At 38.7% G+C, this 144,179-nt stretch overlaps 1 pseudogene; it reads right to left on the reverse strand.

Moving 5' to 3' along the window:
- Positions 1-1,933: 1,933 nt before the first annotated feature.
- Positions 1,934-57,610, reverse strand: LOC138930753 (ubiquitin carboxyl-terminal hydrolase 44-like; annotated as a pseudogene).
- Between the last annotated feature and the right edge of the window lie 86,569 nt (positions 57,611-144,179).

Genomic DNA, 144,179 nt, shown 5'->3' on the forward strand with positions numbered 1-144,179 from the left:
GAGCTTGCAGGAGAGCAGTCTGAAGACACTTAAAAGCCTTTTGAGTATCTGGAGACCAAACCAGTTTTTTGGTTTGGGCCTGCTGAGTTTCAACTATATGTTTATATAAAGGCCGGGCAAGTTCCCCATAACCCGGAATCCAAATTCAACAGTAACCTATGATTCCCAAAACTCCTCTCAATTGTTTTAAAGTCATAGGTAGCGGTTGATTTAGTTTAGGTTTAATTCTCTGGGGGCCTGTGGCCCTACTCCCTTCTGATATGATTAGGCCCAGATATCTAACAGATTGTTGACAAAGCTGAGGCTTTTCTCCTGATGCCTTGTAACCGCAGCCTGCCAGAAAGTTTAAGAAGTCTTCTGAGGCTCGTGAACAAGCTTCCTCTGTCTCAGCACAGAGCAAAATATCATCTACATATTGTAACACCACTGCTTTGGAGCTATAAATGTTTTGTAGATTCCGTGACAAACTTTATCCAAATAAGTGAGGACAGTCATGAAATCCCTGCAGCAAAACTGTCCAGGTTTACTGAGAAGCTGGCTGTGTAGGGTCCTCAAAGGCAAATAGAAATTGACTTTCATCCACCAAAGGCACTGAATAGAAGACATCTTTTAAATCAATTACTGAAAAATATTTGGCTCATTCAGGAATTTCAGACAATAGAGTGTAAGGATTAGGCACCACGAGGTGTAAAGGAATTACAGCCTCATTTATTATTTGTAAATCTTGGACCAGTCTCCATTTATCATTTGATTTTTTTATATCAAAAATAGGAGTGTTGTATGGACTGTTATAGGAAATTAATAGTACCTGCTCCTTTAAATTTTTGATGATGTGTTTAAACCCTTCCTTAACCTCAGGATTCAGTGGATACTGCTTCTTATGTGGAAATAAGTGTCGGTCTTTGAGTGTGACAACTACAGGAATAAAATTTTGTGTTCGACCCACAGTTTTTCCATCAGCCCACACTCTAAGATTTACATTTTGTTCAATTAGAGAGAAAGGGAAGTCTCCATATTCATGAAAACAGAGGCATGGACTTTGCTCAGTATATCTCTCCCTAAAAGGGGTGACGAGACTCTGGCACTATCAAAAGTTCATGTGAAAATAGCACAGAGTAAGTCACAATTTACAGAAGAACTAAAATAATAACTATTGGCTCATCCAAACAGTCCCATTACAGAAGCAGATCCAGAAGAAAGTGGGCCAGGGGCTTCAGTAAGGATGGAGTAAATTGCCCCAGTGTCTAAAAGAAAATCGACAGATTGACCCCCTACAGTTTCTCAGGTGTAATTGGGATGGGAGCTTGTGTGGGGACACCCGGGCACCTTCATTCCTGATTGTCTTGAGAGTCTGACCCCTGAAACCTACACCTCTGGGGGCAGTCTCTTCCAGTGTGGTCCCTTGCAAACCGGACATGCAGCTGGGGTAGTTTGGATGCCTGAGGGCAATCTTGCTTGAGGTGCCCCTCCTTTCCACAGTAATAGCATGCCTATACCTTTTCACCTGGGTCCCTCTGGGCATTTTTCTCAGGCTGTTTAAGAACGGTTTTCATAGCCATTGCGAGGGCTTCTGCCTGCTCCTTTGTCTTTTTCTGCCTTTCTTTCTTTTCCTCATATTCCCTACCATAATAGACTGTCTGAGCCAGTTGTAACAGATTATCTAAAGACTGATTTGGTCCATATGCCCATTTTAATAGCTTACAGTGGATATCTGGAGCTGACTGAGTAAGAAATCTAACCTTTAAGATCACTTTTCCCTCTTCACTTTCAGGATCAATCTCAGTGAATCTGCAAAGGGCTTCTCTCAATCTAGGAATTTACCAGGAGCTTCCTTCTCCTCTTGTTCTATGTCTGCCAATTTGCCATAGTTTAAATGCTTAGCACACACCTGCCTGAGTCCTTTAAGAATACATCTGACTAAATGACTCTGATCTCATCTTCTCTCAGCTGTGTTGTAGTCCCAGTCTGGTTCTGTAGTTGGGCCCGCCTGGTCCTCAGTGAGGAGGGCAGCTATCTCATCCTCCCTCTTCCCTACTGATTCATTACCAAGCCATTTATCTCTATAAGCAACCACTTTTCCCAAAACTCGAGTCTTTGAGTCGGGAATCAGTGTTTGTCCCAAGATATATGTCACATCTTTCCAAGTAAGGTCATAAAGCAAAGTAACACCTTTAGAGGTGAGGACCCAGCTCTAATATTTAGAGCTCTAAATATAAGCTCTAATATATTTTTCTGGATCCTCTAAATAGTCTCTTAGATCCTCCTTAATTCTTTGTATTTCTTGATAAGAAAAAGGCTTATTAACTCTCATAGACTGATTTTTTTCTCCTGGTGGGTGCTTCATGAAGAGGCAACAGATTGTGTGGCTGTTCCTCAGTCTCTCTGGCTGCTCTGTGCATATGATCCCAGGGATAGATTGGAGAAATCTGCTTTTCTTTTTCTGTCTCCTGTCCCCCATCTCATCTAGTAAAGTAGGAGGACAGGAGGGAGCTGAAGGTGTCACACCCAAATCTATATCCTTAGGACATAAGTCTGGGATATTTCACAGAGAGAAAAGGGGCAACACATATGCTACTTCCACCCATTTCCGTTGTTTTCTACAGAACCGGTCTAATTGTAAAACAGTATTATACTTAAGAGACCCTCCAACCGTCTACCCACGGCCATGTAATATCACATAGGAAGACCAGGCGTGTCTTCTTTAAGCCCTGGGGATCAAATCTATCCCAGTTTTTCAAGATACAGTTCAAAGGAGTGAGGCTGGAATTGTTAGCTCCCATCAGTAAGAGAGAAAAAAAGTGACCAGCGCCCTCTTTCTACCAGAGGTGTCCCTCCCTGAGCTCGATGAGGGTGTAGACAGACCTTACACCAAAGCTTTACTTTCTTGGTCGGACTTAGTCTGTCCCTTACTGACACAGGCGACATACTCGTCCCTCCCGGTACTACAACTGAGACAGGGTGGGGATGCACCAGGGGTAGATCTGATGGCATCCCTGACTGATGCCCAGCTCCTTACCATTAAAACATTGCTTGCCTCTGATGCCACCTGGGGTGCGATCAGAGTAACCTTCCAGAATGCCTCCCAAGCCAAGACTGCTGGGGGAAACATTTTCATCAACTGAGTGCACAACCCTGAGTATATTCCTGACCACAATAAGACTGATATGAACATAAAACTGAGATGTTCCTTCCAAGCGTCACCACACCATTATAAGAGTCTCCTCTGGTCCACTAAGAGCCAGCATTACAAAAGGGAAAAAAAAAAATCCATTGTAGTTCCAGTCTGAATAAGCTTTAACCTCAGAGATGCTCTTGGAGCTACAGCTCCATCTGTCTTCCAAACTTTCTATGGCTAGCAAAGCTAGGCACTTCCTGATTACCAATCGAAATTTGGGACCTAAGTCATAGTACACAGTAACAGCATAAATCACAAGTCCCTTGAAAGTCTGCTAATCTGAAAGATCAGGTTAGCACTTCTAATTCCCAAGGAGTTATGAAATGGTCAAAGAGACTGAAAAGTTTGACTGAGAAAGGAGAGTTCAGTCCACACACTTTGCCCATTTCTGGTCAGTTCCCAAAGGAGACATGAGGTGTCTCTTGACATTGACAGGTCAGTATAAACTCCCGACAGGTTTCTGCCATAAGCTGTATGAGGTCACTGTGGAACCACAGAGCAGGGTTCCTCACTTGCTTTGCACAAGGCGTTTCATTCATTCACACAAGCACACCATCAGTTCAGTTCAGTTCAGTTCAGTCACTCAGTCATGTCTGACTCTTTGCGACCCCATGAATCACAGCACACCAGGCCTCCCTGTCCATCACCATCTCCTGGAGTTCACTCAGACTCACGTCCATTGAGTCTGTGATGCCATCCAGCCATCTCATCCTGGGTCGTCCCTTTCTCCTCCTGCCCCCCATCTCTCCTAACATCAGAGTCTTTTCCAGTGAGTCAACTCTTCGCATGAAGTGGCCAAAATACTGGAGCTTTAGCTTTAGCATCATTTCTTCCAAAGAAAGCCCAGGGTTGATCTCCTTCAGAATGGACTGGTTGGATCTCCTTGCAGTCCAAGGGACTCTCAAAAGTCTTCTCCAACACCACTGTTCAAACACATCAATTCTTCAGTGTTCAGCCTTCTTCATAGTCCAACTCTCACATCCATACATGACCATAGGAAAAACCATAGCCTTGACTAGATGGACCTTAGTCGGAAAAGTAGTGTCTCTGCTTTTGAATATACTATCTAGGTTGGTCATAACTTTTCTTCCAAGGAGTAAGCGTCTTTTAATTTCATGGCTGCAATCACCATCTGCAGTGATTTTGGAGCCCCCCCAAAAAAGCCTGACACTGTCTCTACTCCTTCCCCAACTATTTCCCATGAAATGATGGGACCAGATGCCATGATCTTCGTTTTCTGAATGTTGAGCTTTAAGCCAACTTTTTCACTCTCCTCTTTCACTTTCATCAAGAGGCTTTTTAGCTCCTCTTCAGTTTCTGCCATAAGGGTGGTGTCATCTGCATATCTGAGGTTATTGATATTTCTCCTGGCAATCTTGATTCCAGCTTGTGTTTCTTCCAGTCCAGCATTTCTCATGATGTACTCTGCATATAAGTTAAATAAGCAGGGTGACAATATACAGCCTTGACATACTCCTTTTCCTAGTAAAGTACAGTAGAAAACGTGTTCGCTAGGAGAACAAAGAACTAAAGTTCCAAGCATCCTTACCTTGTCCTGAAGAATCCCGGATGAACCCACGAGATGAAAGGTTGCTTTTGAACCACACAAAGACGCTGGGATTCTTGGCCTCCAGAGGAGAGGAATTCAATCCAGGGCCAGAGACGAGGCTTGATTGCTCAGAGCTTTTGTAGAGTAAAGTTTTGTTAAAATATAAAGGAGATAGAGAAAGCTTCTAACATAGGCATCAGAAGGGGGAAGAAAGAGTACCCCCTTGCTAGTGTTAGCAATGGAATTATATACTCTCTAATTAGTTATTATAGAGAATCAAAAAAAAAATGTCTGGAGTTTGTAAAGACCTCAGTAGACCTACTCCCATAATTTACATTTCAAGATAACAGGATTAGCCAGAAGGTTTCTTCCAGAGACTGTCCTCAAGCAGGATACATTATTGTTATATAATCCTAAGGAATGTAGAGGGGAAAAAAAAAAATATATTTGTCCTTTCTTCCTCCTTGAGAAGTCCAGACCCCTCTCTCCTTGTGGACTCCTAGACTTCTTATTAACCTGCCTAGGAAATGACTCTCTCACACTGCCATGGTTTCTTTTCTTTACAGAAATTTTCATTTTGAACTGTTGTGTGTTTTTTTTTTCCTGTGTTCTTTTAGTTCACTGAACTTTTTAAAGATTACTATTTTGAATTATTTGTCAGGTAGTTCATTGACCTCCATTTCTGTAGGGTTATTTGTTGGAGCTTTATTAGTTTCCTTTGGTAATATCATGTTTCCCTGATTCTTTGTGATCCTTGAGTTGCCTTTTGTGCATTTGAAGATATGATCACCTCGTCTAGTTTACAGGCTGACTTCAAGAGAACAAGACAGTTATTAATCAGTACAGACTTGAATTCTGGGAATGTCAGCTGACTATGTCCATAAACAGGCAATGTCTTCTTCCGGGGTCTGCTAGTAGCTAAGAATTGCTGTCAGTTTCTGTGGATCTGATGGGCCTGTTGCTAGAATCTATGCTCAGATGTTAACTCCTAACAGTGCTTCATGGTATGTCAGAGTTGTTGACAGGATTTTACCATCAGTGAGGGGATGAAGGTAGGACTTCAAGGTTAGGTGAGTTAGCTAGATGAGTTGCCTGATTAGGTGTGGCCACTGGCAGAGCTCCATGAATGGGATAGGCAGTCTACTGGCTGGGCTTTGTGCCCAAGAGGGGCTAGTTGGGCTCTATAGTTCCATTGGGCCAACTGGTAGTCTCTGGGCTTTGCTGATGCCACACTTAGTGCTCCATGGTGAGGCAGGGGACATTGGCTTAGTTCCAAATTTATGTGCAGCAGACTGGATTGACTGCAGTTGAATGGGTCAGCCTATAGGGACCTCTGTTGTATAAGGCTGCAGGTGGTACTCCAGTGTTGGGCTAAGCTACTGGAAACCTCCTCTTTGGGCAGATTTGGGTGGCACTATTCTGTGGTTAGATGAGGTTGCTGTTAGGGGCTGTCATCTTGCCATATAGCTGTCAGAGACTGCAGAATGACTTTCCAGATCTGTGCATTTTTCCTGCTGAGATTTCCTTGCCCCTTTTACTTTTTTTTCTAGGTGTGACCAAGTAGTCTACCTGTACTAATTCCTCCAGTGTTATGCATGAACAGAAATGGGCCTCTGAGGCATTTCCCTCAAAGTTACCAAAGTACAAAGTCCACTTCAGTTTCTCTTTCCCTCACTGGAAAATTTACAAAAATTATATATCCTTAGAAATGTGCTGTGCTGATTTGGGGAAGAGCAATGTGAAAAAAAAGTAAAACGTTTTTCCTTACCCTCTTTGGATGCATTTTTTCCCCTCATTTTTTTGTGTTCTACTAGAGTGTTATAACCTCTCCCCTGGAATTTGGAATTCTCACAAAGACATTCTTCTCCGTGGATATCTAAAAATTAGTGTTTCTATACTAGGGATGTCCTTTTCTGCCATCTTTGCTGGCATCACTCCAGGATGGAATGCTTTATCATTGTGAAACTACCTATCTTATTGCAGGCTTCCTCTCCTTGCATCAGGGCACGGGGGCTCTTCTCAAGGCAATTAGCTGAGGAAATGTCAAGCCTTATCTCCTTAGTTGCCCATTTTTCTGGCTTCACTCTCTTCCATTGCTTGATTTAGTATTTTACTCATCTTTTTTTCCCCAGTTTGTTGTTTTTCATTCTCTAAGTCATGTCCAACTCTTTAGAAACCCCTGACCTGCAGTACACCAGGCTTCTCAGTCCTTCACTATCTTTAAGAATTTGCTCAAACTCATGTCCATTGAGTCAAAGGTGCTATCAAACCATCTCATCCTCTGCCACCCCCTTCTCTTTTTACCTTCAGTGTTTCTCATCATCAGGGTTTTTCCATTGAGTCAGCTCTTCCAGTCAGGTAGTCAAAGTTTTGGAGCATAAACTTCAGCATCAGTCCTTCTAATGAATATTCAGGGTTGATTTCCTTTAGGATTGACTGGTTTGATTTTGCAGTTCAAGGGACTCCCAAGAGTTTTCTCCACCACTGTAATTCAAAATAATCTATTCTTCAGCAGTCAACCTTCATTATTGTTTCGTCACACTAAATCTCACATCTGTACATAACAGCTGGAAAAACCATAGCTTAAAATATGAAACCTTTGTCAGGAAAGTGATATCTCTACTTTTTAATATGCTTTCTAGGTTTGTCATAGTTTTTCTTCTTTTAATTTCATGGCTGCAGTCACCATTTGCAGTGATTTTGGAGCCCGAGAAAATAAAATCTGTCACTGCTTCCACTTTTTCCCCTTCTATTTTTCATGAAGTAATGGGACCAGATGGCGTGATCTTAGGTTTTTGGAATGTTGAGTTTTAAGCCAGGTTTTTCACACTCCTCTTTCACCCTTATCAAGAGACTTTTCAGTTCCTGTTCATTTTCTGCCATAAGGGTGGTGTCATCTGTGTATCTAAGGTTATTGATATTTCTCCCTGCAATCTTGATTCCAACTTGTGATTCATTCAGCCTAGCATTTCACATGATGTAATCTTCATGAAAGTGAAAGTGTTTGTTCCTCAGTAGTGTCTTACTCTTTGTGACCCCATGGACTATAGCATGCTAGGGTACTCTGTCCATGAGATTCTCCAGGCAAGAGTACTGGAGTGGGTTGCCATTTTCTTCTTGAGGGGATCTTCCTGACCTAGGGATCAAACCAGAGTGTCCTGCATCTCAGTTGAATTCATACCCACTCAACCACCATGGAGACCCTGTCCAGTAGGTAGTAGTACTCTGAACAGAAGTTAAATAAGCAGGGTGACAATATACAACATTGTCATACTCCATTGGAACCAGTATGTTTTTCCATGTCTGGTTTTCTTTGTTGCTTCTTGAGCTTCATACAGGTTTCTCAGGAAATAGGTAAGGTGGTCTGGTATTCCCATCTCTTTAAAATTTTTCCACTTTTTTTTTTTTTTTTTTTTGTGATTCACACAGTCAAAGTCTTTAACACATTCCATGAAACAGAAGTAGATATTCTTCTGGAATTCCCTTGCTTTCTCTATGATCAAATGGATGTTGGCAATTTGATCTCTGGTTCCTCTGCCTTTTCTAAAGCCAACTTGTACATCTTGGTTCTTAATTCACATACTTCTGAAGCCTAGTTTGAAGGATTTCACCATGTGAAACAAGTGCAGTTGTATGGTAGCCTAAACATTCTTTGACCTTACCCTTCTTTGGGATTGGAATGAAAACTGACCTTTTCTGTTTCTGTGGCCACTGCTGAGTTTTCTAAAATTTCTGGCATATTGAGTGCACTTTCACAACATCTTTTAGGATTTGAAGTAGTTTAGCTGGAATCCCATCACCTCCACTAGCTTCGTTTATAATAATGGTTCCTCAGGCTCACTTAACTTCACACTCCAGGATGTCTGTTGCTAGGTGAATGACCACACCATAGTGGTTATCTGGGTGCCCTTGTTTGTATGGTTTTGTGTATTCATGCCATCTATTAATCTCTTCTGCTTCTGTTTCTGCTATAGTTTTTTCTATCGGTTTGCTTCAGGAGACAGGATAAATATGATCTCTGTTACTAACTCTTGACTGGAACTCAGTTTTGCTTTCAATTTTTCTCCTTTTTGTCTTTTTAAAAAATTACATAAAATATTTTTAGTTCAACTATTCAATGTATAGTGCAAGAAACATTCAGATAAGTCTAGCTTTCATTGTTATTTCCTCCTACACTGTTTTTTTTTTTTCTTCCATCTAAAGGTAATGGATTTTTAATTAGAGGTAGTTTGTATTCATTTTTTTCCTTTGTGAAAAAGAAAAAAAGAATTATTTTCTAATGGTGATCTAATTCAGTCACAAAAATTGGGACATATACTCAGTTTCAAAAGTATCATCAAAATCTCTAAAATTAAATTGATTATAAAATAAACACTGTTTGTTGTTGCTGTTGTTCAGTTACTCAGTTGTGTCCAACTCTGTGATGCCATGGACTGCAGCACACCAGGCTTCCCTGTCCTTCTCTATTTTCCAGAGTTGGCTCAAAGTCATGTCCACTGAATCAGTGATTCCATCCAACCATCTCATCCTCTATCAACCCTTTCTCCTACTGACCTCAGTCTTTCCCAGAATCAGGGTCTTTTCCAGTGAGTTGGCTCTTCACATCAAGTGGCCAAAGTATTGGAGTTCCAGCTTCAGCATCAGCCTTTCCAATGAATATTCAGGACTGATTTCCTTTAGGATTGACTATTTTGATCTTCTTGCCTGTCCAAGGGACACTCAAGTGTGTTCTCCAGCACCACAGCTTGAAATTATCAATTCATCAGTCCTCATGCATCTTTATGATCCAACTTTCACATCCATACCTGACTACTGGAAAAACCATAGCTTTGACTGTATAAACTACAGTCCATGGGGTCACAAAGAGTCGGGCACAACTGAGCGATGTCACTTCACTTCACTTTGACTATATGAAACTTTGTTGGCAATGTGAGGTCTATGCTTTCTAATATACTGTCTAAGTTTGGCACAGCTTTTCTTCCAAGGAGCAAGTGTCTTTTATTTAGTTAGTTAGTTTTTTTGAAATTTTATTTTCAATTTTGTATTTAGTGGACAATATTGATGTGCTTCTTTTATTTATTTATTTTATTTTTTAAAAATATAAATTTATTTATTTTAATTGAAGGATAATTACTTTACAGTATTGTATTGGTTTTGCCATACATCAACATGAATCCACTACAGGTATACACGTGTTCCCCATCTTGAACCCCCCTCCCTCCTCCATCCCCATACCATCCCTCTGGGTCGTCTCAGTGCATCAGCCCCAAGCATCCAGTATCATGCATCAAACATGGACTGGCTATTCATTTCATATATGATATTATACATGTTTCAATGCCATTCTCCCAAATCAACCCCCCCTCACCCTCTCCCACAGTGACGAAAAGTCTGTTCTATACATCTGTGTCTCTTTTTTTTTTTTTTTTTGATGTTCAAGCTGGTTTTATTTTTTATTTTTTTAATTTTTAGTTTTTTATTTTTTAAATTTTAAAATCTTTAATTCTTACATGCATTCCCAAACATGAACCCCCCTCCCACCTCCCTCCCCATAACATCTTTCTGGGTCATCCCCATGCACCAGCCCCAAGCATGCTGCATCCTGCGTCAGACATAGACTGGCGATTCAATTCACATGATAGTATACATGTTAGAATGTCATTCTCCCAAATCATCCCACCCTCTCCCTCTCCCTCTGAGTCCAAAAGTCCATTATACACATCTGTGTCTCTTTCCCTGTCTCGCATACAGGGTTATTGTTGCCATCTTTCTAAATCCCATATATATGCATTAGTATACTGTACTGGTGTTTTTTTCTTTTGGGATTGCTTCCCTCTGTATAATAGGCTCCAATTTCATCCATCTCATTAGAACTGATTCAAATGTATTCTTTTTAAAGGCTGAGTAATACTCCATTGTGTATATGTACGACAGCTTTCTTATCTATTTTCTTCTGATGCACATCTATGTTGCTTCCATGTCCTGGCTATTATAAACAGTGCTGCGATGCCTGGCTATTATAAACAGTGCTGCGATGAACACTGGGGTACACGTGTCTCTTTCAATTCTGGTTTCCTCAGTCAGTATTCCCAGCAGTGGGATTGATGGGTCATAAGGCAGTTCTATTTCCAGTTTTTTAAATAATCTCCACACTGTTCTCCATAGTGGCTGTACTAGTTTGCATTCCCACCAACAGTGTAAGAAGGTTCCCTTTTCTCCACACCCTCTCTTGCCTGTAGACTTTTGGATCACAGCCATTCTGACTGGCATGAAATGGTACCTCATTGTGGTTTTGATTTGCATTTCTCTGATAATGACTGATGTTGAGCATCTTTTCATGTGTTTGTTAGCCATCTGTATGTCTTCTTTGGAGAAATGTCTGCTTTGTTCCTTGGCCCATTTTTATGATTGGGTCGTTTATTTTTCTGGAATTGAGCTGCGGGAGTTGCTTGTATATTTTTGAGATTATTTGTTTGTCACTTGCTTCATTTGCTCTTATTTTCTCCCATTAAGAAGGCTCTCTTCTCACCTTACTTATAGTTTCCTTTGTTGTGTAGAAGCTCTTATATTTAATTAGGTTCGATTTGTTTATTTTCGCCTTTATTTCCAATTTTCTGGGAGATGGGTCATAGAGGATCCTGCTGTGATGTATGTCGGAGAGTGTTTTGCCTATGTTCTCTTCCACGAGATTTACTGTTTCTGGTCTTATGTTTAGATTTTAATTCATTTTGAAATTATTTTTGTGTGTGGTGTTAGAAAGTGTTCTAGTTTCATTCTTTTACACGTGGTTGACCAGTTTCCCCAGTACCACTTGTTAAAGAGATTATCTTTTCTCCATTGTATATTCTTGCCTCGTTTGTCAAAGATAAGGTGTCCATAGGTGCGTGGATTTATCTCTGGACTTTCTATTTTGTTCTATTGATCTATATTTCTCTCTTTGTGTCAGTACCATATTGTCTTGATGATTGTGGCTTTGTAGTAGAGCCTGAAGTCAGGCAGGTTGATTCCTCCAGCTCCATTCTTCTTTCTCAAGATTGCTTTGTCTATTCGAGGTTTTCTGTATTTCCATACAAATTGTGAAATTATTTGTTCTAGCTCTGTGGAAAATACCATTGGTAGCTTGATACGGATTGCATTGAATCTATAAATTGCTTTGGGTTGTATACTCATTTTCACTATATTGATTCTTATGATCCATGGACATGGTATATTTCCTCATCTAATAGTATCCTTTTTGATTTCTTTCACCAGTGTTTTATAGTTTTATATATATAAGTCTTCAATTTCTTTAGGTAGATATAATCCTAAGTATTTTATTATTTTGGTTGCAATGGTGAATGGAATTGTTTCCTTAATTTCTCTTTCTATTTTCTCATTATTAGTGTATAGGAATGCAAGGGATTTCTGTGTGTTGATTTTGTATCCTGCAACTTTACTATATTCATTGATTAGCAATTTTCTGGTGGAGTCTTTAGGGTTTTCTATGTAGAGGATCATGTCTTCTCCAAACACTGAGAGTTTTACTTCTTCTTTTCCAATTTGGATTCTTTTTATTTCTTTTTCTGCTCTGAATCCTATGGCCAAAACTTCCAAAACTATGTTGAATAGTAATGATGAAAGTGGGCACCCTTGTTTTTCACCATTGAGGATAATGTTTGCTGTGCGTTTGTCATATATAGCTTCTATTATTTTGAGCTATGTTCCTTCTAGTCCTGCTTTCTGGAGAGTTTTTATCATAAATGGATGTTGAACTTTTTCAAAGGCTTTCTCTGCATCTATCGAGATAATCATATGGTTTTTATTTTTCAATTTGTTAATGTGGTGTATTACATTGATTGATTTGTGGACATTGAAGAATCCTTGAATCCCTGGGATAAGGCCCATTTGGTCATGGTGTATGATCTTTTTAATATGTTGTTGGATTCTGATAGTTAGAATTTTGTTGAGGATTTTTGCATCTATGTTCATCAGTGATATTGGCCTGTAGTTTTCTTTTTTTGTGGCATCTTTGTCAGGTTTTGGTATTAGGGTGATTGTGGCCTCATAGAATGAGTTTGGCAGTTTACCTTCCTCTGCAGTTTTCTGGAAGACTTTGAGTAGGATAGGTGTTAACTCTTCTCTATATTTTTGGTACAATTCAGATGTGAGGCCATCTGGACCTGGGCTTTTGTTTGCTGGAAGATTTCTGGGTACAATTTCATTTTCCATGCTTGTGATGGGTCTGTCAAGATTTTCTAATTCTTCCTGGTTTAGTTTTGGAAAGTTGTACTTTTCTAAGAATTTGTCCATTTCTTCCACATTGTCCATTTTATTGACATACAATTGCTGATTGTAGTCTCTTATGATCCTTTGTATTTCTGTGTTGTCTGTTTTGACCTCTCCATTTTCATTTCTAATTTTATTGATTTGATTTTTCTCCCCTTGTTTCCTGATAAGTCTGGCTAATAGTTTGTCAAATTTATTTATCCTTTCAAAGAACCAGCTTTTGGCTTTGTTGATTTTTGCTATGGTCTCTTTTGTTCCTTTTGGATTTATTTCTGCCCTAATTTTTAAGATTTCTTTCCTTCTCTAACCCAGGGGTTCTTCATTTCTTCCTTTTCTATTGCTTTAGGTGTAGAGTTAGGTTATTCATTTGACTTTTTTCTTGTTTCTTGAAGTATGCCTGTATTGCTATAAACTTTCCCCTTAGCACTTCTTTTACAGTGTCACAGAGGATTTGGGTTGTTGTGTTTTCATTTTCATTCTTTTCTGTGCATATTTTGATTTCTTTTCTGATTTCTTCTGTGATTTGTTATTCAGGAGCATGTTGTTCAGCCTACATATGTTGGAATTTTTAATAGTTTTTCTCCTGTAATTGAGATCTAATCTTACTGCATTGTGGTCAGAAAAGATGCTTGGAATGATTTCAATTTTTTTGAATTTACCAAGGCTAGATGTATGGACCCAGGATGTAGTCTATCCTGGAGAATGTTCCATGCGTGCTTGTGAGAAAGGTGACATTCATTGTTTTGGGATGAAATATCCTATAGATATCAATTAGGTCTAACTGGTCTTTTGTATCATTTAATGTTTGTGTTTCCTTGTTAATTTTCTGTTTAGATGATCAATCCATAGGTGTGAGTGGGGTATTAAAGTCTCCTACTATTATTGTGTTATTGTTAATTTCCCCTTTCATACTTGTTAGCATTTATCTTACATATTGCAATGCTCCTGTTAGGTGCATATATATTTATACTTGTTATATCTTCTTCTTGGATTGATCCTTTGATCATTATGTAGTGTCCATCTTTGTCTCTTTTCACAACCTTTGTTTTAAAGTTTATTTTATCTGACATGAGTATTGCTACTCCTGCTTTCTTTTGGTCTCTATTTGTGTGGAAAATCTTTTTCCAGTACTTTACTTTCAGTCTGTATGTGTCCCTTGTTTTGAGGTGGGTCTCTTGTAGACAACATATATAAGGGTATTGTTTTTGTGTCCATTAAGCCAGTATTTTTCTTTTGGTTGGGGCATTCAATCCATTTACGTTTAAGGCAATTATTGATAAGTATGATCCTGTTGCCATTTACTTTATTGTTTTGGGTTCGAGTTTATACACCCTTTTTGTGTTTCCTGTCTAGAGAATATCCTTTAGCATTTGTTGGAGAGCTGGTTTGGTGGTGCTGAATTCTCTCAGCTTTTGCTTGTCTGTAAAGCTTTTGATTTCTCCTTCATATTTGAAAGAGATCCTTGCTGGGAATGGTAATCTGGGCTGTAGGTTACTTTCTTTCATCACTTTAAATATGTCTTGCCATTCCCTCCTGGCCTGAAGAGTTTCTATTGAAAGATCAGCTGTTATCCTTATTGGAATGCCTTTGTGTGTTATTTGTTGTTTTTCCCTTGCTGCTTTTAATATTTTTTCTTTGTGTTTGATCTTTGTTAATTTGATTAATATGTGTCTTGAGGTGTTTCACCTTGGGTTTGTCCTGTTTGGGACTGTCTGGGTTTCTTGGACTTGGGTGATTATTTCCTTCCACATTTTATTGAGGTTTTCAACTATTATCTCCTCAAGTATTTTCTCATGGTCTTTCTTTTTGTCTTCTTCTTCTGGGACTCCTATGATTCAAATGTTAGGCGTTTAACACTGTCCTGGAGGTCTCTAAGATTGTCTTCATTTCTTTTATTTTGTTTTTATTTTTTCCTCTCTGATTCATTTATTTCTACCATTCTATCTTCTAATTCACTAATCCTATCTTTTGCCTCTGTTATTCTACAATTTGTTGCCTCCAGAGTGTTTTTGATCTCATTTATTGTATTATTCATTATATATTTCTTCTAAGTCCTTGTTAAACCTTTCTTGCATCTTCTCAATCCTTATCTCCAGGCTATTTATCTGTGATTCTATTTGATTTCAATATTTTGGATCATCTTCACTATCACTATTCGGAATTCTTTATCAGGTAGATTCCCTATCTCTTCCTCTTTTGTTTGGTTTGTTAGGCATTTATCCTGTTCCTTTACCTGCTGTGTATTCCTCTGTCTCTTCATCTTGTTTGTATTGCTGAATTTAGGGTGTTCTTTCTGTATTCTGGCAGTTTGTGGAGTTCTCTTCTTTATGGAGTTTCCTCAATGTGGGTGGGGTTGTACAGGTAGCTTGTCAAGGTTTCTTGGTTAGGGAAGCTTGTATTGGTGTTCTGGTGGGTGGAGCTGATTTTTTCTCTCTGGAGTGCAATGAAGTGTCCAATAATGAGTTATGTCAATGCTTTTGGAGTAACTTTCGGTAGCCTGTATATTTGAGCTCAGGGCTGTGTTCCTGTTTTGCTGGAGAATTTGCATGATATGTCTTGCTCTGGAGCTTGTTGGCCCTTGGGTGGTGCTTGGTTTCAGTGTAGGTATGGAGGCATGTGATGATCTACTGTCAATTAATGTTCCCTGGAGTCAGGAGCTCTCTGGTGTTTCAAGGTTTGGACTTAAGCCTCCTGCTGCTGGTTTTCAGTCTTATTTTTGCAGTAGTCTCAAGACTTATTCTTCTATACAGAACTGTTGATAAAATATCCAGGTTAAAGATGAAAAGTTTCTCCACAGTGAGGGACACCCAGAGAGGTTCACAGAGTTACATGGAGAAGAGAAGAGGGAAGAGGGAATTATAGGTGACCCGAATAAGATGAGATGGAATCAATAGAGGAGAGAGCAAGCTAGCCAGTAATCACTTCCTTAGGTGCATTCCACAACTGGACCATTCAGATATATTTATGGAGTTGCACAGAGAAGAAAAGAGGGAGGAAGGAGACAGAGGTGGCCAGGAGGATAAAAGGGGGGAATGAAAAGGAGAGAGACAAATCCAGCCAATAATCAGTTCCTTAAGTGTCCTCCACCGTCTGGAGCATACAGAAATTCACAGAGTTGGGTAGAGAAGAGAGCGGGCAGGGAGGAGACACAGACAACCTGATGGAGAAAAAGGAGAGTCCAAAGAGGGAGAGAGCAGTCAAGCCAGTGATCTCACTCCCAAGTAAAAATGGGTACTGAAGTTTGTGTTCTTAAAGGTATAAAATTGATAACAAATACCAAAAAACCAAGATTAAAAATCTAGAGTAGAGTTTGGAATTTAAAGAATACAATACTAAAGTAAGAAGAAAAAAAAAAGAAAGAGAAAAAAACTCACAAAAATTATAAAAATGCATATATATATATATATGAAATTTACTTTTAAAAATTAGGGTCTTTTCTTTTTTACAAAGTAATAGTAGGTTATAAAAGTGAAAATTAAAGGAGTAATAGAGGACTTAAGAATTTAAAGAAATTTAAAAAAATTAAAAAAAAGAATAATCATAAAAATAGTAAAATATATCTAGAACTTTCTCTGGTGGTGTTGTGGGTATTGTGGGGTCAGTTCATTTTCAGATAGTTCCTTGGTCCGGCTTATATTTCTCAAGATCTGTAAGCTCCTTCCATGTAGTCGGTACTAACGACAGGGTTTTAATCTATTACACCTGTCACTTCCAAGTCAGTTCCCTCTGTTTTAGCTTCTTCTGTTTGCTGGTCTCTTCAGTGTCTGATTTCCGCCCTGACACAAAGGGGGTGGTGGTAGACACTTTTTTTAGGCTCACTTGTTCAGTTGCACTGTGGGGAGGGATGGGCGCTGCAAACAAATAACACTGGTGTGTGCTCGCAGTGCCTCAGCCACACTGGGCCTGCCTCTGCTCATGGCGCATGTACCCTCCCTGCCCACACTGCTCAGGCTCTAGGTTGCTCTACAGGGAACTGTCCGAGGCCAGTCCTGGGCTGTATGCACCTCTCAGGTCTAAGCTGCTCAGGTTCATGCACTCGGGTAGTCCTCAGAGGTGCAGACTCGGTTGGCCCTGTGTTTTGTGCCCTTCCCAGGTCTGAGCAGCTCAGGTGATGAGGTGTTTGGCGAGTGCAGTAGCTGCAACTTATCACCTCCCCCATCCCTGCTGCTTGGTTTTCTGGGTGTAAAACTGGCGCACCTTCTCAGGCAGATGTTGACCATCCAGAACCCCAAGATGTCTTAGTTAGCAAAGAAGCCTGCTTCCAGTTTTGTAGATAATGTCTCTCTGGGGCTGCAATTGCCCTCTTCCAGTTCTGGCTGCCTGTCATCAGAGGGGGATGGTCTGCAGCCAGCTATCTCAGTTCAGTCCTTTGTTCTGTGTGCGGGCCTGGTGGTGTCTTTGGTAAGGGCTGGTTTTTCGCATGGTAGTTATCCCACAGTCTGGTTTGTAGCCCAAGTTAGTTCGCTCAGATTGTGCTCGGGGCATTCAGGCCAGATCCTTACTCTAAGCAATGCAGCCTGTGCCTCCCTGCCCAGCCCCCACTTGCTAGTGGCGGGTGCAGGCGTCTGTGCTGCTTCTCAGCTGGGAGAGTTACCATTGGGCTCATAATCTGTTGGTTTTAATTATTTATTTATTTTTCCTCCCTGTTATGTTGCCCTCTATGCTTCCAAGGCTCACCACAGACTCAGTGGTGAGAGTGTTTCCTGGTGTTTGGAAACTTCTCTCCTTTTAAGACTGTCTTCCCAGGACGGAGCTCCATCCCTACCTCTTTTTTCTCTGTTTTTGTCTTTTATATTTTTTCCTACCTCCTTTCAAAAACAATGGGCTGCTTCTCTCGGTGCCTGATGTCCTCTGCTGGCATTCAGAAATTGTTTTGTGGAATTTACTCAGCGTTTAAATGTTCTTTTGATGAATGTGGCTGAGAAAGTGGTATCCCCGTCCTATTCCTTTGCTATCTTAGGACCGCCTCCTCAAGAAGCAAATGTCTTTTAATTTCATGGCTGCAGTTGTCATCTGCAGTGATTTTGGAATCCAAGAAAATAAAATCTTTCACTGTTTCTCTTGTTTCTCATCTATTTGCCATGAAGTGCTGGAAATGGATGCTGTGATCTTAGTTTTTTGAATGTTGAGTTTAAGCCAGCTTTGTCACTCTCCTCTTTCACCTTCATCAGGAAGTTGATGAACAATTTAAATATAATTATATGAGGTTAAATGTAATATTTTGTTCTGTTACATTTTTACAATTTCTTTAGCTTCAGAAATTTTGAATATGTTTAGATGATAAATATTTCTCAAAACCTTAGCTTAATGCAGGATTATAAAAAGGAAAAAAAGAAGTTTCATGTATTCTTGAACTTCTTTGATAAACTCTAATACATTTTACACAATAACAATTATGTTAATTTTATTAACATATAGACTGAGTTTATTCATTAATGTTCATATTCTTGGCACTTTAATTATGAAACCTCTGTGTTGTGTATTCTGACCAGGCTCCAACATATAATAGGTATACCCTTCCAGGAAAAAGAGGAACAACAGAACAAGTAAACGAAATCCTTATTCACAGACACAAGAGCCTGCAACAAAGTCTTTCTCAAAGTGATTCTGGTCAGTCTCAAAAAAAGGTATATTTAACGTTTTCTCTTTATTCTAGTTCTTCTGTTGTAATTAGTTCTTATTTGGAAGCTTTTTTCCCTGGACTAGAAACAGGATTATATGCACATTTTTTTTTTTTTTTAATCAGCTTCTTAGTAGGCAAGCCTTACCAGTGGAAGTGGAAAGTCTAATTTACCCTTGTTACAAATTGTTATTGATACAGTAGTGGAAGAACTCAGTTTAAATAATAGAATTATATATAGCTATATAGCAGGACCTTGGGATCTGTGTACCAAATAAACTATTTATTAATACTCTTGGTTTAGGGCTATATTTTCTATCTCCTCATTTAGAAACACCACCTGCTAGCTACCATACTGATTTAGGATGGACATAAGGGAGGAATATAGGTAGAAAGGGAGCCCTGAATTCCCTTATGCAATGTTAGTGGCAAAACATGGAGGTTAATTCCAAGGTTTGGATTTTCTAAGTAGAAATTGCAGTAATAGAAAGTGAGAATTCGGAAGAAGGCAGTTTGTGGTTGACTTCAATATATATAGTCTTTGTGAGCTAGATTCTAAATTCTTTAAAATAGTGGGCTATGATTGTCTTGTTTACCACTCTGTCTCCAGTACCTGGCAATAGCCTACTGTGTAGTAATGAGTAATAATGGTATTGATATAATAAGTAACATTATATAAATTTTTAGTATATATTCAGTAATCATTTTAAACATTTTACTTTATTTCATGTAATTCTCACACTCCCATTGATGCAATTATCATTATGGGCTCCCCTGGTAGTTCATACAGTAAAGGATCTGCTTGCAGTGCAGGAGGCCTGGGTTCAATCCATGGGTCAGGAAGATCTCCTGGCGAAGGGAATGGCAACTCACCCAAATATTTTTGCCTGGAGAATTCTATGGACAGAGAAGTCTGGTGGGCTACAGTTCATGGGGTCGAAAAGAGTCAGACACGACTAAGTGACTAAGGCTATGCTTAAAATCATTATGCCCCTTTTTAAAAAGAAGTAACTAATAAAGAAGGAAAAGTAGATAACTAATCCAAAGAATCAAAATACAAATACGTTCAGTGTAGGTGCTCAAAAATTCTATGATAAAAACATGAATGTGTGAATGAATGAACTGATTTACTAGGTTACTCTCTACACCAAGAGAGAGTAATTTGAGCTACTGAGCATGCTGAAGCTGGAGTTGATTTATAAAACTATCTGATATCCCTGAACATATCATGGTATGGACTTGTTACCCTTGGGTCAAAGGTCAGCTGTTTCTTTTGTCATAGAGCTGAAGCTTATATTGCAAGAAAATATTTTTCCAGTTTATTCTATAGTGGAAGAGATGGTATTAGAGCAATAAGAATGGTAATGCCCAGATGGAGCACCTACAAACTAACGTAGGCTGTCATAGAAAGAACTATTGTAGTTCATGATCTGTCTGTTCTGAGATTCTCAAACATGAGTGGATATCAAAAATGAACACCAAGCTCTATTATAATTTAGTTCCAAAATAAAAGTCATTCAGTTCAATTCACTTCAGTCACTCAGTCGTGTCCGACTCTTTACAACATCATAAATTGCAGCACGCCAGGCCTCTCAGTCCATCAAAACCTCCTGGAGTTCACTCAAACTAACATCCATCAAGTCGGTGATGACATCCAGCCATTGCATCCTGTGTCATCCCCTTTTCCCCCTGCCCCCAATCCCTCCCAGCATCAGAGTCTTTTCCAATGAGTCAACATTTTGCATGAAGTGGTCAAAGTACTGCAGTTTCAGCTTTAGCATCAGTCCTTCCAATGAACACACATGATTGAGCTCCTTTAGAATGGACTGGTTGGATCTCCTTGCAGTCCAAGGGACTCTCAAGAGTCTTCCCCAACATGACAGTTCAAATGTATCAATTCTTTGGCACTCAGCTTTCTTCACAGTTCAAATCTCACATCCATACATGACTACTGGAAAAACCATAGCCTTGACAAGACAGTTTATGTATTGCTGAAGCCTGGCTTGGAGAATTTTGAGAATTACTTTATTAGCCTGTGAGATGAGTGCAATTGTGCAGTAGTTTCAGCAATACGTGAACCGTGAACTTCCTGATGTTCAAGCTGATTTTAGAAAAGGCAGAGGAACCAGAGATCAAATTGCCAACATCAGCTGGATCATGGAAAAAGCAAGAGAGTTCCAGAAAAAACATCTATTTCTGCTTTATTAAATATGCCAAATCCTTTGACTGTGTGGATCACAATAAACTGTTTAAAATTGTGAAAGAGCTGGGAACACCAGACCACCTGACCTTCCTCTTGAGAAATCTTTATGAAGGTCAGGAAGCAACAGAACTGGAAATGTAACAACTGAGGCCACCTCATGCAAAGAGTTGACTCATTGTAAAAGACTCAGATGATGGGAGGGACTGGGGGAAGGAGGAGAAGGGGATGACAGAGGATGAGATGGCTGGATGGCATCACTGGTTTCAAATAGTTTCAAATGGTTTCAAATAGGAAAAGGAGTACGTCAAGGCTGTATATTGTCACCCTGCTTATTTAACTTATATGCCGACTACATCATGAGAAACGCTTGACTGGAAGAAACACAAGTTGGAATCAAGAGAGAGAGAGAGAGAGAGAGAAATATCAATATTTCTCCCTTGCCAGGAGAAATATCAATAACCTCACATATGCAGATGACACCACCCTTCTGGCAGAAAGTGAAGAGGAACGAAAAAGCCTCTTAATGAAAGTGAAAGTGGAGAATGAGAAGGTTGGCTTATAGCTCAACATTCAGAAAATGAAGATCATGGCATCCAGTCCCACCACTTCACGGGAAATAGATGGGGAAACAGTGGAAACAGTGTCAGACTTTATTTTTTTGGGCTTCAAAATCACTGCAGATGGTGACTGCAGCCATGAGATTTAAAGATGCTTGCTCCTTGGAAGAAAAGTTATGACCAACCTAGATAGTATATTCAGAAGCAGAGACGTTACTTTGCCGACTAAGGTCCATCTAGTCAAGGCTATGGTTTTGCCTGTGGTCATGTATGGATGTGAGAGTTGGACTGTGAAGAAGGCTAAGCGCCGAAGAATTGATGCTTTTGAACTGTGGTGTTGGAGAAGACTCTTGAGGGTCCTTTGGACTGCAAGGAGATCCAACCAATCCATTCTGAAGGAGATCAACCGTGGGATTTCTTTGGAAGGAATGATGTTAAAGCTGAAACTCCAGTCTTTTGGGCACCTCATGTGAAGAGCTGACTCATTGGAAAAGACTCTAATGTTGGGAGGTATTGGGGGCAGGAGGAGAAGGGGACAACAGAGGATGAGATGGCTGGATGGCATCACTGACTCAATGAACGTGAGTCTGAGTGAACTCCAGGAGTTGGTAATGGACAGGGAGGCCTGGTGTGCTGCGATTCATGGGGTCAAAAGAGTCAGACATGACTCAGCGACTGAACTGAACTGACAAGACGGACCTTTGTTGGCAAAGCAATTTCTCTGCTCATGAATGTGTTATTTAAGTTGGTCATAGCTTTCCTTCCATGGAATAAGCACCTTTTAATTTCGTGGCTCCAGTCACCATCTGCAGTGATTTTGGAGCCCCCCAAAATAAAGTCTGACACTGTTTCTACTATTTCCCATCTACTTCCCATGAAGAGATGGGACTGGACGCCATGATCTTCGTTTTCTGAATGTTGAACTTTAAGCCAAACTTCTCTCTCCTCTTTCACTTTCATCAAGAGGCTCTTTAGTTCCTCTTCACTTTCTGCCATAAGGGTGGTGTAGTCTGCATATTTGAGGTTATTGAAATTTCTCATGGGAAACTGCATTCCAGCTTGTGCTTCTTCCAGCCCAGCATTTCTCATGATGTACTCTGCACAGAAGTTAAATAAGCAAGGTGACAATATACAGCCTTGATGTACTCCTTTTCCTAGTTGGAACCAGTCTGTTATTCGATGTCCAGTTCTAACTGTTGCTTCCTGACCTGCATACAGATTTCTCAAGAGGCAGGTCAGGTGGTCTGGTATTCCCATCTCTATCAGAATTTCCACAGTTTATTGTGATCCACACAGTCAAAGGCTTTGGCATAGTCAATAAATCAGAAATAGATGTTTTTCTGGAACTCTCTTGCTTTTCTGATGATCCAGCAGACGTTGGCAATTTGATCTTTGGTGCCTCTGCCTTTTCTAAAACCAGCTGGAACATCTGGAAGTTCATGGTTCATGTATTGCTGAAGCCTGGCTTGGAGAATTTTAAGAATTACTTTACTAGTGTGTGAGATGAGTGCAATTGTGTGGTAGTTTGAGCATTCTTTGGCATTGCCTTTCTTTGACATTGGAATAAAAACTGACATTTTTCAGTCCTTTGGCCACTGCTGAGTATTCCAAATTTGCTGGCACATTCAGTGCAGCATTTTCATAGCATCAACTTTTAGGGTTTGATATAGCTCAACTGGAATTCCATCACCTCCACGAGCTTTGTTCATAGTGATGCTTTCTAAGGCCTACTTGACTTGAAATTCCAGGATGCCTGCCTCTAGGTGAGTGATCACACCATCGTGATTATCTTGGTCATGATTATCTTTTTTGTACAATTCTTTCTGTGTTCTTCTGACAGAATGTCACGCAGAAGGGAATAACAAATCACCTCAGCATTCTTGCCTTGAGAATCCCATGAAGAGTATGAAGAGGAAAAAATGATGGGATACTAAAAGAGGAACTCCCCAGGTCAATAGGTGCCCAATATGCCACTAGAAATCACTGGAGAAATAACTCCAGAAAGAATGAAGGTATGGAGCCAAAGCAAAAACAATACCCAGTTGTGGATGTGACTGGTAATAGAAGCAAGATAAGATGCTGTAAAGAGCAATATTGCATAGGAAGGTGGAATGTCATGTCCATGAATCAAGGCAAATTGGAAGTGGTCAAACAGGAGATGGCAAGAGTGAATGTCGACATTCTAGGAATCAGTGAATGAAAATGGACTGGAATGTGTGAATTTAACTCAGATGACCATTATATCTACTACTGCATGTAGGAATCCCTTAGAAGAAATGGAGTAGCCATCATAGTCAACAAAAGTGTCCAAAATGCAGTACGTGGATGGAATCTCAAAAACGACAGAATGATGTCTGTTCATTTTCAAGGCAAACCATTCAATATTACAATAATCAAGTCTATGGCCCAACCAGTAACGCTGAAGAAGCTGATGTTGAATGGTTCTATTAAGACCTCCAAGACCTGTTAGAACTAACACCCCAAAAAGATGTCCTTTTCATTATAAGGGACTGGAATGCAAAAGTACTAAGTCAAGAAACACCGGGAGTAACAGGCAATTTTGGCCTTTGAATATGGAATGAAGCAGGGCAAAGGCTAATAGAGTTTTGCCAAGAGAATGCACTGGTCATAGCAAGCACCCTCTTCCAACAGCACAAGAGAAGACTCTACACATGTATATCACCAGATGGTCAACACCAAAATCAGATTAATTATATTCTTTGCAGCCAAGATGGAGAAGCTCTATAAAGTCAACAAAAACAAGACCAGGAGCTGACTGTGGCTCAGATCATGAACTCCTTATTGCCAAATTCAGACTGAAATTGAAGAAAGTAGGGAAAACCACTAGACCATTCAGTCATGACCTAAATCAAATCCCTTATGATTATACAGTACAAGTGAGAAATAGATTTAAGGGCCTAGATCTGATAGATATAGTGCCTAATGAACTATGGGCGAGGTTCATGACATTTTACAGGAGATATGGATCATGACCATCCCCATGGAAAATAAATGCAAAAAAGCAAATGGCTGTCTGTGGAGGCCTTACAAATAGCTGTGAAAAGAAGAGAAGTGAAAAGCAAAGGAGAAAAGGAAAGATATAAGCATCTAAATGAAGAGTTCCAGAGAATAGCAAGCAGAGATAAGAAAGCCTTCCTTAGTGATCAAGGCAAAGAAATAGAGGAAAAGAACAGAATGGGAAAGACTAGAGATCTCTTCAAGAAAATTAGATTAACCAAGGGAACATTTCATGCAAAGATGGGCTCGATAAAGGACAAAAATGTTATGGACCTAACAGAAGCAGTAGATACTATGAAGAGGTGGCAAGAATACAGAGAACTATACAAAAAGATCCTCACGACGCAGATAATCACTATGGTGCGATCTCTCACCCAGAGCCAGACATCCTGGAATGTGAAGTCAAGTTGGCCTTATGAAGCATCACTATTAACAAAGCTTGTGGTGGTGATGAAATTACAGTTGAGCTATTTCAAATCCTGAAAGGTGTTTCTTTGAAAATGCTGCACTCAATATGTCAGCAAATTTGGAAAACTCAGCATTGGCCAAAGGACTGGAAAAGGTCAATTTTTATTCCAATCCCAAAGAAAGGGAATGCCAAAGAATGCTCAAACTACCACACAATGGCACTCATCTCACACACTAACAAAGTAATGCTCAAAATTCTCCAACGCAGGCTTCAATAGTACATGAACTGTTAGCTTCCAGTTGTTCAAGCTGGATTTAGAAAAGGCAGAGGAACCAGATATCAAATTGCCAACATCTGTTGGATCATCAAAAAAGCAAGAGAGTTGCAGAAAAACATCAGCTTTATTGACTATGCCAAAGCCTTTGACTGTGTGGACCTCAACAAATTGTGGAAAGATTCTTCAGGGGATGTGAATACCAGATCACCTTACCTGCCTCCTGAGAAATCTGTATGTAGGTCAAGAAACCTCAGTTAGAACTAGACATGGAATGACAGACTGGTTCCAAATCAGGAAAGGAGTACATCAAGACTGTATATTATCACCCTTCTTATTTAACTTCTATGCAGAGTACATCGTGAGAAATGCTGGGCTAGAAGAAGCACAAGCTGGAATCAAGATTGCTTGGAGAAATCTCAATCACCTCAGATATGCAGATGACACCACCCTTATGACAGAAAGTGAAGAGGAACTAAAAAGCCTCTTGATGAAAGTGAAAGTGGAGAGTGAAAAAGTTGGATTAAAACTCAACATTCAAAAAACTAGGATCATGGCATTTGGTCCCATCATTTCATGGCAAATAGATGGGGATGCAAAGGAAACAGTGACAGACTTTTTATGTTTGGGCTCCAAATTCACTGCAAATGGTGATTGCAGCCAAGACATTAAATGATGCTTGCTCCTTGAAAGAAAAGCTATGACCAACCTAGACAGCATATATATATGGATTTAAGAAAGATGTTAATGATCACCTTATATATAGACATTAAAAGAGACACAGATGTAAATAACAGACTTTAGGATTCTGTGAGAGAAGACGAAGGTGGGATGATTTGAGAGAATAGCATTGATACATGTATATTACCATATGTGAAATAGATCATCAGTACATGGCTAATGGGTGAGACAAGGTGCTCAGGGCTGGTGCACTGGGATGACCCTGAGGGATGGGATGGGGAGGGAGGCGAGAGGGGGTTTCAGAATGGGGGACACATGTACACCCATGGCTGATTCATGTTAATGCATTGCAAAAACCACTACAATATCATAAAGTAATTAGCCTCCATTAAAATAAATAAATTTATAATAAATAAATAAAATTAATTAATTTAAAAAAGGAGAGACATTACTTTGACATTACTTATGCCAACCATAGTCAAAGCTATGGTTTTTCCAGTAGTCACATAATGATGTGTGAGTTAGACTATAAAGAAAGCTGATCACCGACGAATTAATGCTTTTGAAGGGTAGTGTTGGAGAAGACTCTTGAGAGTCCCTTGGACTGCAAGGAGATCCAACCAGTCCATCCTAAAGGAAATCAGTTCTGAATATTCTTTGGAAGGACTGATGCTGAAGCTAAAACTCCAATAATTTGGCCATCAGATGTGAAGAACTGACTCATTTGAAAGGACCATGAGGCTGGGAAAGTTGAAGGTGAGATGAGAAGGGGATGGCAGAAGATAAGATGGTTGGATGGCAACACCAACTCAGCGGACATGAGTTTGAGTAAACTCCATGAATTGGTGATGTACAGGGAGGCCTGGCATGCTGCAGTCTATGGGGTCACAAAGAGTAGGACATGATTGAGCCACTGAACTGAGCTGATTAATCAGTCATCACTAATGATACAGATACATGTTCATTCATGAAATATTTATTTCTGGCATAGTGACAGAATTTTGGCTCTCTTTTATATGCTAGGTTCCTATTATTCTGGGAACAGTTTCTGAGTAAAACATTTCATTTGGTCAGAAATTATTCCTGAACTATTGTTTGTGGCTTGCCTTTCTGAAACTGCTGGAGAAAAGCCAGCACCAGCTGGATGTGGAAGGAGAAAGAGGGAGAAACTGTAGCTTTTTGAAGTAATGATCAAAATTGGGGAACAGGTCTACCTACTTTGGCTAGTAAGCATAATACGTTAATTCTTTTACAATTATCTTTCTTTCTCCTGGTTGCTTGAAAGACTAGTTTAAAGGTATTGATATTTTGTATTAAAGTATTTTCTTTTACCACCTAAAACTAATTAACACATTTATATTTATTAATTTTTATCAAATTAGTTTGATTTTATTATTTGACATCTCTCTGGGTATAGTATGATTTTAGACCCCTACATTTCTCATTATCTTAAGCTACTTATTTATTTTAAAGTCAAGTCAGCACTATGTTTCACCCCTTATATTCTTGGGAACCAGACTCTTGAAAGTCTTTTTACTAAGTACATAGTTTTTACACTTATCTACTTCTTTGCTCTATCATGACAACTGTGTTCTATAATTTACTACTTTAATTTTCTCACCCAGTTATTATAATGAAACATACTAGAAGTTTCTATCATTCCATTTGTATTACCTTCATTCTTCTTCCCCCTCCCTCTACCCTCTGTATCTTTATCTCTACTTGTCTTACTCAGATTTAATGTAAACCATTTTTGTTAGAAAAAAAAAAAGCCATGTTGATGGTGCAGCATATGTAGTAAGCCCTGCTTTCAACCTCTGTCAAGTTTTAAAGATGCAGCAATATTTAACTGTCTTAGTCTGACTACTAGTTTGTGTATCCATGCCTTTTTCAATTAAATAGTCAAGGTAAGCATAAGGCATGCACACTTGGCTCTTGGTAGATCATATATCATTATTTAAAAAAATGTTTGCAGAAAATCAGAACTATTTATTGCAGTTTCATATTATCTACTGTGAAAAGTGCTTCATGTGGGTTGGCCTCTCTCTCTTTCTTATATTATCTCTCCTTTTCTTTTTCTTTATTCTTTCTTCCCTCCCTCCTTTTCTTATTTTGTCTCCCACCCTCCCTTTCTTCATTTTTTTGCTTTTTTCTTTTTGGATTAAAAATATCTGAAGGGAAAATTTTAGTTTATTTTTCTGCATTTAGTTGTGGTGTAATTTTTTCCTTATCACTATATTGAAGTTCTTCTACAGCATTTCATAAATTCCTGTTTACATGCATCATACTTATGTTTACATTAACCTGCAACATAAAGAAGAGAATAATGGTTTCTGAATAACAACTGAGAGTTAAGGAGACTCTCACAAGCAATTATTTTTCCAAGATTATTGGTTTTATGAAGTAGTTTTTGAGTAATAATTAAAACTTAAGCAGTCGAACAATAAATATTTATTGAATCACTACCATGTGACTAGAAGGCAATATAGTAGTGAGAACACAAAACTATAAAAGGAAATTATAGGTATAGTCTTACTTTGATTACTATATGATCTTAGGTAAGTAAATTTACTGGCCTGATATCTACTCTATGAATCTGTGAATTAATATAAAACCGTGCATATGTTTGACTTATAGAAAAAAAGTAGTAAAATGTAATGTGAATGTGCTTTCTGAATTAGAGAAATAACTTCTATGATGTATCCAAATTTTAAGAAAAAAACATTAGAATTAAAGGATAGTCACAATACAATTTAGAATCATCTCAAGGTGTCAGGTGACCTGTCCACAAGTTATCTGACTCAGTTTGTGCTGATATAACAGAATACCATAGACTGGGTGGCTTAAATAACAAAAATGTATTTATCACAGTTCTGGAGCCTGGAAATCCAAGATCAGAGTGTCAGCATGGTCAAGTTCTCGGTAGAAACTCTTTTCCTCGTTACAGACAGCCATCTTATTGCCATATCCTCACACGTTAGAAAGCAGAGAGGAAGCTATCACATGCGTTGTTTATAAATGCATTAATCCTTTTATGAAGGCTCCATACTTATGTCTCTAAAAGTCCCCATCTCCAAATACTATCTCATTAGGATTAGAATTTCAACATATGGATTATGTGGGAACACATACATTCAGTCTATAACAGAACTGATACATTTTGGGTTAAGCATGTGGAAAGACAAATGTGGAGAATGTTGTTCTTTAGCTGGAAAACTGTGAGGTCATAAGAAAAGTAATTATGAATATAATGAAGAGCTTTTATACATATGGAAAACTTTTCCATATGTATAAACTTTTATACATGTGGAAAAACGATTTTTGATGAGGGTGTTAAAATCATTCAATAGAGAAAGGAGAGTCTCTTCAGCAAATGGTGATATAAAAGCTGTATATCCAGAGGCAAAATAATGAAGTTGGGTCCTTACCCTATACCATATACGAAAATTATGTCAAAACAAATTAAAGACCTAAATTTAATTGCTAAAACTGCAAAACTCTTAGGAAAAATGTAGGGGAAAATCTTCATGACATTGGATTTGGCAATGATTTCTTTGACATGACTCCAAAGCAAAGGCAGAAAAATAAAAGCAGATAAATTGGATTGAAAAATAAATGCATCAAGGTAAACAATAAACAGTGAAAAGTCAATCTATGAAATGGGAGAAAATATTTACAAATTATATATTGTAGGGGGATATTATCCAGAATAAACACAGAACTCTTATTTCTTTATAGAATATATGTATATTTCAAATGGCTAGCAATAATATAAAAAGAAGCTCAATACTAGTAATCATTAAGGAAATGCAAATCAAAGCCACATGATACCCTTCACATCCATTAGGATGGTTGCTATTTAAAAAGTAATACATATAATATAACAAACATTGGCAAGGATGTAGATAAATTTGAATCCTTGGGCATTGTTGATGGGAATGTAAACTGATGCAACCACTATGGAAAACAATATAATGGTTCCTCAAAAATTTAAAACATGGAATTAATATATGACCCAGCAATTCCAAATCTGAGTATATATAAAAATAATTGAAAATGAGGTCTTGAAGTGATGTTTGCATACTCATGTTCATAGCAGCATTATTCACAAGCCAAAAGATGGAAGCGACACAAGTATCCATTAGTGGATGAACAAAACATAGCACATACATACAATGGAATATCATTTAGGTTTAAAAAAATAAGGAAGTTAGGACACATGTTACAATATGAATGAAACTTGAAGATATTGTGCTAAATTAAACAAGTCAGTCACAAAAGATAAACAATGCTTGACTCTAATTTTAGGAGATATCTAGAGTAGTCAAATTCATAGAAACAGAAAATAAAATTGTTGTTTTTAGGGTGGAAAGAGTGAGAAATTGGGAGTTTGTATGTTGTATGTATTATGTATGTATTTCTATATTTAAGGTGGCTTATTTAATGCAATAATTTAATGGTCTATACACCTGGTCTTTTAGAACTATAGATGATGCCAACCACCACTTTGTTCCTAAGAACAAATCTGTGTTAGGAAAATGATTCTGAAGGGTGAAATTGAACAAACTCTCTCAGCAAAAGTTGTCAGGTGTGCATTACTAGCTATCTCTTGTTTTGCTTGGCATTAAGAAGAAGATTAATTTTATTCCACTTCAACTATTTAATTGTTGGCTTGATTTTCATTCCAGATTCTGAGCTTGTCACAGATCATACTTATTAATTCAGTTCCATGTAATTCAGGGATGCTTTTAAGGAATAAGAAATATGTTTTGGCAGATTTATTCTTGAATATCTTTGTAACATTAATATATTTATTTTGAGAAATAATATTCTTGTTTTACATTTTCTTATCAATTCATAAATAAGGGATGAAAAATAACTGAATAATATAGTTTTAATAAATACAAACTACATTAATAATTGTGCAAGCAGTTTTTATGAGTACAACAATTCATTTTCTCTTTTCATTTTAGAAAGATACCTATTCTTCATCACATGATGGTTCTGAAAGAATGAATAAACAATGCCAGTCATTCACTAGTAAGTTTGCAATAATATAACTATAGATGTTGTCCCTCTTAATGTTTTCATCGTGGTGACATTGACCATAGTTTCCATTACATACAATGTGACACATGTACAGGTGCATGTTTCCAGTTTCCAGTAGTTCCAATAATTGATAATTTTGTTAACAATGTAACACTCAGAAATACTCTATCAAATTAATTGATGAAAGCCTCACTTGTTTAGTTTTTCCTCATAAAATAAAGTTTCAAAGTATTTAATATAAAAATTAGAAGTCAATTTTCATCCACTTGTGTGAATTTATTATATATGCACATATCAATATTCTAAGTCAGTTGGAAATAGTGGGTTTGTTTGCTTTTAGAAATTCTAAAAATACTTGACAGAACTTAATAATGTGTGTATAATGAAATCATTAACTACACTATACTTCCCCTAAAATAATTTGACTAAAACAGTTAAATTCTCTAACCTCCTATAGCCTTAGTCGATAAACCAACAGTGATCCTGCCATTAATGTTTTTTATTTGGGGTGCTTTTGTGGGTTCGACCTCTGGGTCAGGAAGGTCCCCTGGAGAGAGGAATGGGTACCGACTCCAGGATTCTTGCCTGGAGACTCTCAAAGCTATCGAAACTCATCATTTGAACTTTTATGATAAGTTTATTCTATTTATTTTCCTATTCATATCAACCCATTCTAATCTGATTGACAAACATGCACATAAAAGTTCATATTTTCAGTTAGCTCAAACAGTTAATTTAATTGAATGCAGGATCATAGCCTTTGTCACATGTGGACCTGTTAGTTTCACTCTCATTCCTTGTTGAAAACTGCATCCTGAACCATGGTCAGTTGTCCTACCTTTCAGTAACTCCAGAATAAATGATAATATGTGCCTGCATTTAATTGGTAAGTTTTCAATCTTATAAAAATAAATATTGTTATAAGCCATTGGTTACAAAAGGAATTCGGTAAGAATTGTGAATAAATAAGTGCAAAACCAATGTTATTGGGCATGCCATCATTACAATGCCTTTGTTTAAAGGGGCAGATGACACATATGTTTTATGAACATGGAAATTATTTTATTTATAATATTTGGATCCTAACAGCAAATGTGCTGACAAGAAACATTATTTTGCCTAATTTAAAAGTTATATTTGTAGTCAATAGTCTGTTTTGGATATGTTTACTGTTCAAAGACTATAGAGTTAATATTTTTTCATCTGAAATAGTGAACCTGGCATTATTATGCAGGATTTGGGAATACATTTGAACTTCTCTCTCCCTTGTGACATTAGTCAGTTATTCAAAAGTTCAGAGAGGGTGGCATTTCTTTTCTCTGATAGAAGTCTGACACAAAATGCATTTGTGTTTGCTGAAATGTTGATGGTTTGTGTACCATTCTAGAAGAAATTTTTTTCTGCCCCCCCACCTTGATTGTGTTTATACCTAGATTGCTTCCTCCCCCCCAAAATTGGGAAAATATGACAAAACACATTAGTCAATGGATACTTTTATTCAGTCAGTCACATGGTTGTTTTGGCCTTTTTTGGTTGCTTCTAACTGAAAAGATATTTCTTGTTATCTGGCCAATTAAACAGCTGTTCCCTTAATATTAGAAATCTCAGAGACATAGATGAATTTGAAAATAAATGTTTCCCAATATTCGCTATTATTTTCTCTTCAACCAATAAATTAAATAAGACAGAGCAAAAATCAATTTATTAACCATAACCTTGTTCTTCTCACCTGCCATATGAGAAGAAACAGAATGCTAAACTTTCTTGTTATATATATATTTTTTTTCATTTCTTCTTCTTGCTCTCTTATTTAAAGGGAATTCTTTACTGATGATTATCTTAAAATTGGAAACAATCTCCATTAATCCTAAAATATGGAGTAAAATGCTCTAATACGTTTCAGGAGTTATTTCCTTCATCAACATTTGAAAAACAACTTTTGAAATTTTATGAACAGAATGACAAGATTTCCACTTGAAATTGTGGGTTGTAAATAATTTATAGTCGCTGGAGAAGTAAATGGAGATGTAATGGGAGTCAGATGAAAGGAGTATTCTTCATTTATTTTATATCCTTTAAAAGGGGAGAATTTACAATTTCCTTCAGGCAACTAGGACCTCCTCTCACAATAGCTTATTATCTACATCACATTATGTTGTCAAAGAAAGAATCAGTTAGTGTCCATAGTATGGTGGATGAAGGTTTTCTAATATGCAGTTTTCATTGTCAGAGTTGCCAGGAATTTCAGCAATTAACAAATCCTTTATAGGGGACAAGAATGCAAAAGTAGGAACTCAAAAAACACCTGGAGTAATAGGCAAATTTGGCCTTGGAATGCAGAATGAAGCATGGCAAAGACTAATAGAGTTTTACCAAGAAAATGCACTGGTCATAGCAAACACCCTCTTTCAACAACACAAGAGAAGACTCTACACATGTACATCACCAGATGGTCAACACCGAAATCAGATTGATTCTATTCTTTGCAGCCAAATGGAGCAGCTCTATACAGTCAACAAAAACAAGACCAGGAGCTGACTGTGGCTCAGATCATGAACTCCTTATTACTAAATTCAGATTCAAATTGAAGAAAGTAGGGAAAACCGCTAGACCACTCAAGTACGACCTCAATCAAATCCCTTATGATTATACAGCAGAAGTGAGAAATAGATTTAAGGCCCTAGATCTGATAGATAGAGTGCCTGATGAACTATGGAATGAATTTCGTGACATTGTACAGGAGACAGAGATCAAGACCATCCCCACGGAAAAGAAATGCAAAAAAAAGCAAAATGACTGCCTGGGGAGGCCTTACAAATAGCTGTGAAAAGAAGAGAGGTGAAAAGCAAATAAGAAAAGGAAAGATATAAGCATCTGAATGCAGAGTTCCAGAGAATAGCAAGAAGAGATAAGAAAGTCTTCTTCAGCGATCAATGCAAAGAAATAGAGGAAAAGAACAGAATGGGAAAGACTAGAGATCTCTTCAAGAAAATTGAGATACCAAGGGAACATTTCATGCAAAGATGGCTTGATAAAGGACAAAAATGGTCTGGATCTAACAGAAGCAGAAGAGCTTGATAAAGGACAGAAATGGTCTGGACCTAACAGAAGCAGAAGATATTAAGAATAGGTGGCAAGAATACACAGAAGAACTGTACAAAAAAGATCTTCACAACCCAAATAATCATGATGGTGTGATCACTCATCTAGAGCCAGACATCCTGGAATGTGAAATCAAGTGGGTCTTGGAAAGCATCGCTAGGAATAAAGCTGGAGGAGGTGATGGAATTCCAGTTGAGCTGTTTCAAATCCTGAAAGGTGATGTTGTGAAAGTACTACACTCAATATGCCAGCAAATTTGGAAAACTCAGCAGTGGCCACAGGACTTGAAAAGGTCAGTTTTCATTCCAATCCCAAAGAAAGGCAATGCCAAAGAATACTAAAACTACCGCACCATTGCACTCATCTCACATGCTAGTAAAGTAATGCTCAAAATTCTCCAAGCCAGGCTTCAGCAGTACGTGAACCGTGAACTCCCTGATGTTCAAGCTGGTTTTAGAAAAGGCAGAGAAACCAGAGATCAAATTGCCAACATCCGCTGGATCATGGAAAAAGCAAGAAATTTCAAGAAAAATATATCTTTCTGCTTTATTGACTATGCCAAAGCCTTTGACTGTGTGGATCACAATAAACTGTGGAAAATTCTGAGAGAGATGGGAATACCAGACCACCTGACCTGCTTCTTGAGAAATCTGTACGCAGGTCAGGAAGCAACAGTTAGAACTGGACATGGAACAACAGACTGGTTCCAAATAGGAAAAAATAGTACGTTAAGGCTGTATACTGTCACCCTGCTTATTTAACTTATATGCAGAGTACATCATGAGAAACGCTGGACTGGAAGAAACACAAGCTGGAATCAAGATTGCCGGGAGAAATATCAATAACCTCAGAAATGCAGATGACACCACCCTTATGGCATAAACTGAAGAGGAACTAAAAAGCCTCTTGATGAAAGTGAAAGAGGAGAGCGAAAAAGTTGGCCTAAAGCTCAACATTCGGAAAATGAAGATCATGGCATCTGGTCCCATTACTTCATGGGAAATAGATGGGGAAACAGTGGAAACAGTGTCAGGCTTTATTTTGGGGGGCTCCAAAATCACTGCAGATGGTGACTGCAGCCATGAAATTAAGACACTTACTCCTTGGAAGAAAAGTTATGACCAACCTAGATAGCATATTCAAAAGCAGAGACATTACTTTGCCGACTAAGGTCCATCTAGTCAAGGCTATGGTTTTTCCAGTAGTCATGTATGGATGTGAGAGTTGGACTGTGAAGAAGGCTGAGCGCTGAAGAATTGATGCTTTTGAACAGTGGTGTTGGAGAAGACTCTTGAGAGTCCCTTGGACTGCAAGGAGATCCAACCAGTCCATTCTGAAGGAGATCAACCCTGGGCTTTCTTTGGAAGGAATGATGCTAAAGCTGAAACTCCAGTACTTTGGCCACCTGATACGAAGAGTTGACTCATTGGAAAAGACTTTGATGCTGGGAGGGCTCGGGAGCAGGAGGAGAAGGGCATGACAGAGGATGAAATGGCTGGATGGCATGACTGGCTCGATGGACATGAGTCTGAGTGAATTCTGGGTGTTGGTGATGGGCAGGGAGGCCTGGCGTGCTGCGATTCATGGGGTTGCAAAGAGTCAGAGATGACTGATTGACTGAACTGAACTGAAAGAAGAATGCATTTCAGGTTTCAAAAATAGCACTGACATTAAAAAGCCTGGATAACCTTTTTTTTTTTTTTTTTTTTTTTGCACCTGGATTGCTATTGACTGGCTATTTAAATAGATTCTTTGAAAACTATTTGAAATTTCATGTATGTTAAATGTGATTATTATTTTAAAATTCAAACTTCATTCTAAGCACACCCTCATTATCTCTATTAGTATCTTTCTAGAGGAGGTGAATAGGAGTAGGCACAGGTATATAGGTGCACCTCTGAATGGTGGTGATATTCTTTTATTGATATACAATATTGATATGGGCTTTTCATTGAATTCAGAGTTAAAATATTTTCCTAAGCTTATTCCCTATTCTTTGTCTCCCTGACTCAATTTATGAACACATTGGGGAAATGAGAGAATACTAGATTTTTGTATAACTAAATGTAACTCAAATTTTTTCCTCTATTTTCCTTTAGTTACAGTCTAGTGTAAGTAATTCTGATAAATTTTGTTGCTTTTCATTTTTCTCCACTTTTCAGCAGGTGATTATACAGTGCCGTCTGGTGTGAAATACAGTCGTTCTAAGTCAGAAGGTTATATAACTTCCTGGAAGCCTAACAGTGTGGAATGGGTAAATGAAGATGAATCAGATCAAGATCGGAGATTCTGAAGCTGGTGATTTGTTGATATCTCATGGAACTCCTAATTATTGGTTTGACTAATTATTAATTCAATAAGTATTTACCCAGTCTATTATATATGAGTAATTTGCTATGGATTGGATGAATAATAGTAATGAAGTTATAATAATCTATAAGACTGATTTGTAAATGAGCTAAATATAATAATCAGTAAGTTTAACTTTGCATATGTTATATTGTTTTAAAATTAAATTATGAATATGAATTTTACACAATATAGAAACATATAAAAAATAGGGCATCTTGACTAGTAGCCAAGATAAGCATTTTATTGTACTCACCATTCACTGAGACAGTTTTGAACTTGTAAATTCACTTTTTAATCTTCACAGTTGAAACATATAAAATCAAATAGTGGTAACTTAGAAAAGATAATCAAAATACCAAAAAGTATATAAAATAAAGTTCAAGAGGAAATGCTGAAACACTTTAGCACACTCTGAAAGAAACATCATTACCTTTGTGAGAAGAATGTTACAGCAAGATATACACAAATTATTTTCATTAATACATGACAGCTTTTCTGGCAGCTCAGATGGCAAAGACTCTGCCTGCATTGCAGGAGATCTGGATTTAATCCCTGGGTCAGGAAGATCCTACCAACTCCAATATTCTTGCCTGGAGAATTCCAAGGACAGAGGGGCCTGGTGGGCTAGAGTCCATGAGATTGCAAAGAGTCAGATATGACCATTACAGCACAGGAAACTTTGAAGAAAACATTCTTTCTTCCTTTATCCACTCTAGTCTGTATCTTTGCCTTTCTTCCCACAATATTTTATATTTACATTCTTCTAATGGTTGTTCCTTTGAAGGAATAATGCTAAAGCTGAAATTCCAGTACTATGGCCACCTCATGCAAAAAGTTGACTCATTGGAAAAGACTGAGTTTTACACAGAAATTTTAGGATTAAAAAAAAAATCAAAGCAGTGAATAAAAAGAGCTATTGTTAAGAGAATCCCTATATAATTGGAGATGGCCAAGTTAACTGTTCTTGAATGAAATTCTAGAAATGGTAAATATGATTTTGGGATACTTTATAGCAAAATTTCTCCCTCATCCTGCCATTTTCTTCTTCTGTATTATATTGCAATATTCATTTTAACATCTTTATTTAAATATAAATTCAACATCAGCATCATAATCATCAAAAACAAAAACGAAATTGAGTGACAGGAAATTTTATCTTCTTTACTTTGTTTCTTTACTATATTTTTCATGGAACACTTTATAGTTTGCTCAGCTCCATTTTGCTATCACTAGGCAGATTATTCTGTATCTATAGAAGCACCAATAAGAAGTGCATCCAAAGCTCAGCTTTTCTAAAGCTTTGGTTCTATGTTTATCTTTAAAGGATGGTAGATAAAATGTTAATTATGAAAATTGAAAATCATCTTGAGTGAAATATACATAGTAATTGTCTTCCATATTAAGGAAACAGAATGCCTTCTCATAAATTTTAAGTATGACATGAATTTCCTGTATAAAATAATATGCCAAAACATCCTTTCTTCCTTTATCCACTCTAGTCTGTATCTTTGCCTTTCTTCCCACAATATTTTATATTTACATTCCTCTAATGGTTGTTCCTTTGAAGGAATAATGCTAAAGCTGAAACTCCAGTACTATGGACACCTCATGCAAAAAGTTGACTCATTGGAAGAGATTCTGATGCTGTGAGGGATTGGGGGCAGGAGGAAACAGGGATGACAGAGGATGAAATGGCTGGATGGCATCACTGACTCAATAAACGTGAGTTTGATTGAACTCTTGGAGATGGTGATGAACAGGGAGGCCTGACGTGCTGCAATTCATGGGGTCGCAAAGAGTTGGACACGACTGAGTGACTGAACTGAACTGAACTGAACTGAACTGAACTGAATACATAAGAAGCCCCCATATTAGTACTTCCTTGGTAGCTCAGTTGGTAAAGAATCTGCCTGCAATTCAAGAGACCAGGGTTTGATCCTTAGATCAGGGAGATCCTCTGGAGAAGGAAATGGCAAGCTACTCCAGTATTCTTGTCTGGAAAATCCCATGGATAGAGGAGCCTGGCAGGAGCCTCTTTGGGGTTCCAAAGAATTGGACACGACTTAGCAACTAAAGCATCATATTACATTTTAAACATACTGCATTTATGCCACTAAATATGATAGGAATGATTTCTTTTAATGGATTATGTCTTAGTAATTTAAACAGATTTCACTTATTTAAGTGAAATGCTTCATTGTGTTCAATGGAAAAGAGGTCATGTTATTAACTCATTACTCTAATAAAATGTTCTATGAGTTGTTTTTACTTGAATAAACCTAAATCCTACAATGATATCTATTAAAGTCAATTTCTCTGTAAGATATCACATCATGCATGTTTATGTGAACACTTTGAAACATAGAGTATATATAAGTATTTCTTGTGTGCTTAGTCTCTCAGTCTGTCTGACACTTTGTAACCCCATGGACTGCAGCCCAACAAGCTCCACTGTTAATGGGATTCTCCAGGCAAGAATACTGGAGTGGATTGGCATTCCCTTCTTCAGGGGATCTTCCCGACCTGGAGATTGAACCCGGGTCTCCTGCATTATAGGTGGATTCGTTACCATCTGAGCTACCAAGGAAGCCCATATATTAGTGCTTGTTGATTCTCTATAATGCCATTGTAATTCTCAAACAGAAATGCTTTTACTGATACTTAGCATTGTGTGATTCTTTTCAGTTCTTCTTTAGTTGATATCTGAACCTCTTGTTTAGAAGAGAAAGTTACATTTATTATGAAAAAACTTGAATGGCATGGTCAACACAAAGTTTTATCAAATTCTCATGGAAGTAATTATTTCTCACAGATATTATTCAAAAGTAAAGAGGTTGTGTAAAGTTTGAGAGTTTGGATAAAATGGGCAGGATTAACTTCATGTCAAATATTCTTGGTTATAGAATACTGATCACTGAGAAACTCTTCTGTATCTATAGAATATTTCTATCTAAGTACTTACTCTATCTTTTAGAATGTAAGACATCCATTTTTTCATTGAGATGCTAATAGTTACACTTTGAAATGTTCTTATTTCTTAAAGGATATATTGAATAAAATATCTGACTGATTGAATAGAAAGAGGTTGATAACAGCCAAGTGAAAATATCACCTGCTATCATGAAAGTTTTCATGCCATTTACAAGGGAATCACAGAAAATATTACACAATCAACAACTTGCCTTTATCATGGAGTTCATCTTGTCCCACACTCTAGCTGTCAGGAGTGTTTTCTGAGTTCCCCTGTATGGCTTCTGTATGATATGGGGACATATAGAAAATTTTAATGTCTCAAGTCCTCAAAAGACTTCTAAGGCCAGGAAGAAAAATATTCTTTTGATCGTAAAATGCTTCAAAGGTACATTTTTAGGTGATCTGAGTAGAGAAACTAAATCTGAGATTAAAAAAAACAAATACTTATGGAACATATAACACATACATGCACATATATATGTGTGTACACACACAGGACTAACTGCTTGGGTTTTTCTGAATGATTAATAAACTGTTCTGTAGCGTGATGTCTATTAGGAGAAATGGATATATGCAAATAATTCCAATCTAGTGTAAAATATAAATGATATAAAATGATATGGGCAAAGCTCCAAGAATCTGAGAAATTACTGGTGTATATTTGGAAGAAAATTTGTATCAGGAATAATGATTTACTGTAATGGAAAGGATATAATGTGGCAGATAGTAGGTCATTTGATATTTTTGGTCGGGGTGATTTAAACAAAAACTCGAAGGTGGGGAAGAGAAACAGGTCCAACTTCAGTCTAATGAAGATGAGAAACAAACTTGGATTGGATGGTGTGTGTGTGTGTGTTTCCTGTCGTGTATTACTTAATAATTCTGTTTGCAATACCCAAATTATCAGCTGCCAATTCAAATAATTTTTCATGTTATTTAGCATATATAGTATCCACATGAGTGGGTAATATTGACTTAAATAGAAATTATTGCATAATAAATGTTCTTTGTGGGAATCAACAGTGTTTTATTTCCTCATATTCTACTAGGGAGGCAGACAAACAATACAAATAACAATGAACTAGAAGTCAAAAGAAATGTATCATAGTTAAAGCCTTATTTCTTCTTCCTTTTTTTAATCCCAGGAGTGATAGTACACCTTATTAACAAAATAGTACTGCACAGGCAAAATCATACTTCAGTGGTAACACATAAACATGTGTGTTCCCACGTGTAGCACTAGGGCATATTTCAGACAAAACTGTAGGCACCAAGTTCACAAACTAGAAACTAGACATAGTTCACTGTCCTTTGATTTGTTTTTTTTTTTTCTTCAGGTTAGTGTGAGCCCTTATTTAACAGTTGTAACAAGAGCCTTGGTTTCTGACATTGGCTAAATCACATTTGCTTATTGAGCCATAATTTCTGCTTCTTTGTCTTCCAAGAATTTGAAGAGAATGTCAGATAATAAATAAAAATATATTGCAAAGTATAAAACAAAGGACACATTTTTATATAAGATAACATTTATATTTTACTTTAGAACTTATAAGAACCTTTGCAGTGTTTAAATTGGATTGAATCTCAGTAAAATGAACTCTAAGGACCTGCTTAAATTACTTCATTTTTTCCCCAGAATTTTATTGAATATGAGTTACCATGAAGTGGGAGAAGGGAATGGCAACCCACTTCAGTATTCTTACCTGGAGAATCCCATGGACAGAGGAGAGTCTTGTGGGCTGCAGTCCATGGGATGGAAAAGAGTTGGACACGACTGAGCGACTTTCATTCACTCACTCACTACCATGAAGTGAAAGTCACTCATTTATGTCCGACTCTGTGACCCCATGGACTACACAGTCCATGGAATTCTCAAGGCAAGAATACTGGAGTGGGTAGACTTTTCCTGCTACAAGGGATCTTCCCAACCCAGGGATCGAACCCAGGTCTCCTGCAGTGCAGGTGGAGTCTTTACCAACTGAGCCACGAGGAAAGCCCAAGAATACTGGAGTGGATACTTTGTTTCTTCTCTAGCAGATCTTCCTGATCCAGGAATAAAACCAAGGTCTCCTGAATTGCAGGTGAATTCTTTACCAACTGAGCTAACGGGGTCATTAATTAAGGCTTATAATCTTTCCTTGGTATTATTTTGCCAAATTTTCAGGTTCTGAATGTATTATTGTATCAATCGAATTTATCTACAGATTTTTATTTCAAAATATATCATGGTATATCATAAAACTGTTAGCTGTGAGGAGAGACAAGATGGTGGAGGAGTATGTGGATGTGGAGTACATCTCTCTCCATGAGTGCATCAGAAACACACCTTCAGATGCAGAAAATCTCACAGAACACCAGCTGAGAGTGGGCAAGAGTCCCTGACCATTGGAAGGGAATATAGACTCACACAAAACTTGTTAGGATGATGCAAGGAAAGGAAAAAGAGGAGAGTGAACAGGACTGGAACTGTACCTGGGGAGTGGGGGAACTGAAGCAGGTGTCAGATCCACACATTGAGGCAATTGTTTGGACAGAGGGGAAGCATTTGAGCCTGTAGAAGAGTGCAACAGCTGATCTGTGACAGTCTGAATAGAATGAGAACCACACAGGCAATATTTGTCACAGCCCTACATACCCCGGACTGGTACACAAGTCCCATGGAATGTGCTGAGGCTGGGAGCTGGAGCATAGGAAATGGAGAACAGCCCCAAGATGACGTTTGCTGTTGACTGGAGGGAAACTGACTGAGGGGATGTGAGGGAGGAGTTTGCAGTGGGGAATGCCTTTGAGGAAAACCAGGCGGTCATAGAGTCAAGGCAATACATCTGAGTCATGTGCAGGGGATGGAGCCATCACTGTACCCTCTCTCTCTCCTCAACTGTCAATGCAGGAAACTGATCAATAGAGAAAGATCCCAGAGAGGGTGGCCTTTTAAACAATAGAGAAGGACCCCAGCCACAGGGAGACCTTTGAGGGCCTCCTGCGCCAAGCGACAATGAAGGACTAGCACGGGAGGCCCTTTGAATTCCAGCTGCCAGAACCTAGAAAAAGACTTGAATAATAGCATAATTCCTGTGCCTGAGGCTGCTGGTATCCCTGCACACTTGGCAATGTCAGGGTCCTCACAATGCAAGCAGCTACACTACCTGCATGTTTGATCCTCACTAGGGCAGAGAGTCAGAAGCTGGGAAAACCACTGCTGCTGCTGCTGCTGCTGCTGCTAACACTAATAGCACCTTATTTCCTCTCTAGGGTCCCTGTGATCCAAATAGTTGCACCACCACCCCACATGGCCCTCAATAGAACAGAGTCAAGTCCTCCAGGGCCAGCCTCAGGAGCAAACTCCTATAGATGATCCACATGCAGTGGTGATAATAAAGCGACAATTGAACTGCATGGGCAGTGTGGCTAAAACAGATGATCCAGAGGCTTCTCACTAGCTGTACAAGCTGCAGATTAAATCCACATGGTCAACTAGGTGGACTCTGTGTCTAAGAAATGTACAAAAGGACAATGAGAGCTCCCACAAAAGAAAACACACTAGTTCTGGCAGCTGTGAACATTGGAAGCAAGAACACCCAGGAATAGGGCCACATTAGACTCTGAGCTGTCCCCATTGCAAGTCCAAAGAACAGCTTAGTAGTGGAGGGCATTCTAGGAAGGCAGTGGTGGACTGTGACTCACAGGGAGGGAAATGATGCTGATACCTGAGATCCCAGAAAAACATTTATTATTCTTCTTATATTTTGATTTCTTCTGAAGTTGGCTCTGGATTTTTTTTTTTTCTTTTGCTGTGGTTGTTGGTTTTATTTTTACTATTAACTCTATTTAAGTTTTTGAAAACTTCTTTTTAAAATTACACTATTTATTTCCTTTATATACTTCTAACTCTACATTGGATTTTACATTCTTGTAAGATTTCTTTAATTTTTCTGGAATTTTTGTTTGCTTTTCTTATTGTTCTTTTCTTGATGTAGTTATATATATATATTATATATATATTATATATATATACAAACAAATCATTTTATATGCTTCTATTTAACTTTGCCTGTCTACCTCTTATTTTCTTCCTTTTTTTTTTTTTACATCGTTTGTTAGTTTGTTTCATTTTCTTTGTTTTATTCACCAGTTGGCACTCTGCTTTGGTTTTGTTTTCCAGTTTGTGTTTTAGTTTTCTTTTTTTTCCAAATACTTATTTTAATTGGAGGATAATTACTTTAAAATATTGTGGTCTTTTTGCCATACATTGACACGAATAACAGTTGTACATGCTTCCTCCATCTCAAAACCCTTTCCACTTCCCTCCACATCCCATCCGTCTGGGTTGTCCCAGTGCACTGGCTTTAAGTGCGCTGTTTCACACATCAAACTTGGACTGGTCATCTATTTCACATATGATAATATACATATTTGAATGCTATTCTCTCAAATCATCCCACCTTCACCTTCTCCCACAGAGTCCCAAAGTCTGTTGTTTATATCTGTGTTTCTTTTGCTGACTTTCAGGGTCATCCTTACCATCTTTCTAAATTCCATATATAAACATTAATATACTGTATTGGTGTTTCTCTTTCCAACTTACTTCACTCTGTAAAATAGGCACCAGTTTCATCCACCTCATTAGAACTGATTCAACTGCGTTCTTTTTAATAGCTGAGTAATATTCCATTGTGTACATTCTGACCAGGGTGAGATGGTACCTCATTGTAGTTTTGACTTGCATTTCTCTTATAAGGAGTGATATTGAGCATCTTTTCATGTGTTTGCTAGCCATCTGTTTGTTACCTTTGGAGAAAGGTCTGTTTAGTTGTTTGGCCCAGCTTTTTAGTTCGGTGGTTTATTTTCCTGGAATTGATCTGCATGAGCTGCTTGTATATTTTTGAGATTAATTCTTTGTCAGTAGCTTCATTTGCTATTATTTTCTCCAATTCTGAAGGCTGTCTTTTCACCTTGCCTATAGTTTCCTTCATTGTACAAAAGTATTTAAGTTTGATTAGTCCCCACTTATCCTTTTCATTATAGGGGACTGGAATGCAAAAGTAGGAAGTCAAGAAACAAATGGAGTAACAGGCAAATTTGATCTTGGAGTACAGAATGAAGCAGGGCAAAAACTAATAGAGTTCTGCCAAGAGAATGCACTGGTCATAGAAAACACTCTTTTCCAACAACACAAGAGAAGACTCTACACATGGATATCACTGGATGGTCAACACCAAAATAAGATTGATCATATTCTTTGCAGCCAAAGATGGAGAAGCTCTATACAGTCAGCAAAAACAAGACTGGAAGCTGACTGTGGCTCAGATCATGAACTCCTATTGCCAAATTCAGACTGAATTTGAAGAAAGTGGAGAAAATCACTAGACCATTCAAGTATGACCTAAATCAAATCCCTTATGATTATACAGTGAAAATTAGAAGTAGATTTAAAGGACTAGATCTGATAGGCAGTACCTGATGAACTATGGACAGAAGTTTGTGACATTGTACAAGAGACAGGAATCAAGACCATCTCCAAGAAAAAGAAATGAAGAAAAGAAAAATGGCTGTCTGAGGAGGCCTGACAAATAGCTGTGAAAGAAGGAAAGTGAAAAGCAAAAAAGAAAAGGAAAGATATACCTATTTGAATGCAGAGTTCCAAAGAATAGCAGAGAGAGATTAGAAATCCTTCCTCAGTGATCAATCAAAGAAATAGAGGACAAGACAGAATGGGAAAGACTAGAGATCTCTTCAAGAAAATTAGAGATCCCAAGGGAACAATTTTGTGCAAGGATGGGCTCGATAAAGGACAGAAATGGTATGGACCTAACAGAAGTAGAAGATATTAAGAAGAGGTAGCAAGAATACACAGAAGAACTATACAAAAAGATCTTCATGACCCAGATAATCACGGTGGTGTGATCTCTCACCTAGAGCCAGACATCCTGGAAAGTGAAGTCAGTGGGCCTTAGGAAGCATCACTACGAACAAAGCTAGTGGAGGTGATAGAATTCAAGTTGAGATATTTCAAATCCTGAAAGATGATGCTATGAAAGTACTGCACTCAATATGCCAGTAAATTTGGTAAACTCAGCAGTGGCCACAGGCCTGGAAAAGGTCAGTTTTCATTGCAATTCCAAAGAAAGGCAATGCCAAAGAAAGCTCAAACTACCACACAATTGTACTCATCTCACATGCTAGTAAAGTAATGCTCAAAATTCTCCAAGCCAAGCTTCAACAATATGTGAACCATGAAATTCCAGATGTTCAAGCTAGTTTTAGAAAAGGCAGTGAAACCAGAGATCAAATTGCCAACATATGCTGGATCATGGAAAAAGCAACAGAGTTCCAGAAAAAAACATCTACTTCTGCTTTATTGACTCTGCCAAAGCATTTAATCATAGTGGATCCCAATAAACTGTGGAAAATCTGGAAAGAGATGGGAATACCAGACCACCTGACCTGCCTCTTGAGAAATCTGTATGCAGGTCAGGAAGCAACAGTTAGAACTGGACATGGAACAACAGACTGGTTCCAGATAGGAAAAGGAGTACGTCAAGGCTGTATATTGTCACCCTGCTTATTTAACTTATATGCAGAGTACATCATGAGAAACGCAGGGCTGGAGGAAGCACAAGTTGGAATCAAGATTGCTTGGAGAAATATCAATAACTTCAGATAAGCAGATGACAGCACCCTTATGACAGAAAGTGAAGAAGAACTGAACAGCCTTGAGAGAAGATGCTTGATTTTATGTCACTCTTCTTGAATTCATTGAGACTTGTTTTGAGTCTCAATTTATAATCTATCCTGAAGAATGTTCCATGCACTTTTGAGAATGGTTTGTATTCTGATGCTTTTGAATAGTATGTTTTGTACATATCTTTCAAGTTCATCTGGTTTATTTCATCATATAAGGCCAATATATCCTTTTTGATTTTCTGTCTTGATCTATCCATTGATATAAGTGGGGTAATAAAGTCTGCTACTGCATTGTATTGCTTTCAGTTTCTCCCTTTATATCCATTAATATCTGCTTTAGATATTTTGTTGCTCCTTTATTGAGTGTATGAAGTGAAGTGAATTCACTCATTCATGTCTGACTCTTTGCGACCCCATGGACTGTAGCCTACCAGGCTTCTCAGTCCACGGAATTTTCCAGGCAAGAGTACTGGAGTGGGTTGCCATTTCCTTCTCCAGGGAACCTTCCCAACCCAGGAATCGAACCCAGGTCTCCCACATTGCAGGCAGATGCTTTACTATCTGAGCCACCAGGGAAGCCCTATTGAGTGTATATACACTTATAAATTTTATGTCTTGCTACATTGACCTTTTTATCACTATGTTATACTCTTGTTTTTCTTTCATTAAAGTCTTTGTTTCAAAATCTATTTTGTCTCATATGGTACAGATATTCCAACTTTCTTTTCATTTTTATTTGCATAAAATATATTTTAAATTGTTCACTTTCATTCTGTGCATCCTTTCCCCTGATTTATTTGTCTTGTATGGGACATATAAATGTGTCCAACCTTTATTTTTAATCTATTAAGCCATTCCATGTCTTTTGGATTAGTTAATTTAATATATTTATATTTAAAGTGGTTATTTTTTTTTAGTTTTTTATTTTTTAAATTTTAAAATCTTTAATTCTTACATGCGTTCCCAAACATGAACCCCCCCTCCCACCTCCCTCCCCATAACATCTCTCTGGGTCATCCCCATGCACCAGCCCCAAGCATGCTGTATCCTGCATCAGACATAGACTGGCAATTCAATTCTTACATGATAGTATACATGTTAGAATGCCATTCTCCCAAATCATCCCACCCTCTCCCTCTCCCTCTCCCTCTGAGTCCAAAAGCCCGTTATACACATCTGTGTCTTTTTTCCTGTCTTGCATACAGGCTCGTCATTTCCATCTTCCTAAATTCCATATATATGTGTTAGTATACTGTATTGGTGTTTTTCTCTCTGGCTTCCTTCACTCTGTATAATCGGCTCCAGTTTCATCCATCTCATCAGAACTGATTCAAATGAATTCTTTTTAACGGCTGAGAAATACTCCATTGTGTATATGTACCACAGCTTTCTTATCCATTCATCTGCTGATGGACATCTAGGTTGTTTCCATGTCCTGGCTATTATAAACAGTGCTGCAATGAACATTGGGGTGCATGTGTCTCTTTCCATTCTGGTTTCCTTGGTGTGTATGCCCAGCTGTGGGATTGCTGGGTCATAAGGTAGTTCTATTTGCAATTTTTTAAGGAATCTCCACACTGTTCTCCATAGTGGCTGTACTAGTTTGCATTCCCACCAACAGTGTAGGAGGGTTCCCTTTTCTCCACACCCTCTCCAGCATTTATTGCTTGCAGATTTTTGGATCGCAGACATTCTGACTGGTGTGAAGTGGTATTTTTATGTAAGCATGTACTTAAGTATATACATATTGCTATTTTTTTCATTATTTTCTGGATGTTTTTATAGTTTCTCTCTTGGTTAAAACTTTATTTCTTTCAACACTTTGAATGTTATTTCCATCTCTGCCAGTCTGTAATGTTTATTCTGATAGCCTTGTAGGGTTTCTTTTGTATGTAATAAGTTGTTTTATTTTTTCTTGATGCTTTGATAATTCTTTTATTCTTAACTTTTACCATTTTAATTATAATGTGTCTTGACATATATATTTTCTGGTTTTTCTTATTTGAAGCTTTCTGTATGTCCCAGATCCAGATGTCTACTTTATTCCCTAGAAGTTTTCAACCACTTCAAATAATTTTTCAGGTATTATCTCTCCTTTTTAATTCTGTTTTAAGTATCTTGCTGTTCTGTCTGGTTGAGTACTATTTTTTGTCTTCCAAGTTAATTATTTGTTTTTTATACTTCATCCAGTTTGCTGTTTAACCCTTCTAGAGTGTTTTATAGTACAGTTATAACTTCTGTGTGATACTTTCTCATATTTTATACCCCCTATGTTGAAGTTCTCACTGTGTTAATTCATTCTTCTCCCAAGTTCAGTGAGGATTTTATGACCATTATACAAAATTTCTTACCAAATAGGTTCCTTATCTCAGTTTTGTTTAGCTTTTTTTTTTCAGCAATTTTATCTTGTTCTTTCAATTTGAACGTGCTCCTCTGTCTCTTCATTTTACTTAATTCATTGTGTTTTTTACATGTATTAGATATATCAACTATCTCTTCCAGTCTTGAAGATGTAGTCTTATTTAGCAAATGTTTGTAGGGATCAAAAGCACAATTTCTTCTTGTCGTCATGGTCAGTCACTCAAGGGTTGTCCACTTTGTGGGCTGTCTGCACTCTCCTTTTATATTGGGGCCATGGCTGTTGCAGGGCACTGGTCTGGGGCTGCCTCTGGGACCATCTTCAAGGCCTGACCACAGCTCCTGCTGGGTGTTAGTGGGAAGGTCTGGACCCGAGACCAGCTGTGAGGCTTTCACAGGGAATTGGTGGATGAGGCTGGCTATTAATCATTCTTTACTTTATTTATTAATTTGTACCAAAGTATCTTTACTTTACAATGTTCTGTTAGTTTCTGCTGTACAGCAATGTGAATTAGCTGTATGTATACATATATCTGGATAAGGCAATGTCAACCCACTCCAGTACTCTTGCCTGGTAAATCCCATGGAAGGAGGATCCTGGTAGGCTGCAGTCCATGGGGTTGCTGAGGATTGGACACGACTGAACTACTTCACTCTTACTTTTCACTTTCATGCATTGGAGAGGGAAATGGCAACCCACTCCAGTGTTCTTGCCTGGAGAATCCCAGGGACAGGGGAGCCTGGTGGGCTGCCATCTATGGGGTCACACAGAGTCAGACAAGACTGAAGCGACTTAGCAGCAGCAGCAGCAGCAACAGCAGCATACATTTATCTCCTTTTTTAAAAATTTAATTATTTTCAAAAATGTTTTATGCTGCCTTCTGCCTCTCTTCTCTTTCTAGGAATCCTGTATTGCATAGATGATTTTATAAATGGTATCTCATATTTCATTTCAGCTTTTAATACTCATTTATTTGATCTCTTCTGATTGGATTTTTTCAAAGGATTTGTCTTCGACATCATTTTTTCTTCTGCTTCATTAATTTTTTGTTGATTTCTATTACATTTTTCATTTAACTCATTGTATTCTTCAACACTAGAACTTTTATTTGGCATTTTTATGACTTCTGTCTCTCTGTTAAACTTCTCGCTTTGTTTATGTAGTATTTTTCCGGAGTACATTGAATTGTCTTTCTCTGTTTTTGTTATTGTTATTGTGGTTCATTCATTTGTTTTTAAATCTCTCTGAACTTCTTTACAACAACTATTTTGAATTCTTTATCAGATAAATCACAGATCTTCATGTCTTTCAGATTGGTTATTGGAAAATACTGTGATCCTTTGGTGGTGCCATGTTCCTTAGTTTTTAAATGTTATTTGAAATGTTATTTTGCTGTTTTCATATTTGAGGTAGCTGTCACCTCCTCTAGTCTTTATTGATTTACTTTTGAAGTGAAATACCTTCCATCAGTCATGCTATGGATCTTGAGAGTTTTTCAGTTCTTTTATGGGCTTCCCAGGTGGCGCTAGTGCTAAAGAGCCTGCCTACCAATGCAGGAGGTCCAGGTTCAATCCCTGGGTCAGGTAGATGCCCTGGAGGAGAGCATGGCAACACACTCCAGCATTCTTGCCCAGGGAATCTCCATGGATAGAGGAGCCTGATGGGCTGTAGTCCATGGGGTCACAAAGAGTCAGACATGACTGAAGTGACTTAGCATGCATGCACATTTCTTTTTTATGTGTACACTTGTTTCACAGTTACTGCTGTTTTTTTGTGGTAAAATTCTTAATACTGTATGCCTTATTTTGATCTTTCTAATCCAGGATGAATGCTTACATTGTTCTTTTTTACTTTCCTAAGGAAACTGCTGGATGTTCAATTTTATGTTTGTTTCTTCTATGCCATCATGTTTGGGTCAGCTTTTTGTGCATGCTCAGAAGCCATCTCCAAAAGCACATACAGAGTATGCCCAAGATGCTTGCCATGGACTGAGAGTGTTTGTGTGGAAAGCAGGCTCAGTGCTGAGAGTATATATGGTCCAACTGGGGAATCTGATAGTTGAAAAATCCCCAGTGGCTCATGGGTGGGCTTCTTGATAGTGTTCATAATGCGGTTAGTAGAATATGCATCTTTTTGATACATTTTAAGAACCCTATCCTCCACTCTTACAGCCCCTTCTCACTCTTTAGTTGTGCAGCACACGAGTATTCTGGATGTGACTAGAAAAAGGGGGCCTCTTTGCCAAGATCCTGTATAACTGGAGATAAAAAGTGCTAACTTATATGCTTTCACTTTCCTCTACAGGTGAAATCCTGGGTTGGAAAAAAAATCTCTCTTGGCTTTGGGGTGTAAGTTGATCTATTCCTCTTATCCTATTCAATTGCTTCAATTGAATGTTTTTCCTCTGAAGATGTTATGGAACTTTTCTACTGGACTCCTGGATATTCACAAAATTTCCTTGGTCCATTGGTAACTGTCCCAATTAATGTTTCCAAGGGCTCCTGGTATTTGCCAGAGAGGACTTAGAGCTAGTTCATAAATCATTTCAGGATCCACAGCCAAGACTGAGGTCTATTTACCTGACACATGGGTATGTGTGCCTTTTCCAGGGTCTCTTGGCATATGGGCTGGTTGCAAAACCAAAATCAAATTGGACTGTAGTCAAGTCCTCAAGGATAAGAAGCCATTTATGGGATTTTTCTTGGCACCAAAGTTGTTGATTCAGTCAGAGATATAGCTTTGGTTTCTCAAAATGACTCTCTTTTTTAAAATTTATTTATTTTTCATTGGGGGATAATTGTTTTACAATATTATGTGGTGTTTTTTTTTGCCATATATTAACATGAAATACCCAAAGGTAAACATATGTTCCTTACTTCTTGAACCTCCCTCTCACTTCCTATCACATTCAACCTTTCTAGGTTGTCTCAGAGCACTGGAATTGAGCTCACTGCATTATACAGTAAATTTCCAATGGCTATTTAATTTTATGGTAATGTATATGTTTCAATGCTACTCTTTGAATTCTACTCATCACAGAGTCTCCTTCCCCAACTATGTTCCAGGTCTGTTCTCTATGCCTTTGTCTCCTTTGCTGCTCTGTAGATAAGTTCATCAACACCATTTCTCTTGAGTCTACTTATTAGCATTAATATGCAATATTTGTCTTTCCCTTTATGACTTTCTTTACGCTGTATAATAGGATCTAGTTTCATCCACTTCATTATACATAAGTCAAATGTGTTCCTTTCTTTTGCTGAATATTACCTTATGTATATGTACCACAGTTTCTTCATTCATCTGTTGATATACATGGAGAAGAAATGCAAAAAAGCAAAATGGCTGTCTGGGGAGGCCTTGCAAATAGCTGTGAAAAGAAGAGAGGCAAAAAGCAAAGGAGAAAAAAAAAAAAGATATAAGCCTCCGAATGCAGAGTTCCAAAGAATAGTAAGAGATAAGAAAGACTTCTTCAGCAATCAATGCAAAGAAATAGAGGACGAGACAGACTTGGAAAGACTAGAGATCTCTTCAAGAAAATAAGAGATACCAAGGGAACATTTCATGCAAAGATGGGCTTGATAAAGAACAGAAATGGTCTGGACCTAACAGAAGCAGAAGATATTAAGAAGAGGCAGCAAGAATACACAGAAGAACTGTACAACAAAGATCTTCATGACCCAGATAATCATGATGGTGTGATCACTCATCTAGAGACAGAGGTCTTGGAAAGTGAAGTCAAGTGGGCCTTGGAAAGTATCACTACAAACAAAGCAAGTGGAGGTGATGCAATTCCAGTTGAGCTGTTTCAAATCCTGAAAGATGATGCTATGAAAGTGCTGCACTCAATATGCCAGCAAATTTGGAAAACTCAGCAGTGGCCACAGGACTGGAAAAGATCAGTTTTCATTCCAATCCCAAAGAAAGGCAATGCCAAATAATGCTCAAACTACCACACAATTGCATTCATCTCACATGCTAGTAAAGTAATGCTCAAAATTCTCCAAGCCAGGCTTCTGCAATACGTGAACCTTGAACTCCCTGATGTTCAAGCTTGTTTACAGAAAAGGCAGAGGAACCAGAGATCAAATTGCCAACATCCGCTGGATCATGGAAAAAGCAAGAGAGTTCCAGAAAAACATCTGTTTCTGTTTTATTGACTATGCCAAAGCCTTTGACTGTGTGGATCACAATAAACTGTGGAAAATTCAGAGAGAGATGGGAATACCAGACCACCTGACCTGCTTCTTGAGAAATCTGTATGCAGGTCAGGAAGCAGCAGTTAGAACTGGACATGGAACAACAGACTGGTTCCAAATAGGAAAAAGAGTACTTCAAGGCTGTATATTGTCATCCTACTTATGTAACTTCTATACAGAGTACATCATTTGAAACGCTGGACTGGCAGAAACACAAGCTGGAATCAAGATTGCCGGGAGAAATATCAATAACCTCAGATATGCAGATGAAACCACCCTTATGGCAGAAAGTGAAGAGGAGCTGAAAAGCCTCCTGATGAAAGTAAAAGTGGAGAGTGAAAAAGTTGGCCTAAAGCTCAACATTCAGAAAATGAAGATCATGACATCAGGTCCCATCACTTCATGGGAAATAGATGGTGAAACAGGGGAAACAGTGTCGGACTTTATTTTTTGGTGCTCCAAAATCACTGCAGATGGTGACTGCAGCCATGAAATTAAAAGACAATTACTCCTTGGAAAAAAAGTTATGACCAACCTAGATAGCATATGCAAAAGCAGAGACATTACATTGCCTACTAAGGTCCGCCTAATCAAGGCTATGGTTTTTCCTGTGATCATGTATGGATGTGAGAGTTGGACTGTAAGAAGGCTGAGAGCCGAAGAATTGATGCTTTTGAACGGTGGTGTTAGAGAAGACTCTTGAGAGTCCCTGGGAATGCAAGGAGATCCAAAAAGTCCATTCTGAAAGCAATCAGCCCTGGGATTTCTTTGGAAGGAATGATGCTAAAGCTGAAACTCCAGTACTTTGGCCACCTCATGCGAAAAGTTGACTCGTTGGAAAAGACTTTGATGTTGAGAGGGATTCGGGGCAGGAGGAGAAGGGGTCAACAGAGGATGAGATGGCTGGATGGCACCACTGGCTCGATGTACGTGGGTCTGAGTGAACTCCAGGAGTTGATGACGGACAGGGAGGCCTGGCGTGCTGTGATTCATGGGGTCGCACAGAGTCGGACACGACTGAGCCACTGAACTGAACTGAAGTTGCTTCCATGTCCTAGCTATTATAAATAGTGATGAAATGAACTTTGAAGTCCATATTTTCTTTTTCAGTTATGATTTCCTCAGGGTAGATGCCCATTAGTGTGATTGCTGGATTATATGGTGTCGCTAAGAGTTGGGCACGACTGAGGTATTTCAATTTCACTTTTCACTTTCATGCATTGGAGAAGGAAATGGCAACCCACTCCAGTATTCTTGCCTGGAGAATCCCAGGGGCAGAGGAGCCTAGTGGGCTGCCATCTATGGGGATGCACAGAGTCGGACATGCAGGAAGAGACTTAGCAGAAGCAGCAGCAGCACCAGCATGGTAGTTTTACTTCTAGCTTTTTAAAGTATCTCCATGTTGTCTTCCATTGTGGCTGTATCAGTTTATATTCCCACAAACAGTGCAAGAGGGTTCCATTTTCTCTACACCCTTTCCATCATTTAGTGTTTGTAGATATTTTGATGATGGGCCTGATGATTGGTGTGAGTTGATACCTGATGGTAAGTTTGAGATGCTTTCCCTAATAATGAGTGATGTTGAGCATCTTTTGATGTGTTTATTATTCATCTGTATATCTTCTTGCAAAAATATCTGTTTAGGTCTTCTACTCACTTTTTTACTGGGTTGTTTGTTTTTCTGGCATTGAGATGTATGAGCTGCTTGTATATTTTGGAGATTAATCCTTTGTCAGTTGTCTCATTTGCTATTATTTTCACCCATTCTGAGGGCTGACTTTTCAGTTTGTTTATGGTTTCTTTCAGTGTGCAAAAGCTTTTAAGTTTAATTAGATCCCATTTGTCTACTTTGTTTTTATTTCCATTAATCTAGGAGATCAGTCATAGAGGATCTTGCTGTGATTTATGTCAAAGCATATTTTACTTATGTTTTCCTCTAAGAATTTCATAGTTTCTGGTCTTACATTGAGGTCTTTAATCCGTTTTTATTTCATCATTGAGTATAGTGTTAATAAGTGTTCTATTTTTATTCTTTTACACATAACTGTCCAGTTATTCCAGAACCATTTATTGAAGAGACTATCCTTTCTCCATTGTATATTCTTGCCTCCTTTGTCAAAAATAAGTTACCCATAGGTGCAAGAGTTTATCTCTGGGCTTTTTGTCTTGTTCCATTGATCTACATTTGTTTTTATGCAAGAACCATACTGTATAGATGACTGTAGCTTTGTAGCATAGTCTGAAGTCAGACAGGTTGATTATTCCAGCTCCACTCTTCTTTCTCAAGATTGCTTTGGCTACTCAGGGTCTTTTGTATTTTCATACAAATTGTGAAATTTTTTGTTCTAGTTCTGTGAAAAATACCATGGAAATAGAAGATCACTTTTCCTGTCTCCTGAGAAACCTGTATGTAGACCAAGAAGCATGTTAGATATGAGCGTGCGTCACCCCAGTGTAATTAGCCTCCAATTAAAATAAATAAATTTATATTAAAAAAATAAATGAGCATGGAACAACTGACTGGAGTAATATTGGGAAAAGAGTATGACAAGGCTGTATATTATCACCCTGATTATTTAACTTCTATGCAGAGTGTGTGCATGCTCAGTCACTTCAGTGATGTCTGACTCTTTGTGACCTCATGGGCTGTAGTGTGCCAGACTCCTCTGTCCATGGGATTCTCTAGGCAAGAATACTGGAGTGGGTTGCTATTCCCTTCTCCAGGGGATCTTCCTGACACATTGATTGAAAATAGGTATCTTGCTTCTCCCACATTGGAAGGTGGGTTCTTTACCACTGAGCCACCAAGGAAACCCACTTTATGTAGAGTACATCATGCAAAGAGCTGGGCTGTATGAACCACAGTCTGGAATCATGATTTCTGGGGGAAATAATAACAACCTCAGATATGCAGATGATACCATTCTAATGACAGAAAGCAAAGAGGGACTAAAAAAACCTCTTGATGAATGTGAAGGAGGAGAATTAAAAAGCTGGCTTAAAACTCACCATTCAAAAAACTTAAATCATGTAATCTTGTCCCATCACTTCATGAAAAATAAAAGGGGAAAAATTGGAAACAGTTACAGATTTTATTTTCTTGGTCTCCAATATCTCTGTGAATGGTGACTGCAGCCATAAAACCAAAAGGCACTTGCTCCTTAGAAAGAAACCTATGACAAACATGTTTAATATATTAAGAAGCAAGGACATCAGTTTGCTGACAAAATTCCATACAGTCAAAGCTTTGATTTTTCCAGCAGTTGTGTCTGGTTGTGAGAGCTGAACCATAAAGAAGGCTGATGGCTGAAGAAATGATGCTTTCAAACTGTGGTGCTGGAGAAAACTCTTGAGAGTCGGTTGGACAGCAAGGTGATAAAACCAGTCAATCCTAAAGGAAATCAACCCTCAATGTTCACTGGAAGCTCTGATGATGAAGCTGAAGCTCCAATACTTTGGTCACTTTATGCAAAGAGCCAACTCATTGCAAAAAGGCCCCGATGCTGGGAAAGATTGAAAGCAGGAGGAGAAAGGGATGACAGAGAATGAGATAGTAGGATGGCATCACCTATTTAATGGACATGAGTTTGAACAAACTCCAGGATATTGTGAAGGACAGGGAAATCTGATGTTCTGTAGTCCATGGGGTTGCAAAGAGTCAGACACAGCAGAGCAACTGAACAACAACAACAAAGAATTTCATTAGATGTACCAGCTTCTTCTTTGGGATATTGACTACCAGACAGTAGTTCTGGAGCCAAGAGCTTAGAATAACTAGTCTCAGTAACTCACTTGTTATAAAGCAAGATGTAAGGTTGAGCCATGCATGATTCATCCATAATGCACATATTTAGCTTGGAATCATTACAGTGTGCCCAGTATCCTCTTTCAGAATTATAACAGTACGTGGTGTAATGTTCTGAGCCAAATTCGTTCCCACGGTGTATTAAGCTATAGATAATGCTTTCTAGTCTTAGGGATTTCAAATATTCCCTGCAACACTAGGGTCCCAGGTTTCAGATTTCTTCAAAGCCAATATGAATACCAATCTTCTGTCAATTTTTATGTCCTTATCACCTGAATTATTTCAGATGTATTCTGAGAACCTGAGGTAACTGGCAAATCATAAACTGTTTGGCAGCTTCTGTGAGCATAACTGGTTTTGAGGAAAACCTTCTATACTTTGAATTACCCTGGTTATATGTAGGATTTTCCTTCTGAATCTTCAGTTTCTGTGAACTTGTCCAACATTTCAGTAACAAGACATGCCTGGGAAGTAGTATATTTTCCACTACATTGGTATCTTTCTTGAAATTCCAGTAACAAGTTCCAGAAAGGTTCTCAGTTATCTCTAGTTCATGTTCTATTTTATTCAAAAGCTCACAAAGAAATTCCTGAGCATCTTGTTGGGCATAACCATGAAAATCAGGAAATAATCTCCATACTGAGTATTGTATAGCAAAATGATGTGACCAAGATCCAGTTTCCAGACCACATGACTTGAAACAAAGTATGCAATTCATGACAAAGAGAAAGGTATTATCAGCTTGACTGTCTTGGTTAAATAAGTCCCGTCTTTCTATTCTTTGATGCTCCACTATGTAGTCCTGATGATAAAGTTGAATATCTGGACTGAATAGAGCCTTTTTTTTTCTTGATGTTCATTCATTTCATATACCGCATCTGTGATTGAAAGATGCTTATAAGATGATCTTGTTTTATCACTAAATGTCATAGCCAGCCATTGGTTCAGATAAAGTTTTGAAAAATATTGGAACAAATAAGTAAATGACTCAACGTTTGAACAGTATTCATATGGCCAAGTATTTCTAAAATTTCTCAATCTGGCTTCACTAAGAATTACTATTGGCCTTCATTTAACAAAGGAGTCACTGACTTTTTAAATCTTACATCTTCAGAGGTAGATATTACTTTACCTTTTGATGATGCTGCTGAGGTTTATAGTGATACTTAAACAGGAACTATTTCTATTATGGTGGACCAAGCTAGACCTTGCAAATATAAACTCTTTTTAGAGTTACATTTTCTAATTCTGGTTTAACTTAATACTCTAATTATTGCCATCTTTTCTTCACTTCTATGTTTGCCTTTTTTTTTCCCTGAAATTGTGCTTGCCTTTTCATCCAATGGTTAACTGTTCAAATCAAGTTTGAAAGTTTTCACCCATTTGTATCCTTCTCTTGCCATGTACCGCTTGACCACATCCAATTTACCTTGATTCATTGACCTAACATTCCAGGTATTTATTCAATACTAAGGAATCAGTGAACTAAAATGGATTGGAATGGTGAATTTAATTCATATGACCATTATATCTACCACTGTGGGCAAGAATTCCTTAGAAGAATTAGAATTGCTCTCATAGTCAGAAAACAAATCTGAAATGCAAAACTTGGGTGCAATATCAAAATCAACACAGTTTACTTCCAAAGCAAACCTTTCCACATCACAATAATCCAAGTCTATGCCCAAACCACTGTTGATGAAGAAACTGAAGTTGACTGGTTCTATGAAAACCTACAAGACTTTATAGGGAGTGCTAAGTTGCTTCAGTCATGTCTGACTCTTTGCAACTCTATAGACTGTAGCCTGCCAGACTGCTCTGTCCAGGAAATTCCCCAGGCGAGAATACTGGAGTGGGCTGCCATTCCCTTCTCCAGGGGATCTCCCCAACTTAGGGATCAAACCCAAGTCTCTTGCATTACAGGTAGATTTTTTTTTAAACCATCTGAGACACCTGGGAAGCACAAGAATACTGGAGTGGGTAGCCTATCTCTTCTCCAGGGGATCTTTCTGACTCAGAATTGAACAGGCTTCTCCTGCATTTCAGGCAGATTCTTTACCAGCTGAGCTGCCAGGGAAGCCCTCTTTTTCATCATAGATGATTGGAATGCAAAAGCAAAAAAGTCAAAAGATACCTGGAGTAAAAGGCAAGTTTGGCCTTGGGGTATAATATAAAGCAGGGCAAAGGCTAATAGAGTTTTGTCAAGAAAACATGCTAGTCATAGCAAACACTCTTCTCCAATAACAGAATCTATGAGTCTACACATGGACATCACTTGATGGATAATACCAAAATAAGATTGATTGCATTCTTTGCAGCCAAAGAAGGAGAAGCTCTATAGAGCCAGCAGAAAGAATAAAAAGAAGACCTGGAGATGGCTGTTACATAGATTATGAGCTCCCTATTACAAAACTCAATTTTAAAATGAAGTAGGGAAAACCACTAGGCCATTCAGGTATGATCTAAATCAAATGCCTTATGATTATACAGTGGAGATGATGGATTAATGCAAAGGATTCGATCTGGTAGACAAAGTGCCTGAAGAACTGTGGACAGCGATTCATAACATTACACAGGAGGCAGCGACCAAAATCATACCAAATTAAAAGAAAAGCAAGAAATCAAACTAGTTGTTGAGGAGGCTTTACAAAGAGCTGAGTAAAAAAGAGAAGTGAAAGGCAAGGGAGAAAGGGAAAGATATACCCAACTGAATGCAGAGTTCCAGAGAGGCAGGGGAGATTTAAAAATAAAAATAAAAATAAATAAATTCTTCTTAACTGAATGATGCAAATATATTGAGGAAACCAACAGAAAGGGAAATATTAGAGATTTCTTCAAGAATATTGGAGATAAAAAGGGAATATTTCATGCAAGGTTGAACATGATAAAAGACAGAAATGGTAAGGATCAAATGAAGAGATAGCACGAATATATAGAAGAACTATAAAAAAATTCTAAATATTGCAGATAACCATGATAGCTTTGTCATTCACCTATAACCAGACACCCTGGAGTGTGAAGTCAAGTAGGCCTTAAGAAGCATTGATATGAACAAAGCTAACGGAGATGATGGAATCCCAGATGAGCTATTTCAAATCCTAAAAGATGATGCTGATAAAGTGCTGCTCTCAATATGTCAGCAAATTTGGAAAACTCAGCAGTGGCCACAGGACTGGGAAAGGTCAGTTTTCATTCCAGTCCCAAAAAAGAGCAAAAAAATTTCAAACTACATTACAATTGTGGACATTTAACATGCTAGTAAATTTTTTTCAATTTCTTCAAGCTAGGTTTCAGCAGTATGTGTGTGACTTAAGAACTTCCAGATGTACAAACTGGATTTCAAAGAAGCAGAAGAATCAGAGGTCAAATTGCTAATATTCCTTGGATCATTGTAAAGGCAAAGGAATTCCAGGAAATATATATATATATATATATACATATATATATATATATATATATGTGTATATATATATATATATATATATACATACATACTTCTGCTTCATTGACTATGCTAAAGAATTTATGTGGATCGAAACACTTGTTGAAAATTCTTAAAGATATATGAATACTAGAAACTTTACCTGTCTCCTGAGAAACAAGTATGTGTATCAAGAAGGAACAGTTATAACTGGACATGGAACAACGGAATGGTTCAAAATTGAGAAAGGGAGTAGGACAGGATTGTATATTGCCAACCTGCTTATTTAACTTAGGACTTCCCTGGTGGCTCAGACTATATGCAGAGTACATCATGTGAAATGACAGGCTGGATGAACCACAAGCTGGAATCAAGACTGCCAGAAGAAATATCAACAACCTCAGATATGCAGATGATGCTACTCTAATGGCAGAAAGTGAAGAGGAAATAAAGATTCTCTTGATGCGGGTGAAAGAAGAGAGTGGAAAAGTTGGCATAAAACTAAACACTCAAAATACTAAGATCATGGCATCCAGCCCCATCACTTCATGGCAAACGGAAGGGGTAAAAGTGGAAGCAGTGATATATTTTCTTGGGTTCAAAAATCACAGATGGTGACTGTAGCCATGAAATTAAAGCATTCTTGCTCCTTAGAAGAAAATCTGTGACATTCCAAGACAATGTATTAAAAAGGAGAGACATCATTTTGCTGACAAAAGTTCATATAGTCAAAGTTATGGTTTTTCCAGTAGTCATGTATGGATGTGAGTGTTGGACCATAAAGGAAGCTGAGAGCCAAAGAACTGATGCTTTCAAGTTGTGGTGCTGGAGAAAAATCTTGAGAGTCCCTTGAACTGCAAGGAGATCAAACCACTCAGTCCTAAAGGAAATCAACCCTGAGTATTCAGTGGAAGGACTGAAGCTGAAACTGAAACTCCAGTATTTTGGCCACCTGATTTGAAGAGCCAACTCATTGGAAAGGACTCTAATGCTTGGAAAGATTGAAGGTCAAAGGAGAAGAGGGTGATAAAAGATGAGATGGTTAGATATGATCAATGGCTCAATGGACATAAATCTGAGCAAACTCTGAGAGATAGTGAAGGACAGGGCAGTCTGGCATCCTGCAGTCTATAGAGTCACAAAGAATCAGACATAACTTAATGACTGAACAACAACACCGAAGTTAACTGTTAAGATTTGCCTTTAAATGCAAACATAGTCTTTGACTTCTAAAACTGGAGAGAAGTCAGATCTATATAATTCTTCATATACTGCCTGTATACACTCCTCATTTTCTTATTTTAGTTATCAAGTATTTGCCAACAATGCAATTTATTTTTATAAAAGCTAATGGACATTCCCACCAACAGTGTAAGAAGGTGCCCTTTTCTCCACACCCTATCCACCATTTATTGTTTGTAGAGTTTTTGATGATGGACATTCTGACCAGTGTGAGATGATACTTCATTGTAGTTTTGATTTGCATTTCTCTAATAATGACCGATGTTGAGCATTTTTTCATGTGTTAATTAGCCGTCTGTATGTCTTCTTTGGAAAAAGGCTATTTAGTTATTTTGCCCCCTTTTTGATTGGGTTGCTCTTTTTTCTAGCATTGAGCTGCAAGGGCTGCTTGTATATTTTGGAGAATAATAATTCTTTGCCAGTTGTTTCATTGCTATTTTTTTCTCCCATTCTGAGGGTTGACTTTTCACCCTACTTATAGTTTTCTTCACTGTCCAAAAGCTTTTAAGTTTAATTAGGTCCCATTTGTTCATTTTTGTTTTTATTTCCATTACTCTAGGATGTGGGTCATAGAAGATCTTGCTGTGATTTATGTCATAGAGTGTCCTATCTATGTTTTCCTCTAAGAGTTTTATAGTTTCAGGTCTGAAGTTTAGGTCTTTAACCCATTTTGAGTTTATTTTTGTGTATGATGTTCAGAAATATTCTAACTTTATTATTTTGCACATAGTTGTTGTAGTTCAGTTGTTCAATCATGTCTAATTCTTTGTGACCCCATGGACTGCAGCATACCAGGCTTCCCTGTCCTTCTCTATCACCCTAAACTTGGTCAAACTCATGTCCATTGAGTCAGTGATGCCATCCAACCAATTATTTGGAACTGGAATGAAAACGGACCTATTCCAATCCTGTGGCCACTGCTGAGTTTCACAAATTTGTTGGCATATGAATGCAGCACTTTAATAGCATCATCTTTTAGGATTTGAAATAGCTCAGCTGGAATTCTATCACCTCCTCTAGCTTTGTTCATAGCGAGGCATCCTAAAGCCCATTTTATTTCACACTCCAAGATGTCTGGCTGTAGGTGAGTGATCACACCATCATGGTTATCCAGGACATTAAGACCTTTTTTTGTATAGTTCTTCTGTATATTCTTACCACCCCTTCTTAATCTCTTCTGTTCCTTTTAGGTTCGTTCTGCTTCTGTCCTTTATTGTGCCCATCTTTGCATGAATTTTTTCCTTGGCATCTCTAATTTTCTTGAAGATATCTCTAGCCTTTCCCATTATGTTGCTTTCTTCTATTTCATTGCATTGTTCACTTATCTCTCCTTGCTGTCCTTTGGAACTCTGCATTCAGATGGGTACATCTTCCCTTTTCTCCACTGCCTTTTGCTTCTCTTCTTTTCTCAATTATTTGAAAGGCCTCCTCAGACAAACATTTTGCCTTTTGCATTTATTTTTCTTGTTAATAGTTTTGATCACTGCCTCCTATACAATGTTACAAGCCTCCATCCATAGTTCTTCAGGCACTCTGTCTATCAGATCTAATCCCTTGAATTTGTTTGCCACTTCCACTGTATAATTGTTAGGGATTTCATTTTGGTCATACCTGAATGGCCTATTAATTTTCCCTGCTTTCTTCAATTTAAATCTGAATTTTGCAATAGGTAGTTCTTGATCTGAACCACAGTCAATCCCCCATCTTATTTTTGCTTATTGTATAGGGTTTTTCCATGTTTGGCTGAAAAGGATGTAATCAGCCTGATTTTCATATTGATTTTACACATAGTTGACCAGTTTTCCCAGAAGCACTTGTTGAAGAGGTTCTTTTCACCATTGTACATTTTTTTGTCTCCTTTTTGAAAGATAAGTTTTCCATGGGTGCATGAATTTATCTCTAGGCTTTCTATCTTGTTCCATTGATCTATATTTCTGTTTTTGTGTCTGTTTCATAGTGTCTTGTTGACTGTAGCTTTGTAGTGTAGTCTGATCTCAGGAAGGTTGATACAACCACTATGAAGAACAGTATGAAAATTCCTTAAAAACATAGGAATAAATCTACCCAATGACCCAGAAATCCCACTACTGTGCATACACGCTGAAGAATTCAGAATTGAAAAAGATACATGTACCCCAATGTGCCGGGAGCCAACATGGGAGATCCTACCCATGGTAGAGGTCATGAGGAAGAGACCTGAGGAGCAAAGGTGGATCAGGACTCGAGGGACTCCCCGACCCCACCCATGACAAGGTCATGTGGAAGAGGTCTGATGGGCAAGGCGGATCAGGACTCAAGGGGTCCCCTGGATCTGCTCGAGCATCTACCCCCAAAACCAAAATCTTTGTTATACTACACTCTTCTGACATTAACAGGGGCTATCCCTGACCACCTTTCTCTGGAAAATTAACTTAGAGTTCCAGTTAATAGTCTCCTGCATATAAAAGGAATGTCTCAGCTCAAACCTCTCTGCTGGCAGTCTAGTTTGTGTGACAGGTTTATCCACACTCTTGCTACTACGCACAGGATTGTTTACAATCTCTCAACCATAAACAGTACAGAAAGTTTGGAGTATTTTGAAAGTCTTAGTTAGCATAAGGCTTTTCTAAAGATAAAAATCATGTTGGTGAAGGGTTTCATTGCTGAGTTAATGATTGCCGCCAGGCCTCCATACCCTTAGGCTCGTGGGAGTATGTTAATCAATGCAATTGGAATGTAGAAAAAGAAATATAGTAGTTTTGATGTTAGCAATACTAGACCTTTGAGTTAATGAATTTTTTTCTTTGTTATAAATCACTGTACTCCTCTTTCTTTATTATAAATTGTCCTATCCTTGCTCTGTAAGAATGTAACTTTATCGCTATCTTAAGGCTAAGTAGATTTTAAGGGAAAACAAAAAAGATGGGGCCATAAAATGCTAATCGGTCTCCAGACTAGAAGATATTGTAAACAAATGTAAGACCCTTGTAAGAACAAAGGTATGCAAAGAACACTTTGTCTTCAGATAAGAGTCAGAGCAGAGTCAGCCCCTATGTGACTCTGTTTTTTACATTTATCTCTATGTACAACTTAAAGTATAAAAGCTTCCCTGAAAAATAAAGAGACAGACCAGGACCAGTTCCACAAAAGCCTGGTTCCCCCATGTCATTCTTTCTTTCTTTCTTCCTTTCTCTCTCTTACTCTCTTTTTCAGGCTGATCCCCTGGAGCACAGGGGCCCTCCGTGTTTGCCTATTTGCCTGGGCTTCTAAGACCTGAACAGGAAGGTGCTCTGCATCTTCACTCCCTCGGGAGACCAGGAGGGCACCTGCGGCCTACGTGAAAGGTGCAAGTCCCTTGTCTTGGGGCTTTATTGGCTTTCTGTGTAAACAAAGGAGTATCAGCCTCTATTCTATTCCTCTCTCTTTCCTTATCACCAACACCGTCCACACTTCGATTACCCTGGATCCAACTGGGGCTGGACCCCGGTACCAATGTTCACTGCAGCACTAGTTACAACAACTAGGACATGAAAGCAATCTAGATGTCCATCAGGAGATGAATGGATAAGGAAGTTGTTGTACATATGCACATTGGAATATTACTCAGCTATAAAAAGGAACACCTGAGTCACTTCTAATGAGATGGATGATCCTAGAGCCTATTACACAGAGTGAGATAAATTAGAAATAAAAATACAAATATCACATATTAATGCATAGATATGGAATCTAGAAAGATTGTGCTCACTATTCTTTGTGCAGGTACAGACATAAAAACAGGCTTTTAGATACATAGGAGAAAGAGAGGGTGGGGTAATTTGAGAGAATAGCACTGAAACATATACGTTGCTGTATGTAAAATAGATAACCAGTCGATTTTGATGTATGATGCAGGAAACCCAAAGCCAGTGTTCTGCAACAACCTAGAGAGATGACTCAAGGAAGGAAATGGGGGGGTTTCAGGAGGGAGAGGTCACATGTATGCCTATGGAAAAGTCACACTGATGTTTGACAGAGGACATCACAATACTGTAAGTTAATCATCCTCCAATTAAAATAAATAAATTTTAAAAAGCTAATGGGCAACTTTTATAGGACAGAACACGTTCACTTACACAAGATTCTAGTTCACAGTTTATTTATGAATCTCTCTGCTACTAAGCAAATTAGCTTTACACAAGGTTACTTAAATATTTAAGACACTTTTGAGACTAAAAATTTTTAGTCTTCATTCAAAGAAAATGTTCGTAGAAGTCTTTTCCTTTTAGTGCTGATAGTGATTATTGTCTCAAAACCTGTGATAGCTCATCCCAACTTGCTTTCTTGCTAACCTGAAACTATCACAACATTGCTAATTGGCTATACCACAATACAAAATGTTTCTGATGTTAAAAATACGTAAAAAATCTTTTTAAATACTTGGATTTTCTTTGCTTTGTGTGACTTTCCCGGCTACCTTCACTCAGTTAAAGAAAAATGCTTTCAGCCACCCAGTCTGAAGAATTTGAACATGGGTTGCATTACTTTTTTTTACAAGCTATGTGGGATCAGGCTGAGTAGTTATCCATATAGAGCAGTTAGCAGGTCCCTTCTCCTGCTATTTCTATCCTTGCCACTTGTTCATATCCCTCACATTTCTAGGTTCTCTGAGCTCTTATAACATTATTTGAACCATATATCACATTTTACTTGTGTGTTAGAGAAATAATCCTAGCTGAGATTAGTTTCCCTAAAATTAAGAAAGACTAGATCTTAATGTAACATTCTATTCTCCATAAAATATCACAGAGGACTTAGCAAATAGTATATTCAAAGATCTATATTTATAAGGCTTTTAGAAGAAAACATAGGCAGTACACTCCGATATAAATCACAGCAGGATATTCTTTGGCCCATTTCCTAGAGTAATGAAAATATAAACAAAAATAAACAAATGGGACCTAATGAAACTTAAAAGTTGTTGCATAGCAAAATAATATAATGTTCTTGCAATGTTATTTTTAAATATATTTTTTCTTTTTACCATGCTGTGCAGCATGTGGAATCTTAGCTCCCTGACCAGGGGTTGAACCTACACCCTCTGTGTTGGAAGCATTAAAATATTAACCATTGAACTTGCAGGGAAGTTCCTGCAACATCTTCTTATGAGAAAAAAAAAAATATATATATATATATATATATACATATATATATATATATATTTGGCATCTGAAGTGACTCTTCAGCAAAGAAGAAAAGTTATTGCTCCTCTTAAAGATGCAGTATCACATAAATAGTTTGCAGCCCATACCAAATATCACTTGATTGTTCTATGTGAAAATTATTGAAATGCTAAAGTCTTGGTTTTCAGGCAATATGGAGATTGGCAGAAGTTTTCTCTCATAACATCATTTGTTTTCTATTTCATTTTTCCTTTTCAGAGAAGCCTCCATTTCTGCAGCTCTTGACTAGTCAATGTTATTCATGCAGCATTATTGAAAACCTGCTGCTTGCTAAATCTCTGATATACTTATCCATCCATGGATTATGGGTGAATGTTGAAGTACTACCGCTTCCATTAGTATTTGTACTATAAAGAGACCAAATGAATACATTTCTATTGTAGATTCAGGCTATATTAGTTTTTGGCTCTAAGGCTGTTTTCTAAGAGGTTGCCTTCTTTGAATCTGTGGTATTATACTACTTAGGCTGCTACAAACTCCATTTACATATATGGTCAGTTAGAAGTCTTAGGAACTGTCACTCCACACCAGGGAATAGTACTAGATGTATACAAACTTTTCAGAACTTTCAGACTAAAAACTAGACTGTTAGAACTGGAAGTGATCTTAGAAATTATCTAGTATAAGTTGCAATAAGGACCAACACCTCACTCCCAAAAAAGTGCTTTTTTTATTACACTAATTTTATAGCAAAGCTGGGTAAAGGCTAATAGTTTTGCCATGATAACACTCTGGTCATAGCAAACACCTTCTTTCAACAACACAAAAGATGACCCTTCACATGGACATTGCCAGATGATGAATGTCAAAATCAGATTGATTATATTCTTTGCAGCTGAAGATTGAGAGGCTCTATACAATCAGCAAAAACAAGACCAGGAGCTGAGTGTGGCTCAGATCATGAACTCATTCCAAAATTCAGACTTAAATTGAAGTAGGATAAACTACTAGGCCATTCAAGTATGACCTAAATCAAATCCCTTATATTTACACAATGGAAGTGGCAAATAGATACAAGGGATTAGATCTGATAGACACAGTGCCTGAAGAACTATGGATGGAGGTTCATAAGATTGTATAGGATGAAGTGGCCAGAACTATCCCGAAGCAAAAGAAGTGTGAAAAGGCAAAATGATTATCTGGGAAAGTCTTACAGATACCTGAGAAGAGAAGTCAAAGGCAAAGGAGAAAAAGAAAGATATACACAATTGAATGCAGAGTTCCAAATCATACCAAGGTGAGATAAGAAAATCTCTGTAAATGAAATATGCAAAGAAATAGAGGAAAACAATAGAATGGGAAAGACTAGAGATTTCTTAAAGAAAATTAGAGATATCAAGGGAACAATTCACACAAAGATGGCACAGTAAAGGACAGAAATGGTCCTTTACTGGATTTAAGAGGAGCAGAAGAGATTAAGAAGAAGTGGCAGGAATATACAGAAGAACTGTACAAAAAAGATTTAATGACCTGGACAGCCACAATTGTTTAGTCAAACAGAGCCAGACACTATGGAATGTGAACACTAGTGGGCCTTAGGAAGCATCACTAAGAAGAAAGCTAGTGGAGGTAATGGAATTCCAAGTGAGCTATTTCAAATCCTAAAACATGATGTTGTTAAAGTGCTGCACTCAATATGCCAACAAATCTGGAAAACTCAACAGTGGCAAAAGGACTAGAAAAGGTCAATTTTCGTTCCAGTGACAAAGAAGGGCATGGCCAAATATTGTTCAAACTACCACATAGTTGTACTCATTTTTCTTTCTAGCAAGATAATGCTTGAATTCCTTCAAGTTAGGCTTTGACAGTACATGAACTGAGAACTTCGTTTGAACAAGCTGGATTTAGAAAAGGCAGAAGATCCAGAGATCAAACTGCCAACATCTGTTGCATTATAGAAAAAAAAAAAAAAAACACAACTGAATTCCAGAAAAATGTCTACTGCTTCATTGACTGTGTTAAAACCTGTGATTGTGTGGGTCATAACAAACTGGGGGACATTCTTAAAGAGATTGAAATACTAGACCACCCTTACCTGCCTCTTGAGAAACCTGTATGCAGGTCAAGAAGCAACCGTTAGAACCAGACATGGAACAATGGACTGGTTCAAAATTGGAAAAGGAGTACATCAAGGCTGCATATTGTTACCCTGCTTACTTAACTCATGTGCAGGGTACATCATGTGAAATGCCAAGCTGGGTGAAGGACAAGCTGAAATCAAGATTGCTGTGAGAAATATTAATAGCCTCAGATATGCAGATGACACCACCCTTATGGCAGAAAGCAAAGGGAAACTAAAGAACCTTTCAACGAAGGTGAAAGAAGAGACTGAAGAAGTTGTCTTAAATCTCAGCATTCAGAAAATGAAGATCATGGCATCCAGTCTTCATGGCAGTATATGAGGAAACAATAGAAACAGTGGCAGACCTTATTTTATTGGGCTCTAAAATTACTGCAGACGGTGGTGACTGCAGCCATGAAATTAAAAGACACTTGCTCTTTGGAAGAAAATCTATAACAAACCTAGACAATGTATTAGAAAGCAGAGCCATCACTTTCCCATAAAGGTCTGTATAGTCAAAGCTATACATTTTCCAGTTGTCATATATGGATGTGAAAGTTGGACCATAAAGGTGTCTGAGTACCAAAGAATTGATGCTTTAGAACTGGAATTGGAGAAAACTCTTGAGAGTCCCTGGGACAGCAAGGAGATCAAACCAGTCAATCCTAAATGAAATCAGCATTGAATATTCATTGGAAGGACTGGCGCTGAAGCTGAAGCTCCAATATTTTGACCACCTGATAGATGAAGAATGATCTTGTTGAAAAGACCCTAATGCTTTGAAAGATTGAGGGCAGGAGAAGGGAGTGACAGAGGATGAGATGGTTGTGTTAGGTAGGTAGAATAAGGAAAAGGAGTCCAAAATGGTGGTGGCTACAAGACAAGGAAGGGAAAGCCCACGAAAATGAAACAAAAGAAGGTCTGAGGACCAGAGTGAAGACTTCAGGTAGAACAAACAGCACTACTGGCTAAGCCCAATTTGCATAGGGCAGGCCCAGGTGGAGGACAAAACATATAAAAGGAGGAGCCAAAGCGCTTTCTCTCTCTTTCTCTCCAGCGTGCATGTGCTCTCTCCCTCTCTCTCCCATACACTCCTCCACTCTCTTCTCTTCAAGTCTTTGGGTTGGCATGCCCTCACGCTTTGAGGATGGATTCTCCTACTATCTTCTGAATAAAATAGAGTTGTAACACTGATTTGCCTAAGAGCTATAACACGGTTTGTCCAAGACCCGAGAGCTGTGACACACAGAGGCCTTTAATGTCCATCACTCCAAATCTTTGTTGTGACAAGACAAAGAACCAAGGAACATACACCCACATGACGGTTGGATGGCATCATCGACTCAATGGACATGAGTTTGAACATCTCTTGGAGGTAGTGAAGGATAGGGAAGCCTTGCATGCTTCAGTCCATGGGATTGCAAAGGATTGGACAGCGAGTGACTGAACAACAATGACAAATTTGATGATATTTCTTATAAAATCTATTTTTGTAGCTAAATTAATAAGTGAATTGATAAATAGATATTTGGCTCTTAGTAAACATTTACTGAATGAATTATCCAGATGAAGAAGTTGTTGTTAGAGAAGCGAGCCCCAAAGCAATGTTGTTGTTTTTAGTTAGTAAGTTGTGTCTGACTCTGTGACCACATAGACTGTCAGGCATGTCAGGATTCTTCTGTCCATGGAATTTCCAAGGTAAGTATACTGGAATGTGTTGTCATTTCTTTCTCAAAGGGATCTTCCTGACCAAGGGATCGCATCTGTGTCTCTTGCATTGGCAAACAGATTCTTTACTGAGCCATCAGGGCAGCCAAAGAACTAGTGACTGAGCAGCAACTAAAATCTAGGTTTTCTTGTCTCTCAGTTCATTGTTCTTTCCAATGCCTTCTGATAATTTTATTACTTCAGGATATATTTTGTATTTTCTTCACGTGTGCAAGAAACAAAGATCAGGTCTGGAGCTAATGTCTCATAAATAGGAAATGATAATTAGCAAATCAATTACTTAACACTTCTGTTATTCCAATAATAATTTGTTGAAACTATCTCCAGTTCTTCAAAAATACAAATGCTAATGACTTAGGAGGAAAATGAGTTTCTATATGCAGATTTCATATATTAGTATTTCATACAAATCACATATTTATAAATACATTTTCCAAAATCACAGTTGTCAGCAAGCCAGAAAAATATTATTTAAGGTATTTCAAATGTTTTAATTATGAAAGTGTAAAAGGAAACCTTATTGTTGATAGCAGTAATTATGATTTTGTACTGTCTACTATTCCCACATTAAGAATACTGTTAATAATGTACTAGCTGGAAATAAGAAATTAATGAAATAATTAATCAGAAGATCTGAAATACTGTCTTTATTTAATGTATTTATTTATGTTTTCTAATGAAAGAGTCATTTCCTAAGTAGGTTGATAAGAAGTCTAGGGGTCCCCAAGGAGAGAAGGGTCTGGAATTCTCATGGAGGAAGAAAGGACAAAGGTTTTTGTTTTTGTTTTTGTTTTTCCCTCTACATTCCTTAGGATTATGTATCCTGCCTGAAGGCAGTCTCTTGACTAAAATCTTCTAGCTAATCATGTTGTCTTAAAATGTAAATTATGGGAGTAGGTCTGGTCTTTACAAGGATTATATAACAATAATATATCCTTCCTGAAGGTAGTCTCTGGACTAAACCCTCTAGCTAATCCTGTTATCTTAAAATGTAAATTATGGGAGTATGTCTGGTGAGATCTTTACAACCTCCAGACATTCTTTGGATTCACTATAATAACTAATTAGAGAGTATATAACTACATTGCTAACACTAGCAAGGGGGTACTCTTTCTACCCTCTTTTGATGTATATATCAGAAGCTTTCTCTATCTTCTTTATATTTTAATAAATATTTATTACACAAAAGCTCTGAGTGATCAAGCCTCGTCTCTGGCCCTGGATTGAATTCTTGTCTGGATGCCAAGGATCCCGGTGTCTTTGTGTGGTTCAGCAACAACCTTTCACTAGTGAGGAGTTACATCAAATGAGAAAATATTATGACATGTTTAATATTTATAATGGAGAAAGCAGAGAAAAACATGAGGACACTATGTTGAATATATGCTTGCTTGTCACCAACATAGTATTGTTGAACAGTAATAATGGAAGCACAGAGAGAGGAAAGAAAAATGTTCATCCATAGCGAATCTCTTATCTTAGGTTGGTTTGTAATTCCCAGCCATGTTTTCTCATAATACACAGCTAACCATAGCTCTTAACAAACTAAAAAATATCATCAGTAGATCCTTTCTTGGTTGGCCAGTATTGAGCCAAAGGTTTATCAGAATATTGTGTGCTATAAAATTACCAGGGGAGATTAAAAAAAAAATTGCTCCCTTGCCTTCGCTACTCAGAGAATAGTTTGAGAGTATGAGTCAATATTAATTTGTATTTTTAACACTTGAATCATAAGCATGCTTTTCTTTACTATGGAAAAAATCTATACATAAAAACTGAAGTTTGGAGAAAATACCCAGTATCTAGTTTAGAGATTGACAGAAGTATTGAAAGCTATATTTACATTGCCCAAATACATTAATCATATACAATAGTCACTTTTTTGGTTTCCATTAATTCAGATTATCTGAAGCTGTACTTTAGTTTCCAGGTTTCATGATATTATTCTGTATCTCAACTCATTGACTGTGACCATGCTATAATTGTTAAACAAAAGTTACAGTACAGTTATATTTTACACTTTATTATCTAGGGAGATATATAAAATAAATAGATAACCTCTAAGGGTAAAAAAATAATTTAGGCCATAATATTTATGTTTTAGTGGGGCACTTGCTTAACTATCTTTTTCAGAACACTAATCCCCAATCACACTGTATAAAATAACACTCTCTCTAAGGTCCTTCTACATTTCAGGAATACATAAAATGTATGTTTTCCATTTAAATTGCTATTGATTAGGTGGTCAGTCAAGTAAAGATATGTATTGAGCCTATGCTAGGCCTAATATTTGCATATATTTTTAAATCATTATTTAAACTTTTTATTTAAAACTTTTTATTATGAAAAATCTTCAACATATAAACAATAGATGGAATAGTTTAATGATCATTTATTTACATACAATCAGACATGAAAATATTAACACTTTCCCATTCTTTAGATTTCTTTAGCAATATAAATTCATCCTACACAAAATAAAGTTTACATGCCAGAAGCAGTATGAAAGTGCAGAATTTTAGGCTCCATCTATATGTAATAAGTAAGAATATACATCTTCAGAAGATCTGTAGTTAATTTGTGTGCACTTTAAAATTTGAGGGGCGTTAATATAAGGCAAATGCCATACAGCACTTCCCATAATGCCGTTACTACACTGCAGATAAATAATACTTGATATGATATAGAGATCCATGCAAAATCAGATTTAATTTGCACAGCAAGAGTTTTAAAAATTAAAATTGTAATTTTTCATAGTATGTTGAAGGTATGAGACCAGAATGAAATATCTGTCATAAATCATTGTAAAGACTTCTGGAGGTGTTGCATTTCTGGATATGATACACAAACTTCAGTTTGGAGATAATGAGTATAAGATATTATTATGTGATATTTCAAAGGTATGCATTTATATAATACATTAAATTAACAAATTATAGAATAAAAGCAATATGATCATCTCAAAATATGAAGAAAATGCTTTTGGCAAAACTCAACACCAAATTATGGTTAAAAACTCTCCAGAAAGTGGGCATAGATGGACTCTACCTCAGCATAATAAAAACCATATATGGCAAACCTACAACTAATATACTCAATGAAAAGGTGAAAGCATTTCCTTTAATATCAGTAACAAGACAAGGATGTTCACTCTAGCCACTATTATTCAACATAGTTTTGTTAAGTCCTAGCCTTGGCAATCAGAAAAGAAAAGAAATAAAAGAAATTCAAACTGGAAAAATAAGTAAAACGGTTGTTGTCTATGACATGATAATGGGAGAGTTAATGCTTTGATAGATTGATAAGGAGTGCAGGGCCCTTGAGGAGGAGGGACAAACTTTTTTGTTTTAATACATTTCATCCTCTTAGTCACATAAGTCATTTTTTTTCTTAAGCCCTGAGTTTCTATGGCAACAATCTATTTTGCCTAAGACTTACACATCAGAGGTTGGGGCAGTTTTCAAGAGTGCCAAGCTGCGACAGCGCAGGAGCAGCTGAGAGGAGCTACCTGCCACCAAAGGTCAGGGGTGGCAGCCAGGAGGAGCTACCCCACGTCCAAGGAGCGGTGGCTGTGTGAATCCAGTAGGGCCTAGAGGGTTATTTCATGTTGAAGGTCAGGAGGGGCAGCGGGGAGGAGATACCCCTCGTCCAAGGTAAAAAGCAGCAGCTGTGCTTTGATGGAGCAGCTGTGAAGAGATACCCCACATCCAAGGCAAGAGAAACCCAAGTAAGATGGTAGGTGTTGCAAGAGAGCATTAGAAGGTAGACACACTGAAACCATAATCACAGGAAACTAGTCAATCTAATCACACTAGTTCCACAGCATTGTTTAACTCAATGAAACCAAGCCATGCCCTGTGGGGGCCACCCAAGTTGGGTGGGCCATGGTGGAGAGGTCTGAAAGAATTTGGTCCACTGGAGAAGGGAATGGCAAACCACTTCAGTATTCTGGCCTTGAGAAACCCATGAATAGTACGCAAAGGTAAAATGATAGGATACTGAAAGAGGAACTCCCCAGGTCAGTTCAGTTCAGTTAGGTCGCTCAGTCCTGTCCGACTCTTTGCGACCCCATGAATTGCAGCACGCCAGGCCTTCCTGTCCATCACCATCACCTGGAGTTCACTCAGACTCATATACATCGAGTCAGTGACGCCATCCAGCCATTTCATCCTCTGTCTTCCCCTTCTCCTCCTGTCCCCAATCCCTCCCAGCATCAGAGTCATTTCCAATGAGTCAACTCTTCGCATGAGGTGGCCAAAGGACTGGAGTTTCAGCTTTAGCATCATTCCTTCCAAAGAAATCCCAGGGTTGATCTCCTTCAGAATGGACTGGTTGGATCTCCTTGCAGTCCAAGGGACTCTCAAGAGTCTTCTCCAACACCACAGCTCAAAAGCATCAATTCTTCGGCATTCAGCCTTCTTCACAGTCCAACTCTCACATCCATACATGACCACTGGAAAAACCATAGCCTTGACTAGACGGACCTTAGTCAGCAAAGTAATGTCTCTGCTTTCGAATATGCTATCTAGGTTGATCATAACTTTTCTTCCAAGGAGTAAGTGTCTTTTAATTTCATGGCTGCAATCATCATCTGCAGTGATTTTAGAGCCAACCCAAAATAAAGTCTGACACTGTTTCCACTGTTTCCCCATCTATTTCCCATGGAGTGATGGGACTGGATGCCATGATCTTCATTTTCTGAATGTTGAGCTTTAAGCCAATTTTTTCACTCTCCTCTTTCACTTTCATCAAGAGGCTTTTGAGTTCCTCTTCACTTTCTGCCATAAGGGTGGTGTCATCTGCATATCTGAGGAAATGATATTTCTCCCGGCAATCTTGATTCCAGCTTGTGTTTCTTCCAGTCCAGCGTTTCTCATGATGTACTCTGCATAGAAGTTAAATAAGCAGGGTGACAATATACATCCTTGACAGACTCCTTTTCCTATTTGGAACCAGTCTGTTGTTCCATGTCCAGTTCTAACTGTTGCTTCCTGACCTGCATACAGATTTCTTAAGAGGCAGGTTGCTAAGTTGGTTCGGTCATGTCCGACTCTGTGCAACCCCATAGATGGCAGCCCACCAGGCTCCGCCGTCCCGGGGGTTCTCCAAGCAAGAACACTGGAGTGGCTTGCCATTTCCTTCTCCAATACATGCAAGTGAAAAGTGAAAGTGAAGTCACTGAGTCACGTCCAACTCTCAGCGACCCCATGGACTGCAGCCTACCAGGCTCCTCTGTCCATGGGATTTTCCAGGCAAGAGTACTGGAGTGGGGTGCCATTGCCTTCTCCGAAGGGAAGAGGCAGGTTAGGTGGTCTGGTATTCTCATCTCTTTCAGAATTTTCCACAGTTTATTGTGATCCACACAGTCAAAGGCTTTGTTATAGTCAATAAAGCAGAAATAGATGTTTTTTCTGGAACTCTCTTGCTTTTTCCATGATCCAGCAGATGTTGGCAATTTGATCTCTGGTTTCTCTGCCTTTTCTAAAACCAGCTTGGACATCAGGGAGTTCATGGTTCACATATTGCTGAAGCCTGGCTTGGATATGCTACTGGAGATCAGTGGAGAAATAACTCCAAAAAGAATGAAGGGATGGAGCCAAAGCAAAAACAATAACCAGTTGTGGATGTGACTAGTGATAGAAGCAATATCTGATGATGTAAAGAGCAATATTGCATAGGAACCTGGAATGTCAGGTTCATGAATCAAGACAAATTGGAAGTGGTCAAACAGGAGATGGCAAGAGTGAACGTCGACATTCTAGGAATCAGTGAACTAAAATAGACTGGAATGGGTGAATTTAACTCAGATGACCATTATATCTACTACTGTGGGCAGGAATCCCTTAGAAGAAATGGAGTAGCCATCATGGTCAACAAAAGAGTGTGAAATGAAGTACTTGGATGCAATCTCAAAAACGACAGAATAATCTCCATTCGTTTCCAAGGCAAACCATTCAATATCACTGTAATCCAAGTCAATGCCTCAACCAGTAACACTGAAGGAGCTGACGTTGATTGGTTCTATGAAGACCTCCAAGACCTTTTAGAACTAGCAACCTAAAAAGATGTCCTTTTCATTACAGGTGCCTGGAGTGCAAAAGTAGGAAGTCAAGAAACACATGGAGTAACAGGCAAATTTGGCCTTTGAAAACATAAAGAAGCAGGGCAAAAGCTAATAGAGTTTTGCCAAGAGAATGCACTGGTCATAGCAAACACCTTCTTCCAACAACATAAGAAAAAACTCTACACATGGACATCACCAGATGGTCAACACTGAAATCAGATTGATTATATTCTTGCAGCCAAAGATGGAGAAGCTCTATACAGTCAACAAAGCAAGACCAGGAGCTGACTGTGGCTCAGATCATGAACTCCATATTGCCAAATTCAGACTTAAATTGAGGAAAGTAGGGAAAACCGCTAGACCATTTAGGTATGACTTAAATCAAATCCCTTGTGATTATACAGTGGAAGTGAGAAATAGACTTAAGGGTCTAGATCTGATTGATAGATTGCCTGAGGAACTACGGATGAAGGTTCGTGACAATGTACAGGAGACAAGGATCAAGACCATCCTCATGGAAAAGAAAAGAAAAAAAAAAAAGCAAAATGGCTGTCAGGTGAGGCCTTACAAATAGCTGTGAAAAAAAGAGAAGCAAAAAGCAAAAGAGAAAAGAGAAGCAAAAAGCAAAGGAGAAAAGAGAAGCAAAAAGCAAAGGAGAAAAGGAAAGATATAAGCCTCTGAATGCAGAGTTCCAAAGAATAGCAAGGAGAGATAAGAAAGCATTCCTCAGCGATCAGTGCAAAGAAATAGAGGAAAATAACAAAATGGGAAAGACTAGAGATCTCTTCAAGAAAATTAGAGATACCAAGATAATATTTCATGCAAAGATGGGCTCAATAAAGGACATAAATTTAAGGACCTAACAGAAGCAGAAGATATTAAGAAGAGGTGGCAAGAATATACAGAAGAAATGTAAAAAAAGAAAAATATTTTCATGACCAAGATAATCACAACGGTATGATCACTCACCTAGAGACAGACATCCTGGAATGTGATGTCAATTGGGCCTTAGAAGGCATCACTACGAACAAAGCTAGTGGAGGTGATGGAATTCCAGTTGAGCTATTTCAAATCCTGAAAGATGTTGCTGTGAAAGTGCTGCTCTCAATATGTCAGCAAATTTGGAAAACTCAGCAGTGGCAATAGGCCTTGGAAAGGTCAGTTTCATTCCAATCCCAAAGAAAGGCAATGCCAAAGAATGTGCAAATTACCACACAGTTGCACTCATCTGACACACTAGTAAAGTAATGCTCAAAATTCTCCAAGCCAGGCTTCCGCAATATTGAACCGTGAACTTCCAGATGTTCAAGCTGGTTTTAGAAAAGGCCGAGGAACCAGAGATCAAATTGCCAAGAACCGCAGGATCATCAAAAAACCAAAGGAGTTCCAGAAAAACATCTATTTCTGCTTTATTGACTATGTCAAAGCCTTTAACTGTGTGGATCAAAATAAACTGTGGAAAATTCTGAAAGAAATGGGAATACCAGACCACCTGACCTGCCTCTTAAGAAACCTATATGCAGGTCAGGAAGCAACAGTTAGAACTGGACATGGAACAGCAGACTGGTTCCAAATAGGAAACAGAGTACGTCAAGGCTGTATATTGTCACCCTGCTTATTTAACTTCTATGCAGAGTACATCATGAGAAACTCTGGGCTGGAAGAATCACAAGCTGGAATTAAGATTGCCAGAAGAAATATCAATAACCTCAGATATGCAGATGACACCATCCTTATGGCAGAAAGTGAAGAGGAACTCAAATCTCTTGTTGAATGTGAAAGCGGAGAGTGAAAAAGTTGGCCTAAAGCTCAAAATTCAGAAAACGAAGATCATGGCGTCTGGTCCCATCACTTCATGGGAAATAGATGGGGAAACAGTGGAAACAGTGTCAGACTTTATTTTTTGGGGGTGCAAAATCACTGCAGATGGTAACTGCAGCCATGAAATTAAATGACACTTACTCCTTGGAAGGAAAGTTATAACCAAACTAGGTAGCATATTGAAAAGCAGAGACATTACTTTACTGACTAAGGTCCATCTAGTCAAGGCTCTGGATTTTCCTGTGGTCATGTATGGATGTGAGAGTTGGACTGTGAAGAACGCTGAGCACCAAAGTATTGATGCTTTTGAATTGTGGTGTTGAAGAAGACTCTTGCGAGTCCCTTGGACTACAAGGAGATCCAACTAATCCATTCTCAAGGAGATCAACTCTGGGATTTCTTTGGAAGGAATGATGCTAAAGCTGAAACTCCAGTTCTTTGCCCACTTATGTGAAGAGTTGACTCTTTGGAAAATACTCTGATGCTGGAAGGGATTGGGGACAGGAGGAAAAGGGGACAACAGAGGATGAGATGGCTGGATGGCATCACCAGCTCGATATACATGTTTGTTTGAGTGAACTCTGGGAGTTGGTGATGAACAGGGAGGCCTGGTGTGCTGCGATTTATGGGGTCACCAAGGTTCGAACACAACTGAGTGACTGAATTGAACTGAACTAAACGTTCTTTAAGCCCAGAGCTAATAATTACAAAACAAAGCAGTACATGTTGCTCAAGGATATATTTTTCCTTAATTTCTGTGGTAATGATTATGTAACAATAATATATCTTGCTTGAGGACATGTTTCTTCTTCTTAACAGGAACCTATTCTTTCTGGCCAATCTTGTACTGGATTTATTTTAAGATGTATGTGTAGGAGTGGGTCTGTTAGCAACTTTACAATCCTAAGATATTCTTTTGATCAATTATTAGGAACCAATTGAAAAAATTATAAAATGCCTTGCTAAAGCTAATGAGGGGATACTCTCTCTGCCCCCTTCTGATGTCTATGTCAGAAGCTTTCTCTATCTCTTTTCACTTTAATAAATCTTTGGCTGCATGAAGTTGTGAGTGACTGAAAATCCTTCTTTGGCTCTGAAGCAAATTTTTCTCCTTTGGAGATCACAAATCTGACACCATTCACCATAAGCTATCAATGCTACACAGAGAAAATCCTAAAGATGCTACCAGAAAACTATCAGAGCTCATCAATTACTTTGGTAAACTTACAGGATGCTAAATTAGTGTACATAAATCTCTTTCATTCGTATAAATTAAGAAATGGATAATTAAAAAGAAAAATGAAGAAAACAATTCAATTTACCATTGTATGAAAAAGAATAAAATACCTAAGAATAAAAGTACCTCAGGAGGCAAAAGACCTATACTCTGAAAACAATGAGACACTGATGAAAGAAATCAAAGATGACACAAACAGAAAGATACACCATGCTTTTGGATTGGAAGAATCAATGGTGTCAAAATGACTATACTATTCAAGAAACTATAGAGATTGAGTGTAATCCCTATCAATATATTGATTATATTTTTCACAAAACTAAAAGAAAAAAATCTTAACATTTGTATGGAAACACAAAAGACCCCAAATGGCTAAAGCAATCCTGAGAAAGAAACGTGGTAATGTAAAAATCATGCTCCCTGACTTCAGACTATACTACATAGTTACAGTAATCAAAAGAGTATAATACTGGTACAAAAACAGAAACATATATCAGTGAAGCAAGATAGAAAGCTCAGAAATAAATGCATGCACCAACTATAGTCAATTAGTCTACAACAAAGGATGAGAAATATACAGTAGAGAAAAGAAAGTTTCTTCATAAGTAATGCTGGGAAAACTGGACAGCTACGGGTAAAAGAATGAAATGAGAGCATTCTCTAGCATCATATACCAAAAAAAAAAAATCTCAAAATGGATTAAAGACTTAAATGTGAGGCCTCTTGCTATAAAACTAAAAACTTAAGTAGAACACTAATTGATATAAGTTGCAACAATATCTTTTTGGATCCACCTCCTAGAATATTGAAAATGTAAGAAAGCTGTTGTACATATACACAATGGAGTATTATTCAGCCATTAAAAAGAATACATTTGAATCAGTTCTAATGAGGTGGATGAAACTGGAGCCAATTATACAGAGTGAAGTAAACCAGAAAGAAAAACACCAATACAGTATACCAACACATACATATGGAATTTAGAAAGATGGTAATGATAATCCTGTATGCGAGACAGCAAAAGAGACACAGATGTATAGAACAGTCTTTTGGACTCTGTGGGAGAGGGAGAGGGTGGGATAATTTGGGAGAATGGCATTGAAACATGTATAATATTATATAAGAAACGAATCGCCAGTCTCGGTTTGATGCAGGATACAGGATGATTGGGGCTGGTCCACTGGGATGACCCAGAGAGATGGTATGAGAAGGGAGGTGGGAAGGGGGTTCAGGATTGGGAACACATGTACACCCGTGGCAGATTCATGTTGATGTATGGCAAAACCAATATAGTATTGTAAAGTAAAATAAAGTAAAACAAAACAAAACAAAAAAAAACTAGAATAAAAAAATTAGGACCTAATTAAATTTACAGCCTTTTATAGCAAAGGAAATGGCAAACAAAACAAAATGTACAAAGTCCCTGCCCTTTGTACACACCGCCCGTCGCTACTACCGATTGGATGGTTTACACAATGAGAGAAAATATTTGCCAAAGATGCAACTCACAAGGGATTAATCTCCAAACATACAAGCAGCTCATGCAAAGCAATTAAAAAAAAATAAAAACAAAAACAAAATACTACCCAGTCAAAAAATGGGCAGAAGATCTAAACAGGCATTTCTCCAATGAAGATGTACAGATGGTGAAAAATTACATGAAAAAATTGTCAACACTGCTAGTTATTATAGAAATGAAAACCAAAACTACAATGATGGTGCAATACTGTTTAAAACAACCAAGAAATGGAAGGAACCTAAATATCCATTGACAGGTGAATGGATTGGAAAAAGATGTGGTACAGATATACAATGGAATCTTACTCAGCCATTACAAAGTAGCACAGGGAACTCTATTCAGTATTCTGTAATAACTTATATGGTAAAAGAAGCTGAAAAAGAATGTATATATGTATAACTGAATCACCTAGCAGTACACCAGAAACTAACACAATATAGTAAATCAACTATATGCAATATAAAATAAAACAAGTTAAATAAACAAAGGTATGGCCTCAGCTTCAATAACAATGTACAGCAGTTGAAGGGATATATGTTAGGAATATATATTTAACATAAAAAGCCCAAGATTGCGAGACATCATTTTCCCTTTTTACTTGTTTTGCTTAAGAGGCAGCTGTTTATTTTGAAACCATCTGAGTATGATCCTACTTGCCTTATAGTCAGAAACAAAACCATCCATGTTGTTCCCCAAGATGAGATAGTTACATTATTTGGCTATTTATGCTTTTCTATATTATTAAAAGTTGCTTGCTAAGTTGTAATTAGAACAACAACAGAAAAGGTGGCAACATAAAGTTTCTAAAGTTGGGCGATTCATTTAAAGTTTTTAAAACCACTTTGAATAGCAGTGATGTACAAAGAGTCTGTATTTATTAAATGTATACAGCTTAATAAACATGAAAATAAGTATATACTCACGAAATCACCAGCACATTCTATACTGTAAACATATCCATTCTCTCCAAAAATTTCTTCCTGTTCTTTTAATTTTTAAATTAAAAATCACTGCAATAATGGGCTTCCCAGAGAACCTACCTGCCAATGCAGAAGACATAAGAGATTCAGCCTGGGCCAGGAAAATCCCCTGAAGGAGGAAATGTCAATCCAATCCAATACTCTTGTCTGGAGAATACAATGGATAGAGGACTCTGGCAGGCTACAGTCTGTAGGGTTGCACAGTAGGGTTCACATGACTGAAGTGACTTAACATGCACACACAGAGTAGTAGTGGTTTAAAACATTGTATGTTTCATATGTACATTGTATTTTAATTTCTGTATTCACTATAAGATGCTACCAATAAAAGTTAAATTGCTATCCATTCTCTTTTCTTTATCAATGGGTTTGTTTCTGTTTGGTTAAGGTTTTTTTTGTTTGTTTTTTTTTTTTTTTGTATTTGCTTTAAAAATCCACATGCAATTGAAATTATACAGAATTTGTCTTTGTCTGACTTACTTCACTTCAGCATAATGCCTTCATGGTTTATCTGTTTTGTTGCAAATGGCAAGATTCATCTATTTATGGGCTTCCATTGTGTCTCAGTGGTAAAAAATTTGCATGCCAATGCAGGATACTTGGGTTTGATCTCTGGGTAAGGAAGATCCCCTGGAGAAGGAAATGGCAACCCACTCCAATATTGTTGCCTGGGAAACCCCATGGACAGAGGCAACTGGTGGGTGACAGTCAATGAGGTTACAAGAGTCAGACATGACTTACTTAGTGACGACACAACAACAAAGTATTTCATTGTATATACACCCCATATCTTCTTTATCCATTGATCTGTTGATGGACATTTAGTTTGTTTCCTTATCTTGACTTGAGTGCTACAATGAACATAGAGGTGCATATTTCTTTTTGAATTAGTGTTTTTGTTCCTTCAGATTAGCACCCCAGATTGGAAAAACTGAATTATACAATGGCCTTGTTCTTAATATTTTGAGATTTATTCATTTTGTTTCTACAGTGACTAAAACAATTTGTATTCCCAGCAAGAGTGGTAATCTCCACATCCTCACCAACTCATGTTATAGAAATAACAGCAAGTGCCTTTTTTATAATATCCATCAGCATGAGGTATTATCTCATTGTGGTTGTGATCTGCATTTCCCTGATGGTAAATAATGTTGGGCACCTTTTTAGAGGTCTCTTGGCCATCTACACATTTTCTTGGAACACATTCAGCTCTTCTGCCCATTTTAAATCAGGTTGTTTCCTTTTTTGCTGTTAGGAATTTTTATATATTTTAGCTATTAACGACTTAGTAGATATATTACTTGCAAATATCTTCTCCCATTAGGAAAGTTGTCTTTTTGTTTTGCTGATGGTTTCCTCAGCTGTGAAAAAGCTTTTTATTTTGATGTGGTCCTATCCATTGATTTTGCCTTGCCTACAGAGATATATCCAGAAAAATATTGCTAAGACCAATGTAAAACAACATACAGCCTATATTTTATTCTAGGAGTTTTATGGTTTTATGTCTTACATCCAAGTTATTAATCTATTTTGAGCTGTATATAGAGTCAAATTGTGGTCTGGTGCCATTCTTGTGCACGAGAATGCCCAGTTTTCTCAAAACTATTTATTGAAAAGATTTTTTTCCCCACTTAAACCTTGTTTTTCCTTTTCCTTTTTTCTGTTTTTAAAATTAACTTTATTTGGCATATAATTGCTTTACAATATTGTGTTAGTTTCTCCTGTACAGCAAAGTGAATCAGATCTATGTATACATACATTTTCTCCTTTTTGGATTTCCTTCCTATTTAGGTCACTACAGATCATCAAGTTAGTTATTTTTTATATATAATAGGTTATATATGTAAATCCCTATCTCCTATTCATCCCATCCACCTTCTCCCTCCCTACCTGGTATCTATATGTCCATTCTCTATGTCTCTGTTTCTGTTTCTGCTTTGCAAATAAGTTCATCTGTATCACTTTTCTAGATTTCACATATAAGTGATATTATACAATATTTATTTTTCTCTTTCTTACTTGTTTTACTCTGTATGACAGTCTCAATGTCTATCCAGGTCTATGCAAAATACACAATTTCATTCCCTTTTATGGCTGAGTAATATTGCACTATATATATATGTACCAAATCTTCTTATTCATTCCTCTGTTGATGGGCATTTAAGTTGCTGCCATATTCTGTTTTTTTTTTTTTTTTTTCCTCCAAGTATATGCTCAAGAGTGAGATTGCTGGGCCATAGGTAGTTTTAATTCTAGTTTTATTTTTTTTTTCTTTTTTTAAGGAAACTGCATACTGTTCTCCATAGTGGATGTATACATTTACATTACCACCAGCAGTATAAGATGTTTCTCTTTTCTCAATACCCTCTCCATCATTTATTATTTGTAGATTTTTCAATGATGTCCATTCCGACCAATGTGAGGTGATATTTTATTTTTACTTGCATTTCTCTAATAATTCATGATGTTGAGCATCTTTTCATGTTTGTTGGCCACCTTTTTTTATCTTTGGAAAAGTCTCTATTGAGGTCTTCTGCCATTTTTTTTTTAAAATTGCAATGATTGTTTTTATATTGAACTGCATGAACTGTTCATATATTTTGCAGATTAATCATTTGTTAGTTGTTTCTTTTGCAAATATTTTCTCCCATTCTATGGGTTGTATTTTCATCTTGTTTATGGTTTCCATTGCTGTGGAAAAGGTTTAAGTTTAATTAGGTTCCATTTGTTTACATTTGTTTTTGTTTTCATTACTCTAGGAAGTGGGTTAAGAAAGATTTTTCTTCAATTTATGTCAGAATATTCTGTCTTTGTATGCCTCTAAGAGTTTTGTAGTCCATTTTGAATTTATTTTTGTGTATGTTGTTAGGGAGTGTTCTAGTTTCATTCTTTCACATACAGCTGTCCAGGTATCCTAGTACCACTTATTGAAGAGGCTGTCTTTTCTCAATTGTATATTTTTGGATTATTTCTAGTAGCAGACTAGATGCCCCATAGATGTGTGGGCTTACCTCTGGAATTTTATCCTTTTTTTAAAATAATACTGTACCATCTTGTTTACTGTAGGTTTGTAGTATATTCTGAAGTCAGGGACCCTGATTCTTCTAGCTTCACTTTTTTATATTCAATGTCTTTTTTGTTTCCATACAAGTTGCAAACATTTTTGTTTCAACTTGTGAAAAATAACGTTGGCGATTTTGTAGAGATTGCATTGAATCTGCAGATAAATTTGAGTAGTATGGTCATTTCCACATTATCAAGTTCTCCAATCCATGAACATGTTATATCTCTCCATCTGCTTGTGTGTCATCTTTAATTGTTTTCATCAGTATCTAACAGTTTTCCATGTACAACTTTTACCTATATAGATAGGTTTATTCCCAGATATTTAATTGTTATATGAGATGTTAAACAAGATTGTTTTCTCTATTACACTTTCCAGTATTTTGTTGTTAATGTATATGAATAAAAAAGATTCTTGTGTATTAATTTTGTATCCCATACCAAATTCATTGATTAACTCTAGTAGTTTTCTGGTGGCATTTGCCAGGTTTTCTATGTGTAGTATCGTGACATCTGCAAACAATGACAGTTTTGCATCTCGCTTCTTTTACAGTTTAAATTTGTTTTATTTCTTTTTCTTCTCTGATTGCCATGGCTAGAATTTTCAAAACAATGTTGAATAATAGTGGTGAGAAAGCACATTCTTGTCTTGTTCCAGATCTTAGATGAAATTATCTCATATTTTCACCATTGAGAGTGATGCTTGCTATCGTTTGGTCACATATGGTCTTTATTCTATTGAGGTAGGCTCCCTTTATGCCCATTTATTGGAGAGTTTTTTCTTTTTTTTTTAATTTTAATCACAAATGGGTGTTGGATTTTGTCAAAAGCTTTATCTGCATCTATTGAGATGATCATATGGTCTTTATTCTTTAGTTTGTTAATATGGTGATGTTTTGCTGAAAGTTTTAACTTCCATTTCATGTTTAAAGGACTTGTTAACAAAAGAAACCATTTGTTATACACAAATAAACGTCTTCAATATTTAATAATTATCTAAATTACTTTCATTATACAAAAATCATTAAATGAAAAGAAGAAATAGAAACAGTAGAGGAGATTACATACATCTTCTAATTGGAGGTGGCTAATATCCAGACTCAAAGAGTCCTGGGAAGTCTCATGTAACAGCAATCTGATGTCCCAGTTGGGAAAAGGTCCCTGGCCGTACATTCACTCCGTGATGAGACTTCATCCCAAAATTTGTTTTTTTGGGGGGTTTCTGCTTATAATCCTGGGCCACAAACTTATAACACTATTAGTTTGCAAGTAAATTGCAGCTCTGGTTTCGCATTAATCTTTATTACAATGATGTTTTTCTTTTTTTATCTTGTGAGTTGTAGAATTTGTTGACCCCTGGGTATGGTTGGCCAGACCTCGTCCAGGGGTTAAAGAATTCCAAGACTTACTCCCTATCATATCTATATTGCCACTAGTCTTACTGGTAGCAAATAGGTGCACTCACAAACAGACGTGTAGTCAAGGCAGTGTCCAGGCAGGTCAGAAGCAAAGTCAGAGGTCTGTTCTGCTCTCTTGTGTCTGAAACCTGAACAAGACTACTTCCATTTAATTTCCCTAACAGTAGACTTCAGGATTGTTTAGGTTGGAGAGATAGGAATAAGGCAAAATAGCATGATCAGTCTTATTAATTCTATAAGACAAATAACAATTTCAAATGGTCAAAAGAAACAAGATATTCAAAGAAATAAGCAAGGGGTTAAATGATGTAGCAAAATCATTTCTGAGTGGCAGGTGATGTTATGAAGAAGCAGTGTCACCATGAGTAACAAGTATTTTTTTTTACATTAATCCCTATATCCATTAACTTATTGACTGTAATAGTATTAATAACAGAATATTCTACTAATTGAGGGGCTATTAAAAAAATGTTGTAGGTTTAGGAAAAACAGTCCACCCAGAGTAGTTGATTGAATGCTGCAATAAGCAGGGTTCCCAAATGTGAGAATTTGGCCCACAAAGCAGTTCCTTCACAGCCTTGTAATAGCCTCTCAGTAAGCAGGTGTGGTTATCAAAGTTCAGATAATTTCTAGTAAAATGAAGTAACAAATATTCTTTTCAAAGAAGACATAACACATGAAATTGGAACGTAATGATCATCTGACCCTACATCTAGGATGGGCAGGGAAATAAACATTAAAATCATCTTTGCAAGAGGCTATGCTTTTATGCTTCTTTTGGCCAATTGTAGGACCAAGAATTTCTGAAATACTACGACACATCATAGAAGCACAAAGGTTTAGTTCTACTGTTAAGGAGATGTTTAGAGATTGTAAAAAAGCTCAATTCCATAAGCTGTCAGGATTTACTCCCAACCAGACAGGTAAATTTTGGCCATAAAAAGTCAAAATCAGGGAAAGACAGGCCTTGTTCACAGATCAGGTGAAGTTTATTTGAGTGTTGGCTGGGTGTATTCTTTTTTTAAAAAATATAAATTTATTTATTTTAATTTGGAGGCTAATTGCTTTATAGTATTGTATTGGTTTTGCCATACATCAACATGAATCCTCTACAGGTGTATACATGTTCCCCATCCTGAACCCTCCTCCCACCTCTCATTCTTATACTACCATTTGGAGATTTATTTACTGTATTTTTGAAGAATCAAAAACAAGGTTAAAGATGCATAAAAGTAGAGCTACCAAGGTGCCTTAGAAGAAAGGCTATCGAGGAGAAACAATAGCAGACACTGGTCCATGATGTTAGTGTTTCTCTAGGTATGAGAAGATTCAAGAATTTGGACTCATAAAAATCTTTACCTGAAAACATCTATCTGAAGGCCTGTTCTGCCATGTTTTTCCCGAGCACACAGTGCCTTGTTACTGATCTCTACCATGAACTCCTTTTAGGGGCTGTTCAAGGTCAGCAACTTTCAATGGTAATAATTTCACTCTTGTAGATGCAGATGACAGGGGCATCCCTAGTGGTTCACTTGGTAAAGAATCTGCCTACAATTCAGGAGACACAGATTTGATCCCTGGGTTGGGAAGATTCCCTGAAGAAGGAAATGGGATCCCACTGCAGTATTCTTACCTGGAGAATTCCATGAACAGAGGAGCCTGGTGGATTATAGTCCATGGTGTCACAAAGAGGCAAACATGATTGTGTGACTAACTTTCATTTTCACACTTTCAGAGGCAGATGACAATTGTCAATTTCCAGTTGGCAGAGCCCCTTCAGGGTCATAGATTTATCATCATTTTGAGGCATTTCATGGACATTGTGTCCCACAGTGCTGGGAATGTTCTTTCCAGATCTGGGAAAGATTCCTCTGATAGGCCACTAAATGTACTGTTATTGGACCAGGCCCCACGAATAGCAAAAGACTCCAGATAATACCTGTCTTATTAGCCTCTTGCTTCAGGAAAATATGCCCTCTTGTTGCTTTTTTCCATATCTAAAGTTACATTATTAAAATCATTGATCTCATATGGAACTCTATATATCCATCATTTTATCAGTGCCTCAGTCACATACTTGGTAATCTAAGAGACAACAATTTTTTTTTTTTTTTTTGAAACAGGTGACACAGAAAATAATGCTTGGGGCTGGTGCATGGGGATGAACCAGAGAGATGTTATGGGGAGGGAGGTGGGAGGGGGGTTCATGTTTGGGAATGCATGTAAGAATTAAAGATTTTAAAATTTAAAAAATAAAAAAACTAAAAACAAATAAAATAAATAAATAAATAAAAATAAATAAATAAATAAATAAAACAAAAAAAATAAAAATAATAAAAATAAAAAAAGATCACGTCTGAATGGCTTAAGTTTTTCAGTAAAACAGAAATAGATTCACAGGTACAGGAGACAAACTAATGGTAACCAAGGGAGAAAGAGAAGGAAGGAATAAGTTGGGAGATTTGGGTTGACTAGTAAGGGAACTCTAGTCAATCCTCTGTAATGACCTATATGAGAAAAAAATCTAAAAGTGAGTGGGTATATGTATGTGTATAACTGATTCACTTTGCTATACACCAGAAACTAACACAGCATTGTAAATCAATAATAAAAATTAATTTTGAAAAGAAAATAATATAGCAAGCAGTTATTAGTAAGATCACAAGTAAGAATTTGAGTCAAGAGCTATCATTAGGTATAGCCCAGTATATCCCCAGGTCATTTGACTTACTTAAATGACTTAGCTGAGTGTTAGTTGCCTGGTTGTAGATCATGGAACATCTGATCTTCATCCAAAGACTGACTACTGATATAAGCTTTAGAAACAAACTTAAAGTGTCCTTTTAACAACTTAACTAAACTTTTAAAAATATAACAACAAGGAACTATCTCAGAAGTGAGTGCTGCTGCTGCTGCTGCTAAGTCGCTTCAGCCGTTTCTGACTCTGTGTGACTCCATAGACGGCAGCCCACCAGGCTTCCCCGTCCCTGGGATTCTCCAGGCAAGAACACTGGAGTGGCTTGCCATTTCCTTCTCCAACGCATGACAGTGAAAAGTAAAAGTGAAGTCGCTCAGTCGTGTCCGACTCTTCGCGACCCCATGGACTACAGCCTACCATGCTCCTCCGCCCATGGGATTTTCCAGGCAAGAGTACTGGAGTGGGGTGCCATCGCAGTGAGTAACAAACTAAAATTTAATGTTCTCAGTGAAACATAAATATTTTTCATTGTGAGGGCATTTACACTGCAGCCAGGAAAGGCTTTATCCCATCAAATAAAAATGAGTTTTTTCAGGGAGCTGGGAAAAGCCAAGTGGCTGTCTTGGATGTCCCATAGTCCTGACTGTTTGATTTATAGCTATTGCTTACCCATTTTAAATTCTCCAATTTAATAATAGGTTATTGCCATGTTTTAAGGACATCAGGATAGCAATAATCTAACAATGAGGGGTTAGTTGTGTAGAAACAGAATTAACTTTAACTATATGTACCATAATCTTCATAGATCATTGTAAATAATACTTATGTACTTTACCAAAGTAACAAAATATTTTGAAAACAAATGTAAATCACTTAAAGGCAAAGAGGTTCAAAATCTATTATCAAAAGCCACATTCTAAGAAAACTTTGTTCTGTTAACAGAGAGAGAAAACCAAATTCCAGTCTGCTATCACCTTACTGTTAATAACCAATCATGTTTATCTGGCTAATCTTAGAAAGCTCTTTTCCATAAATCTTGAAGTAGTAGTATTCTTTAAAGGCATCAGAGTGAAACCATGCTTAAAATCTGATTATAGTACAATTGACAAAGCAACCTGGTCATTTTCATGGCATGTAATACTTTAATATAACTAGAATTATAATTGACAACATTTTATCAGGACATATCAGATCTTCATGAATTCCATATAATTTTAGGATAGCTACATTAGTAATGTCAACCATACAATACAATTTGAGGAGATTTATCACTCCTTCAATAATAATTCCCATATAAGTTAACATGTCAAATGAACACAGTTTAATACTCACTTTTTGTATGTCTCAGGTGCCCTCAGAAGCACCCCAAAGTCAGTTAGAGGTCAAAATAACTTCATTATAATTTAATTTTGGAAGTTTTGCCAAAAATATCAAAAGGATTTACAACAGTCAGGCAGGATCATATATGTTACTGTGAAACAACAGTTCACTTAACCAAAGTAACACAAAACTTCAAAGGTAAACAGAACAGATAACTTTAGAGGTAAAAACACTTAAAATCCATTATTAAAGGCAGTTCAATATCTCTAGAAAACTTGTATTATGCATGAACCTCTTCTTTCTGTCCACTTTCCATGAAAAAAAATATATATATATATATCTTTAAATCACTTTGTTCATTTAAAAACAGCCACCTGTAAGTCAGACCAACTTTCCGTTCCCTTAATACAATGTAATTTCATTTCTCATAACTTTTTACTAAAAACATCCTACGTTGCTTAAGCAACCATGAACTTTCCTTTATATTAGCGTTCTGTACATTGGTGAACATAAATACCAGTGATGCTTTCTAAAAACATTTGTCTTTTTATAGATAATGTCTCAGGATGGCACCACAATTAATCATCAATAGTCTAAAATCTCTTTAGTTTCTCTGTAAGAGGAAGTTAGTGTTCAGTAGTTTATGCTTCAAAATCTTATTTGGAAATGGCCTGGTTATTTAACAAGTTTCCATAATTTTATTTTAGCACAACCCTAGAAATTCAAGTTACCCCAATCTGGAGAGACTGTTTTAAACAGACATTCCTAAAGCATAATTATTCTTAATAGGGTTTATCCAAAATCTGTTATCCCATTTGCACTTTCTTTCTTTAAATATTTCTTCACTGGAGTTACTGTCCTTGTTGAAAAATTTAGCTTTCATTAAACCTAGGCACAATATTGATGACTCAACACATGTGCTAATTAGATTAGCAGACAAACATTAATATTAGATATTAATATTGAACATTTCCTAGTTCATGTGAACCTGAAATTTATTTAGGTCAATTTATCTTGTAATTGTTTGATTTGCAAGTGCTTACTTTTTATTAAGCCAATTGAATTAAAGCTCATTTAAAATTAACCTCAACAATATTATTCAAAACCAAAGACACACATTGTGACATAAATTTCAGACAGAGAGACAGACAGAGATCTCATAATTTTCTGCTGGAGATTTAAAATTTCTCTTTGAGCCTTTTTTTTTTGGGGGGGGGGGGGCTTGAGGTTCTAATTTGCCCAAGACTGAAGTCACAGGCAAAGTGAGATGTGTATTTTAAGGACCTGGTAAGAGTTAACTTCAAGCTACTCCCCAGGCAGGCTTTTATAACAAGTTAGTTGTTTTTAATCACATGCACAAAATGAACAAATTTTGCAGTTTCTGAGAATAAACAAGGCAAAAAAAAATTAACCATTTTTTTTTTCTGAAGTCTAAAAAATATCATGGCCATCCTGTGTCAAAAAAAGGCATCTTTCTTTTCTGTGGTCATAGCTTTATAGCTAAAATATAGACCAAGTAGTGCTCAAATTGACTCTCATATCAGGGACAGATCAGCTGATATAAATCTTGGATTGTCCTTCTGGGGAAGTGGGGTCTTTGTTTGATAAGAAGAATCAGGAGGGATAAGGGAACTTGCAACAGTGGGGGGAGCTTGGCCCCCTCCCCAAGCGACAGAAGTTAGAAGGGGAATTTTTAATGTTAAAAGAGGTTTTTTTTTTGTTTTTTGTTTTTTGTTTTTTTTTTAGTTCCCCCAGGATTTTGAATATAGGAGAAAGTCCTAAATCAAAGGAAACTTCAGAATCTTGTCTGACAATAGAGATAAAAGGTGGATAGGAAAGGTCAAATGGGGGTTGTCTAGGAAATCTGATGGAGAGCAAGACAGAGGGGGGTTGGGGAGAGGGAGGCAACACATGCCTTAAGAATGCCTCAAATCTGGATTCTGACTAGGGGCTATGAAGGACTGAATGTGAGGAATCTCTGTGTCCTTCCCTTGCTTTTGACAAAAGAGATAAAGTTGAAGGATTGTGCTATAATCTGTGTGCCATTCAGAGGCCAATTTTTTGGTCCCCTAGTTTGTATATGTATGCAGGTCAAGAAGCAGCAGTTAGTTAGAACTGGACATGAAACAACAGACAGGTCCCAAATTGGGAAAGGAGTATGTCAAGATTGTATATTGTTACCCTGCTTATGAGAAATGCTGGGCTGGATGAAGCACAAGCTGGAATCAAGATTGCAAGGAGAAGTATCAATAACCTCATATATGCAGATGACACCACCCTTATGGCAGAAAAGGAAGAAGAACTAAAGAGCCTCTTGATGAAAGTGAAAAAGGAGAGTGAAAAATTTGGCTTAAAACTCAACATCCAGAAAACTAAGATCATGGCATCCAGTCCCATCAGTTCATAGCAAATAGATAGGGAGAAAATGGAAGCAATTTTGGACTCCAAAATCACTGCAGATGGTGACTGCAGCCATGACATTAAAAGACATTTGCTCTTTGGAAGAAAAACTATGACCAACCTAGACAGCATATTAAAAAGCAGACATTAGTTTGCTAACAAAGTTCCGTCTAGTCAAAGCTATGGTTTTTAAAGTAGTCATGGATATGAGAGTTGGACTATAAAGAAAACTGAGTGGCAAAGAATTGATGTTTTTGAACTGTGGTGTTGGAGAAGACTCTTGAGAGTCTCTTGGATTGCAAGGAGATCCAACCAGTCCATCCTAAAGGAAATCAGTCCTGAATACTCATTGGAAGCATTGATGCTGAAGCTGAAGCTCCAATACTTTGGCCACCTGATGCAAATAATTGACTCATTGGAAAAGACCCTGATTGTAGGAAAGATTGAAAGCAGGAGAAGAAGGGGAAACAGAGGATGAGATGGTTGAGTGGCATCACCAACTCAATGGACATGTATTTGAGTAAGCTCCAGGAGTTGGTGATGGACAGGGAAGCCTAGAGTGCTGCAGTGCATAGGGTCACAAAGAGTTGGACACAACTGAGCGACTGAACTGAACTGAGTTTTTATTGGGGCCAGGCCTTCTGAGCTTTTCAGGGTCACTTCTTTTTCAATTCCTGAGATGTAACCAAGGGGTGAGTCTGAGAGAGGCTTCTGCAATGCACCTGAACCCACTCTTAGCCTACATGTCATAGAATGGGAGTGCTGAGAGTCACTGGCTGAAAGAAAAGTGTCCCTTTTGTCCCAGTGATCTCTCCATGCTTCTAATGGCACAAAATGCCTAACTGTCCCAATAGTCACGTCTGAAAGCAAGAGGTGACATCCCTGTAAACCGTGCAGCTTAAGGCATCTTGTGATCCTGGCAGAGACAGAGATTCCTGATAGCAATGATGTGATTTACAATTTGCTGATTTCCTGAAACATGGTAAAGTACTCTTAGGATTGAAGCAAAAATTGCTAAGCAGTCAGTGTAGGACTATGAGACCTTGATCTTGCTTTCAAGAAATATCTCATTCCATTAACCTGAAACTATACCCTTTGTTCCAAATTCCTTGAATGCGTCCTTGGTCTGATAAATTATCAGCACTGCAATCCAGGAAAGGGCAGTAATTAACTTCTGCTCCACATGCCTGAGATAAAAGCAACTGATGATCATTAATCTTTACCCATACATCTTGTCCATTGTAATTTGGCCAGGAGCCATGAAAAAGGGTGGCAAATTAATCTGAGGATCAAGAGAAGCCATAAAGATGTTAAGTTCAACATCCTGACCTTTAAACTGATTGGTTAGAAATTACATATTTTAAGGACAGGAGCCAAGCAAAAATGTACAGATCAGTGCTAATAAGGATAAAAATTGCTGTAAGTCCACCTTTTTGGAAACAATTTATTCTCTCTCAGTATCTATGATGAGAGCTTTGTACTTTTATTTTCTCTAAAATAAATCCTATTTGCTTGCTACTGTGACTGTTTGTGTGTTTGTGAAGTTCATTCTTGGGCTCTGTGAACAAGGACTTAGATTCCTGTTTCAGGATAGCTCAAAGACAACACTTAGGCTCCTGTAAATCAATACAGACCAAAAGGGAAAGAAGTGAAAGTGACAAGGAAGACAGGCTGAGGAATCCATCTTACAATCCTATCAGGAAGGCCAGGGGATGATGGGCTCTATGTTTTGCTTCAAACACTATGTGCCTGACACAGAACACAGAAGTTGTCTTACTGGAGGTGGATGCCTTTATGGCCTGATCCATTTCGTGACACATTTATCCTCTCATGGGTGTCTTCATTTGACAGGCAGCCTAATGGTTTTGAAATGCCTGACCCGTGCCCACATAATATTGTTTGGCCTAGTATTCAATTGAAAAGGAGTCAAAGAGACCCTCATCCATTTGAGTGGCAGCTACTGGGGCACAGTGGGTGATGGGGTCTTTGGAACATACAAGAGGGTAACTCTTGCCAGAGTTCCTCATTGCTATCATAGCCACTTGCCTGTTTGCAAAGGATCCCAATGAGAAAAGAGAGGCGAGAAGATGGGGGAAGAAACTCCGAGTTCCTGTACAGGCTACCAAAAAATTCCGTGGTCCATACATGAGTTGGAAAATAATTTTCAGACATTATTCAACATGTGAGGAGAATAAAGTCTGTTAGAATAGAAGACACTGTTAGAGCAGCAAGCCAGCTCAAAGGAGAGCCAACTAACAAAGTGAAGATTTAATCAGCTAAAATATAATTTTGACATTGTAAGATGGATAATCATCCTCACAAATCACATAATTCTTTTTCTAATTGTAACTTCTCTTCAGACAATTTTAACTTAGCTTCATGTACTTTCCAGTAGGCAGAGAGGAGGATCCAGCCTCTCACCTAGTGTGGCATATTCTTAGCCTTTCTCAATCAGCATTAGTCACATTCAGTAACTTCAAAATGTTTGCCCCACTTTAATTTAAGGTTCCAATTCTCACACAATCCAGTGAATGTGTCACGTTCATTAGCTAATGAGCAATAAGGTGAGTATTCCCATCTGGGAATAAAAACTTCATCAACCTTAATCTCTTTCTTCTTAAAGAGTAGAATTTTTGTCTCACAAATCCTGGTCACAGTGCCAATTATTGTTTTGCCAAAGTTTTCACTTTCATCTCAGATTCAAATGATTTTTAACAAAATAAGTCACTTTTTATATACAAATAAATATTATCAATATGTATTAAAGCAATATCTAGCTTACTTTCAATATACTAGCATTAAAAAATAAATGAGAAATAGAAACAGTGGGCATCACCAAGTTGGGGTTTGAAAAACATCCAGACTCAAACATAGCTGGCAAGTCCCATGACACAGCACATTTGAAGTTCCAGTTGGAAAAAGTTCCCAGGCAGTATGTCTGCTTTGTGGGTGAGACTTCAAAAATTGGAGCTCAGTGTTCCCATTTATAATCCCAGGATGCAAACAGGTATCATCATCCATCTGTGAGCAAACTGCAGCTCTGATTTTATGTTAATGCTGTTTGCTTGGTCTTGTAAAAGTTGGAATATTGTTAAGCCTTGGGCCTGGTGGGCCAGACCCCCTCCAGGGGCTCAACAGTCTTAAGATTTGTCCCCTATCTTATCTATGGTGTTTCAAGGCTTGCACTCACAGTCAGGGAAGTGTCCACGTAGGTTAAAAGCAAGGTCAGAGGCTTGCTCTGCTTTGTCTCTGAAGCCTAACCAAGACTATTTATTTAATTTACCTAATACTGGGTAAAAAGCAGAAAGTAGAAAGCAGAATCCCTATTTTTGGGACCACCCTACATGATCTTGTTGAAAACCCTCACTCTTTGCTTTAAGAGTACCCCTTCGGTGTATAAAGAAGTTTCTAGCAAGGCAGCCTGCGGAACTAGGGTGGAAACCTCTATTAGGCCACAGCTCTGTAATGTGGCTCTCTTAGCTGTCTGATCGGCAGCTTGTTTCTCTTGTGACACCTCTGTACTTGCTTTTTGCTGTCTCCTGCAGTGGGAGACTGAAACCTCTGCAGGAAAATGGACTGTTTCAAGGAACCAGGGGATTTGGTCATCATATTTAATTGAGGACTCTCAGGTGGTTATCTGGCCCCTTTCTTTCCAAATAGAAACCTGTACATGTAGTACTACATGTACATGTAGTACAAGAATGGCATAATTGAAGTCAGTATAAAGAGCTACTCATTTCCTTTTCACAGCTCTAAAGCTTGAGTCAGGGCTTAAAATTGAGCCGACTAGGCTGAAGATTCTTGTGGTAAAAGTTAAGCCTCCATGGTCTTGCAATTGGAGACTAGGGCATATCCTGCTCTCCTTTTCCCATCTAAGAAAACTACTCCCATGAGTACACAACATTTTCTCAGGATTGTTCAGAGTATCTTATGAAAATGCCTCTTAGGGTTTGTACAATGGTCTAAAGTTTCTAGGCAAGAAGGAAAGGGGAGAGAGCCTGTATGGGTTTGCAGGAGAACCAGGTCCTATAGATATAGCTAGCTCTGGATTTTCCATAAGTATTACTTGATATCTGAGGATCCTTTGATCAGTTAGTCACTTCAGTCACTCAGTTCAGTTGAGTTCAGTTCAGTCACTCAGTTGTGTCCGACTCTTTGCTACCCCATGAATCGCAGCACGCCGGGCCTCCCTGTCCATCACCAACTCCTGGAGTTTACTCAGACTCACGTTCATCAAGTCCGTGATGTCATCCAGCCATCTCATCCTAGGTCGTCCCCTTCTCATCCTGTCCCCAATCTCTCCCAGCATCAGTCTTTTCCAATCAGTCAGCTCTTCGCATGAGGTGACCAAGGTACTGGAGCTTCAGCATGAGCATCATTCCTTCCAAAGAAATCCCAGAGTTGATCTCCTTCAGAATGGACTGGTTGGATCTCCTTGCAGTCCAAGGGACTCTCAAGAGTCTTCTCCAACACCACAGTTAAAAAACATCAATTCTTCAGCACTCAGCCTTCTTCACAGTCCAACTCTCACATCCACACATGACCACAGGAAAAACCATAGCCTTGACTAGATGGACCTTAGTCGGCAAAGTAATGTCTCTGCTTTTGAATATACTATCTAGGTTGATCATAACTTTTCTTTCAAGGAGTAAGCGTCTTTTAATTTCATGGCTACAGTCACCATCTGCAGTGATTTTGGAGCCCCCAAAAAATAAAGCCTGACACTGTTTCCACTGTTTCTCCATCTATTTCCCATGAAGTGATGGGACCAGATTCCATGATCCTCGTTTTCTGAATGTTGATCTTTAAGCCAACTTTTTCACTCTCCTCTTTCACTTTCATCAAGAGGCTTTTTAGCTCCTCTTCACTTTCTGCCATAAGGGTGGTGTCATCTGCATATCTGAGGTTATTGATATTTCTCCCGGCAATCTTGATTCCAGCTTGTGTTGCTTCCAGTCCAGCGTTTCTCATGATGTACTCTGCATATAAGTTAAATAAGCAGGGTGACTATATACATCCTTGACATACTCCTTTTCCTATTTGGAATCAGTCTGTTCTTCCATGTCCAGTTCTAACTGCTGCTTCCTGACCTGCATACAGATTTCTCAGGAGGCAGGACAGGTGGTCTGGTATTCCCATCTCTTTCAGAATTTTCCACAGTTTAATGTGATCCACACAGTCAAAGGCTTTGGCATAGTCAATAAAGCAGAAAGAGATGTTTTTCTGGAACTTTCTTGCTTTTTCCATGATCCAGGGGATGTTGGCAATTTGATCTCTGGTTCCTCCTCTTTTTCTCAAACCAGCTTGAACATCAGGGAGTTCACTGTTCACATATTGCTGAAGTCTGGCTTGGAAAATTTTGAGCATTACTTTACTAGCATGTGAGATGAGTGCAATTGTGGGTGGTTTGAGCATTCTTTTGCATTGCCTTTCTTTAGAATTGGAATGAAAACTGACCTTTTCCAGTCTTGTGGCCATTGCTGAGTTTTCCAAATTTGCTGGCATATTGAGTGCAACACTTTCATAGCATCATCTTTCAAGATTTGAAATAGCTCAACTGGAATTCTGTCACCTTCACTAGCTTTATTCGTAGTGATGCTTTCTAAGGCCCACTTGACTTCACATTCCAAGATGTCTGGCTCTAGATGTGTGATCACATCATCATGATTATCTGGGTCGTGAAGATCTTTTTTGTACAGTTCTTCTGTGTATTCTTGCCACCTCTTCTTAATATCTTCTGCTTCTGTTAGGTCCTTACAATTTCTGTCCTTTACTGAGCCCATCTTTGCATGAAATGTTCCCTTGGTATCTCTAATTTTCTTGAAGAGATCTCTAGTCTTCCCCATTCTGTCGTTTTCCTCTCTTTCTTTGCATTGATCTCTGAAAAAGGCTTTCTTATCTCTTCTTGCTATTTTCTGGAACTCTGCATTCAGATGCTTATATCTTTACTTTTCTCCTTTGGTTTTCACTTCTCTTCTTTTCACAGCTATTTGTAAGGCCTCCCCACACAGCCATTTTGCTTTTTTGCTTTTCTTTTCCATGGGGATGGTCTTGATCCTTGTCTCCTATACAATGTCATGAACCTCATTCCATAGTTCATCAAGCACTCTGTCTATCAGATCTAGACCCTTAAATCTATTTCTCACTTCCACTGTATAATCATAAGGGATTTCATTTAGGTCATACCTGAATGGTCTAGCGGTTTTCCCTACTTTCTTCAATTTAAGTCTGAATTTGGCAATAAGGAGTTTATGATCTGAGCCACAGTCAGTTCCCGGTCTTGTTTTTGTTGACTGTATAGAGCTTTTCCATCTTTGCTTCAAAGAATATAATCAATCTGATATTGGTGTTAACCATCTTGTGATGTCCATGTGTAGAGTCTTCTCTTGTGTTTTTGGAAGAGGGTGTTTGCTATGACCAGTGCATTTTCTTGGCAAAACTCTATTAGTCTTTGCCCTGCTTCATTGCACATTCCAAGGCCAAATTTGCCTGTTACTCCAGGTGTTTCTTGACTTCCTACTTTGGCATTCCAGTCCCCTATAATGAAAAGGGCATCTTTTTTGGGTGTTAGTTCTAAAAGATCTTGTAGGTCTTCATAAAACCGTTCAACTTCAGTTTCTTTAGCATTACTGGTTGGGGCATAGGCTTGGATAATTGTGATATTGAATGGTTTGCCTCGGAGATGAACAGAGATCATTCTGTCGTTTTTGAGATTGCATCCAAGTACTGCATTCGGACTCTTTTGTTGATCATGATGGCTACTTCATTTCTTCTGAGGCATTCCTGCCAGCAGTAGTAGATGTAAGGGTCATCTGAGTTAAATTCACCGATTCCAGTCCATTTTAGTTAGCTGATTCCTAGAATGTCGACATTCACCCTTGCCATCTCTTGTTTGACCACTTCCAATTTGCCTTGCTTCATGGACCTGACATTCCAGGTTCCTATGCAATATTGCTCTTTACAGCATCGGATCTTGCTTCTATCACCAGTCACATCAGTCACTCAGTCATGTCCAACTCTTTGTGACTCCATGGACTGCACCAATCTAGACTTCCCTGTCTATCACCAGCTACTGGAATTGCTCAAACTCATGTCCATCAAGTCAGTGATGCCATACAACAATTTCATCCATGTTGTTCTCTTCTCCTCCTGCCTTCAATCTTTCCCAGAATCAGGGACTTCTCCAATGAGTCAGTTCTTAACATCAGGTGGACAAAATTTTGGAGTTTCAGCTTCAGCATCTGTCCTTCAAATGAATACTCAGGACTGATTTCCCTCAGGATTGACTGGTTTGAACTTGTAGTCCAAGGGATTCTCAAGAATTTTCTCCAACACCACAGTTCAAAAGCATCAATTTGTTGGTGCTCAGCTCTCTTTATAGTCCAAATCTCAGGTCCATACATGACTACTGTAAAAATCATAGCTTTGACTAGATGGAATTTTGTCAGCAAAGAAATGTCTCTGCTATTTTAATATGCTGTCTAGGTTGGTCATTGCTTTTCTCCCAAGGAGCAAGTGCCTTTTAATTTCATGGCTGCAGTACCAATCTTCAGTGATATTGGAACCCCCCCCCCAAAAAAAAAAAATAGTCTATTACTGTTTCCATTGTTTCCCCACCTATTTGCCATGAAGTGATGGGACCAGATGCCATGATCTTAGTTTTCTGAATGTTGAATTTTAAGCCAACGTTTTCACTCTCCTCTTTTTTCACTTTCATCAAGAGGCTCTTTAGTTCTGCTTACCCTTCTGCCTTAAGGATGGTGTCATCTGCATATCTGAGGTTATTGATATTTCTCCTGGCAGTCTTGATTCCAGCTTGTGCTTCACCCAGCCCAGCATTTCACATGTTGTATTTTGTGTATAAATTAAATAAATAGGGTGACAATATACAGTCTTGATCTACTCCTTTCCCAATTTAACACCAATCTGGTTTTCCATGTCTGCTTCTAACTGTTGCTTCTTGACCTGCATATAGATTTCTCAAGAGGCACGTCAGGTGGTCTGGTATTCCCATCTCTTGAAGAATTTTCCACGGTTTGTTGTGATCCACACAGTCAAAGTCTTTGGCATAGTCAATAAGCAGAAGTAGATTTTTTTTGGAACTCTCGCTTTCTTGATGATCCAACGAATGGTGGCAATTTGATCTCTGTTTCTTCTGCCTTTTTTAAAAACCAACTTGAACATCTGGATATTCACAATTCATATACTGTTAAAGCCTGGCTTGGAGAATTTTGAGCATTGCTTTGCTAGAGCATGAGATGAATGCAATTGTGCAGTAGTTACAACATTCTTTGGCATTGCCTTTATTTGGGATTGAAATGAAAACTGACCATTTCCTGTCCTGTGGCCACCGCTGAGTTTTCCAAACTTGCTAGCATATTGAGTGCAGCACTTTCACAGCATCATCTTTCAGGATTTGAAACAGCTCAACTGGAATTCCATCACCTCCACTAGCTTTGTTAGTAGTGATGCTTCCTAAGGCCCACTTGACTTCACATTCCATGATGTCTGTCTCTAGGTGAGTGATCTCACCATCATGATTATCTGGGTCATTAAGATTTTTTTGTGTGTAGTTTTTCTAAGTATTCTTGCCACCTATTCTTAATATCTTCTGCTTCTATTATACCCATACCATTTCTATCCTTTATTGTGTCCATCTTGGCATGAAAATTTACTTTGGTATCTCTAATTTTCTTGAAGAGATCTCTAGTCTTTCCCATTTCAATGTTTTCCTCTATTTCTTTGCATTGATCATTGAGGAAAACTTTCTTATCTCTCCTTGCTATTCTTTGGAACTCTGCATTCAAATGGGTATCTCTTTCTTTTTCTCCTTTGCTTTTCGTCTCTCTTCTTTTCTCAGCTATTTGTAAGGCCTCCTCAGACAATTATTTTGCCTTTTGCATTGCTTTTTCTTGGGGATGGTCTTAATCTCTGCCTGCTGTACAATGTCACAAACCTCCGTCCATCATTCTTCAAGCACACTGTCTATCTATATTCCCTTCAATATATTTGTCATTTCCACTCTATAATTGTAAGGAATTTGATTCAGGTAATACCTGAATGGTTTAGTGGTTTTCCCTATTTTCTTCAATTTAAGTGTGAATTTACGATAAGCAGTTCATGATGTGAGGCATATTCAGCTCCTTGTCTTGTTTTTGCTGACTTTATAGAGAATTTTCATCTTCACCTGCAAAGACTATAATCAATCTGATTTTGGTATTGAATACCATCTGGTGATATCCATGTGTAGAGTCTTCTCTTGTGTTGTTGGAAGAGGGTGTTTGCTATGATCAGTGCGTTCTCTTGGAAAAACTCCGTTAGCCCTTACCCATACCCATTTTGTACTCCAAGGCCAAACTTGCTTGTCATTCCAGGTATCTCCTGACTTCCTACCTTTGAATTCCAGTCCCCTATGATGAAAAGGACATCTTTTGGGGGTGTTAGTTCTAGAAGGTCTTGTAGGTCTTCATAACTATTCAACTTCAGCTTCTTTATCATTAGTGGTTGGGGCCTAAGCTTGGATACTACGATATTGAATGGTTTGCTTGGAAATAAACAGAGATCACTCTGGTTGTTTTTTTTTTTTTGTTTGTTTGTTTGTTTTTAGATTTTACCACGTACTGCATTTCGGACTCTTTTGTTGACTATGAGGGCACTTCATGTCTTCTAAGGGATTCTTGTTCTCAGTAGTAGCTATAATGGATATCTGAATTAAATTCACTCTTTTCAGTCCATTTTATTTCACTGACTCCTAAAACATCAATGTTCACTCTTGCCATCTCCTACATGACTACTTCCAATTTACCTTGATTCATAGACTTAACATTCCAGGTTCCTATGCAATATTGCTCTTTACAGCATCAGACTTTACTTCCTTCACCAGTCACATCCACAACTGGGCATTGTTTTTACTTTGTCTCCATATCTTCGTTCTTTCTGGAGTTATTTCTCCACTCTTCTCCAGTAGCATAGTGGGCACCTACTGACAGGGAGTTCATCTTTCTCGGTCCTATCTTTTTGCTTTTTCATACTGTTCATGGGGTTCTTAAGGCAAGAATACTAAGTAGTTTGCCATTCTCTCCTCTAGTGGACCAACTTTTGTCAGAATTCTCCACATTCCCTGTCTGTTTTGGGTGGCTCTATATGGCATGGCTCATAGTTTCATTGAGTTAGACAAGGCTGTGGTCCATGTGATCAGTGTGATTAGCTTTCTGTGATGGTGATTTTCAGAAGGCAATGGCAACCCACTCCAGTACTCTTGCCTGGAAAATCCCATGGATGGAGGAGCCTGGTGGGCTGCAGTCCATGAGGTCGCTAGGAGTCAGATACGACTGAGCAACTTCATATTCACTTTTCACTTTCATGCATTGGAGAAGGCAATGGCAACCCACTCCAGTGTTCTTGCCTGGAGAACCCCAGGGATGGAGGAATCTGGTGGGCTTCCGTCTATGGGGTCGCACAGAGTCAGACACGACTGAAGTGACTTAGCAGCAGCAGCAGTCCTCTAATGGATAAGGATAAGAGACATATGGAAGCTACCTGATGGGAGAGACTGACTGTGGGGGAAATTGGGTCTTGTTCTGATGGGAGGGAACATGCTCAGCAAATCTTTAATCCGATTTTTCTGTTGATGTGTGGTGCTGTGTTCTCTCCCTATTATTTGACCTGAGACCAAACTATGGTGCAGCTAATGAAGAGAATGCCGACCTCCTTCAAAATGTCCAGTGCGCACACTACAGCACCCAGTGCCCCCAATTCTGCAGCAGGCTACTGCCAATCCATGCCTCCACCAGGTACACCTGGACACTCACAGGGTCAGTCTTTTGTGGGGTCACAGCTCCTTTCTCCTGGGTCCTGGTGTGCACAATATTCACAAATGGCCTTTCCCTTTCAGAAGTTATTTAACTTGGTGGCTGGTAAAAATAGTTAGCATACCCCCAAGAGAGAGTTTTAAGTCATCTTCTGTGAGGGCTTCAGTAGCTTCAAGGTTTCAAAAGAAGGGAGGTCACCCTTCCTTGGGCAGTTTGGTTGAGCCTTTTGGATAAGTAAGCCACTGGTTGGGGTTCAAGTCCTGACCTTTGAGTTAACATTCCCAAAGCTATCCCTTCCTTCTAGTGGACATATGTTTGGAACATTTTCTCTGGGTCCAGCGACCTCAAAGCTGGTGCCAGGACTAAAGCCTGTTTTGGTGTAACCTCTGTCTCATTTTGAGGAAGTCTCCGCATCAATGGGATCAAATCACCCCTCTTTTTAGGCTTTCACATAAAGACTGGGTGATTAGGCCATAGATGCTTATCCAGATTCTACAATATTCGATTAGCCCCAGAAAAGCTTGCAATTATTTCTGAGTCATGGAGAAAGGCAACTGGAGGATTCCTTGTACCTGATCAGAGGGCAATCTCTTGGACATGTGTGTAATTTGAACTCTCAGGTAAATGATATTTGTCTGGACTATCAGTATCTTGGCAGGAGAGATTTTATATCCCCATTCTGCCAAAAAGTTTAGAAGCTGAATCGCATGCCATTGGGCTTCTCTCTTATCTGTCGAGCAGATTACTAGACCATCTTTGTATTGTAATATTTTTCTATTTGGTCCCAGGTCCTGATCCAGAAGATCCCACCTAAGAGCCTGTCTTAGCAAGTGGGGACTGAATCCTTGAGGTAATACTGTCCAGGTCATTTGTTGGTACTTTTCTCCTGGTGCTTCCCACTAGAAGGCAAAAAGGTTTGCAGACTCCTTAACCAGTGGTATGCAAAAGAAATTGGCCTTAACTTCCAGGATGCTATAACCCTTGGCAGTGTGTGGTATTTCTTACAGGATTACATAGGGGTTTGGAACTGTGGGAGGAAGGGGGCTACAGCCTCATTTATGATATCTATATCTTGAAATATTCACCAGTCTCTAGCCAGAGCTCCTCAATTGCATCCATAGGTGCTTGCCTATTCACAGAGGGTTCAAGGAGACAAGAAGCAAGAAATCATAGAAAAGGCTTTAGAGGAAGTCAAGGTCCTTCCAGTCATAGGGGCAAGGACCCTTGTCTAAAGGCAGTCAGTGGTCTGAGTCATTGCACCGAAATGTCAGGTTGGTTCCTTTTTCCCTTGATCTTTGTCTAATCATAGCAAAGATCTGAAATGGTAGGCTAGTTACAACTCAAGCGTGCAAGATTTAATAAGCAGGCATTAGTACATAGTACATTTCTAAGACGTGAGAGTAGGCCAACCCCTCTGAAGTACCCTGACTCTTCTTGGTTTCCCTTTTTATATAATATTTTTGTCTCCTCTCTTTGGCAGTTCCTGGGACCTGATTAAATCTGCCCATGAAAAATAGAGCTTGTATCTGCCACCAATCAGGAAGGGGGTGCAAGTAGGGCATATGCTCAAGGTCAATCAGGGAAAGTGGCATGTATGGGCATGGTTTCCTGCCAGACATTCTCACACTTGACCTTGACTTCCTTTTTCATGGTTTGTGTGTGTGTGTGTGTGTTTGTGTGTCTGTGTGTCTGTGTCTGTGTTTGCTCTCATCAAGGTTCTTCTAGTCACCATTTTCTCTAGCCACCATCTTGGACTCCTTTTCTATTCTAACTACCTAGCAGTTTTGTTTTTTTTTTTTTTTTTTTCTGAGAGGGGTGTAGTTTATGGTTTTGAGCTCCAAAAGAAATACATGAAATGATACTACTATTGAAATAGCAATAATAAGCTATCACTTATTAAACAGTATGTTCTTACATAAAACTTATGATTCCAGCATCACCATTACCCTGAGTTATTATCCCCCTTTACTTCTGAGACTGAGAAAAGCTAAGTAAATTACTACAGGCTTCTTAGCTTGGTGGTAACTGTACATTCAGGGGCATGTAAAAAAAATTCACAAAAGGCATCATGACCACCAAAGGAAAAGCACAATAAATAATATTTGTGTGGGCATTATATCCTCATACACAAGAAATTTTATATAGTATTTGCTCTTACATAGGTGAGTTTGAGTGAACTCTGGGAATTGGTGGTGAACAAGGAGGCCTGGCGTGCTGCAGTTCATGAGGTCGCAAAGAGTCGGACATGACTGAGCAACTGAACTGAATTAAGGGCTTCCCTAGTGGCTCAGGGGTAAGGAATCTGCCTGCCAATGCCTGTAATGCAAAAGATGTGGGTTCTGTCCTTGGGTCAGGAAGATCCCCTGGAGAAGGAAATGACAACCTATTCCAGTATTCTTGTCTAAGAAATCCCATGGACAGAGGAACCTGGTGGTCTACAGTCCATGGGGTCACAAAAGAGTCATACGTGACTTAGCAACTAAACAGCAATTATTCTTTTACTGGAGCTGATATTTGAATTGATAGGATATTTGTTTTATTCTAACTGAAGAATTAAATATATATATATATGATATTTGTTTCATTATAACTGAAGAATTAAATATGTATATGTATATTTAATTCTTCAGTTAGAATGAAACAAATATCCTATCAAATATATGTTTAATTCTAATAAATATATTATTTTATATATATAGTATTTATATCTCCTTTCATCCTGGGAACCTTAGGGAGGTGAATAAGCAAACATGTTGACCATTTTCTTAGGGAAAATCACTGCCTTTTCATGGAAGATGGACTGAAGATATACTGATTTCTTAGTTGCAGTTTTTGAGGAAACTACTGCCTTTTTCTGTTGCTTATATGTCTGCTTCAGAAAGTTGCATACTTTAAAATGAAGATATTGCTGTCACTTACAGTCAAGCAAAAAGCTAACTATAACCTTTAATATGAACCTATGTTTCATAATACCAGGAACTTCAAAGCACTTTCTCTAAAAAACAGTAGAGGCTGGATTGTGCAAATTCTTTGAAAAGAAGTTTAAGGTTCTGCATAAATGCAAGGTAGAGAAGTTATTGTCATCTACTCTACATACCAGTTTGACTTCCTTATCTTCCCCAAGGCAGTCTATCAGGCTGGTGTCTCTTGATTCAAAACACACTTCAAAGCTCAGAGTTACTAGGGTTTGTAAAGATAAAGAGAGTATCTGAAAGTCATTTCAGTTCTTGGGTAAAACACTAAAGTGATCAGACAGAAGAATATGTTTTAAAAATTGTAGTTAAAATGTGTTTACTTGTTTAAAGAATTGAAAGACTTTCTGGAGAAATTAAAGCTCACATTTCACTGTATTTTCTGAATGACCTAGGTCATTCAAAGAAAACTATTATTTGTTTCATTTCACAATTCAGTTACTTGCTTTCAATATTCCACTGCAATTAATATATATGAAGAACAATTGTGTAGAATTTCTTTTTCAGGAGATACATAAGGACCTCCCTGCTGCTGCTGCTGCTGCTAAGTCCGACTCTGTGCGACCCCATAGGTGGCAGCCCACCAGGCTCCCCGTCCCTTGGATTTTCCAGGCAAGAAACGCAAGAAAGTGAAAAGTGAATGTAAAGTCGCTCAGTCCTGTCCGACTCTTAGTGACCCCATGGACTGTAGCCTACCAGGCTCCTCCATCCATGGGGTTTTCCAAGCAAGAGTACCGGAGTGGGGTGCCATTGCCTTCTCCAAGGACCTCCCTAACAATGGTAAAATATATGCAGTCCTGAGCTCCACAGTCTTTTGCTTTGGAGTTTCAGGAAAATAAAGAATAACATGATGCATTTTAAGAATGTGCTTACATATGTGAAATATTTGCGAGAGAAGTTCCATCTGCTCACATATCCCACCTGCACAGGAACACAGTTCAGTTCAGTTCAGTTCAGTCACTCAGTCATGTTTGACTCTTTGCAACCCCATGAATCGCAGCACGCCAGGCCTCCCTATCCATCACCATCTCCCGGAGTTACTCAGACTCACGTCCATTGAGTCAGTGATGCCATCCAGCAATCTCATCCTCGGTCGTCCCCTTCTCCTCCTGCCCCCAATCCCTCCCAGCATCAGAGTCTTTTCCAATGAGTCAACTCTTCGCGTGAGGTGGCCAAAGGACTGGAGTTTCAGCTTTAGCATCATTCCTTCCAAAGAAAGCCCAGCGCTGATCTCCTTCAGAATGGACTGGTTGGATCTCCTTGCGGTCCAAGGGACCCTCAAGAGTCTTCTCCAATACCACGGTTCAAAAGCATCAGTTCTTTGGTGCTCAGCCTTCCTCACAGTCCAACTCTCACATCCATACATGACCACAGGAAAAACCATAGCCTTGACTAGACGGACCTTAGTTTGGCAAAGTAATGTCTCTGCTTTTGAATATACTACCTAGGTTGCTCATAACTTTTCTTTCAAGGAGTAAGCGTCTTTTAATTTCATGGCTGCAGTCACCATCTGCAGTGATTTTGGAGCCCAAAAAAATAAAGTCTGACACTGTTTCCACTGTTTCCCCCTCTATTTCCCATGAAGTGATGGGACCAGATGCCATGATCTTCGTTTTCTGAAAGTTGAGCTTTAAGCCAACTTTTTCGCTCTCCTCTTTCACTTTCAACAAGAGACGTTTTAGTTCCTCTTCACTTTCTGCCATAATGGTGGTGTCATCTGCATATCCGAGGTTATTGAAGAACACAGTCGCTCAGAAAGGTTGGTGGAAGTAAAGAAACAGTTGCATGTCAGGCGAGGGATAGGCTGTTAGAAAGAACATAGGTTTGTTAAATATATACTGGCTGCTAAGTTAAGCCACTTCAGTCGTGTCTGACTCTGTGTGACCCCATAGACTGCAGCCCACCAGGCTCCACCATCCCTGGGATTCTCCAGGCAAGAACACTGGAGTGGGTTGCCATTTCCTTCTCCAATGTATGAAAGTGAAAAGAGAAAGTGAAGTCGCTCAGTTGTGTCCAACTCTTAGTGACCGCATGGACTGCAGCCTACCAGGCTCCTCCACCCATGGGATTTTCCAGGCAAGAGTACTGGAGTGGGGTGCCATTGATTTCTCCATACACTGGCAGATGCTGGTAAATTTTGTGTGGGAAAGAAAAGAGATACAAGACAAGAAAAAAGGGTTAGGAGTCAGGAATATTGCATTTTAATCATTCAATTTTGAGGCCTACGTTTTCCCTTTTGCACATGTGGGAAGCAGTCACAAGTCTTAAATAATGCCCATAGTCAGAGAACTTAAAGAAAAGAAAGCATACTACAGTTGGAAAAATATTTTCTTTGACATTTTAGAATTGAAGCTGAGTGAATGCATAGGATAGAATGAAGCAAATGCCTCTTGAGGCCTCCTATGTGCTGGCCACTTCTTGGTTTTGGGAATCAGTTCAGTTCAGTAGCTTAGTCGTGTCCGACTCTTTGCGACCCCATGAATCACAGCATGCCAGGCCTCCCTGTTCATCACCAATTCCCGGAGTTCACTCAGATTCACGTTCATCGAGTCAGTGATGCCATCCAGCCATCTCATCCTCTGTCGTCCCCTTCTCCTCCTGGCCCCAAACCCTCCCAGCATCAGAGTCTTTTCCAATGAGTCAACTCTTTGCATGAGTTTCTGCTTTAGCATCATTCCCTCCAAAGAAATCCCAGGGCTGATCTCCTTCAGAATGGACTGGATGGATCTCCTTGCAGTCCAAGGAACTCTCAAGAGTCTTCTCCAACACCACACCTCAAAAACATCAATTCTTTGGCGCTCAGCCTTCTTCACAGTCCAACACTCACATCCATATATGACTCCTGGAAAAACCATAGCCTTGACTAGACAGATCTTAGTTGGCAAAGTAATATCTCTGCTTTTGAATATACTGTCTAGGTTGGTTATAACTTTTCTTTCAAGGAGTACGTGCCTTTTAATTTCATGGCTGTAGTCACCATCTGCAGTGATTTTGGAGCCCAAAAAATAAAGTCTGACACTGTTTCCACTGTTTCCCCATCTATTTCCCATGAAGTGATGGGACCGGATGCCATAATTTTCGTTTTCTGAATGTTGAGCTTTAAGCCAACTTTTTCACTCTCCTCTTTCACTTTCATCAAGAGACTTTTTAGTTCCTCTTCACTTTCTGCCATAATGGTGGTGTAATCTGCATATCTGAGGTGATTGATATTTCTCCTGGCAATCTTGATTCCAGCTTGTGTTTCTTCCAGTCCAGCATTTCTCATGATGTACTCTGTATATAAGTTAAATAAGCAGGGTGACAATATACAGCCTTGAATAGATAAAAATTAATGCTTGCCATCAATAAAATTTAAGCCTATTTGAGGATATAGAAAAGCCTATTGAAGGATATAGAAAATGGACAACAGTCTAATAAGACATATTTCTTTTTTTATTTTTTAAAATTTATTTTTAATTGATGGATAATCACTTACAATATTGTGTTGGTTTCTGCCATACATCAATATAAATCAGCCATAGATATACATATGTCTCCTCACATCTCCCACCCCATCCCACACCTCTAGCTTGTCACATAGGACAAGGAGAGGTTGAAGAAAATGGATAGAGTAGCATGGAAACATATTCACTACCATAAGTAAAATAGATAGTCAGTGAGAATTTGCTGTATGACTCAGAGAGCTCAAACCAGTGTCCTTTATAAAGATAAGCAAAGGATGCTATGATAGAACATGGAAGGAACTTCTAACCCATACTATAGTAGTAAGAGAAGACTTCAAGTAAGGATTATTTATCTGAATTGTGCTTTAAAAGTTGTGTAGGTGAGAGGTGAAATCAATGCAAAAGAATGTCTCATTTATTCAAATAACCATAAATCAAACAATGTCTATCAATAATGATGGATCGATTCCAAAGCTTATTACTAGCTTTATAAATTATTTCTTAACATATTAATTTTGCTTCTCATTCTTTATTGTACATAGGCTTCTGGATTATATTATACCAGGTGTTGATTCTGGTCTGGCTGGGGAATTTCTGTTGGTGTACGGTGTGCTCTTCACCAGTGCTGCATGTTACAAAGTTGGAGGTGGCTTCCTGATGATATCAGGTAAGTCATCACATTACCTCATTGAGACATATTACTAATAAGAAAGCTGTGTGTATATTTGTGCATGTTTATGTGCATGCAAGAATGTACAAGAGTAAGTGTGTGCATGTTTGTGTTTATAGACCATTTACATGAAAAGAAATTGTTATCAAAAGTAATATACTGTAAATGAGGGACTACTGGTAAACTGAGCCTGCATCTTTGATACAAATTTTGCAAAAAAAGGTATTTTTTATCATATATATGGGAACTTTTCCCCTATCTGAGTTGTAGAAACTTTATATTTAACAATTAAAGTACTTATTTCTAAAATATTAGCTATTGATATTTTCCCTCTAAACTGAACTGAGCCTAGTTCAGTTGCTCAGTCATGTCCAACTCTTTGTGACATCATGGACTGCAGTACGCAAAGTTTCCTTGTCCATCACCAACTCTCAGAGCTTGCTGAAACTCATGTCCATTGAATAAGTGATGCCATCAAATCATCTCATCCTCTGTCGTCCTCTTCTCCTCCTGCCTTCAATCTGTCCCAGCATCAAAGTCTTTTCTAATGAGTCAGTTCTTTGCATCAGGTAACCAAAGTACTGGAGTTCTAAATAACTAGATGACAAATATAAATATTTAGAATCTCCTCCATTTTTTATTGACTAGACTGCTCAGTATGAGAGATTTATATTTAAGTTGATATTACTGTAGGTAATTTTCTTGAAGAGATTTCTAGTCTTTCCCATTCTATTGTTTTCCTCTATTTCTTTGCATTGATCGCTGAGGAAGGCTTTCTTATCTCTTTTTGCTATCCTTTGGAACTCTGCATTCAAATGGGTATATCTTTCCTTTCTTTCTTTCCTATTCACTTCCCTTCTTTTCACAGCTATTTGTAAGGCCTACTCAGACAGCGGTTTTACTTTTCTGCATTTCTTTTTCTTGGGGACGGTCTTGATTCCTGTCTCCAGTACAATGTCACAAACCTCCATCCGTAGTTCATCAGGCACGCTGTCTATCAGATCTAGTCCCTTAAATCTATTTCTCACTTCCACAGTATAGTCATAAGGGATTTGATTTAGGTCATACCTGAACGGTCTAGTGGTTTTCTCCAGAAATGGCAGGGACCTAACAGAAGCAGAAGAACTGTACAAAAAAGATCTTCATGATCAAGATAATCACGATGGTGTGATCACTCACCTAGAGCCAGATATCCTGGAATGTGAAGTCAAGTGGGCCTTAGAACGCATCACTATGAAGAAAGCTAGTGGAAGTGATGGAATTCCAGTTGAGCTATTTCAAATCCAAAAAAGATGATGCTGTGAAAGTGCTGCACTCAGTATGCCAGCAAATTTGGAGAACTCAGCAGTGGCCACAAGCCTAGAAAAGGTCAGTTTCATTCCAATCCCAAAGAAAGACAATGCCAACGAATGCTCAAACTACTGCACAATTGCACACATCTCACATGCTAGTAAAGTAATGCTTAAAATGCTACAAGCCAGGCTTCAGCAATACATGAACTGTTAGCTTTCAGATGTTCAAGCTGGTTTAGAAAAGGCAAAGGAACCAGAGTTCAAATTGCCAACGTCTGCTGGATCATCGAAAAAGCAAACGAGTTCCAGAAAAACATCTATTTCTGCTTTATTGACTATGCCAAAGCCTTTGACTGTGTGGATCACAATAAACTGTGGAAGGTTCTGAAAGAGATGGGAATACCAGACCACCTGACCTGCCTCTTGAGCAACCTATATTCAGGTCAGGAAGCAACAGTTACAACTGGACTTGGAACAACAGACTGGTTCAAATAGGCAAAGGAGTACATGAAGGCTGTATATTGCCACCCTGCTTATTTAACTTATAAGCAGAATACTCATAAGAAACCCTGGGCTGGAGGAAGTCCAAGCTGGAATCAAGATTGCCAGGAGAAATATCAATAACATCAGATATGCAGATGACACCACCCTTATGGCAGAAAATGAAGAGGAGCTAAAGATCCTTTTGATGAAAGTGAAAGAGAAGAGTGAAAAAGTTGGCTTAAAGCTCAACATTCAGAAAACGAGGATCATGGCATCTGGACCCATAATTTCATGGCAAATAGACGGGGAAAGAGTGGAAACTGGCTGAGTTTATTTTTCTGGGCTCCAAAATCACTTTAGATGGTGACTGCAGCCATGAACTTAAAAGACTCTTACTCCTTGGAAGGAAAGTTATGGCCAACCTAGACAGCATATTAAAAAGTAGAGACATTACTTTGTCAACAAAGACCCATCTAGTCAAGGCTAGGGCTTTTCCAGTTATCATGTATGGATGTGAGAATTGGACTATAAAGAAAGCTGAGTGCAGAAGAATTGATGCTTTTGAACTATGGTATTGGAAAAGAATCTTGAGAGTCCCTTGGCCTCCAAGGAGATCCAACCAATCCATCCTAAGGGAGATCAGTCCTGGGTGTTCATTGAAAGGACTGATGTTGAAGCTGAAACTCCAATACTTTGGCCAACTGATGCGAAGAGCTGACTCACTGATCCTGGGAAAGACTGAAGGCAGGAGGAGAAAGGGACTATAGAGGATGAGATGTTTGGATGGCATCATCGACTCGATTGACATGTGTTTGTGTGCACTCCGGGATTTGGTGATGGACAGGGAGGCCTGGCATGCTGCAATTCATGGGATCACAAAGAGTCGGACACGACTGCTTGACTGAACTGAACTGCATGTAAAAATACAGTTTATAGATCAGAAAAAAACTGTTATATATATATATATATATGTATCATCAAATTAACAATGCAAATAGGCTCTTTCACAGCTCGATATATTTTTTTCTATGCTTCACCATAATATAAAAGTAAACAATCCTATATTTTTGTTATAGAGCTAGAGAATGTAGTTGTTTTATGTATAAAATAATTTGACTGGTTCATAAATTCAATCTTAATTTATAGCCACAAATTTTCTCAAAATGTCAAATAGCTTTTGCATTTGTTATTTTTTAAAAAAAATTTAATTAATTAATTTTAATTGAAGTCTAATTACTTTACAATACCGTGGTTCTTTTTGGTACTCATTGACCTGAGTCAACCATGGGTGTACATGTGTTCCACAATCTTGAACCCCCTCCCTCATCCCTCCCCATCTCATCCTTCTGGGTTGGTCCAGACCACCACCTTTGAGTTCCCTGCTTCATGCATTGAGTTTGCACTGGTCATCTGTTTTACATATGGCAATATACATGTTTCAATGCTATTCTCTCATATCGTCCTACCCTTGCCTCCTCCCATGGAATACAAAAGTCTATTCTTTACATCTGTGTTTCTTTTTGTGTTGTGCTTATAGGGTCATCCTTACTGTCTTTCTAAATTCCATATAAATTAATATACTGTACTGCTGTTTCTCTTCCTGGCTTGCTTCGCTATATATAATGGGCTCCAGTTTCATCCACCTCATTAGAACTGATTCAAATGTGTAATTGTTTTTATAGCTGAGTAATATTCTATCGTGTATATGTACCAAAGCTTCCTTATCCATTCATCTGCCAGTGGACATTGATTGGCTTTCATGTCTTAGCTATTGTAAATAGTGCTTTAGTGAATATTGTGGTACATGTGTCTCTTTCAGTTGTGGTTTCCTCAGTGTGTATGCCCAGCAGTGGAATTGCTGGTTCATATGAAAGTTATGTTTCCAGTTTTTAATGGAATCTCTGCACTGTTCTCCATAGTGGCTATACAATTCACATTCCCAACAACAGTGTAAGAAGTTTCCCTTTCTCCACACTCTCTCAAAAATCTATTATTTGTAGAATTTTTTTTATGGCAAACATTCTGACTGGCGAGAGATGGTACCTCATTGTGGGTTTGATTTGCATTTCCTTTATAATGAGTGATGTTGAGCATTTTTGGATATGTTTGTTAGCCATCTGTATGTCTTCTCTGGAGAAATATCTGTTCAGTTCTTTGGCCCATTTTTTGATTGGGGTCATTTATTTTTCTGGTATTGAGCTACATGATCTGCTTGTATATTTTGAAGATTAATTCTTTGTCATCTGTTAGTTTGTTATTATTTTCTCCCATTCTGAAGGCTGTCTTTTCACCTTGCTTATAGCTTCCTTCTTTGTGCAAAAGCTTTTAAGTTTAATTAGGTCCCATTTGCTTATTTTTGTATTTATTTCCATTACTTTGGAAGTTGGGTCATAGAGGATCCTGCTGTGGTTTATGTCAGAGAGTGTTCTGCCTATGTTTTCCTCTAAGAATTTTATAGCTTCTGGTCCTACATTTAGATCTTTAATTCATTTTAATTTTATTTTTGTGTATGGTGTTAGAAAGTGTTCTAATTTCATTCTTTTAGAGGTGGTTGACCTCTTTTCCCATCACCACTTGTTAAAGAGATTGTCCTTTCTCTACTGTATATTTTTGCCTGCTTTATCAAAGATAAGGTCTCCATAGGTGCATGGATTTATCTCTGGGCTTTCTATTTTGTTCCATTGATCTATATTTCTGTCTTTGTGAGAGTACCATACTGTCCTGATGACTGCAGCTTTGTAATATAGTCTGAAGTCAGACAAGTTGATTCCTCCAGTTCCATTCTTCTCTCTCAGGATTGTTTTGGCTATTCGAGGTTTTCTTGTGTTTTCATCCAAATTGTGAAGTTATTTGTTCTAGTTCTGTGAAGAATACTGTTGGTAGCTTGATAGGAATTGCAGTGAAACTATAGATTGCTTTGGATAGTATACTCATGTTCACTATACTGATTCTCCCAATCCATAAACATGGTATATTTTTCCATCTATCTGTGTCATCTTTGATTTCTTTCATCAGTGTTTTATAGTTTTCTAATATATGGGTCTTTTGTTTCTTTAGGTAATTTTATTCCTAAGTACTTTATTCTTTTTGTTGCAATGGTGAATGAGATTGTTTCCTTGCATTCACTTCCTGTCTTCTCATTTTTAGTGTATAGGAATGTAAGTGATTTCTGTGTACTAATTTTATATCTTGCAACTTTATTATACTCATTTATTAACTCTGGTAATTTTCTTGTGGTATCTTTAGGGTTTTCTATGAAGAGAATATCGTCATCTGCAAACAGTCAGAGTTATACTTGGTTTCCAATCTGGATTGCTTTTATTTCTTGTGTTTCTCTGATTACTGTGGCTAGGATTTCCAAAAATATATTGAATTGTAGTAATGACAGTGGGGAACCTTGTCTTGTTCCTGATTTAGAGGAAATGCTTTCAATTTTTCACTATTCAGGATAGTATTTGATGTGGGTTTGATGTATATGTCTTTTATTACGTTAAGGTATATTCCTTCTATGCCTGCTTTTATTATAAATGGGTGTTGAATTTTATCAAAGTCTTTCCCTGCATCTATTGAGATAATCATACCGTTTTTATTTTTCAACTTGTTAATATGGTGTAGCCCATTGATTGATTTGAGAATATTGAAGAATCCTTGCATCCCTGGGATAAAGACCACTTGGTCATGGTGCATTATCTTTAAAATATATTGTTGGGTTCTGTTTGCCAGAAGTTTGTTGAGGATTACTGTATCTATGTTTATCAGTGAAAACTGGCCTGCTGTTTTCTTTTCTTCGTGGCATCTTTCTCTGGTTTTGGTATCAGGGTGATGGTGGCCTCATAGCATGAGTTTGGGAGTTTACTTTCATCTGAAATTTTCTGGAAGAGCTTGAGTAGCATAGGTGTTAGCTCTTTATATTTTTGGTAGAATTCACCTGTGAAGACATCTGGTCCTGGACTTTTGCTTGTTGGAAGATATTTTTATTAGTTTCAATTTCCATGCTTGTGATGGATCTATTAAGATTTTCTCTTTCTTCCTGGTTCAGTTTTGAAAGCTATAATTTTCTAAGAATTTGTCCATGTCTTCCAAGTTGTCCATTTTATTGGTATGTAATTGCTCATAGTTGTCTCTTATGAACATTTGTATTTCTATGTTGTCTGTTGTGATTTCTCCATTTTCATTTCCAACTTTACTGATTTGATTTTTCCCCGTTTATTTTGTGATGAATGTGGTAATGATTTGTCTATGTTATTTATCTTCTCAAAGTACCAGCTTTTAGTTTTGTTTACTTTTGCTATAATCTCCTTGGTTTCTTTATCATATATTTCTCCTCTGAATTTTATGATTTCTTTCCTTTTACTAACTTTGTGTTTCTTCTTTTCTTAGTTTCTTTAAATGTAAAGTTAGGTTGTTTATTTGATGTTTCTCTTGTTTCTTGAGGTAGGCTTGTATTGCTATGAATCTCCTTTCTCTTAGCACTGCTTTTACTGAATCCTATAGGTTTGGGGTTGTTGTACATTCATTTTCAGTTATTTCTATGCGTATATTTATTTCATTTTTTATTTCTTTTGTGATCTGTTGGTTATTCAGAAGTGTGCTGTTCAGCCTCCATATGTTTGTATTTTTAATAGTTTTATCCTTAGTTGATATCTAATCTTACCACACTGTGATCAGAAAAGATGCTTGAAATGATTTCATTTTTTTTTTTAAATTTACCAAGGATAGATTTATGGCCCAGGATGTGATCTATTTTGGAGAATGTTCTGTTTTCACTTGAATAAAAGGTGAATTGTGTTATTTTTTTTTCCGAGAAATGCATTATAGATATCAGTTAGGTCTAACTGTCCCTTGGTATCATTTAGAGCTTGTGATTCTTTGCTATTTTTCTGTTTGAATGATCTATCCATAAGTGTGAGTGGAGTATTATTGTCCTCCACTATTATTGTGTTACTGCTAATTTCCCCTTTCATACTTGTTAGCATTTTCCTTACATATTGTGGTGCTACGATGTTGGGTGTATATACATTTATAATTGTTATTCCTTCTTCTTAGATCCTTTGGTCATTATGTAGTTTCCTTCTTTGTCTCTTACCATAATCTTTATTTAAAAATCTATTTTATCTGATATGACTATTGCTACTCTTGTTTTCCTTTGGTCTCCATTTGCATGAAATATCTTTTTCCATCCCTTCACTTTCAGTCTGTCTGTGTCCCTAGGTTTGAGGTGGGTCTTGTAGACAGCGTATATAGGGGTCTTTTTTTTTTTTTTTTGTATCCGTTTGGCCAGTCTTTTTCTTTTTATTGGAGCATTTAACCCATTTACATTTAGTGTAATTATTGATAAGTATGATCCTGTTACCATTTGCTTTGTTGTTTTGGTTTTGTGTTTATAAACCATTTCTGTGTTTCCTGTCTAAAGAAAATTCTTTCACATTTGTTGAAGAGATGGTTTGATGGTGCTGAATTCTCTCAGCTTTTGCTTGTGGTAAAGCTTTTGATTTTTCCCTCATATCTGAATGAGATCCTTGCTTTGTATAATAACCTGGGTTGTAGGCTTTGTCTTTCAACACTTTAAGTATGTCCTGCCATTCCCTTCTGACCTGAAGAGTTTCTATTGAAAGATCAACTGTTATCCTTATGGAGATCCTTTTGTGTGGTATTTGTTGCTTTTCCCTGGCTGTTTTTAATATATTTTCCTTGTGTTTGATCTTTTTCAGTTTGATTAATATGTGTCTTTGGGGATTTATCCTTTTTGGGACTCTCTGGGTTTCTTGGACTTGGGTGGTTAGTACCTTCCCCAGTTAAGGACGTTTTTGACTATTATTTCTTCAAGTATTTTCTCAAGCTCTTTCTTTTTGTCTTCTTTGTCTGGGACACCTATGATTTGAATGAACGGGTGTTTAACATTGTCCCAAATGTCTCTGAGGTTGTCATCATTTATTTTAATTATTTTTCTTTTATCCTCTCTGCTTCATTTATTTGCACTGTTCTATCTTCCACCTCATTTATCCTCTCTTCTGCCTCTGCTATTCTGCTGTTGGTTCCGTTCAGAGTGCTTTTGATGTCAGTTATTGCATTATTGATTGATGCCTTTTTATTTCTTCTAGATCTTTATTAAACATTTCTTGGATCATCTCAATCCTTGTCCACAGTCTATTTATCTGTAACTCCATTTTGTTTTCAAGAATTTGAATTATCTTTACTATCATTATTTTGATTTCTTTTTCAGGTAGACTCCCTATCTCCTCATTTTTTGTTTGGTTTACTGGTTCTTTATCATGTTCCTTCATGTACTGAATGTTTCTCTGCCTTTTCATTTTATTTAAATTGCTGTGTTTGGGGTGCCCTTTCTATAGGCTGAAAGTTGGTGGTTCCTCTTAATTGTGGAGTCTGCTCAGTGTAGGTGGGATTGTAGTAATGGCTTGTCAAGGTTTCCTGGTTCAGGGAGCATGTTTCTGTGTTCTAATGGGTGGAACTATATCTATTATCTCTGGAGTGCAATGAAGTGTCCAGTTGTGAGTTTTCGGGTGTGTATGTGTTTGCCATGGATTTGAGCAGCCTGTCTTTTAATGTTCAGGTTTGTGTTCCAGTGTTACTGGAAAATTTGCATGGTGTGTCTTGCACTGTATCTTGTTGTCTTTTGCGTGGAGCTTGGATTCTGTCTAGGTGCAGAAACTTTGTGTGAGCTCTTGTCTATTAATGTTCCCTGTAGTCAGAAGTTCTCTGATGTTCTAAAGTTTTGAAGTTAAGCCTCCTGCCTCTGGCTTTTGGTCCTTCTCTTACAGTAGCCTTAAGACTTCTCCATCCATTCAGCATAGAAGATAAAACACCTAGGTTTATTGGTGAAACAACTCTCTATAGCCAGGAACTCCCAGAGACTTTCACAGAGTTATATAGAGAATAGGGGAGAGAGGAGGGAAATAGAGGTGACCAGGAGGAGAAAAGGGGAGCCACAAGTGGAGAGAACAATCTAGCCAGTAATCTAATCCATGAGTGCTCTACACAGTATGGAACACCCAGAGAGTTTCACAGAGTCGTGTGGAAGAGAGGAGGAGGAGCGAGGAGATAGAGGTGACCTGGGGGAGAAAAGAGAGAGTCAAAAGGAGAAAGAGAGTAATCAAGCTGGCAATCAAATTTCTAAGTGAAAATGGATAGTGAAGATTAGATTCTTAGAGGTACAAAGTTGATAACAAATATCAAAGAGGAAAGATTAAAAACCTAGAATAGAGATTAGACTCTCAAAAATACAATATAAAAATACAAAATATAATCAATCACAATAATTAAAACATATGGAATTTGTTATAAAAATGAATGTTTTAGGAAAGGTAATAGTAGGCTATAGAAATGAAAGTTAAAGGAGTAAAAACTTTTTTTTTTTTATTATAAAAGTGTTATGGTAAAAATATATCTAGGAATTTCTCTGGAGCTGTTGTGGACAATGTGGGGTCATTTCAGTGTCATATAGTCCCTTGTTCCTGCTTGTACTTATTCTCAAAGTCTATATGTGCCCCTTAAATGTCTCCAGTATATTAAATGCAGTGTTTTAATCTGTTGCACATGTAACTTCCAGAGCGGTTCCCCCTTCTTTGTTTATTTTTACTTTCTCTGTTTGCAAGTCTCTTCAGTATCTAATTTCCACCCTGACACATGGGGGCGAAGGTGTCCACTTATTTAGGCTCACTTGTTCAGTTATTTGTGGGGATGGAGTGACACTACATATGAATAGTGCTGGTATGTGTGATAAGTGATCACAGTACAGGAACTACACTGGGTTGCCACAGCTCAAGGTGGTGTGTACTTCCAAAGTCTATACTTCTCAGGCTCCAAGGTGATCTGCAAGGGCACTGTCCCAAGTTTGACCTGTGTTTCATGCACTTCCCAGACTTAAGCCATTCAGGTTCTCAGGTGCTCCACAGAGGCACAGACCCAGATGGACTGTGCATTTTGTGTCCTTCCCAGGTCTGAGCAGCTCAGGTGACCAGGTGCTTGGTGAGTGCACTGTTTCAGGTAGATCATGCATCTTAATCATCTCCCTGGTCCTGGCCACTCAGATTCCCAGGCGTGCCGTGTGTCTCCTCTGAGGAGAAGATATCAGTCTGTGACACTCCTGGCAGATGTCAATATTTCACGATCCCAGGAAGACAAGGTTAGCAACTGGGAAAGTGCTCATAGATTGGTGTAACATGCGATCTCTGGGGCCCAGATTGAAGCAGTCACTTACCTTCCAACTCTGGTTATCTCAGGCCTGCCTCTCTGTCTCTGGGGAGGGAGGGCCCTATATGGCAGCTGGATTGCTCTTCTTTGGTAATCTCTCAATCCTTTATTCTGTGAGTGGACTGGGGGTCACAACGAGACATTAGAGCCTTCACAGAAAAAGTCTCTCTCTCTCTTTTCTCTCTGGAGATCTCATGGTTGGGGTTGCTGTCTCACATTAGCTCCCTCAGGTTTTTCTCAGGGAATTCTGGCCTGATCTTTACCCTAAAGACTGATGATGCAGCCTGAACCCCTCTGCCCAGCCCCTACTCACTGGTGGTGGACACAAGCATCTGGGCCACTTCTCTGCTGGCAGTTGCAGTTAGGCACATATTCTGTGTGTGTGTGCTTCCTCCTGGTGATGTTGCCCTCTGAGGTTCCAAAACTCCCCACAGACATGCCTATGAGAGGGTTTCCTACTATGTGGAGACTTCTCTTACTTTACGACTTCCTCCCCAGGACAGATCTCTGTCGCTAAATATTTTGTCTCCATTTTGTCTTTTATATTTTGTCGTACCTTTTTTTGAAGAGATTGGGCTGCCTTTCTGGGTACCTGGTGGCCTCAGCTAGCATTCAGAGGTTGTTTTCTGGAAGTTGTTCCATATTCAAATGATCTTTTGATGAATCTGTGAGAGAGAAAGTGGTCTCCTCATTCTATTCATCTACCATCTTGGGACGGTCCCTCTTAACTAAGTACTTGTCTGTTAAAATTTTCTTGTTAAAAAAAGAAAAAAGAAAAAAAAAAAAACTACAGGCAAATATCCCTGAAGAACATAGATGCAAAAGTCCTTAAGAAAATTCTAGCAAACAAAGTCCAACAACATATTAAAAAGATCATACATTTGACCAAGTGGGCTTTATACCAAGGATGCAAGGATTCTTCATTATTTGCAAATCAAAAAACGTGATACACCACATTAACAATTTGAAAGATAAAAAACTTATGATTATCTCAATAGATGCCAAGAAAGCATTTGACAAAATTCAACATCCACTTATGATAAAAACCCTCCAGAAAGCAGCCATAAAAGGAACAAACCTCAACATAATAAAAGCCATATATGTTAAACCCACAGCAAATATTATCCTAAATGATGAAAAAGTAAAAGCATTTCCCCTAAAGTCAAGAACAAGACAAGGGTGGCAACTCTCACCACTATTATTCAACATAGTTTTGGCAAGAAAAACAGAAAAAAAATAAATAAAAGGAATCCAGATTGGAAAAGAAGAACTAAACTCAAACTCTTTGCAGGTGACATGATCCTTTACATAGGAAACCCTAAAGACTTCACCAGAAAATTACTAGAGCTAATCAATGAATATTTTAAAGTTGCAGGATATAAAATTAACACAGAGAAACCCCTTGCATTTCTATACACTAACAATGAGAAAACAGAAAGAGAAAGTAAGGAAATAATTCCACTCACCATTGCAATGAAAAGAATAAAATACATAGCAAGAAATCTACCTAAGGAAACAAAAGACATATATATATATATATATATATATATATATATATATATATATATATATAGAGAGAGAGAGAGAGAGAGAGAGAGAGAACTATAAAACACTGATGAAAGAAATCAAAGATGACACAAATAAACTGAGAAATATACCATGTTCATAGATCAGAAGAATCAATATAGTGAAAATGAGTATACTACCCAAAGCAATTTATAGATTCAGTATAACCCCTATCAAGCTACCAACGGTATTTTTCACAGAACTAGAACAAATAATTTCCTAATTTGTATGGAAATACAACAAACCTCGAATAGTCAAAGCAATCTTGAGTAAGAATGAAACTGGAGGAATCAACCTGCCTGACTTCAGACTATACTACAAAGCTACAGTCATTAAGACACATTGGTAATGGCACAAAAACAGAAATATAGATCAATGGAAGAAAATAGAAAGCCCAGAGATAAATCCATGCACCTATGGACACCTTATATTTGACAAAGGAGGCAAGAACATACAATGGAGCAAAGACAGTCTCTTTAACAAGGGGTCCTGGGAAAACTGGTCAACCACTTGTAAAAGAATGAAACTATAACACTTTCTAACACCATATGCAGAAATAAACTTAAAATGGATTAAATATCTAAATGTAAGACCAGAAACTGTAAAACTTCTAAAGGAAAACATAGGAAAAACACTCTCTGACATAAACCACAGCAGGATCCTCTATTACACACCTCCCAGAGTAATGGAAATAAAAGCAAAAATAAGCAAATGGGACCTAATTAAACTTAAAAGCTTTTGCAAAACCAAGGAAGCTATAAGCAAGGTGAAAAGACAGCCTCCAGAATGGGAGAAAATAATAGCAAATGAAGCAACTGACAACTAATCTCAAAAATATACAAGCAATACCTGCAACTCAATTCCAGAAATATAAACTACCCAATCAAAAAATGGGCCAAAGAACTAAACAGACATTTCTCCAAAGAAGACATACAGATGGCTAAAAAACACATGAAAAGATGCTCAACATCACTCATTATCAGAGAAATGCAAATCAAAAACACAATGAGGTACCATCTCATGCTGGTAAGAATGGCTGCTATCAAAATGTTTACAAACGGTAAATGTTGGTGAGGGTGTGGAGAAAAGGGAACCCTCTTACAGTGTTGGTGGGAATGCAATCTAGTACAGCCACTATGGAGAACAGTGTGGAGATTCCTTAAAAATCTGGAAATATAACAGCCATACGACCCAGTAATCCCACTGTTCTGCATACACACCAAGGAAACCAGAATTGAAAGAGACACATGTATCCCAGTGTTCATCACAACACTGTTTACAATAGCCAGGACATGGAAGCAACCCAGATTTCCACTGGCAGACAAACAAGAGTGCTGCGACCCGCTGCACTAAGCGCAGGTGGCTGCGACCCGGCTCACTAAGGGCGCCCGAGAGGAGTTACCCCATGTCCAAGGTCAGGGGCAGTGGCCAAGAGTGCCAGGCTGTGATGGTGCAGGAACAGCCGAGTGGAGTTACCCAAGTCCGATGTCAAGGGTTGAGGCCGGGAGGAGCTACCTCGCGTCCAGGGTCAGGGGCAGCGGCCGAGAGGAGATACCCTGCGTTGGAGGTCAGTGGCAGCTGGAAGGAGACACCCCACATCCAAGGTCAGGGGCAGCAGCCGAGAGGAGCCTCCCCATGTCGAGGGCAGTGGCGGCCGGGAGGAGACACCCGGCGTCTGAGGACAGGGGTGGTGGCCGAGAGGGGCTACCCCGCGTCCGAGATCAGGGGCAGCTGGAGAAGGCACCTTGCGCCCGAGACGGTGGCTCTGAGGAGCCACCCTGAGCCCGAGGTCGGGGCGGGGGCCAGAGGGAGCCACCCCATGATGGAGGCCAGGGGTGGAGGCCAGGAGGAGCAACCGGAGGAGCAGTGGCTGCGCAGGCACAGGAGGGCCTAGAGGAGTTATTCCATGTTGAAGGTCAAGAACGGTGTGGTAAGGAGATACCCCTCATCCAAGGTAAGGAGCAGCAGCTGTACTTTGCTGGAGCAGCCATGAAGAGATATCCCACGCCCAAGGCAAGAGAAACCCGAGCAAGAAAGTAGGCTTTGCAAGAGGGCATCAGAGGGAAGACACACTGAAACCATACTCACAGAAAACTAGTCAATCTAATCACACTAGGACCACAGCCTTGTCTAACTCAATGAAACCAAGCCGTGCTGCAGGGCAACCCAAGACAGGCGGGTCATGGTGGAGAGGTCTGGCAGAATGTGGTCCACTGGAGAAGGGAATGGCAAACCATTTCAGTATTCTTGCCTCAAGAACCCCATGAACAGTATGAAAAGGCAAAATGATAGGATACTGAAAGAGGAACTCCCCAGGTCATTAGGTGCCCAATATGCTATTGGAGATAGTGGAGAAATAACTCCAGAAAGAATGAAGGGATGAAGTCAAAGCAAAAACAATATCCAGCTGTGGATATAACTGCTGATAGAAGAAAGGTCCAATGCTATAAAGAGCAATATTGCATAGGAACCTGGAATGTCAGGTCCATGAATCAAGGCAAATTGGAAATGATCAAACAAGAGATAGCAAGAGTGAACGCTGACTATTCTAGGAATCAGCAAACTAAAGTGGACAGGAATGGGTGAATTTAAGTCAGATGACCATTACATCTACTACTGCGGGCAGGAATCCCTCAGAAGAAATGGAGTAGCCATCATGGTCAACAAGAGAGTCCGAAATGCAGTACTTGGATTCAATCTCAAAAATGACAGAATAATATCTGTTCATCTCCAAGGCAAACCATTCAATTTCACAATTTTCTAAGTCTATGTTCCAACCAGGAATGCTGAAGAAGATGAATTTGAACAGTTTTATGAAGACCTACAAGACCTTTCAGAACTAACACCGAAAAAAGATGTCCTTTTCATTATAGGGGAATGGAATGCAAAAGGAGGAAGTCAAGAAACACTTGGAGTAACAGGCAAATTTGGCCTTGGAATGTGGAATGAAGCAGGGCAAAGACTAATAGAGTTTTGCCAAGAAAATGCACTGGTCATAGCAAACACCCACTTCCAACAATACAAGAGAAAACTTTACACATGGACATCACCAGATGGTCAACACCGAAATCAGATTGATTATATTCTTTGCATCCAAAGATGGAGAAACTTTATACAGCCAACAAAAACAAGACCAGTAGCTAACTGTGGCTCAGATCATGAACTTCTTATTACCAAATTCAGTCTCAAATTGAAGAAAGCAGGGAAAACCCTAGACCACTCAGGTATGACCTAAATCAAATCCCTTTTGTTATACAGTGGAAGTGAGAAATAGATTTAAGGGCCTAGATCTGATAGACAGAGTGCCTGATGAACTATGGAATGAGGTTCATGACATTGTACAGGAGACAGGGATCAAGACCTTCCCCATGGAAAAGAAAAGCAAAAAAGCAAAATGGCTCTCTGGGGAGGCCTTACAAATAGCTGTGAAAAGAAGAGAAGTGAAAAGCAAAGGAGAAAAGGAAAGATATAAGCATCTGAATGTACAGTTCCAGAAAATAGTAAGAAGAGATGAAAAAGCCTTCTTCAGGGATCAATGCAAAGAAATCGAGGAAAACAACAGAATGGGAAAGACTAGAGATCTCGTCAAGAAAATTAGAGATACCAAGGGAACATTTCATGCAAAGATGGGCTTGATAAAGGACAGAAATGGTCTGGACCTAACAGAAGCAGAAGATATTAAGAAGAGGTGGCAAGAATACACAGAAGAACTGTACAAAAAAATCTTCACTACCCAGATAATCATGATGGTGTGATCACTCATCTAGAGGCAGACATCTTGGAATGTGAAGTCAAGTGGGCTTTACAAAGCAACACTATGAATAAAGCTAGTGGAGGTGATGGAATTCCAGTTGAGCCATTTCAAATCCTGAAAGATGATGCTGTGAAAGTGCTGCACTCAATATGCCAGCATTCTGGAAAACTCAGTAGTGTCCACAGGACTGGAAAAGGTCAGTTTTTCATTGCAATCCCAAAGAAAGGCAATGCGAAAAAATGCTCAAACTACCCCACAATTGCACTCATCTCACATACTAGTAAAGTGATGCTCAAAATTCTCCAAGCCAGGCTTCAGCAATATGTGAACTGTGAACTTCCTGATTTTCAAGCTGGTTTTAGAAAATGCAGAGGAACCAGAGATCAAATTGCCAACATCCGCTGGATCATGGAAAAAGCAAGAGAGTTCCAAAAAAAAAAAAAAATTCTGCTTTATAGACTATGCCAAAGCCTTTGACTGTGTGGATCACAGTAAACTGTGGAAGATTCTGAGAGAGATGGGAATAACAAACCACTTAACCTGACTCTTAAGAAATCTGTATGCAGGTCAGGAAGCAACAGTTAGAACTGGAAATGGAACAACAGACTGGATCCAAATAGGAAAAGGAGTAAGTCAAGGCTGTATATTGTCACCTTGCTTATTTAACTTCTATGCAGAGTACATCATGAGAAACGCTGGACTGGAAGAAACACAAGCTGGAATCAAGATTGCCGGGAGAAATATCAATAACCTCAGATATGCAGATGACACCACCCTTATGGCAGAAATTGAAGAGGAACTAAAAAGCCTCTTGATGAAAGTGAAAGAGGAGAATGGAAAAGTTGGCTTAAAGCTCAGCATTCAGAAAACGAAGATCATGGCATCCAGTCCCATCACTTCATGGGAAATAGATGGGGAAACAGTGGAAACTGTGGCAGACTTTATTTTTTTTTGGGGGGGTGGTCTCCAAAATCACTGCAGATGGTGATGGAAGCCATGAAATTAAAAGACGGTTACTCCTTGGAAAAAAAGTTATGACCAACTTAGATCGTATATTCAAAAACAGAGACATTACTTTGCAAACTAAGATCCATCTAGTCAAGGCTATGGTTTTTCCAGTAGTCATGTACGGATGTGAGAGTTGGACTGTGAAGAAGGCTGAGCGCCAAAGAATTGATGCTTTTGAACTGTGGTGTTGGAGAAGACTCTTAAGAATCCCTTGGACTGCAAGGCGATCCAACCAGTCCATTCTGAAGGAGATCAGCCCTGGGATTTCTTTGGAGGGAATGATGCTAAAGCTGAAGCTCCAGTACTTTGGCCACCTCATGCGAAGAGTTGACTCATTGGAAAAGACTCTGATGCTGGGAGGGATTGAGGGCAGGAGGAGAAGGGGACGACCGAGGATGAGATGGCGGGATGGCATCACGGACTCAATGGGCGTGAGTCTGAGTGATCTCCTGAAGTTGGTGATGGACAGGGAGGCCTGACGTGCTGTGATTCATGGGGTCACAAGGAGTCTGACACGACTGAGCGAATGAACTGAACTGAACATAATATATCATATTACAGATTTTCAAGGGAATGTGATCCATGGTCTTACTATGAATTTTTACTTAGACCCCATGTATGGAAGGGCCTAGCCTTGCTAGCACCTGAAAGTTACAAAAGCATGTTTCAGAGCAATGTGGAGCCCTAGATCTAGGAACGTCTCTCAACTTAAAGGTCACTCTCTTGGCTGTCTGCCTCTAGGACCAGAAACCTGAAAATGAGTCTCAGTCATGGCTATCTCTCTGATCTATGTGGATAGAAGCATTTCTGGTGACCATGATGTTTCTGAGGATCAGTTCAATTCAGTCACTCTGTCGTGTCCGACTCTTTGCGACCCCATGAATCGCAGCATGCCAGGCCTCCCTGTTCATCACCATCTCCATGAGTTTACTAAGACTCACGTCCATCGAATCCATGATGCCATCCAGCCATCTCATCCTCGGTCGTCCCCTTCTCCTCCTGCCCCCAATCCCTCCCAGCATCAGTCTTTTCCAATGAGTCAACCCTTCGCATGAGGTGGCCAATTTCGGGATCTGGTTAGATTGGAGGTACAGTGGGCTTCTTCCTTTTGTAGTGCTGTTACTGGATAAGAGGAGGCTCTCTGATGGCTTTTGTCTCAACTCCTTAAATATTCCTTTGTGGAATCTGTGTGGGAATGAACTGCAAGGATTGGCCCTAGTAGCTGAAGGGCAAAAATCACTTTTTTGCTCACTGACTGACCCTTTTGGTATCACATATACTGATGTGACGACACTTAGAGGAAGCACCTTGGGTTTTTATTGTTGTTGTTATTTTTGTTCATCCCTTTATAAATCAGTGCTTCTATTGCAGTCAGGACTGTACTCGGAAATGTGCACAGGCACATGGAACACAGATGCTTCCCCTAGTAGTCTTAGCTTGGAAATATTCTGGGAACGCTACTCTACTCCACGCTGGGTGACATCAGAGGAAAAGGGCAGATCAAACAAAGGTCTTGGTGGTATGGAAATAAGTCAGTCTGAGATGCCATCAGGTCTACCCTTGGTGCATCTCCACCTTGCCTCAGTGGTAGAACTGGGAGGGATGAGAAAAGTGCTTGCGTCACTAAGAAACAGACTAAGTCTGACCAGGGAGGGAAAGCTTTGGTGGAAAGTCTGTCTACACCCCCATACAGAGCAGGAAGTGATGCCTCTGGTGGAAAAAAAAAAAAAAAAAACTATGGCTGTGGATGCCACTTTTTTCTCTTACAGATGGGAGCTAACAGTTTCAGAACCACTACTTTAAGATATATTAAACAAACAAACAAACAAACAAACAAAAAACTGGGACAAGTATGACCCCCAGAGTTAAAAAAGACATGCCTGATCTTCTTCTGTGATACTGAATGGCCACAGTATCCTTTGGAAGATGGGGGACGCTGGCCAGCTGAATGGTGTCTTAATTACAATACAGCTTTACAACCAGAGAAGTTCTGTAGAAAATAAGCAAAATTGGTAGAAGTGACATATGTGTTGCTCTTTATCTCTCTGCAAGACATGCCAGACTTATGTCCTAGGTGTGAGATTTGGATGTGAAACCTTCAGCTCCCTTCTGTCCTCTTACTTTGCCCCTGTATTCAGGGTTCCCAACTGAACAGACTGAGAATTAGGGCATCCTTCCAGAACGGGTTGCCTCAGTCTCAGTAGAAATTATAACAGTCCCAATTGTGGTCAAGACTATTTAGAGGACCCAAAAAGTACATAGAAGCCTTGACAGGACTAGCTATTTTATTACCTTACTTGGAGAGACATAATGTATGTCTTGAAACACACGCGAACTCCTGACTCGAAAACTTGAGTTTTAGGGGAAGCTACTATTTTTGGACATGGATGGCTTGAATGTGAGACAAGGGGAAAGAGGGAACACGAAATAGTCCTCCCTACTGGGAGCCAAGCAGTTCCCATAGCAGAGCTGCTTTGTCAGATGGATTCTTGAAGGACTCAAGTGAGTGATCATTAAGACTTTAAACTATGCTAAGTTGGCTGACATAGAAAAGGAAGAGAAGAAAGCTCCTGATAAATCCCTAGTATAGACTATGGGAGGCTCTCTGAGAGTTTACTGATGTTGATCCTGAAATTATAGAGGGAGGGATGATCTTAAGAGATAGATTTCTCACTCAGTAGGCTCCAGATATCTGCCATGAGTTATGAAAACAGGTGTTTGTACCAAATCAGTCTTTAAAAAAAAAAAAAAAAACTCTTAGCAGCTGGCTCAGACAGTATATTATGGTAGAGAATATGAGGATGATTAATATACAAAAAAACAAAAACAAAAAACCAGGCAAAAGACTGAAACTCAGCACTGCTGCTCAATTGGCTCTGAAACAGCCTGAGGAAAAGAGTCCCAAGGGACCCAGGTGAAAAGGGAGGGACTTGTTATTACAAGTGGAAAGGAGGGGCATCTCTAGCAGGATTGCCCTCAGGCATCTTAGCCACTCCCAGCTCCATGTCCAGTCTGTAAAGGACCATACCTGAGGAGAGACTGCCCTCTAAGGCATAGGCCCCAGGGGTTGGACTCTCAAGGCAATCAGGACTGAAGTGCCTGGGGGTCCCCACAAAAGCTCCCATTCTAATTACACGTGAGAAACCGGAGTATTAATAAATCTGGGGGACCAATCAGTTGATTTTTTTTGGACACTGGGACAACTTTCTCTGTGCTCACTGAAGCCCCTGATCCACTTTCCCCCTAGCCCACTACCACAATGGAACTCTCTGGCTGAGCCAAACGCTATTATTTCAGTTGTCCTTAAAGCTGCAACTGGGACTCTGTGCTATTTTCAGACAATTTTCTGATCATGCCAGAGTCTCCTTCACCCCTTCTGGGGAGGGATATACTGATCAAGGTCCAGGCCTGTTTTTTATGAATATGGAGCCTTCTCTTTCTCTCCCATTAGTTAAACAAACTGGAAATCCTAGAGTGTGGACTGATGGAAAAACTGTGGGTAAAACACAAAATGCTGTTCCTGTCATTATCAAGCTGAAAGACATTCACCTATTTGCACATCAAAAGCAGCATCCACTAAAGCCTGAAGTTCAGAAATGGAAAAGATCTTACTGTACTGATTTCTCATGATGTAAGTGGGATCTTAAACTCTAAAATTCAGAGTGACAGTGGCTCCATATTTAAAGCTGCTGTAACTCAAGGGGTGTCAAAAGCTGTAGGATTAAAATATCAATTACATTGTTCCTGGAGACCCGAATCTTCAAAAAAAGTTAAAAAGGCTAATGACATTAATAAGAGCCATCTGTATAAGCTAACTCAGGAAACATAAGGCAGTTGGTTTAAAGTTTTACCCATAGTTTTAATGAGGGCTCAAACTGCCCCTAAGAAGGGACTGTCACTATGACAGTTTTGTGCATATATATGGTTATCAGTTCAGTTCAGTTCAGTCACTCAGTTGTGTCCGACTCTTTGTGACCCCATGAACTGCAGCACACCAGGCCTCGCTCTCCATCAACAACTCCCAGAGTTCACTCAGACTCGGGTCCATGGGGTCAGTGATGCCATCCAGCCATCTCATCCTCGGTGGTCCCCTTCTCCTCCTGCCCCCAATCCCTCCCAGCATCAGAGTCTTTTCCAATGAGTCAACTCTTCACATGAGGTGGCCAAAGGACTGGAGCTTCAGCTTTAACATCATTCCTTCTGAAGAAATCCCAGGGCTGATCTCCTTCAGAATGGACTGGTTGGATCTCCTTGCAGTCCAAGGGACTCTCAAGAGTCTTCTCCAACACCACCGTTCAAAAGCATCAATTCTTCAGCACTCAGCCTTCTTCACAGTCCAACTCTCACATCCATACATGACCACAGGTAAAAACATAGCCTTGACTAGACAGACCTTATTCGGCAAAGTAATGATTATGCTTTTGAATATGCTATCTAGGTTGGTCATAACTTTTCTTCCAAGGAGTAAGTGTCTTTTAATTTCGTGGCTGCAGTCACCATCTGCAGTGATTTTGGAGCCATGAAAAATAAAGTCTGCCACTGATTCCACTGTTTCCCCATCTATTTCCCATGAAGTGATGGGACCGGATGCCATGATCTTCGTTTTCTGAATGTTGAGCTATAAGTCAACTTTTTCGCTGTCCTCTTTCACTTTCATCAAAAGGCTTTTTAGTTCCTCTTCAATTTCTGCCATAAGGGTGGTGTCATCTGCATATCTGAGGTTATTGATAGTTCTCCCGGCAATCTTGATTCCAGCTTGTGTTTCTTCCAGTCCAGCGTTTCTCATGATGTATTCTGCATAGAAGTTAAATAAGCAAGGTGACAATATACAGCCTTAACGTACTCCTTTTCCTATTTGGAACCAATCTGTTGTTCCATTTCCAGTTATAACTGTTGCTTCCTGACCTGCATACAGATTTCTCAAGAGGCAGGTTAGGTGGGCTGGTATTCCCATCTCTTTCAGAATTTTCCACAGTTTATTGTGATCCACACAATCAAATGCTTTGGCATAGTCAATAAAACAGAAATAGATGTTTTTCTGGAACACTCTTGCTTTTTCCATGATCCAGCAGATGTTGGCAATTTGATCTCTGGTTCCTCCGCCTTTTCTAAAACCAGCTTGAACATCTGGAATTTCATGGTTCATGTATTGCTGAAGCCTGGTTTGGAGAATTTTGAGCATTACTTTACTAGCTGGTGAGATGAGTGCAATTCTGAGGTAGTTTGAGAATTCTTTTGCATTGCCTTTCTTTGGAATTGGAATGAAAACTTACCTTTTCCAGTCCTGTGGCCACTGCTGAGTGTTCCAGATTTGCTGGCATATTGAGTGCAGCATTTTCTCAGCATCATATTTCAGGATATGAAAGAGCTCAACTGGCATTCTATACCTCCACTAGCTTTGTTAATAGTGATGCTTTCTAAGGCCCACTCTTCTTCACATTCCAAGATCTCTAGATTAGTTATCTAGATTAGTTATCACATCATCATGATTATCTGGGTCGTGAAGATCTTTGTTGTACAGTTCTTCCGTGTATTCTTGCCACCTCTTAATATCTTCTGCTTCTGTTAGGTCCAGACCATTTCTGTCCTTTATGAAGCCCGTCTTTGCATGCAATGTTCCCTTCGTATCTCTAATTTTCTTGAAGAGATCTCTAGTCTTTCCCATTCTGTTGTTTTCCTCTATTTCTTTGCATTGATCTCTGAAGAAGGCTTTCTTATCTCTTCTTGCTATTCTTTGCATCTCTGCATTCAGATGCTTATATCTTTCCTTTTCTCCTTTGCATTTCTCTTCTCTTCTTTTCACAGTTATTTGTAAGGCCTCCCCAGACAGCCATTTTGCTTTTTTGCATTTCTTTTCCATGGGCATGGTCTTGATCCCTGTCTCCTGTACAATGTCATGAACCTCATTCCATAGTTCATCAGGCACTCTGTCTATCAGATCTAGGCCCTTAAATCTATTTCTCACTTTCACTGTATAATCATAAGGGATTTGATTTAGGTCATACCTGAATGGTCTAGCAGTTTTCCCTACTTTCTTGTATTTTATTCTGAATTTGATAATAAGGAGTTCATGATCTGAGCCACAGTCAGCTCCCAGTCTTGTTTTTGTTGACTGTATAGAGCTTCTCCATCTTTGGCTGCAAAGAATATAATCAATCTGATTTCAGTTTTGACCGTCTGGTGATGTCCATGTGTAAAGTCTTCTCTTGTGTTGTTGGAAGAGGGTGTTTGCTATGACCAGTGCATTTTCTTGGCAAAACTCTATTAGTCTTTGCCCTGCTTCATTCCGTATCCCAAGGCTGCAGGCGGTTGTGAGCCCACACACTTAAGTGCAGAAGCGTGGCAGAGAGGAGCTACCCTATGTTCGAGGTCAGGGGCAGCGGCCTAGAGTGCCAGGCTGTGATGGTACAGGAACAGCTGAGAGGAGCTACCCTGCGTCTGAGGTCATGGGCGGTGGCTGAGAGGAGCTACCCTGTGTCTGTAGTCAGTGGCGCCTGGGAGGAGCTACCCCGTGTCCGAAGTCAGGGGCTGCGGCTGGGATGAGATACCCCACGTCCAAGGTCAAGGGTGGTGGCCGGGAAGAGATACCCCTGCATCTGATCTCAGGGGCGGCCTGGTGGATACACCCCGTGTCTGAGGTCAGGGCTGGCATCTGGCAGGAGCTAGCCAGCATCCGAGGTCAGGGGCAGCAGATGGGAGGAGACACCCCACGTCCGAGGTCAGGGGTGGCTGGGAGAAGCCACCTGGCGCCCAAGGCCAGGGGTGGTGACCCTGAGGAGCCACCCCAAGCCCGAGGCCAGGAGCGGCAGCTGGGAGTAGCCACCCACGCCTGAGGCCATAGCCGGCGGCCGGGATGAGCAACCAGAGGAGTGGTGGCTGCACAGGCACAGGAAAGCCTAGAGGAGCTATGTTTTAATAACTGCACATATTTTACCATATATTTATAGCATAATTCATGCAGGTCAGTTCAGTTCAGTTGCACAGTCATGTCCGACTCTTTCCGACCCCATGAATCGCAGCACACCAGGCCTCCCTGTCCATCACCAACCCCCGGAGTTCACTCAGACTCATGTCCATTGAGTCAGTGATGCCATCCAGCCATCTCATCCTCGGTTGTCCCCTTCTCCTCCTGCCCTCAATCTTTCCCAGCATCAGGGTCTTTTCCAATGAGTTAGCTCTTTGCACAGCTTCAACATCAGTCCTTCCAATGAACACCCAGAACTGATCTCCTTTAGGATGGACTTGTTGGATATCCCTGCAGTCCAAGGAAATCTCGAGTCTTCTCCAACACCACAGTTCAAAAGCATCAATTATTCTGCCCTCAGCTTTCATTATAGTCCAACTCTCACATCCATACATGACCACTGGAAAAATCATAGCCTTGACTAGACAGACCATTGTTGACAAAGTAATGTCTCTGCTTTTTAATATTCTAACTAAGCTAGTCATAACTTTCCTTCAGAGGAGTAAGGGCCTTTTAATTCCATGGCTGCAATCACCATCTGCAGTGATTTTGGAGCCATGAAAAATAAAGTCAGCTATTGTTTCCACCGTTTCCCCCATCTATTTGCCATGAATTGATGGGACCAGATGCCATAATCTTAGTTTTATGAATGTTGAGCTTTAAGCCAACTTTTTCACTCTTCTCTTTCACTTTCATCAAGAGGTTCTTTAGTTCTTCACTTTCTGCCATAAAGTTGGTGTTATCTGCATATCTGAGGTTATTGATATTTGTCTTTGCAATATGGATTCCAGCTTGTGCTTCTTCTAGCCCAGAGTTTCTCATGATGTACTCTGCATATAACTTAAATAAGCAGGGTGACCAAATACAGCCTTGACGTACTCCTTTTCCTATTTGGAACCAGTCTGTTGTTCCATGTCCATTTCTAACTGTTGCTTCTTGATCTGAATACAGATTTCTCAAGAGGCAGGTCAAGTGGTCTAGTATTCCCATCTCTTTCAGAATTTTCCACAGTTTATTGTGATCCACACAATCAAAGGCTTTGGCATAGTCAATAAAGCAGAAATAGATGTGTTTTTGTTTGTTTGTTTTTTCTGGAACGCTCTTGCTTTTTCCATGATCCAGTGGATGTTAGCAATTTGATCTCTTGTTCCTCTGCCCTTTCTAAAGCGAGCTTGAATATCTGGAAGTTCACAGTTCACGTATTGCTGAGGTCTGGCTTGGAGAATTTTGAGCATTACTTTACTAGCGTGTGAGATGAGTGCAATTGTGTGGTAGCTTGAGCATTCTTTGGCATTGCCTTTCTTTGGGATTGGAATGAAAACTGACCTTTTCCAGTCCTGTAGCCACTGCTGAGTTTTCCAGATTTGCTGGCATATTGAGTGTAACACTTTCACAGTATCATCTTTCAGGAATTGAAATAGCTCACCTGGAGTTTCATCACCTCCACTAGCTTTGTTTGTATTGATGTTTCCTAAGGCCCACTTGACTTCACATTCCAGGATGTCTGGCTCTAGGTGAGTGATCACACCATCGTGATTATCTGGGATGTGAAGATCTTATTCATACAGTTCTTCTGTGTATTCTTGCCACCTCTTCCTAATATCTTCTGCTTCTGTAAGGTCCATACCATTTCTGTCCTGTATTGAGCCCGTCTTTGCATGAAATGTTCCCTTGGTATCTCTAATTTTCTTGAAGAGTTCTCTAGTCTTTTCCATTCTGTTGTTTTCATCTATTATTTGCATTGATCACTGAGGAAGTCTTTCCTATCTCTCCTTGCTCTTGTTTGGAACTCTGCATTCAAATGGGTATATCTTTCCCTTACTCCTTTGCTTTTTGCTTCTCTTCTTTTCACAGCTATTTGTAAGGCCTCCTCAGACAACCATTTTGCTTTTTTGCATTTATTTTTCTTTGGGATGGTCTTTATTCCTGTCTCTTGTACAATGTCACAAACCTCCATCTATAATTCCTCAGACACTCAGTCTATCAGATCTAGTCCCTTAAATCTATTTCTCACTTCCACTGTATAGTCCTAAGTGATTTGCTTTAGGTCATACCTGAATGGTCTAGTGGTTTTCTCCACTTTCTTCAATTTCATCGTTCATTAAGCCATTTTTTTTTTATCATTGGACATTTTTTTCTATTTCTTTTTTGTATTTATTTTTCTGTTTCACATATGATATTATACATATTTCAACAATAAAAATTCTTGTATATTATTTCATGAAACACTTTCTTACTGAGTGCTTACTATGTATAAGATTCATGTACAATCCATGGGTAAACGTTGGTGAACAAATCATGCAAGTTCCCTTCTGTAGGGATAGACAATATCTAAGTAAAGAAATAATTACACAATTTTAAAATGTAATGAGTCTTATGAAGAAAAGGACCAGACTTATGTAGACCAAGGAATTGGTAGTAGGACCACTTTAACTAAGATAGTTAAGGAAGCCATTATGAGGAGGTAATATTTACACCTAGATTTGAATGATGAGAAGGAGTTAGACTTGGGAACAATGTATGTATGTGTGTGTGTGTTTTAAGGAACATAGTGGTTGGTGTGTAGATAAGAATTTTGGGAGAAAAAGAAACATTACATGAAGACCTTAAAGGTGATAAAGAGCTTGTAAATTTGAGAGAGTCAAAGACATAGTATAGGTAAAGCTAAGGTACTTGTGGGGAGAGAAACTTGAAATAAAATTGACAAGGTAAGCAAATGTTAGGTCAAGTGTGGTTTTATAAGTCCTATTAAGGAGTATGTATTTTTTCCTAGTGTGATGAAAAATTATTGACGACTTTTAATAAGAACAGTAGCATCATCTGACTTCTACAGCAAAAAAAAAAAATCCCACTATAGTGTAGTGAATTGGTTGAAAATAGAAAAAAAGCAGAGACACCTCTTAGGAGACTATTAGAATTGTCTAAGGTAAAGTTGATGGTGGTTTGGACTAGAAAGTGGGGATAGAGAATGGAAAATAATTTTAATATATGATATGTAAATTATATGTGCCTATAATACTCATATCATGTAGTAGAACCAATAGGTCTTGTAAGTTGTGGAGGAAACAAAAGAGGAGGCAAATTTTTGAGGTTTGCAAAGTTTTGTGTGTTTTACAGATTATTTTATATATATATATAATATAATACATTATGTATATGATATTTTCCTAAATATCATATTATATACATTAATGACCCTGTACATATTAAAAAACTATTTTACCTTATATGTGTACCAATTTGTTTTCCCACAAGAAGTGTTTAGTATTTACTAAAATCCAAAATAACTGCAGATGATATGTACTTATGTACATTTGTGAATTCATTTTCATCTCTCTCCACGCTTAGTACATCATAATTACTCTGCCTAAAACAGCATTCTCTCCTCTCTGCCTTTGAAAAATATTTATACTTCTCAAGATTCATACTAAATTTTATCGCCTTTCATAGAGTCTTATTTGTCCACTGAATTGCTTTAGGGTAGATGCCTAATGTTACGTGCCTCATGTAATATATAATACAATGCTGAGTTTAGATAATACTTAAGCACACGTGGCAGCAGCAGGCCGGCTCACTAAGCCCAGGCAGCAGTGGCCGGCCGGCACACTAAGAGTGGCTGAGAGCTACCCCACATCTGAAGTCAGGGACAGCGGCCTAGAGTGTCAGGCTGTGATGGTGCAGGAACAGCTGGGAGGAGCCACCCCAAGCCCAAGGTCAGGGGCAGCGGCCAAGAGGAGTTACCCCATGTCTGAGGTCAGTGGTGGCCAGGAGGAAACACCCTGTGTCTGAGGTCATGGCGGCAGCCAGGAGGCGTTACCCAGCATCCGAGGCCAGTGGCGGCCAGGAGGAGACACCTCATGTCCGAGGTCAGGGGCGGCCGGGAGAAACCACCTCGTGCCTGAGGCCAGGGGCGGTGACCCTGAGGAGCCACCCTGAGCTCAAGGCCAGGGGCGGCAGCTGGGAGGAGCAACCCATGCCTGAGGCCAGGGCCAGCGGCCAGGACGCACAACCCGAGGAGTGGTGGCTGAGCAGGCACAGAAGGGCCTAGAGGAGCTATCCCATGTTGAAGGTCAGGAACGGCGGCAGAAAGGAGATACCCCTCGTCCAAGGTAAGGAGCAGCAGCTGTACTTTGCTGGAGCAGCCATGAAGAGATACCCCACGCCCAAGATAAGAGAAACCCGAGTAAGATGGTAGGTGTTGCAAGAGGGCATCAGAGGGCAGACACACTGAAACCATACTCACAGAAAACTAGTCAATCTAATCACACTAGGACCACAGCCTTGTGTAACTCAGTGAAAGTAAGCCAGCCTGCAGGGCAACCCAAGACGGGTGAGTCATGGTGGAGAGGTCTGACAGAATGCGGTCCACTGGAGAAGGGAATGGCAAACTATTCAGTATTCTTGCCTCTAGAACCACATGAACAATATGAAAAGGCAAAATGATAGGATATTGAAAGAGGAATTCCCCTGCTCAGCAAGTGCCCAATATGCTACTGGAGATCAGTGGAGAAATAACTCTAGAAAGAATGAAGGGATGGAGTCAAAGCGAAAACAATACCCTGTTGTGGATGTGACTGGTGATAGAAGCAAGGTCTGAGACTCTAAAGAGTAATATTGCATAGAAACCTGGAATGTCAGGTCCATGAATCCTTGTACAGGAGACAGGGATGAATAGCATCCCCATGGAAAAGAAATGCAAAAAAGCAAAATGGCTGTCTGGGGAGGCCTTACAAATAGCTGTGAAAACAAGAGAGGCAAAAAGCAAAGGAGAAAAGGAAAGATATAAGCATCTGAATGCAGAGTTCCAGAAAATAGCAAGAAGAGATAAGAAAGCCTTCTTCAGTGATCAATGCAAATAAATAGAGGAAAAGAACCGAATGGGAGACTAGAGATCTCTTGAAGAAAATTAGAGATACCAAGGAAACATTTCATGAAAAGATGGGCTCAGTAAAGGACAGAAATGACCTGGATCTAACAGAAGCAGAAGATATTAAGAAGAGGTGGTGAGGGGCGGTCCTAAGATGGCTGAGGACTAGGACGGGGAGACCACTTTGTCCCTTACAAATTCCTCAAAAGAACATTTCAACACTGAGCAAACTCCACAAAACAACTTCTGAAGGCTGGCAGAGGACATCAGGCAACCAGAAAAGCAGATCATTGTCTTCAAAAACAGGTAGGAAAAAATATAAAAGATGAAAAAAGAGACAAAGGAGGTGGGGAGGGAGCTCCATCCCAGGAAGGGAAGCCCGTCCTGGGAAGGGAATTTTAAGAAGAGAGGTTTCCAAACACCAGGAAACACTCTCCCTGCCAAGTCTGCGGCAAGCCTTGGAAGCACAGAGGGCAACATAACAGGAAGGAAAAATAAATACATAGTTAAAACCAACAGATTACAAGCCCAACAGTAACTTTCCCAGTGGAAAAGGAGCACAGACGCCTGCATCCGCCACTAACAAGTGGGGGCAGGGCAGGGAGGCGTGGGAGGTGTGGGCTGCAGTGCTTTGTAAGAATCGGGCAGGAACGCCCTGTGTGTAACTAGAACGAACTAACTTGGGCTAGCAAACCAGACTGTGGGATAGCTACCACGTGAAAAGCTCGAACATAAGACACCGCCAGGACCGCACAAAGAACAAAGGACTGAACGGAAATAGCCGGCTGCAGGCCATTCCCTGCCAGGGACAGGCAGCCAGAGCCGTAAAGGCTGGAAAGGGGCAATTGCAGCCCCGGAGAGACTCTACCTACCAAACTGCAAGCAGGCTTCTTTGCTAAGACTTCTAGGGGTGCTGGACAGTCACCATCTGCCTCAAAAGGGGCATCAGTGGTACACCCAGAAAAATGAGCAGCAGAGACATGAAAGGCGACAAGTCACAGAGATCGCGTTCGCCAAACACCTGAGCTACTTGGACCTGGGAAGGGCACAAAACGCAGTCCCAACCGAATCTGCGCCTCTGAGGGCTACCAGAGTGCCCAGCCTGAGCGGCTTAGACTGGGGAGGTGCACACAGCCTAGGCCTGGCCTCAGACGTTTCCCGGCTGAGCATCGTAGAGCCGGAGTGTTTTGTGCTCCGCGAGCAGGGACAGGCCCAGCAGGGCTGAGACACTGTGTGCACAGGACAGTGCTATTTGTTTGTAACATCCGTCCCTCCTCACAGCGCGACTGAACAAGTGAGCCTAAAAAAAAAAAAGTGTCCACCACTGCCCCCCTGTATCAGGATGAAAATCAGACACTGAACAGACCAGCAAACAGAAGAAGTTAAACAGAGAGAACCACCTTGGAAGTGACCCCACACTGCCCACAACACCAGAGAAAGAGCCAGATATATCTTTATTATTTTTACAATCATTCCTTTTATTATTTTTTTTTTTACTTTTTTTTTTTTGATGTTGTTGTGGGGTTGTTATTTCTTCTTTTCTTTCTATTATTCTCTTCTTTTTTTTTTCCCCTAACTTTTTTTCCCCCTAACTTTTTAAAGCTGTCAAGTCCCCTATTTCTCCTCTAATTTTTATTTCTATAACCTACTATTATTTAAAAAAAAAGGACTTTTTTTTTAGAAAGCAAACACCAAATATAGTCTTTGTGCGGTTGTTGTTGGTGTTTTTTAAATAATTCTTGCGGCTTTGTTTTTTGTCTTCTTGTTTTTTTTTTTTTTCTTCTTTTCTTTAATATTTTACTTTTGAAAATCCAACCTCCTCTCAAGATTTTTAATCTCTGCTTTTTGATTTTTGTTGTCGATTTTGTACACTTAAAAACCCAAACTTCACTACCCAATTTTACCTGAGAGTGAGATTACTGGCTTGACCACTCTCCCCTCCTTTGGACTCTCCTTTTTCTCCACCAGGTGGCCCCTGTCTCTTCCCTCCCTCTTCTCTATCCAACTCTGTGAATCTCTGTGTGTTCCAGACGGTGGAGAATACTTAGGGAAATGGTTACTGGCTGGATTTGTCTGTCTCCTTTTCATTTCCCTCTTTTATCCTCCTGGCCACCTCTGTCTACTTCCTCCCTCTCCTCTTCCCTGTATAACTCTGTGAATACCTCTGAGCGATCCAGACTGTGGAGTACATATAAGGAAGTGATAACTGGCTAGCTTGCTCTCTCCTCTTTTGATCTCACCTCATCTCATTCCAGTCACCTCTAAATACCCCCTCCCTCTTCTCTTCTCCATGTAACTCAGTGAAACTCTCTGGGTGTTCCTTAATGTGGAGAAACTTTTCATCTTTAACCTAGATGTTTTATCATTGGTGCTGTATAGATGGAGAAGTCTAGAGGCTACTGTAAAAATAAAACTGAAAACCAGAAGCAGGAGGCTTAAGTCCAAAGCCTGAGAACATCAGAGAACTCCTGAATTCAGGGAACAATAATCAATAGGAGCTTATCAAACACCTCCATACCTACACTGAAACCAAGTTCCACCCAAGGGCCAAAAAGTTCCAGTGTAAGACATATCACACAAATTCACCAGCAACACAGGAACACACCCCTGAGTTTCAATATACAGGCAGCTCAAAGTTACTTCAAAACCACTGACATCTCATAACCCATTACTGGTCACTCCATTGCACTCCAGAGAGAAGAAACCCAGCTCCACCCACCAGAACTCCAACACAAGCCTCCCTAACCAGGAATCCTTGACAAGCCACTGATACAACCCCACCCATAGTGAGAAAGCTCCATAATAAAGATAACTCCACAAATTCCCAGAATATAGAAAGGCCACCCCAAACGCAGCAATATAACCAAGATGAAGAGACAGAGGAATACTCATCAGGTAAAGGAACAGGAGAAATGCCCACCAAACCAAACAAAAGAAGAAGAAATAGGGAATCTACCTGATAAATAATTCCAAATAATGATAGTGAAAATGATCCAAAATCTTGGAATCAAAATGGAATCACAGATAAATAGCCTAGAGACAAGGATTGAGAAGATGCAAGAAAGGTTTAACAAGGACCTAGAAGAAATAAAAAAGAGTCAATATATAATGAATAATGCAATAAAGAGATCAGAAACACTCTGGAGGAAACAAATAGTAGAATAATGGAGGCAGAAGATAAGATTAGTGAAATAGAAGATAGAATGGTAGAAATAAATGATTCAGAGAGGAAAAAAGAAAAATGAATTTTAAAAAATGAGGACAATCTCAGAGACCTCCAGGACAACATGAAACGCTCCAACGTTTGAATTATAGGAGTCCAAGAAGAAGAAGATAAAAAGAAAGACCATGAGAAAATCCTTGAGGAGATAACAGTTGAAAACTTCCCTAAAATGTGGAAGGAAATAATCACCCAAGTCCAAGAAATCCAGAGAGTTCCAAACAGGGTAAACCCAAGGCGAAACACCCCAAGACACATATTCATCAAATTAACAAAGATCAAACACAAAGAACAAATATTAAAAGCAGCAAGGGAAAAATAACAAATAACACACAAGGGGATTCCCATAAGGATAACAGCTGATCTTTCAATAGAAACTCTTCAGGCCAGGAGGGAATGGCAACAAATACTTAAAGTGATGAAAGAAAATAACCTACAGCCCAGATTACTGTACCCAGCAAGGATCTCATTCAAATATGAAGGAGAAATCAAAAGCTTTATAGATAAGCAAAAGCAGAGAGAATTCAGCACCACCAAACCAGCTCTCCAACAAATGCTAAAGGATATTCTCTAGACAGGAAACACAAAAAAGGTGTATAAACCCGAACCCCAAACAATAAAATAATGGTAATGGGATCATACTTATTAATAATTCCCTTAAATATAAATGTGTTGAATGCCCCTACCAAAAGGCAAAGACTGGCTGAATGGATACAAAAACAAGACCCCTCTATATGCTGCTTACAAGAGACCCACCTCAAAACAAGGGACACATGCAGACTGAAAGTGAACGGCTGGAAAAAGATATTCCACGCAAATAGAGACCAAAAGAAAGCAGGAGTGGCAATACTCATATCCAATAAAATAGACTTTAAAACAAAGGCTGTGAAAAGAGACAAAGAAGGCCACTACATAATGATTAAACGATCAATCCAAGAAGAAGATATAACAATTATAAATATATATGGACCCAACAAAGGAACACAATATGTAAAACAAATGCTAAGAAGTATGAAAGGGGGAATTAACAATAACACGATAATAGTGGGAGACTTTAATACCCCACTCACACCTATGGACAGATCAACGAAACAGAAAATTAACAAAGAAACGCAAACCTTAAATGATACAATAGACCAGTTAGACGTAATTGATATCTATAGGACATTTCACCCCAAAACAATGAATTTCACCTTTTTCTCAAGTGCTCATGTAACCTTCTCTAGGATAGATCACATCCTGGGCCATAAATCTAACCTTGATAAATTTGAAAAAATCGAAATCATTCCAAGCATCTTTTCTGACCATAATACATTATGATTAGATCTCAATTACAGGAGAAAAACTATTAAAAATTCCAACATATGGAGGCCGAACAACATGCTTCTGAATAACCAACAAATCACAGAAGAAATAAAAAAGAAATCAAAATATGCATAGAAACTAATGAACATGAAAACACAACAACCCAAAACCTGTGGGACACTGTAAAAGCAATGCTAAGAGGAAAGTTCATAGCAATACAGGCATACCTCAAGAAACAAGAAAAAAGACAAATAAATAACCTAACTCTACACCTAAAGAAACTAGAAAAGGAAGGAATGGGGAACCCCAGAGTTAGTAGCAGGAAAGATATCTTAAAAATTAGGGCAGAAATAAATGCAAAGAAACAAAACAAAAGAGACCATAGCAAAAATCAACGAAGCCAAAAGCTGGTTCTTTGAAAGGATAAATAAAATTGACAAACAATTAGCCAGACTCATCAAGAAACAGAGAGAAAAGTCAAATCAATAAAATTAGAAATGAAAATGGAGAGATCAGAACAGAAAACACAGAAATGAAAAGGAACATAAGAGACTACTATCAGCAATTTTATGCCAATAAAATGGAGAACGTGGAAGAAATGGAAAAATTCTTAGAAAAGAACAACTTTCCAAAACTGAACCCAGAAGAAATAAAAATCTTAATAAACCCTTCACAAGCACGGAAATTGAAACTGTAATCAGAAATCTTCCAGCAAACAAAAGCCCAGGTCCAGATGGCTTCACAGCTGAATTCCACCAAAAATTTAGAGAAGAGCTAACATCTATCGTACTCAAAGTCTTTCAGAAAATTGCAGAGGAAGGTAAACTTCCAAACTCATTCTAAGATGCCACCATCACCCTAATACCAAAACCTGACAAAGATGCTACAAAAAAGAAAACTACAGGCCAATATCACTGATGAACATAGATGCAAAAATCCTCAACAAAATTCTAGCAATCAGAGTCCAACGACACATTAAAAAGATCATACACCATGACCAAGTGGGCTTTATCCCAGGGATGCAAGGATTCTTCAATATCCGCAAATCAAACAATGTAATCCACCACATTAACAAATTGAAAAATAAAAGCCATATGATTATCTCGATAGATGCAGAGAAGGCCTTTGACAAAATTCAACATCCATTTATGATAAAAACTCTCCAGAA

This window comes from Ovis canadensis, chromosome X (assembly GCF_042477335.2).
Source record: "Ovis canadensis isolate MfBH-ARS-UI-01 breed Bighorn chromosome X, ARS-UI_OviCan_v2, whole genome shotgun sequence".
Classification (NCBI taxonomy): Eukaryota; Metazoa; Chordata; class Mammalia; order Artiodactyla; family Bovidae; genus Ovis; species Ovis canadensis.